Source organism: Asterias rubens, chromosome 4, assembly GCF_902459465.1.
Source record: "Asterias rubens chromosome 4, eAstRub1.3, whole genome shotgun sequence".
NCBI classification, from domain to species: Eukaryota; Metazoa; Echinodermata; class Asteroidea; order Forcipulatida; family Asteriidae; genus Asterias; species Asterias rubens.
The window spans coordinates 6,726,594-6,870,772 of NC_047065.1; the positions used below are offsets into that span (position 1 = coordinate 6,726,594).

The window sequence follows — 144,179 nt, forward strand, 5'->3', positions numbered from 1 at the left end:
ATACAAAAGACTGAATCAGATATGAATGAGAAAAACGAAATCATGTGTGCACAAAAACGAATCTTAATGCATTAATAGCTAAAAAGAAACCGTAGTGTGAGAGTGATAGGGAAAAAGCGTGAAACTGAGTGAAAGCTGAAAATGGCCTGGAACAGAATATAATAAATACATTTTTCTGAAGCGTAGTTAATGAGCAAGAAATAATTCCTCGCTAAAACATTTGAATTGAATTCGAGACCTCAGCTGAGGTCTCAATTTCAAGGCATCTGAAAGCACACAACTTGTTAAAAGGGGTGTCTTTTTCCCATTATTTTCTCGCAATTTCGACAACCAATTGAACCAAAATGTTTCGCAGGTTTAGTGTTGTATGCATAATTTGAGATACATAAAGTGAGAAAACTGGTCTTTGACAATTAACGTTAGTTAGTTTCCATCGCATAGCCTTTTAGCTTCGTATTAACTCACGAAGCATTGTGTTTATTTATTCATTTGTTGTCTATTTATTTATTATTATTAATGCCACTGATAAACACAATTGAATGGAATAAGATGTAGTTGGAGATCATGTTGCGTTATTTTATTTAATACTTTATGATGATAACACATGGAAAGTCACTTACCGAATAAGAAGATAGATGTCATCAGAATGAGAGGAGCCAACACATGGCTGATGTGGTGAAGGGTGATCATGATAGCAGAGAGCTTACTCCATTCAACCCGCTATGTCGATATACCAAGGTTTATTAGACCAAAAAGCAAGTTTATGTTTGTGTCTTGTTGTGTAAAAACAACGCAGCTTCAATGGTGAATACCCAATGGACATCTAACGCTTATAGACGGCATGGTCGGAGCACTTGATCACGTGATTGACACACCCTCTATGACGTCATTGGTATAATATACAACCATGACAAACCGTCTTTCTTTCTTTTTTTCTGTGTAATCATGTCCTTAAAATATATAATGGACTTTACCCACACATTTTTAAGTTAAAAACAATGCTGATGAATACCCATTTTTAAAGGTGCCTGTATGGTACTTCTTTCGCGGTAAAACTTTCAGGAGACTGGGGTTCAATTTCACGGCTATTATTTGTCTCGCGAATATCTGCACTCGTGGTTCTCAACTGTACAGTAAACCATTATCTGGGCCGTGAGTGCAGCCATGCATTTTGACGCGGACCTTTTCCTAAACTTGCCTCGGTCACAACCCACCGTGCCTGTTTTTAGTCCGTACGTTTTTGGCGGAGGCCACGGCCGCAACGTTTTTCTGAAAATGTGGGGAGGGCGCGGCAAGAGCAGCGAGGGAGTACGTCAACTCACGTCACTCGCACAGTTTGTGCAAGGTGTGTACGTGGCCCGCACGCCACGCCTGGCCGTGAGCGGTTGCGTGCATCGTACGTTGCGCACGTGGTAAGTGAGTTGTACATGCTTACAACGTGCTTACAACGTACGCTCATCTTGCGATTGCCACGTTGTCGTACGGAGGCCGTACTTGCACGTGCTGGTCACGTACGGTGTCCTTACTCACTCGCATGTTGTAAGTGCGTGCAAGTGCAATGAACGCGAGTTTTTCGCCCGATGTCGGGGGGAGGGGGTAATATCATAGGACGAACTCCGGCTGAATGTGAACATAAGTTTTAATTAATAAGTTTCCTTTCTTCAATTTACATTCAATTTACGTTCTAAAATTTAAAATAAATGATTACATGTTTGTACCATAATATGTTACATGTAAAATGTTGAAACTATTTGGCGGACTATTACAGTTCCCCACTTGGCCGCCTACCATGGCAAGATCGGGTTGTTTAAGCACATGAACTCATGGTACTCATGATTTAATTTTATGAACTCTGGGGCATCCCATGAACTCATGATTTAATTTTATACATCATGTGTGAATAAACATATACAAGTTTATGTGTCAAACAAATGATAAAATGGCTTGGTTTTGTTCTTATTGTGACCCACTCTCTGGCGTCACCGCCTGACTCTTCTTCGCTCCTCCTCTCCTCTTCCTCTCTGGCCATCTTATCTTCCGCGGCCCGTTATTCTGTGTCTTCTTCGGCATCTTGGAGATGAAATGATGGCACTCGTCAGTCGGTTTTTATACTGCAGAAATCAGTGCGCACAACGTACGTACGTTGCAAATGCGGAGCACGTGTGGAGCACGTGTTTACTCAGAACGGTCCACGTGAGTTCTGCGTGCTCATTGGACAGCTGAACTACGGGAAGTGCCGAGTAAGCACGGTCTACGCACTTATGACGTGCGTAACACGCACGTGCTAAGTGCGCCGTCCGTGGAGCAAGTGAACGTTGGAAAAACTTAAAAGACTCACGGAGTCAGTGCGTTGTGCGCACGTTGGCTATAGAGGGCACGCGCGTCACCCGTACTTCACCCGTACTGGGGGTGAATCCATACGGGTGACGCAGAGAAAGTTCCTCATGCACTGAAAGTGCTACGTCGTGTCTGCGTGCACCCGAATCCGTACTGAGGCGGTACTCACCACGTACGGATCCCCAAATCTTTCCCACGTTTTTGCAAGTAGACAGCACGCACTTGCACGTACGGCGGGTTGGGACCGCCGCTTAAAGCATCGTAAATTGTACGAATTTTGTTTACAGTGTAACATTAGGTTTTTGTATAGCTTATGATATTTTCACTTCAATTGAATAGGAATACAACTAAAGGCATGGACAAGATTTTGCCTCGCACTTGTTATAAATATGCAGAAAGAAAGATCATTGTTTTTGATTGCATCTAAAGAACGTGACTTTACAAATTGTAAGTAGTACCGTTGGTGTCGGTCGTAGGCACGCATAGTGAGCCCTGAGCTAAAGTGCGCTTGCCCAGTGGTGAGGTGGAAACTACCAAATATTAGCAAGCAACCATTTTGTCTTCTTCCACATTAACTACACCATCGGCTATATTCAAGTTGGTCCGTGAGGGACGATGCATTTCAGCCACACGCCCTCTCGTGACAGTCTCTGCAAGCGCTAATCATGGACTGCACAATGAGGTGCAAACGGTGCGTAAACTGCTTCGCATTCGATTACGTCACCCACTTGTCGATGCAGGTTGTATAGTCAACAGGTACAATTGGATATAAACCAAATTGTTATACCTCTGTACAAATTGTGAAGTTTGATTGGTCGAGAACCAATCACGTGCCGTGCAACAAATACGCATGTATCATGGCTAAAGATGCGCCGGGTAACATGAAATGTGATGTACACCGGTGTACACTTGATCGTTCCCGCTGTTGGTCGATTTCCAGCGCCGTGCGAAACACACGCGGGTTCGAGGGAACGGTCGGGATTTGTTTCTTGTTCGTCTGCTAATTAAACATTGAATACTCCGTCGTAAATGTTTAAGATTACAACAGACCTTCGAGAAGAGGAATGTTAATGTTACCAAGGTATAACAAAACCATTGTTGCACGCTGTGATTGGGGTCCATGGGTTTTGTACACCCTTGAGGGGAAATGGCACCCTTGGCTTCGCCTCGGGTAATCCCCCCCCCCCCCCCCCCCCTCGGGTGTACAAAAAGCCATGGACCCCATCACAGCGTGTAACAACTGTATACTGTTCAGGAGCAAGGGTGAGGGTGTTATACGCCTCTCTTAATATTTATGCATGGCGTCATCATTCTATAACCCAACCCGTCCGCCACTACTTGCAGTGGCTGCGCCCACCTCGTTTTGGGTTAGACGACGTTATGCATACTTCTAGAAACTACAAGGCTCCCCGTGAGCCTTATAGGGGTCTAATATTTTGGGCCTCCTTAACGCTATGCGTTTTTCAAATCAGCGTTGATTGGTGAAAGTTTTACGACCGTTAGCCAGCAGTAACTAAAGTTTCTTTTGTACTACACTACCAAAACTTTCCACACACACTCAATATACATTCATAATGCTTGCATTTCCTTTTTGTTGAGTGAAATTGAAAAACATCGTCAAAAAAATGACATTTTCTGCTCGGTACTCACTGTTGTTTTTCTGCCGCATCGCACCGGCCTACTACATGTAGATCGACGAACTGCCGAGCCGCGGCCGAGTCGAACTGTGAAAGCGGTGTTACAAGGCAGTGCAGCAGTCAGTGCGTGGGTGCTGTCTGTTTACAATACTCGCCGCCGTTCACGCATAAAGCTTGCACGCACTGTGGCGGCCATATTGGATTTGGGATTTTGAGGCATTATGGGACATTTTTGAGCTTGGTATACAGCAAATTCGAGCTCAGCACCCCTCAATACGCCTATAAGCTTGTATGCCATAAATTAACACAATTTGCCTTCAGGGTTGATTTTGTTGTTGAAAGTTTACCCAGTCTATCTTGGGCCCTTTAGGCCTATTTATTCATCGCGATTTATGGAGCGTCACATCCCACGATACATAGCGTTGATACAGCACTAATAAAGCGAGTTTTCGGAACATGCTGTGTGCCAAAAATCTAATCTATCTACTGTTTTTTTTTATCACCGCTGTTTTTTTTTTTTTTTCGGGGGGGGGGGGCGGTAAGAGCGTAGGCCTCTTTTTAGTTTATTCTCATCTGAATGTGTCCTGTAAACTTTCTGGTCAATAGGCTGCGCGTTACGGGAGCACTAAACGTGAACGTGAACGTGAACGTCAATAAGTGTATTGTTTATTGTCACTTTGGGCTTATTGCATCTCGCGAAATTTTAATGACACAATTTCTGACCGTTCATGTTCACGCTGCTCTAGGAACAAACCTCCATACATCCCATATCTCTGGAACCCTATATATCGTACAAACTAAATAAAAACGGTAAATTCGTCCTCACTCCTTAATTTTCTCTAACTTATTTCACTTTCAGAAAGCATGTCAAGTTATTTTTAGGGTTTGTTACGTCCAGTTTGGGTAAATTTTGTAATAGACAAACTCCTAAAAATGTACCCCATTCAGCCGCATCGGAGGGCTCTTTTGTTAACATTATCTATCAATTGCTAAAGTAGGCTACAAAATGGATTTGGCAAAATGTACATTCTGAGACCTGACCGACACACTGCTCTAACCAATTTTGTGAATGGACTTATTCAAAAGGAAACTTAATGTCGTTTTTCTCCACAACTTTGACCAAATGCAAAGTTTTTTAAACAGCTTCAAAACAGCCTTTGACGTACGTGTATAAGTTTCACAAACTTCCGTGATGGGGTAAACTATGAAACTGCAACACTATACCTCCGTGAACAAACCGTATTCTAAAACGGTATTCATGTACTCATTTGAGTTGGCAAAAAGAATCAGAATGTATACAGTCACTCTCTTCTTGTAAATAATTTGTTCTATAAAAATAGAGCCATTCGTGAGATTTGTTTCGGTTTTGTCCTGGCACCCAGCCTCTTCGACCCTGCGCGGCAATGAATGAACCAATTCGGAGAACCATGCTTAGTACAACACGAAAGTAACCCGACCAAAAAGGGCGGATCGAATGGCAGGTGGGCGGGCAAGGGGCAATGAGTCACCTGTCAAAAAGATTTCTAGGAAGTCTGGTAACAAAATCGACCAGTGGTTGACACACGGTCGCCGCCCAAACTTCCTCCAATCAGATGACTCGTAAGTGGGAGTTTGGGTCAGGGTTTTGTAGACTTGCAACCCGACGTCTGAAAAGACACAAACGTGTTAAATTCCACACACACAACCGTGTTGATTTCCACAAGGATGCCATGCCACTGGACCTTCTAATTTCAATCCAAGATGGCGCGGGTTACTCTTTTAATAGTATAGATATCGAAGTCTTATATAGCGCACGTATCTACCAAACAAGGTACTCAAGGCGCTGAGATATACAAACTTCCAGACAGATAGGTTATTACAGTGATGAATTATTCTGAGACCCAATTATTTAGCACCTTATAAGGGTTTACAGGGTGCTACGGCGCATATAGCAGCCACAGCCAGGTACACCGGGGCGTACCCCTTCTCTTTTCGATAAGTACACTGGGTTCTTTTACATGCGTTACACAGCACATGGGACCAACGGCTTTACGTCCCATCCGAAGGACGAAGCAATGGTTAAGTGTCTTGCTTAAGGACACAAGTGTCACGGCTGGAGATTCGAACCCACACTCTGCTGATCAGAAACACCAGAGTTTGAATTCGGTGATCTTATAACCGCTCAGCCACGACACTTCCACGTGATACCTCGGTTAACAATAGTGATTGCTCTTGTCTTTGTTTTTGGTTTTACTGAATAAGAACCATAGACCATAAATAGCGACGTTTTCTGTGTCATAGTTGACACACGCCCTTTTAGTGACACCCAGTGTAGATCGTCACCCGCACGCAACCAAAAGTCAGGCCGCCATAAAACGAAAATATATTCAGTATAACAATTTGTAGATTTATATGCAAGTAACCGGGTTTCGTATAGGTAAAGTCCCAGGTTTATTGGTTGAATGAGCGTGTGCGTATTCTGCATGGAGCATGCAATTCAACCAATATAATGCGTTCTCTTTGCGTCGTGATCGTTATCGTTTTCGTTATCGCTGCAGTGTGACTCGGCCTGAAACGTGCAGCTAAACCTTGCTATAAGGACAAAATTAAAGTTCGGGAACAATATGTTAATAATTACTTGTGTGTCACAGATCAAATCGCGATCAATAAACATGACCTTTTAGCCATTTCTCCCGCCTTGCCATTATGCATAAAGTGAAGTGATCCAAACTGTTTTACTAATTCGATGTTTGTATAACCAATTCGTTTGAATAGCCGCCCTCTTGCCGTGCAAAAAAAACCTCAAGCTCGACATTTTTCAATGCAGGCCTTATCGCACTGTAGGCTACGCCGGTGTTTACATTAACAGTGCAAGTGACTCCCAAAATGTCGTGCGTGTTTTACATTAGCCGTGTGATGCGTCTTGGTGCAATGGGATGCGTACGACGAACTGTGGGCATTTTATTTTCATGTTAAATTATTTTAGTATTTGTTTTAGTTCTATAATTAACAACTGATTTTTTCACTCAGTTTGCTTGAGATTCGTTTAACATTGTAAAGTTGCGCAGTTTGGTATTTAGCGTAATGTTAAAATACAATGCCCGTTATTGCCAATGCAGGCGTTGTGCCTAAATAAAGTGTTTGCAAAGCGATGCGACGTTCAAAATATATAAACCTGGGAAATCGCTCCAGGATCTGGTAAGTTTTTGTCCTTTTTCTGACCTAAGATTTTTAACAAGAGACGTCAAGGAATCTTTGGTCAGGGGACCAGACTAACAGAGCTGTGTATGTACGGCTCTGTATCGTAGTGTGTGATACGCCCTCTGTTGAATGTTCTTGTGTATAGTGCCGGGTGTCGGGAATTCCGTCCGCCGGAGATTCTGTCCCCCAGTATGGGAAAGTAGGGAGCTTTCGATTCGGGACTGTAGGGCGAACAGGACGGGAAACAACAAAACGCGGTGGTCAGGGGGACGGAGTATCCGGGGCGTGGGGGGGGGGGGGGCTGTACATTGGCGACACACAATCTCCTTCCACACCAGTCTACACTCTAAGCACATACAAAATTATTGTATAATCTTAGCTTTGAACGCGTTCGTCTCGTCACCCATACGCAATTTAAATGGACGTGGTTCTTTACTGTGTTTTATTATGTTTATTTATTTATTTTTATTTAAAACAAAAATATACTTTTTGCCTGACGCTTAACGGGAAGAAATGTATATTATTGTGATGCTAATGGTGTAACCCCAGTTGGGGGGGGGGGGGGGTCGTTGGACAGAGGGGCATTATTCACTTCAACGGGGTAATGTGCACTAGAATTCGAGCAAGAGTACGTCAGTACTTATCATGGCCCGAGGAGCAAAGCGCGAGACATGGAGTTCAATAGGAACAGATGATTTACATAATAATTGAATCTTTGGTTGGCGTCAACTTTGACAATCGGAAACGTAGTTATCCCCCGGGGATGCCTCCCCCCCCCCCTACATCATAGGAGTTTTGTTGGGTAAAAGGTGTATATTCGTATTAGGTAAACCATGTTAGCTCGATAACTGCGGCAGCGTATTATAATAATTAGATTTTCGGCTTTGAGATGTCACATCAGAGAATCATGTCATGGAATGAGGGATGTAGGGGTATTTTTGCATGGATTTATATGTTAACAATTCGAAGTGTATTGCCTTAAATTGTGCAGTACATATATTTTTAATAATAACGATGTATACGCAGGCTGTAAAATAACAATCAATGTGGGAGGAAAAAAAACATGACATTTCGTCATAATTTGTTTAATTGATATCGACGGGGCGTTTGATAAACAAAATTATATTTGCATTTTGAGCTTCAATTTATCACAAAATCATATTCCAAATGCGGTTATTTTTCTCGTTTTATACTACGAATTATGGTGTCATTTATTTGAAAACTAGCCAGGAAATAAACGGAAGAAAAATGCTCTATATTTTGTATCTAAATAATTTTCGAGGAAGAGAAAATTATAAACATCAATTTTGGTTCTCACCCATACACCGATGTGTGTTAGCACTGCATACTCAGTACTTTCCCGAGTCCTGTAAAAAAAATATCACAGGCATGTTAATCGGGTGGGATTCAAATCCACGACCCTTGCAATTCCAGAGCAGTGTCTCACCAACTAGACTACCGAGGTTGCCCGGCAGCTAGAGGCAGTTCGAAAATTATAAACTTATCGAAGACCTTGATGCTGAATGGCCTATGTAACTAGAATAATGGCTGCACCAATTAAAAAAAAAAAATGAGTTGTACTTTTGCTTCGGTTTAGTTCAGCCATTACAATAGTTGACCTTATACTTAGAACCTACGTTTTCTGCTTTTGATATGCCCAAAGGCTTACGTTTCGATTGCTCCACGCCGTGTGACCATACAACACGCTTCCGTTACACAGACTCTTTGACTGCGAATCTTCGATTTTTTATCATTATTTAAAGACAATGGACACTATTGGCAAATGTCAAAGACCAGTCTTCTCACTTGGTGTATCTCAACATATGCATAAAATAACAAACCTGTAAAAATTTGAGTTCGATTGGTCGTCGGATAACTATGAAAGAAAAAAAACACCCTTGTCACACGAAGTTGTATGCTTTCATATGCTTGATTTCGAGACCTCAATTCTAAATCTGAGGTCTCGAAATCAAATTCGTGGAAAATTACTTCTTTCTCGAAAACTATGTCACTTTAAACTTAAAGGGAGCCGTTTCTTACACTGTTTAATACTATCAACGTCTCCCCATTACTCATTACCAAGTGAGTTTTTTTGCTGATAATTATTTTGAGTAATTGCCAATAGAGTCCACTGCCTTTAAGATTTGTATCCATAATCTCAATACATTGTCCCTTTTTGTCATTATTTTACTTATGAATAATTGTAAGCAAAATATTTGAATTTGGTTCAGCGAATAGGCTTTTCCACGGCTGGAAGTAAAAACTAACTTGGAAGTTTACAAGATTATTATAACCACTGTTTGTTTCTATACTATCATGCGACTCTTCGTTTTTTTTTTTTTTTTTTTTTTTTTTAATGCTCGAAAACGGCTTAATGTGATGATTTGATAATGGACTGTTGCTCTCCATTCCTGGAAGACCGTTGAAGTCATACATTAGTCTATTTGTAGCCCAAAATAGCCCAACCCGGCCGGTGTGCAACTTAAAAAAAAAAGCTAATCAAAACATACTCGGCAGGCCACTTTGTTCAAGTAGTGCAGACTCAATTTTACCCAGAAGCTCTTTTCGCTATAAATATTGTGAAGGTAACTTAGAGTGGTAACGATCACCATCATGTTCTTCAAACTAGAGTGCTGAGAAGAGTGTACAAAACCGCCCCAATGTACGCCATGTAATCCTCCTCTTGCCGGCTATGCATGTATAGTTACATCTGTTCGATAGCGTTGTCACGCACATGTCATTATCAATGGACTTCGCACCATTGAAGGAGGCAACGGATTAAAACTACTGTGTACATCATCCATAGGGTGAATCAGTTAAATTGAAAACTGTTTTTAAAAACACATCCACACCGTCTGCACAGTAACATCATCGGCAGTGTATAACACGATTCTGGGCCTTGGTCTTGTCGCATAGTCAGTGTGGAATAAGTATATATTTTCACAAGATGACGGATAAAACTGTGGAGGTAGCTACGGTTTCGAGCCATCATACAGTGTCTACAACATCAACAACTACAACTACCCCGTATGGAGGAACGACTACTAGCAGTGCCAGCTGCACATGTGATTTAAACTATCTCCGCTCCGTGCAGGGCATCACCAAAATATTGGAAATTGTGAGTACAAACGGTTGAAAGTAATTTGATTGAGTTTCACTATTTTAGCGAATGTTCTTGAATGTTCAGCATTTGAATTAGCTTGCTTTTTTCATACTCTCATATAATTGTGCCAATTTTAGTTGAGCAAAAAAAAAATGTTTTGGGAAAACCCCGAACACACAAACAGAAAACGAGTCCCCGAAGTGCACCCTCCACATCGGAGTTGTTACGAACAATAGTTCCGATCATGAATGACTTTTAACCCTGTAAACAGGTCCATATTATGCCCACCCACTTCTGTGTTAGCAAGACTCGCAAATTAGATAAATTTCATGAACATTAACCAGCGCACCCATCCCAGGTCAGTTTGACGAAAGAAAACAACAAAATATACCAGATTCTCTTGAAAAATTGTATTGGTCGCTTTGATGTATGTCCATTCAGTTGTAGTTTGCGTACAAACAAACGGTTAAAAAGTTAACTTCCCGCTCATTAAAACAAGGAATAGGCTTTGCAAATGTTGCAGTGACTCTTTCATGCATTGTACACTGCTGAAAGAGTTATCAATGATAAACCACTCATTGGTTAAACCAATATAAATTGTTCGGGCCCTGTTTTGAATGTTTGCACACAACCATAAACTTACGTCACAATTGTTTACCAATTAATATTTAACATTTAAAACATTACAGACAGTCAACCAGAACCGATGTACAGACATGTGTTATGTTGTTAAAATGGTAACCGAATCGTTGCAAAAGCTCTTCATTGTGCTCCTCGGTAAAAACTATTCAGTTGAAAAAAGGGTGTAACTTTATTCTTTGTGACTTAAAACTCCTGCATAATAATATACGATTATTCCCTGAAAAGGCAGTCACAATATTGTGGTCGGAATGTCGTACGTAGTGGTTTATTTCCTCGCCTTCCTCCTGAAGGACCCCGGCTCTACTCCACCGAGGGGCACGAAGTGGATTGGGTTTTCACATCTCAGTCCGTCCCTATCTACGTGTGTTTTCCCTCAATGAAATTCTTCTCTTGGGTTTTCCTACCACATCTGAAACTGAAGCCTTTTCCTCAGTGTATCCAATATGGGTCATTGGCTTTATTAGTTCCATGATTAAGTTTGCCTTTCTTTGAGTCCCAGAATAAAAATGTGAAAATAAAATTGTTCCTGTAATGTAAAAATTGTTTAAGCCAATGTCTCTTTGTCAATTCTGGGTATCCAAGTATACAGTCATACAGGAATAGGCATGGACTCATTACAAAAGTTCGAAAAATTAAACCCAGTGAAACTAGTTTGATATTGGACATTTTTACATTCAGTTAGGTTTGTACAGTGAAAATTAACTGTTGCTTTTTCGACATTGGACATTATTGGACATTGAACATACGTTGTTTACACACAGTGAAGTACAATGAACACGATATTGTTGTTGTTTTTTCGACATTGGACATTATTGGACATTGGACGTTCGTGCGTATATAGTTAATGCATACGAATGTCCAATGCCCACACTGACTTGAAAAATGATCGAGCTGGCAGGTTCATATCATCAGACTTACAGGCACTGGAAACTATTGGTAATTGTCAAAGACCAGTCTTTTCACTTGGTGTATCTCAACATATGCATAAAATAATGAACCTGTGAAAATATGAGCTCAATTGATCGTCGAAGTTGCGGGGTAATAAAGGAAGAAAAAACACACTTGTCAAACGAAGTTGTGTGCTTTGAAATGCTAATTGTTTTCGATACCTCAAAATCTAAATCTAATGTCTTGAAATCAAAATCGTGGAAAATTACTTCTTTCTCGAAAAGTATGTCAGTTCAGAAGGACCTGTTTCTCACAATGTTTTATACTACCAACCTCTCCTCATAAAACGTTACCAAATCAGGTTAATTTTATGCCTATAAATAAATCTGAGCTGTTACCAATAGTGTCCACTGCCTTTAAACAACTCAAACTGAATGCAAAGCACGGCTAATTTTTTATAAAAGGCGCTCTAAAAGGATAGACTCAAACGTGCATGCGTGCGAATGCACCACATTATACATCGATTGGTACTGTCACAAACGATCTGTTCTACAATGATTTTCGCCTGTCTATCCCAACCAGATTGGCCTTGAACTTGGACGACAGGAGCTGTGCGCACATGACGGACAGCTAGCCGTCAGGATCGAAGCTAAAACAATTGTCACTAGCAGTCGCATTCACTATACTGTCGCCGGAATGGCTCCCCCTAGAAACAATGTCACTTAATAAACGACGTTATTTAGCTCTCGTCTATTGTGGTGACGTTTTACATGTGGTGTCAACTCTTTATATGACTCTGGATTCTGCATAATAGTTCGCATGCGGCCCACACATTATTTGACAACGGGTTTTTGCTGTTTGTAAAGCTTGTTTTCTTATTATTCGATTGAAACAGTCCCTTCACGGTTTAAATTTTCTTTCAAACCGGCTCGTTTTCATAAAAGAAATAAGTGCTAAATTGATTTTGTTTTATGTTCTCTGTTTATGTATACAGCTGTTGTCGTTTATGGCTTTCATCATTATGGTCGCCGCTCCGAACAGAAATGGCAGCTTAAATTTCTTCCTCTTCGTTGCCATAGCAGCATGTGCAGTCTCCTCGATCATCCTCCTCCTTTTATGTACTCATTTACATCTTAAAGTTGCTCTTCCGTGGAATATAGTGGTAAGGTTTCAACCTCTTTCCCATAACATTACTTAAAGGCATGGACACCTTTTGGTCAAAGAACAGGGTCACATCCCAATATAATATGCATAAAATAACACATCTGTAGAAAAGTTGGCCTGAATGCTGGTCAGCGATGTTACAAGAGAATAATGAAAGAAAAATGCCATTGTTGCACATTTTATTTGCTTTCAGGCGGCTAATAAAGGGCTTAAAGATGCTATGTAAGATTTTTGGCCGATTCGACTCAACAATTTTGATTTAAAATTCAATAGGTATTTTGATGGGGGTCGAAAAAGTTACAAGCTTTCATTTGAGCCATTGCTCGAAAAAGTTCGCCAACTATTAGTAGCAGTGAAATAAAGTGCTCAAATTAGTCTTTGTCGGGATCCCGACAATATATCACGTGACCAATATAAGAAACGTTTTAAATTTTTGTCATGGTTCCTGACCATTAAAAGTAAAAGTTAAACTTTTTTTCGTTAGAGCGGGTGATACTTTTTGAAATACCATTCACTCAAAAAAATCTATATTTTAATGTTTGGGGCCAAAAATCTGACATAGCATCTTTACAGCTTGAAGTATTTCTCCAAAACTATGCTACGTTGGAGGGAGCCATTATACACAATGTTTTATAATATCAACAGCTCTCCATTGATCGTTACCAAGTAAGCTTTTATGCTAACAACTATTTTAGGGTAATTACCAATAGTATCCAACCCTTTAAAGGCACTGTAGACGTTTGGTAATTTTCAAAGACCAGTGTTCTCACTTGGTGTACCCATCGTAAGCGTAAAATAACAAGCCTGTGAAAATTTGGGATTAATCGGTCATCGAAGTTGCGAGAAAATGATGATAGGAAAACACCATTGTCGGACGAATGTGTGTGCTTTCAGACAGGAATCAAAGACTTCCAGCTAGAAGTCTTTTATTATTTTAGTGAGAAATAACCTCTTTCTCAAAAACTACGTTACTTTAGAGGGAGTCGTTTCCTATAATGTTTTATACTTATTATCAAAAGCTCACAAATGCTCGTTACCAAGTAACCTTATAACACTAACAACTATTTTGGGTATTATTACCAATAGTGTCCAACCCTTTAAAGCTCCTTCACTACTTATAAATCACCAGTAGCTGCATGTGCAATGTTGTCAGGACTGCTCAATACTCATGTGCTAATTGGTAAAGATTCTTTAGGGGGTGCCATAATTGGACTTTGTTTACCAGAAAATATATACATCAACACACCTGCCCTGTAAGAAATCTTCGCGATATCACACCGACTCAAGGAAGACCAGCGGGCCGCGCGGCGGTGTAAAGAGACAGATTTTGTGTAGACACACTTTGAGTTTAATATAAAAATCCATTTGGGCAATCTAGCTGAGCCTAGTTTGCTATTAAACACAAACTAAAGTCCCAAGGGTTTCTTGGTGTTTTCAAAGGAGTTTTGTCGTATCAATAAGCGCATACTTTACAGTAATGATCATAGCCTACAGATGTGTACGTTTGTATCAAACGGTTTTAATAATGTGGAGTTTAAGTCCTTAGTCTGTTGTGACACACGTGGCCCGGCGCGTGTGTAAAAAAGAATGCATAAATCATGTAAATGCATGGGAAGTGTCACATTCGATCCCATTTAAGAATATTAGTCTACCCTAAAATATGACAGGAAAAAAAGCAAAACAAATTGACATTAATCGTGTAATGTTATCACAAAAATGCAAACAATTCACGCTTGGGAGACCCCCCCCCCCCCCCCCCCCCTCGAAAGTAACAAGGAAATCGTTGACATTATTGTTATATAAAGTTTCAAGCATGAACGCTGTGAACGCTTTTGCTACCTTGCCTTATTTTAAAAAACACTATCCTGGTAGAAAATGTTGGACACTAAAGCTAAGCAGAGGTATAACGTTCATTAACCTCCGCTTAAAGAAAGTATCCTAGCGGAGAGACACAATGTCCTGAAACGAGCCAAGTAATAAAATCGTCTAGCTTCCCTAATATCAGGGGACACGTAACATCTGGGACCAACTTTAGAAGGGATCTGAGAGAGTTCAGCAGAAGCTGCGGCAAATTTGAATGCAGTGTGAATTTAATTTAATTTAATTGTTACAATTTAATTAAACAATCCTCTCACACGACGTTCAAATTTGCCGCAAATTTTCGCTGCATCTCTAATTACTCTTCTAAATTGAATTCCGATTTCGCCTCTGGCTCAAAAGAAAGCCTTATATTAAGTTAAGTTTGATGAAAATTCGCATGCCTCAATGTGAATTTGAATGGCGGTTTCAACTTGAGAGTCAAAATCACTCTGAATGACTTGAAGTGAAAGGCTGTTTTTTTTTTTCTTGTTTCGAAAATGAGCTGGGAAAACACAATCAAACTTTTAGTTTATAAAAAAAAGCATTTAGATTTAGAATCCTTGGAAAGAGACATTTTGTTATTAACAATCATTACCACAATTATTGCACTTTACCTTTAAAGAGATTGTATACGTTTAGTAGTTGGAACACACTAGTTTGTTTTTATTTATAGTTGTAGTCATCAAACTAACCTGGCCACATTTCATTTCAAAAGGTGGCGCCGTTTTTTATGCAGGCCTATTGCCGAAAATCTGGAGCGGTGTGCCCACGCAGGAACAATAATCTGCAGTTTGAATACACAACTAAGAAGCAATAATATCAGTAAAGCTTCTCATATTCAATGTTGTGACGATACACAATTATATCTCCCTCCATAACCGCAGTACTTCGAAGTAAAAGTTTTCTCAAAATGCTTCATGTTATCCAAAGCATCTGTACTTCTTACAGAGGGATTTGTATATGCAGCTTCTCTTCTTGTCATTTCCATCCCTGTTACAAAATCTTATGGTGCTCGCTCTTTCCAAGTAGCTGCAGCTGAACTGTGGAATGGCCTACCCGAGTCTGTCAAGGATGCTTCCACAGTTGACACATTCAAAAAAACGCCTTAAAACTCATCTTTTCAACGCTTTTCAGTAACTTTCTTCGATGGTTCATTCTTCCTTTATTTTGTTTTCCTTAAAGCGCATAGGGACTTTGTTTTAGTGATATGCGCTATATAAATACGGTTTATTATTATTATTATTAGGAACAAGTTGCCTTGGATCGGTCGAGTTGGTCTTTGAAAAGCGTGTGTAACCGTTTGTTATAAAATAAAATGATATGATTAGAAAGATATTTTTTAAGTAGAATATAATGATCCACACAAGTATGACTCGAAATTGCGTGGTTTCCTTTTATATCGTCGACAAACACCACGGTCGGCCATTTTTATGGGAGTCAAATTGTTGACTCCCATAAACTTAATGGTCGACCGTGTTAGTTCGCAAAGTAAAAGAAAACACGTGATTTCGAGGTTAATGTGTGTGGGGCATCGTATCCTACTTTTAAAACATCTTTCTAAAAATATTTATAACAAACGGTTACAAACACTTTTCAAAAACCAACTCGACTGATCCAAGGCAATACCAAACGTATGCAGACCCTTTTAAAACTCGTCGGAAAGAGAAGTACTTTCATTACAAATCATTTAAATTTAAAGGCACTAGTACACTATTAGTAATAACTCAAAATAGTTATTGGTATACAAACTTACTTGGTAACTAGTAACGGAGAGCTGTTGATAATCACCAACATTGTGAGAAACGGCTCCCTCTGGAGTAACATGGTTTCGAGAAAGAAGTAATTTCCCACAAATTTGATTTCTAGACAACAGAATCGGATGTTTTTTCTTACTTTCATTATTATCTCGCAACTTCGATGACCAGTGGAGTTAAGATTTTCACAGGTTGTTATCTTATGCATTATTATTATGTTGATAATATACCAAGTGGGAAGACTGTTCTTTGACAATACCAATAGTGTCCAGTGTCTTTAACGCATAAACCCCTGTGTGGATTATGGTGACTCATTCAATATTCCTTCTTTATGTATTTCAGTTTGCAGGTGTTTATGCAGTTCTAGTTGTGGTTTTCTTCGTTGCGTTCATCTTTGCCGCAGTTAACGCTGCAAATTCATTTCATGGGTCAGCTACGGTAAGTCACCTTCTACTTCTACTTCTATGCACAATCTCAATGAAGCCTGTTCAGCATTTATGGATTTGGCATTTAATGTAGAAACACGGGTACAAATCGATTCTTTCAGGACTAAGTCTATACACTTCAAAAAACTTCCGGTTCATATAACTGAATCGAATCCGGGTCTTGTGGGACATGAGTCAATTCGTGTCAGTGTGACTCGAATTATGTGTCAAAATTTCCCAGAAATGGGTCAATTAAGGACGCAGAATCCGAATAAATTCAATTTGTATCAATTTTGCGGGTCAACCTGACCATTTAATGGGTCGAGCCCACCTGCAACGCTGAAGATTTGAGCTTTTCAGCGATCTGTCGATAGCAAAAGCCCAAGGCGCTAATCGGACACAGACAAAGGCTCCATCCGGATGAACCGTAATACGGCTACCTGTGTTGATAAGGGCGTTGCTAAGGAAGCCACATACCTCAAGGCACGATGGCGCAGATACCTGACAATAGCCGTAAGCTGTAGCCACTACAGTTTGGACACATGCCTTAGATTCTTAGCGAAATCATGTTCATAGTCTATAGTATCTATACGGAACTTCGGTCATGTGCTTTAAGTAGAAGCCTTACATGGTAATGGTCATACAAATTAATCACACCCTAATAAATTGACTATAGACTGAAGCAAATGTTTATCAATCAAAAGCATACATACTGATTAAAGGCCTGGACACTATTTGCAACTAATCAAAACTAATTGGCAGCATAAAATTTACTTTGTAACGAGCAATGGAGAGCTGTTGATAGTATAAAACATTTTGAAATAACGTATTTTTTCAGAAAGAAGTAATTTCTCACTAATACTAATAATAGCAGACTTAAGCCGAAGCCTTTTGTTGCGCATCTGAAAGCACAAAGTATTGCAACGAAGGTGTTTTTCTTTCATTATTCTCTCGCAAATTCGATGACGAATTGAGCCCAAATGTTCACAGGTTTGTTATTGTATGCATATGCTGGGATACACCAATTGATAATACTGGTCTTTCACAATTACCAATAGTTTCCAGTGCCTTTAATGAAGAGTAGAGAAGCCTTGCATCAGTGTGGCAAGCTACATCTGTCCTGTATTGACTACAGCTGCAGGAAAAGAAAGCGGTCAAAATGACACCTTGCCATCCAATGCGGCACGCGCCATTTATCGACTCCATTTGACGGATCTCATAAAAAAAAATCAATCCTTTAAGCACGCGTAGCCATATATAATGTATATTTAAAAGAGTCAATGTTTGATTTGTACGACGCTCTGGAAGTGCCATATGATATCCTCAGATAACTATCGCAGGATGAAGGCACCCTAAAGATAAGATGCCGACATAATTGTGATGATCCGCGGGAGGATGTCGTCTTCCGAAAGTTTTTTCATAATGGGATGTCGACATCATGTCGACATCTCGAGATATAATATTATCTCGGTATGTCGACGTCTTGAACGACAAATATCAACCAAGAGCAGTCAGCGAATTCATCCGATTGGATGATTAGATTGATAGAACCCTGAAAATGTCGCGGGCCCACTTAAAATTATCTAAGGAAGACAACAATCTACCTATACGGAAGGCGTACCCTTATACAAATCATCTCAGTATGTCGAGTATTATTTTCAATGTCATCACCCCGCTGATCTCAGGATCTCCACGATTTGGATGGCACTTCCAAAGCTCCGTAGATTTGTATATTATTTATTCCGTTTATTAGCAACAAACCAACAATAATATACGATCCATAACAGTGATTGTACAATTTCAATGATTGAATTTTTTTATTGCAATCTCTTTCATCCACAGACCTTGGGGTTCTTTGCCATCGTAGCGTACATTGGGAGCCTCGTCTCTGCCGTGCAGGATTGGCGTCTAAGCCGTCAGATGATGCAGCAAACACCCGGTGGTTCGACAGCTGCAACCGGCCCCTTTAGCGGCCAGCAAGAGCCACCTGCCTTCGAGTCACAGTATTGAACCCGTAGCACTGTTTTTAATATTTTACTTCGTTGTCTTTATAAAAAAATATAAAGAAGAAAAAATAATAAGTTATATGAAAGGGACAACTTGCCTGCGGATTGGGTGATTCGGACTATAACAGCGTTTGTTATGAATTGGTTGGGAAGATATTTTAATTATTATTGAAGACTATGATTCACACGATACAAATATCCCTCGAAGTAGAGTGTGGTTTTCATTTTACTTCGTGAACTTAAAGAGTCCGCCATTTTGTGCACTCCAAAGTGTTGTTCTACGAATAGGCGAACGGTGTAAGTTCAAAATGCTAAAAGTAAACCACACAATGTCGAGGTAGTGGATCTTTAAAGTCTTCTTTTAATACCTTTGTCCAACCGTAGTCAATTAACAAACCCTTTTTACAGGCCAAGGCGCTGAGTGCAACGTGACTCTTTCACCATTAACTGGCTAATCCGGTTGGTTTGTTATCAAACAGCAACAAGCGACGGGCTCCATCAGGGCTTTCATTCCGCTAGCGAAGAATCTATGTTTGTATTTAATTTCATATTTAATGTCATATCAATGTCAGTCATACTGCAAGTAATTGAGTGACTACGGGCGAATACGTTACAGAGCAGTCAAATTGTTTTCATGATAATCATCCCGAAATAGTTAAGTTCAAGAAGATGAAGTGGAAGAGGGATTTATGTCGTGTAATTTTGTGAACTAGGACCTACTGATGATAACAGGCTGTCATGTATTTGACATGAAACAACCTCCAGATCCATTTAGTTCGTACTATAGGCCTACTAAAATAATTTTGCAATTGTAGCCCTACTATTTATTGAGGAGTCCCTTATTTCCTGGTGCGTCTTTGTTTTTCTCCATCAATTATGCGGAATATCAATTCTATATCTTTAACTTCCTTGATTCTTTTGTAAATTTTGTGTTGTTTTGGTCAAAAAGATAATAGCTATAATAACAATTGGCTTTATTTGGCTTTTTCCCCCTTCTTTAAAGACTCTGTGGACACTATTGGTAATTGTGAAAAACAAGTCTTCCAGGTTGGTGTATCTGAACGTATGCATACAAAAATAAACATGTGAAAATTTGAACTCATTTGGGTTGGTCGTCGAAGTTGCCAGATAATACTGGGAAAAAACACCCTTGTCACAAGAAGTTTTGTGCTTTCAATTGCTTGATTTCGGGACCTCGAAATCTAATGCTGAGGTCTTTAAATTACATTTTGTGGGAAATTACTTCTATCTCGAAAACTGTGTTACTTCAGCGGCAGCCGTTTCTCACAATGGTTATACTACTACCAAAAGCTCTCAATTGCTTGTTTATACCAAGAAAGTGTTTGTAATGAATAAAACAACGAGTAGTTACCAATTATAGTGTCCACTGTCTGTAAGCCACCTACAGAGCAGCAATTAACGTTGTACCTATTTCAGCTCGAGGTCGTTGCGCAATGAATACATCTCAATTACGTTGAGATATTAATTAGTATTTATACCCCAGGGTGGTGACGGGTAGATAATAAGATTCACATTAGAGGGAGCAATTGAAGGCTTCTCATTATGTTGTACGTTTTATTTTAAATTATAATGGAGGCATAATAATAAGATGCAGTCTTCAAACGTATGTTCATTCCTTTTACCATTGTAAATCAATGCGCATAAAAGTGAACCGGTAGCCTTGTTGCAGCCTTCCACTATACCCCGAAGCCCGAAACTAGACCAAAACGTAATATTTTCCCGCACAATTTACATAGAAGATAAGCCCACTTGTTTCACCATTAAGGCTTATTTATTTATTTCTTCCAATGGCAGTACCCCGGAGCAAACCTTTGATTTAGGCGCTTGTTATTGATATGATTGATGTCATAGAGTTTGACTCTTCTGGGTCATTTCAATATTTGAAGATATGACTTTTTTATATTGGATTTATTCATTGGATAGCCCCTCGACAAATACATAAAACGTTTATGACATCCAAGATGAATGCATTATTATCACAAATATGTATCTCTAAAATAAAAGTATAACGATATTATTTCATCAAAAAGAATTTACTTCATCCAAGTTTTTCTGGACAAGATAAAGAACAACAGTATTTTTATATAAACGACATTTTGACAAAAACAAAATTATCAGCCTAAATTCACGTTTATCTCGTTTTTGAAAACAATTGTCATACGTTCGGCAACTGTTTTGTCCATTTTGGTATAAAAAGAAGCTGTGGATTTGTGTGTGTGTTTTTCAGACAGTATGCCATGTTTCCTTTTCTGAGCGAGGCTTGGGTTTTGCTTTTTAGTTGTAAATAATCAACGAGCCTTTAACTAATCCGATCGGTATAATAAGAACGTTAGTCTCAATGGTAAGAAATAATCACGCGGGGGTGTTAAAGGCTGTCGACAACAACATAGATACTTACTTGAAACGAGCACTGGAGAGCTGTTGATGGTAAAAAACATTGTGAGTAACGGTTCCCCATGAAGTAACGTAGTTATTTATCACTCAAATTGTTGAATACAATTCGAGACCTCAGGTGAGGGCTCAATCTCAAGGCATTTGAAGGCACACAGCTTGTGCGACGAGGGTGTTTCTTATTCCATTATTCTCTCTCAACTTTGACGACCGATTGAGTCAAAATTTTCAAAGGTTTGTTATTTTAATGCACATAATTATGTTGAAATACACCAAGTGCGAGTACTGGTCTTTGACAATTACCAATAGTGTCTATGCAATGCCTAGACAGATTGCATTCTCAAGCATACCGTACATCTAGATTTTATTAATCGTTCCTTGACTGTTCTTCTGTCAAAAGGCACCTTCATAGGGCATATTACCTTGATTAACATTTTGTTTCATTCAGCTTTTAGTCAAACACTTATTATATCATATCATAATGTATTTTTTTTCTTCATTTAGGTCTCATTATTAGTGTATTAACAGTTATCTTTTAGTACTTTTTATATGGTCTATGTTTTGTCAATTGATAATAATTATCGTTATTATTCACTTGATTATTACATACATTTTATTTAATCAAACGAAAATAAAATTGTTATAAATTCATCTTCCTGACAGTGAGTTCAAAGCTTATTTATTTATAACTATCGGCAGTTTTCAGATTCCTTGAAAATGCTTGTTTAATAAACCAAACTAAAAACAAAGACATAGCTCTAAATACCTCCTACTTGACGTTTATAATTAAACATTTAAATTGTATGAGGCAATAAAGCATACGATAATTAACACCTAACCTAAACAAAAGATTAAAACTTAAAACGAAATTCATCGCAAAAAAAAAAAAAATACTTGTTATCAATTTAATACAAGCTCACACGTTGTGTTTGTGATTTGAGGCTTTAAAGACAATGGACACTATTGGTAATTGTAAAAATCCAGTCTTCTCACTTAGTGTATCTCAACATATGTATTAAATAACAAACCTGTGAAAATTTGAGCTTGATTGGTCATCGGAGTTGCGAGATAACTATGGAAGAAAAAACACCCTTGTCACACGAAGTTGTTGCTTTCAGATACATAATATCGAGACCTCAAATTATAAACATGAGGTCTCGAAATCAAATTCGTGGAAAATTACTTCTTTCTCGAAAACTACGTCACTTCAGAGGGAGCCGTTTCTCACAATGTTTTATAATATCAACAGCTCCCAATTACTCATTACCAAGTAAGATTTTATTGCCGATAATTATTTTGAGTAATTACCAATAGTGTCCACCGCCCTTAGTACTTCTTATGTAGAACAAACTGCATGAGGAAATTCTTTCACCATTACCTCACACAGCTGAAGTATTGCAGGCGTATCAATCGGTATGTCTACAAAGACGTAGCGCGCCCTCATTGGCGGTCATTATTTAAACTCAATAATGCCACCACGTGGTGCAGCTTGTTCAGCGGTCACTGGTTCCCCGCATTATGGTGTTGTTGGTGACGATGGGGTTCATCCCTGATCTAGCAACGGCACCAGTCAAACGCTCGCCTGTCAATCAAAATAACAAACACAAATGTAACTGGTTCGTTTCTTGTATAGAGTTTCTGTATTAGAGCGAGAACATATAAGGTTGACAGATCGTGCAAAAGCACACCCCAAGCTGCGTTTTGATGAACACTGTAATAAGAAGGAAGGCAAAGAACCATTTAAACAATTTACCCAATTAGTTTCCCTTGTGGAATATATTGGGTGCGTTCGATTAGCTTCCCTGGGTCGACCCCGGTCCTGCCCCCGGTGAGTTCGAATAGATTTGACGTCATTCCAGGGGCTCACCTGGGTCAGCCCCCAGTGCCCTGCTTGTTGAGTGGATCGCCGTTACCACTAGAGGGCTAGTGTGATCTTTCGATTAGCTCTTGTCAGGGGCTCACCCGAGTGAGCACCGCGGGGTCGACCCAGGGAAACTACTCAAACGCACCCTATGATCTTAAACAAAAAAGTCGCATCCCCTTAAGGTGACCCCCTGGCTGCCGCTTCCCAGGTTGTATCGTAATTTGGGTGTGATCCCTGGCTACACGGCAGTTAACTGTTGTACGGCTTCTGACTGGCACCCCTGAACAAAGATATCACAAATTGGGACCCGCCAACATAGGGGGATAGCTCAGTTGGAAGTACGCGGCACGTTAATCCGGGGGTCGTTTGTTCGAATCCACCTCTAGTCAATTCTTTGTTTAACCCCACGAATCCCAGTAGTGAGAACTTACTGCAACAGTGGATCCTATGGATGATTGTAATCGTCCTGATGCAGTGCTCCCCCTCAAGATCAACTCTCCACCAAGGATGTATCTCATCACCGTCCACTGTTCAATAAAACAACCACCAAACCTCACATAAAATTTAATGTATTGCAAGAAATATTGTACCTCGTCGTGGTATTACTACACACGATGTAGTTTTGATTTGGACATCACACGACATAGCTAAACGAACTAAGATCAGACTCATGAATGCACTAGTCTTCAGCATTGCCTTATATGGGTCTGAGACATGGACATTGACACAGAATGAGAAAACGAAAATTTCTAGTTTCGAGCTTTGGTGCTGGAGGCGAATGCTAAACATCATAATGGCAAGACCACACAACTAACATCAGTGTGCTGGAGAGAGTACATAACCCCAAAAGCCTAGTAAATACCATGCTACAGAAAAAACGTATGTATTTTGGGCACATTGCAAGAAGAGAAGGGGATAACCTGGAGAATATGTATGGACGGACATGTTGCTGGCCGCGCCAGCAGGGGAAGGCCAAAGGCGAGGTGGACATATAACATTCGTGCACTTAATGGGGAGGGGGAGGGGGTCTGTATGGCCTGAGGAAGACCGCACTGGACAGGCAAGAAGAGAAGGGGATAACCTGTAGAAGCAATGTATGGATGGACGTGTTGCTGGTCGCGCCAGCAGAGGAAGGCCAAAGAAAGGCGAAGTGGACAGATAACATTCGTGCACTTTGGGGGGAGTCTGTGGCCTGAGGAAGACCGCACTGGACGCATGGAAGGAATTCACTTCTCGGATCACCACGCGACAGCTGACGCCATAATGGACTAAAATTGAAGCCAACTTTATACTGTGTATTTTCCCCAGAAAAAAAAAACAATAACAATCAAATTTCCCAATTTTGAAAACACATAATGTGATCTAATTAAACCCGTAATGGAAATCTTTATTCTTCCTATAATAATAAAATGCAACCAAGTGGTGCATGCAGCTCAGTGGTTCCGCATAATGGTGTTGTTTGGGAATTCATCCCTGCTCTAGCAACGGTACAAGTCAATCGCTCACCTGTAAGTCCAATAAGAAAGTTTACTGTTAGGTGATTCAGGTTCTTCTGAGAGTTTTTAAAGAAAGAAGGAAAAAAGAAAGGGAAAAAAACACGAAAAAGAGTCGCGTGACTGACTTTTCATGTTATAACTAGACTAGCCAGCACGCATACTACAGCGTAGGCCTACTTTCAATAATCTATACTATTAAAGCCGTAACCCGCGCCATCTTGGATTGAAATTAGAAGGTCCAGTGGCATGGCATCCTTGTAAAATTCAACACGGTTGTGTCGTTTCAGACGTCGGATTGCAAGTCTACAAAACCCTGACCCGAACTCCCTCTTACGAGTTTTCTGATTGGCTGGAGTCACGAGCGATATCTCCTTACATGTGTGGTTGTCTGGTTTTGATAAGGGCCACCTGTTGGTCGAAGGGGAAGCCGTATGATTGGCTGGGGGCAAACATGCAGATGGGTAAATGGCATTGTGTATTACCATTTTGTACAGGGGGGGGGGGTAATTTCGCGTGTTATTAAAATAAAAAATATTTAGGCTTTATGAGAAACAAAAATACATGCACCTGTTACAGGATGTGTTTATTATAATTAAGTCACTCATGTAGGCGTACCCAACTTTCTAGCATATTTTAAACACATCAAACAGCAACCCATTGTTGTTAATAACTTTATTTGTTCCATATAAAAATAACCATGTACCATTGGTGGTACAGTCCATAATGTCATCCCCCCCACATACAGTACGTATACACGCAAAAGTTGCAACATTTTCAAGAAGAAAGTGAATACATTACTGATTCTGTTCATATTATAGGTTTTGCCAGTTCGTCAAAAGAGGTCACGAAATTACCGTTTAAGAATAGTATGCTTTCAGAGTTACGAACTTTGTGAAACATCAACGGCTGTTTTGAAGCTGTAAACGAACATTCCATTGGTCAAGGCTCTGAAGCAACAAAATTGTTAGAACTTAAAGCAGTTTGGTCAGGACTCAGTATGTACTTTTTTCCAAATCCGTTTTGTATTAAGCAAGCGGCCGTAGGTTTAATTTCGCGTGTTAAATAAATAATATTTATGAGAAACAAAAATACATGCGCCTGTTACAGATGTGTTTATTATAATTAAGTCATTCATGTAGGCGTACCCAACTTTCCAGCATTTTTTAAACGCATCAAACAGCAACCCACTGTTGCTAATAACTTTATTTGTTCCATAAAACCCTGTACCATTGGTGGTATGGGGTACAGTCCATTATGTCATCCCCCACACACAGAACGTATACACGCAGAAATTGCAATAATTATTTTATTTGCAAGAATAAAGTGAATACATTACTGATTCTGTTCATATAGGTTTTGCCAGTTCTTCAAAAGAGTACATGGAATTACCGTTTAAGAATAGTAAGCTTTCATAGTTACGAACTTTGTGAAACACCAACGGCTGTTTTGAAGCTGTAACCACCCCCCCCCCCCTAGAAGCGGCAACCCCGCTAGAAAGCTCGAGGTAAAAATGCTGCAAGGTAGCGTTGTGTATACAGAGGGGAGGGCTAAAGTGGCTGGGCAGGGTCACAATACAAATCACTGTGGCAAACAACCCATCCTAAGTTAAGACGAATCTTAGTGCTTTGCGAAATATACACTTGTCCATCTTTTTTCCGTTTCGGCATTGTCGATCCCGTCCATATTTTCCAGTTTCCAGCGGATCCCGATAGTGGTTCTTTCCCAGCGTTTATATCCCGTTTCGTTTATTTTGTTTCAGTTCAGTTGATTATTTTCTGTCCTTTATAGCTTTCAAACCCCTTTGCTTTTTCCCCCCTCACCAGCCTCGTTTATTTTATTTTTTCCCCAACTCCCTGTCCCACCGTTTGCCCCTTCCCTATCCCATCCCATATCTAAACCCACGCCCCCGTGCCTCTCCCGTCCCCACGATCCCCTGCATTGCAGTGTTCTTTGCTTGCCAATGTTTGCCCATAATTCATATTTTCCAGTTTCGCGCGGGTCCCGTTTGTGGGGTTTTCCCGTTTCATGGGCTTGATCCCCCCATTCAGTTTAATATTTTCCTGTCCCATGTCCCATATCACGATAGTCCCTTTTAATTTTGTTCAATCCCTACCTATATCCCAGCCCTGTTCATTTTCCCCGTCATTTCTATTTTTGCCGTCCCCCCCCCCCCCCGTCCCCCGTTCCACAGACGTACAACTTTGTGCCCCTATCTCATCCTATCCCCGTCTAAAATCTAACCCGTGCCTCCTTCCCGTCATCCCGTCCCATAACTTTCCCTGTTCCCCGCGGGTCCTGCCCTGTCAGGTGGTTCTCCGTTTCGTGTATTTTTCTTTGTCCAGTTTATTTTTTCCCTGTCCAATGTCATCATTAGTCCCTTTTTTTCTTCCCCTTTCCGTATTATTTGTCCAGCCCTAATACTAATACTCCCTACATTTTTTGGCGTTCCCCCGCCCTCTTCCAACAGACGTACCACTACTTGCCCCTTCCATCTCCCTGTCCACACAACGTGCTTTAATAACCCCCATCAGTCTTCGTCCTGTCGTCGTGCTTCCCCCCACCCCCCTCTCGCGAGCCTTTAGTCGAGTAAACCCGTGGCTATATCGGTGACTTCGGATTTGTTATATACAATTGTCGTGATACAATTGTCTGATTGGCTCTTTGACAAAGACCGCCTGTTGTCGGCAATTATTTGAATTATACCCAATGTGCTCAACACAATAAAGTAAGTGTGTAATTATAGCAGTGTACGTGCTATATTTTTTAGTCGACTGAGTAATTACCCTTACAGTCATCTTAGCGGGGAAATACTCGGTGCAGTGAATAAAACTAATACAATGACAAAAGCCGATTGAATTAAAACTATGCGTAAAAGAGGCGAAAAATAATCCATTATTATATACAGATAATGCGTTGGCCCGCTCGATCAACACTAAAATATCACGAAAAACCCTACATATCATGCCATGAACCATCATTGCCAAGTACACCCTTCTCCAATATTAAAGCTCAATTCCAGAAACAAACACCAATTCCTTAAGTTGGAGAACGCAAGAGAGAAGGTTAGGAGGGAAGGCGACGTTTCACAACTATGTTGCGGCATCCCGCTAGTATTTATTAGGAGCGCCCTCTGTTGAAACAGCACATGCATCCCGGCTCAAAACATGGCGGACGAGAACTTGAGCGAGCTCTTGTTCTGTGACACATTTAGCCATGAAAACAAAGAGGTAAGTGGTCTTCATGGTATTTTGTTAATAACTTTTATGAAGCTTGCATCAATGGGAACTATTTAAGAGCAAACTAATTTCTAAAAGGAGTGTTAATTGTAGACAAGAAAGCATTGTTTGGCTAGCAACAAGAACCTTACCTGACGGAATGGTTGGGGGGGGGGGGGGGGGGGGGGGCTGTACACAGTTGTGTTTAACCAATTCCGTGAAAATAGAGTGCTTATCTGATCTTCTTTTTAAAGGTTGGTTTTTATCCCGTTGCATGAAGATAAAAAATATCCTAATCCTACCACCACCTTTTACTTATTTGTTGCCCAAGGAATGTCTCATTTAGTGAATGTGAGTGGGATATCAATAAATAATTTTAATTTATCATGATGTTTATAAAAAATAAATAACACTAACAGTAACACGTGAGTGATAAGTTTCCTGCCCCCTGTGGCCTGGTTGATTTTGCTTAAATGACAGAAAGACTGTTGGGAATTATTAAAGTGTGTGGGGCGGCTTTAGGCCATACAACAGTACATTGCAACCTAACTTTTTTTGTGATAACTTGTCATGTCATGTGTTATGGTTTACAAGACTACTGACTTTTGACTTAGTATTTTTCTCCTGAAAAATCCATTCACTATTGCTGGATAAACTGAGTGTTTGAAGTCAAAACATCAAGAAGAAATTGATAAAAATAGAGTTGTGGATTTTCAGTGAGCTTAAAGTATATAATTTGCCTTAATCTTGAAACCCTTAATAATTGCTGATTAAAATATCCATCTCAGGGTGCCACAGCCATGGCAACATGTACATCATATTTCATTTAGTTAATATTAAAGCCATTGGACACTTTCGGTAAACAGTGTTGTCCAAAGGCCCACACTTCGTATATCACAACTTATATAAAAAATAACAAACCTGTGGAAATCAATCGGTCATCAGAGTCTAGAGAAATAACGGGAAAATCCACCCTTGTTTCCGCATGGTTCGCCGTGTCATGACATGTGTTTAAAATACATCCGTAATTCTCGATATCGAGAATGGATAATTGTTTTAATGTTTTCTCAAAAAGTAAAGCATGTCATGGAGTAATACATGTACACTGATGTACATGTATTTCAAGAGAAGTCTTTCACCATTACCTTCTGTAAACCCTACGTAAGTTATTTGTAAATCTTTGAATTTTTTTTGTTTTCTGTTCCGAAAGTGTCCAATGGCTTTAATCTATTTATTGATTTATGTTTCCCATGTAGGAGTTGAACCTTGATCTTGTGCAGTTTCCTTGGCCAGTATGTGTGAGTGAAGTCAGGGTCATCCCTAGGGCCACAGCTGCCCATCCAGAGTTGCAGAGCCAAGGAAGAGTTGGGTAAGGAGGTCAAATTAGGTTTTTATTCAACTAAGTCTGGAAACGAGCATGCACGATTGCGATTTGTTTCACCTTGGTAACAAAGTTATGAAGTGTGATGGGTCGAGAACCAACCACGTGATGTGATACAGAATTGCTTGTTATACCTCGGTAACAAACTGTGAAGTTTGATTGGTCGAGAACCGATCATGTGAGGCGCAACAAAAACGCATGTTACATGGCTCGACGCGCCGGGTAACATAAAAAGTTATGTATATATACACATGTACACCAGTGTACATCACCTTGATCGTTCGTTCCCAGCGTTGGTTGATTTCCAGCCCTGTGTACGAAACAACCGCCGGTTCGAGGGAATTATTTCTTGTTCGTCTGCTTATTAAACAATGAATAGTCCGTCGTAATAACGTTTGAAGATGACAGCAGAACTTCGAGAAGAGGAATAATGACTATACAAAGGTATAACAAAACAATTGTTGCACGCTGTGACTACACCCTCGGCTTTGCTCTAGTTCCATTTTCCCCTTCGAGTGTACAAAACGCCATGGACCCTGTCGCAGCGTACAACAATTGTATAATGTACAATGGCTAGTCTTGGTACATTTTGTTTACCGGTGTACATTTACCTTGATCGTTCCCATCGTTGGTCAATTTCCAGTGCTTTGTATGAAACAGCTGAGGGTTTGAGAGAACAGTAGGGAGTTGTTTCTAACAACTGTACAATGTTTGAAGATGACAGCAGAACTTGGAGAAGAGGAATAATAAAATTACCAAGGTATAACAAAACATTTGTTGCACACTGTTAATGGGGTCCATTGGGTTCAACCGTTCTGTACACCCTCAGGGGAAATGGCACCCTTCGAAACGCCATGGACCCCGTCACAGCAGGGCTCGAATTTGGGGAAAAAATCCACAAGACCGCAGGGCTTGTTGCTCAGAATTTTTACTGGACCGGAAGATTTTTTACAAGACCAAAATTTTATTAGGAAAAAAAAAGTTAACACGATAGAACAGCATGCAGGCCTTTTTTCATCCCTTAGCAGGCTTCTTTTTTGCTGTGAAACCCAATCAATAAAGTTCCATATACCTACTTCACGTCATTCTCGCCGCCTCAACAAAAAAAATCTGATTTGACAGGCAAATCACCAACAAACACTGCAACGTGCATCATTCATAAAAAGATCGTCGTAAAAAGATTGACCAAAAATTTGACAGCAGTAGTCAGAAGCTCATCACTGTTGGTAGCCATACTTAGCAAGACATTTGGCAACAAGACCTTACTTTTAATCCATGCAACACAGGGATGTGTGGTATTGCAACCAGACCTTCTTAATGCAAATTCAACACTCCTTTGTAAGGTATCAGACTTTACACATGGTCAGTGGTAAACAAACATCGCTGTACTAAGGTGTGCCGCCGCGCCGGGTACCAACACATCACTCCCTCATCCCCGCTCGCTCACTCCCCGGGTGCATAAACATAAATGGTTTGAGACTAGATGTACAAGGTGTGGGCATGAGTAAACTGAATGGAAAACTTGTATGCAGCCTGATGCACGTGAAAAAAGGACGGATTGACGTTCCGCAGGCGTGCTTAGAACACTGATTTGACGACAAGTAAAACAAAAACTTTTATTTTAAATGAGATTGAAATACATTTTTTAATGAAAGATAATATATTTCATATAATTATTTGTAATAGTAACTATATTAGTATGCATAAAAAAAACCACAAGACCGCCGGACTTGTTCGGCATAAAGTTTACTGGACCGAAGCTAAAATCACTGGCCTCGGGCCTGCGGTCCAGCGTGAAATTCGAGCCCTGCACAGCGTGCAACAAAGTTGTGATTGTTGTTTTATAGAGTGAGATACACATTCAGGGGCTTCAATAATACAGGACTAGAACGGGAAATTGCATACTTTGATCTTTTGTGTCTGCCTGGCTGAAATGATAGCTGTTACCATGGTTACATTGTAATTCCTCAGCAGCAAATGATTTCATCCAGCACTTTTGCATAGCAAAACATTTCGACTGAGCACATTTTGTGTAAACTGATTGGTAGTATTGAGTACTCAATGGATTTTGAGTAGCAACTGGTAGGACTTTGCTCTGCTAAACGAGGGAAATCAGTCACTGCTTAGTTATAAAGGAAGCTTGCCCTTTGATCGGAAACTTTACTGCTCAGGATAATATTTTTCCAAAACGCATCTGTAAAGGCATTGGACACTCAAAATATTTATTAGCATAAAATCTTACTTGGTATTACTTTGTATTGACTAATGGAGAGAGGTTGGTAGTAAAAAACATTGTGAGAAACTGCTCCCTCTGAAGTGGAGTACTTTTCGAGAAAGAAGTAATTTCCCATGAATTTGATTTCGAGACCTCAGATTTAGAATTTGAGGTCTCGAAATCAAGCATCTAAAGGCGCACCACTTTGTTTGACAAGGGTGTTTCTTCTTTCATTATTATCTTGCAACTTTCGACGACCGATTGAGCTCAATTTTTGACAGGTTTGTTATTTTATGCATAATGTTGAGATACACCAAGTGGAAGGACTGGCCTTTGACAATCACCAATAGTGTCAAGGTCTTTTTAACCAATGTTTTGAATTGCTTTCTCACATTTGTTGTTATGCAGAGAAACAAGTCCCTCAACATTCTCCTTAGAGCTCTTCATCAACAACTTGAGAAAGTCTGGATCAGCTGTATTTGAGAAGCTAGGATCACTTGACTATGTGGACAATTCAAAGATACAGTTCCTCACCAATACCAAGGTGACTTGACAGTTTACCAGTTAACTCAGAAGGGTAGTCTGAGTAATCAAATTGTGTGTGTGTGCTTTTTAACCTGCACCCATGTTTTTTGTTGGATTTTGTCAACTTCTTGTGCTTTTGTCTGCACTTTGTCTATTTTCTTTCTTCACTTGCACCTTACGGCTGTGACGCCACGCTGCACCCATCCCAGTTTAGCCAAATTTGTGGTGCAAAGGGATCACACTACTCAAGACCTTCGGTTTATAACGGTTGAATCAAATCGGCCCCAAAACGTTAGTCAATTTTACCCCAACATAAAGACGTATTAAACTTAAAATAACTCAGAAAAATAGAGTTAGCTGCTTCAAACTGCTTACCGACTTAAAAGACTAAGTGGTATAAATGCAAACATTTAGTTAATGGCCTGATGTTTTGACCCTAGTAGCAGAGTCTTTCTAAACTTCATTTTAGTCTTCAAGAATGACTCTTCTAGGCTCAAAACGCCAGGCCATAAAACAATTTTGGTTTTCCTTCACTATTTTATTGTGACTCTGATGACTGATTCTGCTTAAACTTTCCCAGGTTTGTGAATTCATGTAAACATGTGTTTTGAGTCACATAAAGTGCGAATACTACTCTTTGACAGTTACCAATGTTGGCTGCATGTTTCAAGTACATGTTATGGGCAGTCCGGTTGGCGCAGTGATATCTTTCCTCGTCCGCCATGCTAAGACCCAGTTTTAAACCCACCAGGGGCACCGTGTGGATTGGGCTTTCATCAGTCCCTATTGGATTATGCGGGTTTTCCACAGAATATATCTCCAGAGTTTTCTTCGTACATCTGAAACTTTAAACTTCCTTCATTGTCTTCTTTCCTTTGGGTTCTTTGCAAGTACATTGATTAAGTTCCCTTTTCTGAGAGTCCTTGGCTTCTCAACTAAATCCCCCATCACTTGTGTCCTTAAAGCCATTGGACACTTTTGGTACAGAACAACAACAAAAAGTTCACAGATTTACAAATAATTTACAGGGTTTACAGAAGGTAATGGTGAAAGACTTCTCTTGAAATATTATTCCATGAAATGCTTTACTGTTTGAGAAAACATAAAAACAATATCAGTTCTCGATAGCGAGAATTACTGATTTATTTTAAACACATGTAATGACACGACGAAACGTGCGGAAACAAGGGTGGGTTTTCCCGGTATTTTATCCCGACTCCGATTGAGCCTAAATTTTCACAGGTTTGTTATTTTATATATAAGTTGTGGTACACGAAGTGTGGGTCTTGGACAATACTGTTTACCGAAAGTGACCAATGGCTTTAAGCAAGACACTTAACCATTGCTTCCTCCTTCGGATAGGATGTAAAGCTGTTGGTCCCATGTGTTGTGTAATACATGTAAAAGAACCAAGTCCACTTATCGAAAAGACAAAGGGGTTCGCCCTGGTGTTCCTGGCTGTGGCTGCTGAAGGCGCTGTAGCACCTTGTTAACCCTTACGTATATGGGTCTCAGAATTCATCACTTCAATAAACTATTTTTTTTTTAAAGTTTATGCACTAAGCGCCTTGAGTACCTTGTTAGGCTATAATAAATGAGACTTCGATATTATTTAAAATTATTATTATGAAATGAGAAATCAATATTCAATGTTTGTTTTCAGGTGCCTACAGATGGGATGGTGCTAAGGGGCTGGTATCATAAAGTGACTGTGGCTATCTATGGCTTTGTGGCACCTCATAATAAGAAGAGACTTGAGGAGAGACCAGCTTCTCCTCCACCGCCTCCCCCTCCAAAGCAGAATGCACATGGGTCCAAGAGAACAGGTAAGTTCCAGCAGGATCTGTTTTGGGACTCCGTTGCACAAATTCGTAGGACACTTTTTTTTATGGTACCACAATTTTTGATAGCAAGAATTCTGATTCCTGGTTGTATTCTGTTGCTTGTTTTATTCTTGAGAAAGCAAAATAAAAAAAAAAGGTTGATGACGACTGGGACTTTTTTGACAGTTTAACCAAGTTATAAAATGTACCACTGTGTTCATAAACCAAATCGTGAAACAAAGCTCTGAAACTGTAGTGTTACTACTCTGGGGTGCATTCTTCCATGAATCATTTGTAGTGACAAAGAGCTTAGTCTACCATTGAATACATTTATTTGTTTTTACTGCAAAACAACGACACCGTTTTTCGCCAAATCAAGATTTGCACTGACACAACTATATGAATGTTTTGTGAATCATTACTTACTTTCTAATATTTTCAACACCAGCTGAAGAGGCAGTTGAGTTTCTGACGCATGATTTAGCACAACCAAAGCAGACCCAACATCATGCCTGGGACTGGGACAAACAAGAACTTGACCAAGCAGCCTCCTCTAAGCGTCCTCGCTACCCCGACCCACCTACAGAACCTGAGCACCATCAGCCTCCACAGCCACCTCTGACCATACCAGGCAGTGGTAGCCGCAGGGGGCCCAGGACTCCTTCACCACCCCCTCCTACTCAAGAGCAATGGGACTCCACTCAGGGACACCCTGCTGAGGCCTGGCCATCAGCAGAAGACACCAAAGACTGGAAGACACAAGATTCCTGGGAGGCTGGTGAACAAGAGGAGCAAGGCCAGAGTCGGGACTGGGAACACGGTGACACATGGGAAACAACAGACACATGGGAACCAGGAGATGCTGTGGAGTGGGAAGAGCCACCCCCATCAACTGTCGATCCACCACCTCAGAAAGCACCTTACACTGAGCACTGGCGTGACGATCGAAGTCATTCATCAGTGGCGGCTAGTAGTAGCAGCAGTTGCGGTAGAACGCAGAAGAAGCATCGCAAGCATCGGGGACCTAGGACTCCTCCGGGAGAGCCATGTCGCTCCCCGACCCCAACCGAATTTCCTCAGTCGGCTGATTCATACAGCCAAGATTCGAGGAGGCGCCGAGAAAGAAGACGAGGGGACAGTCCGAGAAGGGACTTGCGAAGAGATAAGGACTCAAGGCGAGAATCAGAGACGAGAAGAGATTCAAAGAGTAGGACAGAGCCAGAGGCAATACCACTGGTGGCTCCAGAGCCTGGTGAGATAGTTCATGAGTCCCAGGAAGGAGGTGATGAACTCTTTGAACCTCTTACACCAGAGACATCCCCAATCCATCAGTACTCAGATCGGGACATTATGGATGGTGAGTACAAAAACCCTAGTCATTTACCAGAGCAGGGGTGGATTTCACAAAGAGTTAGGACTCGTCTTATCTCGAGTCAGGACGAGTAAATCTTCCTAACTTAGGATTAACCTTAAGGTCTGCATGCTACAGTGCAGGGTTGGGACTCGTCCTATTAGTCATAAGATTAGTCTTAAGTTAGGAAGAGTTTTGTGAAATTCGACGGCAAGGCCTAAAACTCTGCTTGATGGGAACAGTCAGGTGAAAGTTTGTGGTAACACTATTCTTAGGGATGGAATTCTACACTGGGCCCCAAGACCGAAGCCAGTGGATTTAATGTTGGGCCTGTAAACTTATGACCAGACTTGTGTATTTCAATTGAATAACCGTATCTCACTCTGTGCTTAAATGTTGAATAGAAACAAACTAAGTTCAAATGTTGACTTTAGTCAGAAAAATAGACCTACACCATTTTGTACACTGTGCCGTTTATTCTTGCTGGGTAATGAAGTATTTCCCCAAAAGAAAGATGACAGGGCCCAATTTCATAGAGCTGCTAAGCACGAAAATTTGCTTAGCATGAACTTTCTTCCCCGATAAAAACAGGATTACCTGCCAAATTTTCCATGTGATTTTCAGGATAAGCAAACAAAAGCTGAATACCAGTAACAAGCACTCTGCAACAAATTTGGCAGGTAATCCTGTTTTTTTATCGGGGAAGAAATTTCATGCTAAGCAAATTTTCGTGCTTAGCAGCACTATGAAATTGGGCCCAGATCTCTACTGTATTTAAATGCAGGTTCTCATTTTGAGTCTGGTCTTGTACACACATTTCTGGTCCAGTCATTATTTTCTGGGCCAGTCACTATTTTCTGGTCCAGTCACTATTTTTTGGTCCAGTCACTATTTTGAGCTACAAGTATTTAGATTTGTTGTCCCACATTCGAGTCCTGTATGCTAAAATCTCTCACTGAATTTTTAACAGGCTTGCAACTTTTCAGCTTAGGTGGTTTCAGCATTTTGGGTTTCTGAGCTGTGCCAGTGAAAATTGAAAACACAGCACAAAATCTTGGGTGTGCCTGAAACTACTCACTTAAACATGTTAAATGTCTTTCTTCTAAATTGATTAAATAATTTCTGCATTTGCATGCTTGTTTAAAGTAAACTCCTTGACTGTTCCCATAGATGATCGAAGCCGAGAGCCTCTTGAAGATGTTGAGAGTGAAGGCATTGGACACACTTATGAAGAGATTAGTGATGAAGAAGGACTGGATGAAGTGGGTAGCCTGGATGAACTCATGGATACGGTATGTATAAACCAATCCTGGTGGCGCACTGGGTGTGCAAGTGTTGAACACTGCGCGCCTTTTGCCATGTTTGCTGCCGTGTCTTCAGTGCCTAGATTATGCACAAAAAGACACTGAAGATGTTAATTTTTTCAATAGAGGGCGCTACCAATTTTGTTTTGTCGGATTAGTCTATATTCAGGCCTGATACCTCAACTCCCTCCAAGCCCCATGCTCTTTGCCTTGGTGCGATTGAAATGTTCCAGGTGAAATTTACAATTTGCTCAGAGGGTGCCCTTTGCCAAGAAGCAAATGCTTTTGTCCCCTTGCCCTTTTAAAAAAGAAGCATACAGCCTTGAATATAAGTATACATGTAGTTAAGTTGTGTTCGGAAATGTATTCCTATTTTTGCTTGACTGGACGATGAAGCAATTGAAAACGCAGAGCTACAAGACTAATACTAATAAGTTAATATCAGCATTTAGTGAAGAGCCTTTTTCAGCAGTTCAGCCCGCACCCACAAAACAAATGAAAACCACAGTGGACAATGGTGAAAACCTACTAATTAATCAAGTTAGTTTTACGAAGCTTTTTTAATTGGGATATAGACGTCATATTTATATACAATCTTCTCATTTCATTACTGTTTGTGATATTGCACTTTGATTTATTTTTCCACGAACCCCTACCGGATATCAAACTGGAAAAATGACTAGCCCGGCTGTAAATCTAATAATCCTGGGCTAGCGGGCTACCGGCACTTTCAACCCCTGGCTTTTTTTATTCATAGCTACATGTACATGAATATGATGACGTGTGAAAGATGCAAAGGAAGGGTCAATGAGTGACCCTTTATGACCTCTAAAGAAAGGCACCCTCAACCTACATGTGTGACATCCTATAAACATGATAAACAGACTTTCTGTTGCTGCAGGATGATTAATGATGATTTGGGTTGATTGCTTTTCTTTTTGTAGGATGGATTAGATGGGCTCGAAGGTGAACCATGGCCAGATATTGTTACATTCAATTCATTCCAAGTTGAGCTTGTACCACTAAGTGTAAGTACAAAAATATATATTTAAAAAACCCATTTTCTCTGTCAACTTTACCCTAGTAATTTTCATAGCCCCTGCCAGTTTCAAGTTGACCATATTAGCTGTACAGGTTTTTGTTTGGTAGACCATGGAGGAAAAAAAGTGGAGCTCAAACGGAGGGACTTCAAAAGGTCGAACCTGTGGTACCGCGGTCGTTTAACGACGTCTCGTAATCACCCACATACCTCATACAAACAATGGGAGACCTGGCATGTGTGAGTTTGCGCATGCACACTTGGTTCTTCATTCAACTTCGGTATCGTATGTCGTATAGATAAAAGAAAGGAAAAAAAAAAATTTTTGAGACCTAATAAAAATTGTGTACACTTTCGCCCACCAAATCGAACAACACAATTGAATACCAACCACCCAAGGTGCTAATACCCAAATTTTGAACCACTGCTAGTGACAGGAAAGACGCAAAAAATGTAAAAATGTGCTATGATATTTTCATGTACATGTAAACTGGTAAATGAAGAAGTGTATATTCACAATTCTTTTCTTCAATGATTCAACTTTACATGAAGGCAACAGTGCAGAGTGGCGGTACCACACCTTCTGTACAAAGAGATCTAATCGCGCTCACTGATCGGTCGTCCAGCCAGCAGGAGGTGCTTAATCTTTTTCCACTGGTCAGACAGGGGCATTGTCGGGGTATTCTTTTGATACTCTGCGGTTTTGCGGGTCGTTCGAGCTCCTTCTCTTCCTTCCTCCATGGGCATGATGGGTAGACCAACGATGTGCAGACATCTGTTTACTGTGTTGATGCATACACAAAACATATTTATATTGATTCAATTATCTTATTATTAATAACATCTCAAAACTCACGGCCAGAGGCGGAATTTAATTGAAACTATAATTCAATTGAAATTGGGGAAAGGCCAAGTAAATAATCTTCGCTAACTCTAATTATTAAAGAAACAAATTAAAACAAATTAAAACAAATTAAACAAAAAAGACAAGAGTACACAGGAACCACAACAACAAAAATATGAAAAGTTTGGGCTCGGAATTTGTTTTCTCAAAATACTGACGATACGGGTGGTTAACAATGATGTTGAAAAATTATAACCTTCAATCTGAATACATGTATTTTAAATATGTTTTAACTTTTTTATTTCAGACCTACCCAAGCATGCTCTCCATTCCACAAGATCAGACCAAACTCCCTAAAGTCTCAGAGGGTGCTCCTGAGGCAGCTCAGAGTCTTAGGGATGTCATTAAGGAACATCATGACCAGGAATATGGACCAAGGTGAAGTGCAATCTTAAAAGATGTTGACAATTTTGTGGAAGTGTCGTGGCCGAGCGGTTAAGAGCACCGAATTCAAACTCTGGTGTTTCTGATCAGCAGAGTGTGTGTTCGAATCCCCAGCCGTGACACTTGTGTCCTTAAGCAAGACACTTCACCATTGCTTCGTCCTTTGGATGGGACGTAAAGCCATTGGTCCCATGTGTTATGTTACGCATGTAAAAGAACCCAGTGCACTTATCGTAAAGAGAAGGGGTTCGCCCCGGTGTTCCTGGTCCGATCCGCAGCAAATTGCGCCACAGCATCTTGTTAAGCATTACATGGTGCTATCAGAATAAGGTCTCACAATTCAAACGTAGTCCCACATCTGTATGTTACAGCGCCAGGAGCGTCTTAGAGTGAAAGACATGTGCACTATATAAGAGGCCACAATTATTATTATTATTATTATTATTATTAAATATTTGTATTGATATAATTTTGTTTTACCCATACACTTAGTCTTGTCCAAAAACAATTGGTGTTGCGCGCACTCACACACAACCAATGTTTTGATCTATTTACACGTCAAACTGTACCCTCTTGTTATGCATAAACATAGATGGCGCTTTGTATTTTTGGTTCCCGGAACACCAATGGTCTCAGAACCAAAAATAATGACGAAGCGGTGTATTCGCGTGTATGTTCCGTGCATGCTGCAACCATGTGAATGCTTACAATTCATTGGTGGATGCGTATGCGTGAAGAGATATGTTAAAAGGGAGGTGCGACCAAATGAATAGATTTTTAAAAGCGGGCCGATCATCTTCGGCATCTCTTAAGAAGGAGTATTGTTTGTGAACTTAACTCATGCCCACCGTCAGGGTTCGCTGAGTGCGTGTGCAATTACAGGTGGCCAAAATAAAGCTCTCAAAGCCTACAGCTACGGCTACAACTTGTCGGCAAATTGAAAACCGTAGAGACAAGTTATTGTCACAGTCTCTGGGCGATTCAATTCGCGGGTAAAAAAAAAAGTATCGGCGACTTGGTTTTAGTTGTCGAGCTATGTATGTCAACAATACTTTATTGTATTAACACAGAAAATTAAATTGGCAAATGCAAAAAAATATTTGTGTCTAAACGGTTAATAAAGTACTAAATGGATAGTGCTTTTGTAAACAGTTAACCGCTTAAAGGTTTAACCGTCACAGGCTTAATTTATACCACAGTAGATGATATTGAATGATCAGACAATTGTAGGGTTAGCTCACTGTTAGTGAGTGGTGTCATTAAGTCACTGTATGTGGCAATGCTGTATAACAATGAATGCTTAATTTCCTAATACACAGGTGGGTAGGAGCCCTGGAGCCATTGATAACCCTGATTTCCCAGGCTCAGTCAAGCCTGTCTGACAATGACTCCGTCATCTCTACCCTCACTGAATGGTCAATCAAAGCAATCAGTCTGGACAGGGCTATGGGTCAACCCATTGCGGTCAACATGAGACAGTTGAAAGCTGGCATGAGGATGGTCACTGCCCTGTGTGGATGCGGACAGAGTGTGGCCTTGAAACTGTTGGTAGGTGTTCTCGTGACCGCTTTCAAATGAGTCAGTTTTGAAGCAAATGAATGTTTGTTCACAAATTTCAACCCTAGGTTTATGTCTACTGTTAGTGTCCTTTCCATTACATGTTGCTATAGACCTTAATCACGCTGTCACCATCTTAATCGTATTCCCTGTTTCCAATAACAGTAATGAATGCTAAATTTCATTGCACATGGCACCAGACTATTATTTCGTCCAGCCTCAGTTTGGTTACAATGAGTTGGAATGGGGTAAAATCAAGGTGACAACACTGTGATAAAGGTCTATAAGGGAATGGGTTTCATACATTGAAACATAGCTCCCTATTTTGCAAAAAGGTTGTTTGAAGTATTCATAAAAAACATTATTTTATTTGAAAAATTATAATGTTTCAATTTTAAAATGGGAAATTTTGAGGTTGAATTAATTTGCATAAATTTGTTCAGAAATTCTCTCAATCCATTTCTGTATTGGCAGCTGCTGATCACACGGCTTTGTTATACCTCTGTACAAATTGTGAAGTTTGATTGGTCGAGAACCAATCACGTGCCGTGCAACAAATACGCATGTTACATGGCTCGACGGGCCGGGTAGCATGAAAAGTGATGTACACAGGTGTACATCACCTTGATCGTTGGTCGGTTTCCAGCGCTGTGTACGAAACAACCGCGGGTTCGAGGGAATTGTTTCTTGTTCGTCTGCTTATTTAACAATGAATAGTCCGTCGTAATAATGTTTGAAGATGACAACCAAACTTTGAGAAGAGGAATAACAATTATACAAAGGTAACAAAACAATTGTTGCACGTTGTGGCTGGGGTCCATGGGTGTTGTACACCCTTGAGGGGAAATGGCACCCTTGGCTTGGCCTCGGGTTCCATTTTCCCCCTCGAGTGTACAAAACGCCATGGACCCCGTCACAGCGTGCAACAATTGTATAATGGCTATTGCTAAGGGGGTTTCTATGAGCCTCCTATACTTTATGTCAATCAAGCCACAGCTGCAGCTACAGCCACAGCTGTACTCTACATTAACTTCATGTGTTATTATGATTGATCTTGAACTTTGACACAGGACTCTGGCGTTCTTGATGCTCTGATGGACCTGCTGTTTGGCAGTCACATGGCATCCTCTATGAAACTCATGGCTCTTAATGGTAAGGTTGACAATGTCAAACATGGTACTCAAACATAGTACTTCTAATCCTGCTTGCTATATGTTCTTTTTTTCTATCCAAAATTCTCATTAAAGGCACTGCCCACTTTGGGTAATTGTCAAAGACCAGTCTTCACCCTTTGTGTATCTCAACATACTTGTATGCACAAAATAACAAACCTGTATAAATTTGAACTCACTTGGTGTATCTCAACATATGCACAAAGTAACAAACCTGTGAGTTTGAGCTCATTGGTCCTCAAAGTTGCGAGATAATAATGAAAGAAAAAACACCCTTGTCACATGAAGTTGTGTGCTTTCAGATGCTTGATTTTGAGACCTCAAAATCTAATTCTAAGGTCTCAAAATCAAATTTGTAAAAAATTACTCTTTCTCAAGAACTAAGTTACTTCAGAGGGAGCCGTTTCTCACAGTGTTTTATATTATCAATAGCTCCCCATTACTTGTAACCACTTGTAAGGTTTTATGCTAAAAAATATTTTTAATAAGTACCAATAGTGTCCACTGCCTTAAACTGAGAACCTTTTGCAATCTACAAATGTATTCCAGTAACAGCTAATTGATTTTGATGGATGCTTTGTTGAATAACTTATTTTCTCTCACATTTAGCCCTGGACAGCACCACTAATTGGCAAGATGGTATAGAACGTTTTCTTGGTCCATCCTCATCTGAAAACGATCCCACGATTAAATCACCAAAGACCTACTACCAGCGTCTTGTTAAGCTGTTGCTGTCTGAACAGCCAGTTAGGGTTGTGCAGGCGGCGACGGCTCTGCTGAAAAAAATTCATGTTTATGAGACACTGACGACATTGCATGACACTGTCAACAGGTGAGATTAATCATAATAATTAAAATAATATCAAAGTCTTTGTATAGCCCACGTATCTACCAAACAACTTGGTACTCAAGGCGCTGAGCTGCTGAGTACAGTATATACAAATTTTCAAATAAGATTGTTGCGTCATATCTGACTTTTTTGACCCCCAAAACATTGTTGCGTCTTATCTTCCAGGGCGCTTTGTCTGCAAGCGATTGAGTTCTTTTGATGATCACTGCGTGAAGTCTTACATTTATACTTTAAAATAATACCTTTATTTCATCACATATTTCATCACATTTTTCTTCAAATTAAACCTGCATCAAACCTGCAAGCAGTAAATGGGACCCTACTAGCAGAAATACAAATGTGTGATGCGCAAGCATATATGCTAGTTAACATGTTGCATCTTGTCCGATGGGGCACCTCAACGTGTTCGCTGGACGTTAAATATTGTTTCTGGTGTGAGCTGTGGTGTCAAATGGGCTTTGTTCTTCCAAAAGCCAATATTTGTTTCCTGTTTCTCATTGCAGTATTTTGGATACAGACACCGAGCCCTCTTCTGTTTCCCCTACTTCATCCCTCAAACAGTCCTCCAAGTTTGACCCCAGTGACCCTGATGCCCTCCAGCACCACTCCTCTGGCCCAGGGACACCCTTAGAGGGAGAGGTGATGGGTGATTGTGTGGGTGTGAGCAGTGCTGACTTAGAGACAATCATTGGTTGTTTGCAGGATATCTGCACTGTACTCAGGACCGCATCGTATACACTGGTAAGTGCTTAACTTTGAAGAGATTTGTATACAATGTTTAAACATGCCTTTGATTTGTCATGAATTGTCTTCAAAGAGTCAAAATATTCTACTGTAGTTTCTACATAACTGTAGATTTCTATTAGTGGTCACTTAATAAACCCCTGAAATTAATTAAAAAACCCTGAAATGTAACGTCCTTAATACATTGTAGTTGTTAACGCTAATTTTATAAACACATGATATTTTATAGAGCAATAGAAATTTCCACACAGATAACCAAACAAGACAAAAACAAACCACATGAAGCCACTCAGAACGCTAGACGTCTATGCATAAACCTTCTTAATCTGTTTCTGAACCCCTTTGCCAAAACTAAATATGAGGGATGTCTATTATGTTTAATTATTATATCTTTGAGAAGAAGAGATATTGTTTATACTTTTTTTTCCCAGGATTTTACATTTTCGAACAGTTTCACTCCTGTCATCGTTTTGTTAAGTACATGTACTTTAGAAAATGACTACTCATCGGCTTCTACTCGCAGTCACCGTCATTGGCCTAATAAGAAATTTGCTGTGACATCGAGCAGAAAGGTTTATTTAGTTTTGAGTGATTGGTGGTTCTGAGACGAACTGATGGGTTCAACATTTCAGACATTATGCTCTGTCCACTGCAGGAGACCGCTGGGCCTTTGGGTTTTATCGAGTCCAGGGCTTTAGACAAAACTCTCATTATGTAAGAATTTGTCTTAATAACCTCAACCACTCCAACCTTAATCAATTAAAACTCTTTCTTTATTTATTCTATCTATTCTACAATGTAGGTGCAGCCACCAATCAAAGCTTTCCCCACTACTGCTAAAGTAACAGGACCACCAAACACAGCTGATCCCTACCAAACTTTGTATCATATGTTCCACACAAGGTAAGAAAGAATCCATGTACACTGGTTCCAAGTAAACCTCAACATCAAATTTTGAGCTCTGGAAAACTTTAATCTTTGTTTTCCCTGCCTGCCTCCAAAATCATGTATCAGTCTACCAACATGACAGCAGAATACACAACATCACTTACGGTATAACTCATTGCAAGCAAAAATCTACAAAAACAGTAGGCCATAGCCCCTTTTCAAAACGCTAGAGTAGGCTTGGATGCTAGCTTGGGCTCCAGGTTGGGCTCCAGGTTGGGCTCCAGGTTGGGCTCCAGCTTATTACCAGGTTAAGCTCCTACTTGGACTCTGGTTTTCCTGCAAAACTTTCAATGCAACTCAAACAGCCCTTGAAAGGCAGTGGACACTATTGGTAATTACTCGAAATAACTATTAGTATAAAACCTTACTTGGTAGCGAGTAATGGGGAGAGGTTGGTAGTATAACAAAATGTGATAAACAGCTCCATCTGGAGTGGAGTAGTTCTCGAGAAAGAAGTAATTTTCCTCGCATTTGATTTTGAGACCTCAGATTTTGAGGTCTCGAAATCAAGTGTCTGAAAGCACACAAGAGTGTTTTTTTCTTTCAATATTATCTCACTCGAAGACCGATTGAGCTCAAATTTTCACAGGCTTGTTATTTTATGCATACATGTATATGCTGAAATACAACAAGTGAGAAGATTGGTCTTTAAAAATTAACAATAGTGTCCACTGTCTTTAATGAGTAACAGTATCTAAAATGTGATTGTTCTTTTCTTAGAAATCTTCTGGAGAGTGTGCTAGTCCTGATTTCATGTCCAGCGACTGCGGGTCATGAGAGCATTTCTAGCACCATTGTGGAGTTACTCACTGCAATCACGAAGTCTCTCAAAGGTAAAAATTCAAACCAACTTCTTTAAAGAGTAATTTCATCGATTTTAGTTTTCACGCATTCACCTCAAATGCAATCTTGGCAGTGTTCTATCGACAAGTTTTGTATAAAGTTGTCATTTAACAAATGTTTTCCATTTGTTTTCATTGTGTTTTCCTTTTATCATTGACATTTTGATGCCTAGTTTGTAGCTTAACACTTTGTGTTTTTTGGATGACATTACTCATCTTTTTGGTTTTCCTTTTTGTTAATTGCTGATAACTTTTGTTAAATATTGTTCTTCAATTTCTATTTTTTATAATTTTGTGAAGAATATTTTTAGGCAGATTTTGGGGCGAAATTGAAAATAATAATTGTGATTGGTATTGCTGGTGATTGGTAATGCTATAGATTGTTTACAATTTTATCTCCAGAAAATGTTCATGATGATCCATTATAATTTTGCCTGGCCTCCAGCTACTGTGATTATTTGTGAAAGTCAGAGTTGTTTGTTGATTTCTCGTCTGATTCTTATTGTTCCCAGGACTACTGTATCTCTCATCGAACCAAGCCACCACCAAGGCCCTCTGCCAGTGCTTGACTGCCAACCTTGACGACGAGGCTCAGGAAGAGAGTCTCTTACAACAGCTAGGTCTACAGCTTCTCTACAGCATGGCCACACTGCAGTACATTGACCAGCTACGCCAAGCTACAGATAAAGGACTCAATGTCACAGCAGCAGACTGCGATGAGGTCATCGAGATCATGAGATGGCTGTATTCTATCAGCTTCACTACTGTAGGCAGGACGGCTCTTGCTCATATCCTCACTATGGATGATAATATGGAGTGTTTGTTACCATTCATTGAACCAAAGGGTTAGTTTACATGATGAGAAGTTTCTCGTTTTTGTATATCACTTATTGTGGAGTAATTTTCGTGCATTTTACGCACATGCGCCGTGCCTTTGTAACTGTCTCATCCAATTCATTGCGCCAAGTCACTTTTAGTTTTCAAGAAACATCTCAAAACTTTCCTGCAGGCCTGTATGCTTCATTTTTAAAGAGGAAGGGCACCTAGCGATTTTCTCCTATGTAATGGAGTCATAACTTTAGACCCTTGGTGTACATGGCAGAACAAGCCTCACTCATCACTGATTTTTTGACACTACTTTTTTTTGGGACACTACTCCATTATAGGCCTTGGGTACTTTTTCAAAATGTCCATAGATTTACATTAAATTCACAGGGTTTGCAGATAATGGTAGTGGAAAGCTTCCCTTCAAATATTACTTACTGAGGTGGTGTAGTTTTTGAGAAATTAGTAAAAAACAATGTCATGAAAATACGCTTGTAAATTATTAAAATAATTTTCGTCTCATGAGACGAAAATTATTTTCATGATATTGTTTTACTCATTTCACAAGAACTACACCACCTCAGAACGTAATATTTTCAGGGAAGCTTTCTACTTTCATTATCTTCAAACTGTGTAAGTTTAGTGTAAATCTGTGGACATTGTGTCCTACAAAAGTTACATAGACCCTTAAATGAAGATTTGTATGCACAATTGTCAGCCAAAAACCATTTAATTGTTTTTGTTTTTTTTGTTTTTTTTAGAGCCAGGCATGAGTCCAAGTAAAACCAGGAAGACAGCTTCCCACGGCTACGCTGCTCAGATCCTAGCCTGTGTTATCCAGCATAATGAGAATGTGACAGTGTTGAGCCAATATCAAGCCAGACTGCAGCTATGCACTTATGGAGACCCAGGTAAGGATGTCACTTTAAGACACTGGACACCTTTGGTAATTGTCAATGACCAGTATTCTCAATTGGTGTATCCCAACATATGCATAAAATAACGAGCCTGTGAAAGTTTGGACTCAATTGGTCATCGAAGTTGCAAGAAAATAAAAAAATAATAAAAAAACACCCTCTTTGTACAAAATAATGTGCTTTCAGATAGAAGTGAAATGCTTCTTTTATTATATTAGTGAGGTATTACCTCTTTCTCAAAAACTATGTTACTTCAGATGGAGATGTTTCTCACAATGTTTTATACTATCAACAGCTCGTTACCAAATAAGGTTTTATACTGTTACATATTTTGAGTAATTACCAAAGGTGTCCAGGGGTCGATTTCACAAAGAGTTAGGACTAGTCCTTACTTAGGACTAGTCCTAGGAGATATACAAATTGCATGGATAGTCCTAAGTTAGGACGAGTAACTGGTCCTAACTCGAGATAAGACTAGTCCTAACTCTTTGTGAAACCCACCCCAGTGCCTTAAAGATCTCCTGAATAGACCTCGCTTAGCTTCAACATTCTTTACAATTGTCACGCACTGTGCTGATGGATCAATTGTGATGAGTTGGGAAACTTGCCATGTATTGACCATGACTTATTGCAATGTCCCTAACAGGCTAAGAATAAGGAATGCATTTTGCATGCCATCACCCAATAGACCGATCCATTAGACCGATACCAAAATAACGGTCACAATGTGCTTTTACTACTAGTGCCCTGGTCATTGGGCCAATCATGCCAATAGGGCCAGCTATCTGGGGAGTTTACAACATGGCCACCATAGCGCTTCAAAGTCTTTTTCATACACAATATCAACCTCAACCCTCGCAGGTATCCATTTGTACCCCTAGGTGAAGAGAAGCAATTATAGAAAAGTATCTTGCCCAAGGCCACAAGTGTCACAAATGGGACCCGGATTGACGCTCCGATGACTTAACCACAAGATCTTGAATTTGATGCTCTAAATGACTCAGCTAAAACAGCATCACCAAAATGTTCATTCAAAATTGACCCTACCTGAGTGTATCAAGTCTCACCTACTTTCAGCCCAGAGCCCCTAATTGCTTTAACAATGTTTTTGATTTACAAAACAGCCTTATCAAAATGGTTGAGCTCAATCGAAGGTGTGAAGTTGGATGTCAGCTGCATCAGTAAGATGATAGAGTACATCAATAAGGAGAGTGATGAGCTGGGACATAATCTCCTTGGAGCTGGGCCTGGTATCGTTACATGCCTCAGGGTCCTAAGACATCTTGCCTGCGCACCGGAAGATATGCAGTCAGGGGGTAAGTAAAGCAAGAGGCTCCTCATGGTGTAGTACCATGGGTCGATTTCACAAAGAGTTAGGACTAGTCCTAAGAGCTATTAAAAATGTATATACAGTCCTAAGTTAGGAAGAGTAACTCATCCTAACTTGTCTAAACTCTTTGTGAAATCCACTCCAGGGCCCAATTTCATATACATGTAGCTGCTTAAGCACAACAACAAAATACTAAGCACAACAAAATTATGCTTACCAGAATAAGGTTACCAGCCAAACTACCATGTCACATGTATTATATCTGACTTGTATCCAGCCCATGTCTGCTTGGCAGAGAGTTGTTAAGTAATATTGTTTGCTAAAGCATCTCTGTGAAATTGGTCATAGAGCTTATAGGAGGAGAAAATGTCTAAAATTAAACTCATGGGCACCCAGCAAAGAGGGAGAAAATGTGGATTAGATAGACTAGGCTATGTATAGACTATGCTTTGGTCCCCCTACCTGCCGTCCCAAATTTGTCAGAGCATGTTACCAGCATCAAACAACCTTTATTGACAAGAATGAAAATTTACCAACTGAGGCATGATATGAAACGTACCAGTATGATTTGAATATTTAGTTGTTTATTATTTTATTTTATTGTTGTTTTCCAGATCGGCAGATTGATTTACAGTACAAGCTGTCTGTCATTCAGCTATATTCATCCAGCTCCATGAATGCTTTCATTAATGTCATCAAGGTAATAATAATAATAATAATAATAATAATAAACATTTCTATGGCGCTCTACAATTAACATAGCGCCTCACAAGAACATTAAAATAACATAAGGTAAGGTTGGTCTAGAATCTTAAGTACAAGGGAAAGAGATGATTTATTCATATATTCATACAGTCATTTTCAAATATTCATTCACTGTATGTGATTGGTCCTTAAAGGATTTGGGTACCTTTTCAAAATGTCCATAGATTTTCATTAAACTTACAGGGTTTGAAGATAATGGTAGTGGAAAGCTTCCCTTAAAATATTACTTACTGAGGTGCTGTAGTGTTTGAGAAATGAGTTAAACAATGTCATGAAAATACGTTTGTAAATGATTAAAATAATTTTCGTCTCATGAGACAAAAATTATTTTCATGACATTGTTTTACTCATTTCCCCCAAACTACCGTAATTTTCGGATTATAAACCGCGCGGCGTATAAACCGCACTTCCCCAAAATATACAAAAAAATATTTAGGTGTCGGCATATATGCCGCGCGGCGTATAAACCGCGATCAAAATAAACAAAAACCATGAAAAAACTAACCTCAAAACACGGAAGTGAAGTACGCAAACCTGCCGCGTTACGGGTGATTTTTTTATCTCACACTATCAGTCCTGAGTTATATTTTGTTTCCATCAACAACCCTTTGCAAGAATTTGCGATTTGATGATCGGTTGTGTTGACCATATGTTTTGTGAACTTCTTTGGCAACAAACTCTCCGTGAATCAAAGATCGGTTGACAACGCACACCGAGAAATAGTTGAACTTTGCCCTGCATCGCCCTCTGTTGACAAGAGTTGTTCACGTTTGATTAGACTGGGCCTCGAGCCTCAAAGCGTGGGTCAGACGTTCAAGTTCCCCGTTGTACAATGGGCAGCCGCTCTACTCGATCCGTCCGAAGTCTAGCCAAGATTTTATGAATGGAACTATCACCGGCCAATCAACAACGGCCAATCATCAAACGGCCAATCACCGCATGCGTGAACACATAGGGGCCGTGCTTGTTTGCGGTCCTCTTTGTGGCGATGTGCAGTGACAGGCGGGCGGCACATCAGTCAGTCTTGTATAGTTGCCGCAATGTGGGAGTTGCGTCGTAATTAAAGTGGAAATGTATTGAAGTTTACACTATTGATCGTAATTGAAATGATCTATTATAGGATAGCATTCTTTTTGTAAGCTGGCAGCACCCCCCGAAACAAAATGCGCTACCTTATTGTTTGCGTAATTACAAGGACAGGGGATTCACTTTTATTAAACATCGGAGTAGACGGGAAATAAGGTTGAAATGGGTCTTTCAATAAGGGAATTAAAGAAAAGTGGTTGGCCGGTGTTTCTCCCTCCCTTTTATTGTAGTCCCACAACGAGGATCCACAACAGATATTGCAACGACGGACGGGCGGACGGACGTAGCGTGTGTGTAGTAATGTATTCTGCAGCGTGCACATTAAGCACATGTACACACACATGAGAGTTCGTAAAGCTAGCAATCTGTTAATTGCGCTGCTCAATCTCGAGATTGCACAACAGATGTTTGTGGCACCGTATTGAGCGATGTTCGCCGACGGGTTGCGCTACGCCCTCGCATTTGCGCTGCCTGGAAATAAAATTCCCAATGTTACTGGACTCAACAATCAGGGCAGGTTGAACACGTTTTGTTTGATCCCCCGGAGCGGCATAGTTCTTTGCGTTCGTCCATTGAACATTCTGCTGTTGCGTTGTGCGTGGTTGAGCTGAAGAAACCGCTGGCTGACACGAGTGTAGCCTGGATGTCTGACGTCATTATATAAAGATCGTGGGATAAATAGACAGGGGACGAGTCTATTTCGCTGAGACACGAGTATAGCTTGAATGTCTGACGTCAGCATGTAGAGATCGCTAGGATAAATAGACAGGCACCAGTCTAGTCTACCCCCAAGTTGCGCTGAGAGGGGGAGCTGAGGGCGGTTGATAAACGTTTTACAAAGGAAACATGGAATACAATTGTGGTGGGATTTTCAACAGGATTTTGTCATCACACAGGCAGGTTTTTGTTCTCGTTTAAAAAAAAAACAAACATTAATAAGATCTTTCTTTTAAAAAATGCCGTTTTTTCTCTTAAATATTTATACGTCGGCTTACAAGCCGCCCGGAGAATAAACGGCAGGAGTTCAAAAAAATGTCAAAATCAACGTATAAACCGCAGTTTATAATCCGAAAATTACGGTACAGCACCTCAGCACGTAATATTTTCAGGGAAGCTTTCTACTATCAATATCTTCAAACTGTGTAAGTTTAGTGTAAATCTGTGGACATTGTGTTTTTGGTCCTACAAAGTTACATAGACCCTTTAAAGGTAAGTTATACATTTGGATTGTTGAACCATTCAATTATTTTCATCTGATATACATAAATACCCCAAGACAGTTGCGCTATTCCTATTGGTGGAGAGTAGTCACGTGGGGGTGTTTAAACGGTTGATAATAACCAGCTGGAGCTGTTTACCGGTTGCTTTCAGATATGTTTGAGCGGGTGAGACCACAACCTCATTTGCAGGAGTGATCAATCCTGCCTTGAGATGTTGGTCTAAGATCTTTATATAATAAGCTGAAAAACAAGACAGTGGAAATCATCTTCTTATAAACTTTCTCATTCCATTGATGGTTTGGTATCTTCCTCATTACAGAGACTCGGTGATCGTCTGTTGAGGCCATGGCAGCAAGGTTTCGCTCTGTCTAACACCCAGGTACATCTTATTGAAGCCATCGTGACCCCGGTACTGCAACTCATCAAAGTCATGCTGGCAGAGTTACTCGCTAGTGGCTCAGTACAGGTGAGTCTTCCAGTTAGATTGTTAAACCTGGGTTACAAATTTTTACAAAAGTTTGATTGGTCGAGAACCAATCACGTGGCGTGCATCAAAAATGCATGTACAATGTACCATGGCTGCTCAGGTTATTCCCAGCGTTGGTCAATTTCAAAAGCTTAGTACGAAACATCCTCGAGTTCGAGGGAACAGTGAAGAATTGTTTCTTGCAATATTTCAACAACTGTTTGTCTGCTTATTAAACTGTGCATACTCGTCATAAATATTGTTTGAAGATGACAACAGAACTTTTAGAAGAAGAATAATCATTTTACCAAGGTATAACAAAACATTTGTTGCACGCTGTGATTTGGGGTACATGGGTTTTGTACACCCTCGGGGGGAAATGGCACCCGAGGCTTCGCCTCGGGTGCCATTCCCCCCCCCCTCGGTCTGAGAAATGCATGAACACCGTCACAGCATGCAACAATTGTATAATTGAGTCTTTGCTGTGCCGTGTATCCATTATTTGTAATGCCATGCATTTTAAGCTGCAGTTTACAGTCCTCTCTAATAATGTTTTTGCAATATTGTTCCCTTCCCAGCAGGTATTTTACTGACTGTTTTTGATTGAATTTTTCATGTACAAATTCAGTCGTTACTTTTATCCGAATCAGATCTTGTCATGTCTGTTTGATGACACAAATAAATAGTATTTTCTTAAAATCAATGTTTCTCTTTGATCTTATTTATTGGTGGGTGCTGGGGACACTGTTCCCAGAAGCTCCTTGAAATCTTTTACTCCAGGGGTTACCAAAAGGTTGAAATGCCATCAATCAACGTATCTCCTAAAATTTGAATCGTAGTTTTAGATTTTGTTTGTCTAACCTCTGTTGCTTGTTCCTCTCGTTAGTTCAAAGATGAGCGCCTGGTAACCTACCTCCTACCATTGCACACTGTGTTGTGCTCGGTACCCAACAGCGTGATCATGCCGACTGAAGCCCAGCAGGTACAGACGGACATCATTGACATTCTACTCAGCTACACAGTCCTGACCTCTCAACAACCAGACACTGAAGAAGGTAAGGGAGCCTTTCAACCCCACTAACCTCCCAATAACCTCCCCACTAACCTCCCCATCACCACCTAACACCAAAGGCTTGAACCTATTCTCTTAAATCTCCAAGCAATATAATAATAATATCAGTAATAATAACATGTATGAACGGGTCCAGTGGAAAATTATTACAAAGCGTTTCCCTTAAAATGGCTACAAAAATATCCACTTATCACCCATTGTAGATTAGATTACATGTAGATTAGATTTTTATTCGTCATGCCCAGCATGAAAATCACTTTCTCGATTCGCACATTAAAATACAGTTATTAAAAATAGCACAAAACATACATGAACCGTAGACATTAAAACAGCAACAATATAATAAAAATATTACATTGCAAAAATAAATAGTTTTAAAATACATCGGAACTAAAATATACCTAATGCATGTTAGTTTTACTATTATATACTGTGATATTTGGAAATAAACAAGCAACCAAACAAACATAATTTGAAACATTGTTTGGTTCATACTCTGATTTGTTTTGCTTATTGTAATATGCAAGGATAGAGATCCTTCAGTCTAGATAGTTTAAACAAAATCCCCGTGCAGCCTCTAGATATTTGGCTATTTTATTTTATTTTTTATTTTTAGAAAGTGGTTTCTGCCTACCCTTGGTTTGCGCACAAACGATCAATGGTTTTACATTATAAGTTATCACACAAGCGCTAGTGGAACACAGAAAAATAAAGCGCTTCTGCGTCCCATATCCAACGAGGCCAAAGGATATGGGACGGAGACGCACAATATGTTTCTGTATTCCACGAGCGCGAGTAAAGTCAATGAGGTTAGGTTTTGTTTTGGTTTTGGTTTTGCACGCATGGAGTTTAGATTGTAATTTTTGCAGCAACAGGTTGCAGAGCATGACGCATTGACACTCACAATGCGCAGAGTGCAATATAGAAGAGTAGATTTTAGGTTTTAGCTTTTTGTATCACACTCCGGTTCGAGCATCTGATTGGAGGATTAGCGCGTACTGGAAGATAAAATACATTAATACATTCTCTTTGTACTGTACATGTATCTTACATCATTGAATTACACAGTTACATGATTAACAGATTTACATGATGTATCGTCGGCTGACTCCATAGACCATCGTCCGTGTACTTTACATTTCTTGTACTTAATTGGTGTTTCCAGGAATAGCAAACAGCAGCTGGACTGTAATGTTGAAGGAAGTCCTGAAGTACATCCCATCTGCAGCGTATGCTTACATCGGTGGACTGACCGTACTATCAGAGCTGCTACCTCTACCACTTCCCATGCATGCACAGGAGGTAAGGATGGGTGGGCAGGGCTTACCTAATATCACTTTTGGTTTCAAGAGTAATCAATCTGAGAAACATGCAGAGCTCAAGCACGAAAATTAATAAGTTTTACCTCAGACAGTTTCGCTACTCCTTTTAGCGGAAAGCGCCTCACATGGGGGTGTTTAAACGGTCGACAATGACCAGATGGAGCTGTTTATAACCGTCGCTACCCTTTTATTCCCCAGTTATTTGTTTACCATACCATGTCTTAAGTACATGAAAATATTCTCTATGAATTGTGGTGGTTCTGGATGTTCAATATGCTCAGAGCGTCTTCAAGAGAAAACCTGCATAACGTCGGCAAAGTTAAACAATAACTCTGTGTCAATGTCTGGAATTGATGATTAGTCAACATTCAGACATTCTGTTTACATTATAATAAGCCATCAACAAATAATTAAGTACACGCATGTAAACATGTAGAAGCGAAGAGTGGTCAAAGTAATGCACTGCAATTTTAATGAATTTTTCATACAAGAGTATCCAGTTTGGTGAAAGACAAACTTTACCATTCCACTATGTACATTTGCTTCATTTTGATTGATCTATATTTGCCCAGTTTAAACAGGATTCAGGACTCAGCATGTGAAATCTGATCAGTGGGTTACAGTAGATCAGTTCAATTAACTTGGTACATGTACATGTAGCTGTAATGTACATGTACATGTACGCCTCTCTTAATATTTGTGCATGAGGTACGTCGCAATGCTAACTCAAAAACGAGGCGATGGGCGTAGCCACTGCAAGTGATGGGGGACGTGCGCCCATAGCCTAATTTTGAGTACGATTTATGACGTCATGCATAAATAATAAGAGAGGTGTATACAGTCTTCCAACTACATGTACATGGTTTCACTGTTGTTAACTGATAAAAATTCACTCCATGACAGTCTACAATTAACAACAATAAAAATTATTGTTATTATTAAACAATTGTTGCATGCTCTGATGGGGTCCATAGCTTGTACACCAAAGGGGGGAAAATTCCATTTCCCCTGAGGGTGTATGAGAATTACTTGTCATATCAACTCCAGGTTATTACGGCTAAAGCAAACGAAATGTTGCCTTCCAACCATACTACCTCCTCTACCTTCCCTCACCCCTCCTCACCTTCTCGCCTATCCTTCCCCACTCATCTTTCCCAACCTTCTAACCAACCCACTTCGACAATGGTTAAATCTCCTTTAAAAAAAGGTAATGCAGAAAGAGTAGAAATTTTGGGGGGGGGGGTGTAGTTGTAGTGTGTATGAGTGTTTTCAACCATTGGTCTTTCCCACCTACACCTACATGGTGTCAAAGTTCAAATTTTCAAAGTTCTGTTGTCATCTTCAAACATTATAACGACAGAGTACCTGTACATGTATGCATAGTTAAATAAGCAGACGAACAGTTGGTCAAATAAGAAACAATTCTTCACTGTCGCTCGAACCTGCGGCTGTTTCGTACTAAGCGCTGGAAATTCACCACCAGTGGGAACGATCAAGGTAATGCAAACCGCACTTACATCTGGTATGGCCTACAAGTAATTACAGTCATTTCACCAACATTATGGAACAATCTACTCACCACATCTGTCGAGCATCATCTCTTAAATTTATCAAAGACATGTTAAAAACTCATTTGCTTTTACTACTACAATTTTTAAATATTATTTTTTCAAGTCGGTTTTGTACAGCACTTTGAAACCTTTGTAAAAGACGCTTTTGTTGTTACTGTACATGTTTTATTACATCTTAGTACTACGTTCTATTTCTAACATCTCATAGAATTAGTCTATTTGCAGTTTATATCTTCAGGGAAATAAATTACCTTTGAACCCTGGACACATAAAGACAGAATTCTCTGAATCACTTTAAACACTATACATTGACTTTCATAACACAAAACACATTCATGACAAAAAACATCAGTAACACAAAAACTCATATCCAACGATTATTAGCAGTTTTATATCTACTTTACCTGACACCATCAAACGTTAAATCTTGCTAGGGCAATGTCAGGAGTTAGATTGCCTACTTTTCAATTAGGCATGAACCAGATTTCTCTGTGCACAAGGTGCATTTTCAAAAATGGCAGAATACGGTCAGACAGTCGCGCTGAAAATAATTCAGAGTTTCAGGTTCACTGCAGTTTTTTGACAATAACAAATTACTTAGCAAACACGTTACTAGCCAGAATACAGCGCAAGCAGAAGCTAATTACATGTACATGTATAGCCTTTACCTGTTCCATGGTACTTCTTGCTTAGCAGTTAAATTAGTTCAACAGATTTTGCTGAATGTGGCGTAATACAGTCAGGATATTTAACAGTTGCTACTAACAACCTTTCCGATGTTAGGGCATTGGAGAATGTCGGGTTTTTTTCCAATTGGAGAAGACCTTGTCTCATGGCAAATTGTCTTCTCTTGATTATGGCAATACCAGGATTGTTTCTAGCATGTCTAGCAGCATAATCTGCATTCATACAAGTGCTTCAGTGGCTGTGCTGGATTTGTTTCTATCATTTTCATGAAAGAGAAATAAGATAAATAGTTGATAATAGTTTGGAACAGAGCAATTGACAAAACCCGGAGCTGCCAACATAGATAGTTCAGTTGGTAGAGTGCTGGCACATTAATCCAGAGGTTTCAGGTTCATGGCACTGTTTATGAGGTACTTTTCTCTTGAGACTTCAGAACTTTTGTTTGCATTTCACTGCCACTTTCACTTGATTCCACTGACCTGGATCCAATACAAGGACATAGCATGCCTCTGAAAGCCCTCCTCATTGGCTTGTACTTGAGTGCGTAGAGTATCGGATTGATGGCAGAATTGACAGCAGACAGGAGAAAGCTAAGCTGGAGCAGAACTTGTTTAGAAGTGGGACTACTTCTAGGGGCCTGGGCGGTGAGGTATAGACAGATTATCTTAGTCGGAGAGATCAAGATAATGCAGGCTGCCGTAACCAGGATGAGGGTACGGGCTACTCTGTGATGAGCTCTGCTGAGCTCCTGGGGCGGACCGATGATCCCCTGCCGCCTGAAAATTAGGGCGTGCAATTTGAGATTCTGGAGGATTCTAGCATACATTCCAATGAGGGCGCCGACAGGCACGAGGTACAGGACACCACTGCTGATGATAGGGAACACCCATAGCCATGGCTGGTTCATGGCAGTCGGATACACAGTGTACTGTGTCGAGGGCAGGAAGAAGATGTAAACGATCGTCGCTGGTAGCTCCAGGAGAAATGGCACAAGCCAGACTGTGAAGAGCAACAAGGCGACTTTCCATTTGATGAAATAGGACATGTGCTGGAGGGGATAAACAATGCCCATGTAGCACTCGAAAGTGACCAATGCAATACTACAGGTGGATGTACCAATCAAGCTATACTGAACATGCATCAGTAGCTGTAATGTCACGTGTCCAACGTTCATCGTTGTATTTTCTTTCTCGTCGGTGTGGTTGCTCTCAGTGTTAGTCCATTTGACCCAGGGGTCAAATGTGGTGCTCAACAGATAAAGAGAGTCGACAATGGCCAAATTCAGGATGAGGTAGTTGGTCAGATGGTGAAGACTTTTTGTTCGGAGAATGGTCACAGAGACCAGAAGGTTGCCGATAAATCCAAGGCTGCTGGTGATTTCTTCCATATAAAGTAAGACAGTGGAAGAGGTAGAACTGTACATGACGAGAATGAAGTGGCAGCTACAAGCTTGATGATAAGCTCACGCCGGAGCACACTATGGGAAAACAACAATGTAATTTTTGGGGTTACAGAAGATTTTCTGAATGCAGTGTCTGCACACTGTTAAAGGAACATGCTGCATTGGATCGGACAAGTTCGTCTATAAAAAGCGTTTTTTTTTAAATGCATATGGTTGGAAAGATGTTTTAAAAGTAGAATACAATGATCCACACAAGTTTGCCTCAAAACTGCGTGGTTTTCCTTTTACTGTGCGAATCAACACGGTCGGCCATTTATGGGAGTCAAAACTTGACTCCCATAAATGGCCGACTGTGTAGTCGACGAGGTAAAAGGAAAACCGTGCAATTTCGAGGCATGTTTGTGTGGATCATTGTATTCTACTTTTACAACATCTTTCTACCCATATGGATTTTATAAAAAACTGTTACGAAAGCTTTTCAAAGCCCAACTCGACCGATCCAAGGCAACGTGTTCCTTTGAATGCTTTGACTGCAATTGGTTCATAAAATTTCAGAAAAACTTTACCTTTCAATTCTGCGAGAGTCAAGCAGTTTGTCAACATACAACTAGTTCCAGCATGTTCCGGGCAGAAGTTTTGTCATAGTTACGTGTATCAATGTTGTTCCTTGTCTTGATTCAAAGAGATTTAAACACACCAAGATGCAGTTCCACTAACATCCCCAAACGCTGTGCCTAATATTGATTTATGTGCATGTGTACCAGTATTCAGCAGCTTCCCTAACAACATCAATGCTGTGCTTTGTTGAGTCTCAAAGAATATCATCATCGGTGCTAACACCAGTAACAATGTATTGCCTTTGATGAGGCACAGATAGTAATGCACTCCTGTATCAGTAGTTGTACATACATGTACCTTAACTTGATTCAAAGACACTATGCAACACACGAGCGAGTGTTAGTGGAATGTTCTGCCAACATTGCCTAACATGTTCCATAGTAGAGTCAGTGAGTAATACGCATGCAAGCGAGCAAGCGAGACCAAATCTTGCAGCCTTAGTAATGCTGTGTATGAATACTGACGCAGTGGTGTACATTTCCACATTGTGCAAACATACGTACGTATGTGTAAGTGATACTCTGAAAAGGATATTAACGATCACACTGTAGCAAAAAAAACTTACAGGTAACTTATAATAGTAATACCCAAGTTTATCATTAATCCTTGGCTGAGTGAGGTGCAATCAATTGAAATCCATAACTTGGTTAGGCAGTTAGGTATTAGCCATTGCAGAGGCAGTTTTTATTTTCAAACCGTATGTGTTTTATGTTAAAGATCTATGGACATTGTGTTTTGTGTCCTACAAAAAGTACCCATACCCTTTAATAAACAAAATGCAATTGCAAAAAAAGCGTTATTCACACGACAGCAATTTAATTGGGGTCCCTTCCTTAAATTAAGCATAGTTGTACATTGTAAGTAGCAATGTTTGACAAGATTTTGCAAGAGACTTTGTACAGTAGAAAATATGGTTGTCCTTTCACACAAAGTACATACATTTTGAAATATTTTACAACCATGCTACAATCTACATTGTAGCAAGGGACCCTTGCTAAATTGCTCTCGTGTGAAAGGGGCTATAAAACACAATCAATCACCCATGTCAACCTGCTCGGTTGTGCACACAATGTAGGCACACACAGCTTATGCAAGGGAAGTAGACATTGATTAATTGAACTACAGCCTCATACATCTTGGTTACTTGTTAACATTTGATTAATGATGTGACAAAATAGAGTACCAAGACCTAATTGTAATGTGTTACTTGCACAGTAATTTGCTTATTGTGCACGATAAACATGTATATCTCATGTCTGTAGATTTCACAAGCTCTGGGCCTGATAGCATAAAGCTGTAAAATAGTGCTAAGCAGGTTATTTTACTTATCAAGATAATAGTGAGGAACCAGACATTACATGGGATTAAGGCTGGTTTTCCTATTTCAACTTAGCAATATTTGTTCTGTGCTAAGCAAATACAAAAATTAAATCTGATGTTGTGGCACAGTCATACGTTTTTTTCACTGACAAGATGGTTATGTTTGTTTGATCAAATTCAACAAAATATTTTGTCTGTGCCTCCCCAGAACAATATTCAAAATAATAATATTGGCTTCTTACATGTATATAGCGCGTACATGTATATCTGCCACTCAGTGATGCTCAACAATCTGTATTTTTCTGTAAGTTATTGTGAAGAATTATAAGACTTTGTTGCTCTACAAAGCACCATGTAATGGTTTACAAGGTGCTTGGTGTAATGTAGTATGCAGTCAATCAAACCAGGAACCAGAGTGAAGCCCTTCTCTTTATAATTAGTGCAGTAGGTTCTTTTACGTTCCATTAAACAACACACGTCATCCAAATACATAAATCATTTGCCTCGTGCGTCTAATGGATCAGAATTAATCGACCCTTTAAGAAACCAACATCTTACCATCCCTTTTACTGGGTTAATATTTTTAAAATGTGTTCTATTTTGGTACAGCCCCTGTCATCAGAGCAAGTCCAGCAGGCCTTGAACCATCGACGATTATGGAGTCTTTATCTTCTCTCAGAGAGCGCACAGATTCAACAAATTATCAAAGATCTGACAGGTGAGAAACATGGCATGTTGGGGCCACTAGGTGGCAGCAGACACGTAATCCTTGCTTTTTACTATGTGACCCCCTCTGACTGTTTTCACAGCACGTTTGACACAACTGTTTTGTTGTTATGCTGTTTCCAGTCATTTGTTTACACTCCTCATGAATCTGTCGACGAAGATAAACACGTTGTACGAAAGCCTGCGAAAATGAAATTGCTATAGGGAGCTTTTTGATGTATAACGTAGAGATAAAAGATAAATAAAAATAGACTGCAGGCATATGCAAGATAGTTCATGACAGTCTCAACTTCAAGGGCCAATTTCAAAGTGCTGCTTGACAATTTGCTTTAGCTTAAGTGTCTTTGACAAGTTAGCAAGAAAATTAAGCAGCAAGCTTGCGTTTTCTCTATGGATTTACATTGTGACATCTCTCATATTCATACAGTAAGCACCAGAAGGTTAGCATGCCTTTTCATGTGCCCATGGTTCTCACACGGATCTCTGGCTGCCACATTTGCAAATGGACACCAACCTATAGAAATCTGAAAATCTATTCATGCATGAATCGCTTCTCAGAATCAAATGTTTTGGGATGACAAATTATTCAAACCATATTCATAAATACCTCGGACAGTTTCGCTATTCCTATTGGTGGAGAGCGCGTCACGTGGGTGTGTATAAACCTTTGTTTATGACCGGTTGAAACATGGGCGTGACACGCCTGCTTGCACCTGTGCTTATAAGACAGTTTCTTCATTCCTATTGGTCGAGAGCAACGGCTGGGACAGTTGTGCCACATCACGCGATACGCGGGACGCCCACAGCATTCCCTTATAAGGAGTTGTTTACCCGAGGGCGGCGGAGGGCCTTACCTTTTCATAGCTGGAGGGGTGTTGTGTTGAAATACCTTTTCATAGCTGGAGGGGTGTTGTGTTGAAATGTTTGCATTTATTTTACTTTTTGACCAAAAGTGTAGATGTTTTTTGACTGAAAAGGTATTTATGAATGGGAAACAAAGTGTGTTGAATCGGTTTTCAACTAGTGGTTTAAACCTGCCGAGGCCTGGTTCTTGATAATTTACCTCGACTTCGTCTCGGTAAAATTATCAAGAACCAGGCCTCGTTGGGATTAAACCACTAGTTGAAAACCCCTTTGAGATTGATTCCCTTATTATCCAAAAGAAATCCTTTGTCAAAATAGTTTATACTACCAGCAGCCAAGTAGGTTTGTATGGTCAGTTTTATCATGTTTATGGTCATTTTGGAGTACATGTACAGTTACCAATCTATGACCCTATCTTTAACTTTTATAGATCGCACCTGCTTATAAATAGTTTACTATTTGTGATTGTCCTATACAGGTAGCAGCTGCCTGCCTCTACAGCAGATCTTACGTCGTGTCTGTTGGCAACTTGCTGATCTAGCTGCACCGACGGCTCTTACTGTAGTCAGGTTAGTACTTATTTATGTTGAATTTTTTTTTTTGTACACCATGCTAGAAGTTCAGTTCAGTTCAGTTCAATTTATTTCTAATCAATCAGTTGGCTTGCAAAACGATAAACATTATGGTACATTTAAATAGTGTATACAGTGTAATAATCAAGTGGTATGAGTCTCCTTAAAGCAAGCTTGTTTTGTTGAGACATCCAATCTTAATGTAACTGGGTTAAGGAAGTACTGGGTAAGGAACAAAAAGAAGTAGGGTTCTTTCATTTTTTGTTTTTTTTTCCATTTACTGGAGGTAGCCTGGGCCCAATTTCATGGCTCTGCCTGCTTACCGTAAGCACAGAATCGGCGCTTATGGAAGCAGGGAATTCTGTGCTTATGGCAAGCCTATTTTACGGGTTAGCGGCGAATTTTGCATTTGCGCATGCGCACTCCACGTTACTAGGCATTCGTCGCTTACAAGGCTAGCGCAGAAATTCGTCGCTTGCAATGCAAGTAAGCAGGGAATCGTGATCGTAAGCGCAGAATTTGGCGGTAAGCAGATCCATGAAATTGGGCCCTGTTCTTACTGAGTACTCCAACATTGAGAGTTTATACACACCTGAGATACATAGGCTTGATATTCTTCGTACTTTTATTTGATTTCTTATTTTTGTTTTGGGCATAGACAAGTGTTTTTAGACGGCCTTAAAAAGTCTGTACTTGCCTATACCATAATGTTGGTACTAAAAAACGATTTCAATTTTTTTATTCAAAAGGTCAAATATCATTCCTGGATGTTCTGAATTTGATTTTTGCATGTACAACTAAAGTAATGAGCCATTTTGAGATAATAATGGTTGACACATTACTGTAATGGCCATATCACTTGAGGTAATTTACAGGCATCCAGTTCATGGCATTCACATTTGAAGGCTCACATATTTTTTCTAGGGATAGTAAATAAAGGCATTGTTTGAAAATGTTCTCATGTGCTCTAAAGTAGTCTTGTAGCATGCAGTGCAATTGGTTGCCTCCAAGTTGCCTGTAAATGTTGCCTCGTGTCACAAGGCCCTAACACTATTAGGTCGGGGTACATTTATCTGGTCACCCAGACCAAACTGCACTTCTATTTTGTCCACCATTGCTCAAAGAGGCTGATAGGGATGTTGATAAGAGTTACCGTAGAACATAAACAGTAACAACAACAGAACAATAGCAAGTACCATAGTTATTATAAACTTAAAGGAACATTACAGAATTTTGCTAACAAAACAGTTGCTGGCGGTGTAAGCACTTCATGTATCCCACCCTATACATGTACATTAACTGACAAGCCTGTAGAAGTTTGAGACCAATCGGGCATATGGGTCATGAGAGAATAGTGAAAAAACGATTATAAATTTTGCATTTCGATGTCAAAATAAAAATGAATAAAACGCTCCCTGAGCGATAAACTCCAAATGCGAAATTAGACAATTTATTTCTCATCAAATATGACATTTAAGACAGAAATATTTCAAGGGATCTTTTCTACTATTATCATCATTAGACCGTGTAAGTTTTATGTAAATCTGTGATCATCACGATTTTTGTTTCTTACCAATTCTGTAACATTCCGTTAAGAGGGAAAAAAGTGAGATTTGAAATGAATTAAATGTGAAAAAAATACTTCTAGATATTTTACCAACCAAAATTATCTATGTTTTAAATGCTAACATTGAGCTACAGTAATCAATACTTTCAAGGGGGGGGAAGGGGGGGAGGGCGGAATTGAGATTTATTTCTAAAAGTTGAATGCGAAAAAGCAAACTTAGCTGTTAACCAACCAAAATGATAGTTCAAATGCAACTATTTAGTATAAGTCTTTCTCAAAACTAAATAAAATGATTTATTTGGGTTGGAATTCAGATCACTACTGGACGTTCTTATTGAGAGTCTTGCCCAGGGGGAGGAAGGAGCAAAGAAGACACAGCCACCTGGAGACATTGCGAATGAGGGGGAGGAGGTGAACAAGAAGACACAGCCTTGTGGGAGCGACACCGCTCGTATTTTAACCTTAGTGGTGTACCTGGTATCACAGCCTGCTATCAAAGCACCGTTGCTGCATCTCTTTCGATCAAGGTATTGTCATTTTATTTTGGATACATGCCCACTCATTCAAATTCTCTTAAAGGAGCGCGTTGCCTTGGATCGGACGAGTTGGTCTTTGAAAAGCGTCTACAACCGTTCGTTACAAAATGCATCTGGTTAGAAAGATGTTTTAAAAGTAGAATACATTGATCCACACACATTTGCCTCGAAATTGCGTGGTTTTCTTTTAACTTTGCGAACTAACACGGTCGGCCATAAATTTGACTCCCATAAATGGCTGACCGTGTTTGTCGACGAGGTAAAGGAAAACCATGCAATTTCGAAAGATACTTGTGTGGATCATTATATTCTACTTTTATAATATCTTTCTAATAGTATGCATTTTATAACAAACTGTTACAAACGCTTTTAAAAGACCAACTCGACGGATCCAAGGCAACGTGTTCCTTTAATTGTTTTGTTGTCACATGATCTGATAGTGCAGGCTGGCATAGTTTATCGATCATTCAATAAATAAAAAAAGGACGATTTTGAATGGTCAGACAGTAGGAGGGTAGGCTTTTGTACTGTGTAGATCTATTCATGCAGGCTAACAACACATGTATTGTACTTAATCTACATGTACGTACCATTCACAAACAAGGTGGATGGTCAGATGGTAGGATGGTTGACTGTAATGTGTGGATGCATTCACACATGAAATCCTATTGCAGGCTGGCTTAGTTTTATCTATCATACATGTCATATAAACCCTCAGTGGATGATTTTGAATAGTCTGACAATAGGACGGTTGACTGTGTACCATCTAGATGTGTTCAGTACATAACATTGTTGTGCAGGCTGGTGCAGTACACATATCAATCAAAACCACAGTAGCGTGATTGTGATTGTTTGTGAATAAAAACACCTGAGAATTCATTATTTTTATGTGGCATTCGTCTTTAATGTGTTTAACTTTGTTCAATTTGTTCAATCTTGATTAAAAATTGTTTTTTTTTTCAGCTTGAAATCTGATGAGAAATACTCAGAGCTTCTTCCCTGGCTACTCTCTCTGCTGAACGTGGTGTCAGACTCGCCCTGTCACCTCCAGGCACAAGAATGTATCGTGGTAAGTTACATTGTACCTTATGTATGTAGGATATCGAATCCAAACACCACATAAGAAACCTTATTCCATAGAGCTGTTTAGTTAGGCAGCAAACAATTTCCTGCTAAGCAAAAAAGAGCAGGGTATCAGTCACAGATGTTACATGTGGAATTGTATTTTGGCTGGAAACCTAAATCTTGCACAATTTTGTTATGCTTGGTTACTTTTTGTGCTTAAGCAGCTCTATGAAAATGAGCCCAGGTGTTGCAACTAAGGGTGATGATCAGGGTACAAACATCCACTTCCATTTTGCTACATAAAAGTTAAAACACTTGTATAAAAACATCTTGACAAACTTGACCGGCGCCTTTGAATGTTTCTCTTTTTCAGTAAAGTGCGCCTTATAAATGCTGTAGTTTATTTATTATTAAATTCATTGATTTTCTTCACCCACCTTTCCCCTGACAGGCCCTGCTACAATCAATCTGTGGCCCAGAGATAACCCTCTTAGTGACAGACACACAGCCCATCAGTGAGCAACTGGCCAATAGCCTACCTGGAAAGGAACATATGGAGATCATCTGCTGTGCCTTGCTTGACCATGTGACCAGCCCGGACCAATCATATGCAAGCATTCTACCGTCGCTTCGGACATTGTCAATGCTGCTGGATTATGATTATGGATTCTTTTATGTGAAATGGTACGAAAAAAATAGTACTAACAATGACGTCTTCAACAACGCCGGTAGTTACAAAATAATGCCTCTGGCACTTGCCTGAAGCCTTTTTTAGGCATCTGAAAGCACACAAATTTGTGCAAGAAGGGTGTTTTTTCTTTGATTATTCTTTTGCAACTTTGGTTATTTTTTTGCGTAAAAATATTCATATGTTGGGATACATCAATTGCGAATACCGGTCTGTGACAATTTGTAAGTTGTCAAGTGAGATACAATGTTTTGATGAATTCAAACTCGCAAGTAAAGTAATTGCTATTTTAGAAAGAAGATATAGGCAGGAAATGGTCATGAATAGATTTAGCTGTACGCTTATGTTTATATTGCATTTATTATTATCATAAGGACAACTTTTAAAATCCAAATCTTGTTAACTTGATTACTTCCAGTGCATTGGACAAGACGTCGACAGCCTTCCACTCTCTCTTCACCCGCCTCCAGTCATCCTTCCACAAAGACAGCTCAGACTACCTGTCCACTCTGTCCACCACCCTGGACCTCCTCCAGATGTTACTGACCATAGAGGGGCCCTCAGAGGGTGAGCAGGATACATGTCAGGAAGATGGAGGTCCATACAGGACTAAGATGCTGAGTGTGGGACAGTTGAAGGAGTACTTGATGTGGGGTGTGGAGAGCCATCCACTGGGCCAGCTGGAGAAAACACTCATTGTAAGCGAACAGTTTATTTGTATGTCTACTATCACTCATATCATTGTATTTTTGTTAAGGCCAAGTGATCAATGTCTGTAGCCACAGTTGGTGGTGCTGGGCGGGCCTGCCCAGAACTAACAAACTCTGAGCAAAAAACTCTGTTGCCCAGCACAGATTTACCCCAAGTTGCACTTCAGCAATCACTTCAGCAATGAAGGCCACATTTCTAATTTCATGAATAATTTTGTTGATCTACTGGACTTTATGAGGAATTAATAATAATAATAACAGTATTTATAAAGCGCCAAATTGCCAAAGGATACAAGGCGCTGAGAAGGAATGAAGAGGGAAAAAGACAGAACAAAGAAAAAGATGACCAGCTACGAAGAGGCAAAAAGGTGGGTTTTGAGAGCACGTTTGAAGGCTGGGACACTGTTGGAGCTTCTGGTAGGGGTAGGTAGAGAATTCCATAGTCGGGGAGCAGCAATTGAAAATGCCCTATCACCTGCAAGTTTATGGGTTTTGTGAACTGAAAGGGATTTACCAGTAGTAGAGCGAAGAGAGTAAGAAGATGTCTGGAGTGAAAGGAGAGAGGAGAGATAATCCGGGGCACAGTGATTGAGGGATTTATATGTGTGGACCATTGTACGGAATTGAATGCGTTGGGCAACTGGAAGCCAGTGTAATTGCTTGAGAAGTGGAGATGAGTGAGTGAATTTGGGCAGCTGAAAGATAAGTCTGGCACAGCGGTTTTGGAGCCGTTGAAGGCGGGAAACATCTTTCTGTGAAACACCATTCAGGAGGCAGCAGCCATAGTCCAGCTTGGACAGAATTAAGGCACGGACAGCATTATGGCAGGCGCTGAAATCAAGAAACCTCCTGATCCGGCTTAGGTTGCGTATATGCCAGTTAAGAGAGCGACAGAGCTGAGTAATGTGAGCAGACATGGACATGTTGCGATCGAAAACAACACCCAAGTTTCTGACAGATGGAGAAGGATGAATTTGAGTGCCATTTAGATTAAAGGTGAGGTGATCCAGATTTTTGAGGTGAGTGGAAGAGGCTGCAATGAAGAATTCCGTCTTATCCGGGTTCATCTTGAGCTTATTGGTGACCAACCAGGATTGAAGTTCGTTGACACACCGAGACAAACGAAACAAAGCACAAGCAGCATCTCCAGGGCGGGAGGGGTTGAATGTTAAGAACAACTGTACATCATCAGCATACATGTGGTACTGGATTGAGTGACGTCGAATAAGTTGACCAATGGTGTGGGAGTAATAAGTGAACATCTGAGGTCCAATGACGGAGCCCTGAGGAACGCCATATTTGAGCTTTGCTTCAGTAGAGAGGGCATCCTTAACACAAACCTGGCTAGATCTATCACTCAAGTATGTGTGGAACCACTGGTGAACAACTCCATCTAAACCAAAGTCACATGTGAGCCGCTGAAGGAGAATATTGTGGTCAACTGTATCGAAAGCGGCCGACAAGTCTACCATGATGAGAAAAATGGCCTGGTGTGAATCAATAGCTCTGAGAAAAGCATCTTGAACTGTAAGAAGTGCTGTTTCAGTGCTATGGCAAGGACGGTAGGCAGACTGTAAAGGCTCAGACAAGTCATTAGATTTGACAAAAGAAGCAACCTGTGAGGAGACTACCTTTTCAATGAGTTTACCAAGGAAGGGTAGAATTAGAGCCTACAACACTGCAAGGGATTTAGTGCATCGGACTCAAGTTTTGGTAGCCGTGCCAAGTCATCAGGGTGTGGATTCAAGTCCTTGTCATTATGACACTTGTGTACTTGAGGATGTCGAGCAAGACACTGTAATTGTTTGTCTTCATCCAGGGGTACTTTCATCCCAATTTATGGCCAAACGGCTTTCACTTTACCTAATTTTCCCCAAATGTAACTTTTCAAGCTGAATGATAGCATCTTCTTACGACAATAGGTGTTTTGCAACGAAAACAACTAGGTTCGATTTCAAAAAACATTGAGTCATCTTAGGATGAGTTGTTAGTACTACCACAGTGATTAATGTTGTGACGTCTTACATGTACTTTGCTTGGCACTTAAGATTGGTACACAGCTTAAGATCAAATCTGACCCCGAATGTCTTAGAACCAAGACTAAACCGCCTCTATTACATAAATATCCCTCCTTCTTCTACTCAGGAATGTTGCAAAGAAGATGAGATCTTGGAGAGTCTCCTAGACAGCATTAGCAGCCTGATCCAGACCCTGGATTCACCTGAAGAGCCCGGGGGTTCAAAGGCAGCCACGGCCCCCATGACTGAGATCACTCTCCCTGCCCCTGTAAGCCTCCTGGAACAGTTCAATACTCGGACTGTGTTTTACATGGGGGATGGAGAGGACGACAGGTTGAACACAGGGTTCTGGCTTGGCCCTCCCGGCATAGATGATGGTGACATTGAGCCTGAAATGGTATGTAGATTTAGAGAAGTCTTTCACCATTACCTTCTGTTCCGAAAGTGTATAATGGCTTTAACATGTTTAAAGCCATTGGACCCTTTCGGAACAGAAAACAAAAAAGAGAAGTTCATAGATTTACAAATAACTTACAGGGTTTAAAGAAGGTAATGGTAAAAGACTTCTCTTGAAATATTATTCCATGAAATGCTTCACTTTTTGAGAAAACATTAAAACAATTATCAATTCTCGACATCGAGAATTACGGATTTATAGTAAACACATGTCAGGACATGGCGAAACGTGCGGAAACAAGGGTGGGTTTTCCCCCGCCTCTGATGACCGATTGAGCCTAAATTATCACAGGTTTGTTATTTTATACATAAGTTGTGATACACGAAGTGTGGGCCTTTGGACAATACTGTTTACCGAAAGTGTCCAATGGCTTTAACAGTAGAACTCTTGAGATGATTAGTTCATTTGTATATGGTTGAGTGCTCTTCAATCAACAGAATAATATTTATCAGACTGACAGTCAACAATTGAACACAAACACAAGACTTGTCCGTTTATAAATTTACTGCCCCAATGCTTCACTAGCCTTGAGCCTGTGGTCCAGTGTGAAACTTGATCTCTGTAATTTTAAGTGATTATCTTATGCGTGCTGTTTACACAAGGACACAAGTTATTATGTTCCTAATGAAGAACTTTAGACGTCATATTTTATCTCTTCAGATCAACGTTCAAATAATTTACAGGCTTTTGACAACTCTTGGATTCATTTTGTATAAAACCAATGGCTAACTTGTGGCATTACTTAAGTCTGTTATGAAAGCATTTTCCAAACTTGAGACAAGCAAATTTAATTTTTTACTCAATTGCCTGGGTCTTACGGAAGCATACTCCAAAATGTTCCCACGCAGCTTTTGTTTTCTTTCTCTTCAGTCACAGAACTTATCAACTCACAAGTGTTCTCAATACAAACTGTTAAAGACAGTGCACACTATCAGTAATTGTCAAAGACTACTCTTCACAGTTGGTGTATTTCAACATATGCATAAAATAAGCTCACTCGGTCGTTGTAGTTGCAAGATAATAATGAAAGAAAAAAAACACCCATGTTACATGAAGTTGTGTGCTTTCAGAAGCTTGATTTCAAGACCTCAAATTCGCAAACCTGAGGTCTCAAAATCAAATTCGTGGAAAATTACTTCTTTCTCGAAAACTACATTACTTCAGAGGGAGCCATTTCTAACAATGTTTTATACTATCAACCTCTCCCCATTTTACTTGTTGTCAAGTAAGTTTTATGATAATAATTATTATGAGTAACTATCAATAGTGTCCACTGCATTTAAGTAAACAGAATGAACATAAATGGCGTTTGTTAGAACCTGTTGTCTCTCTGCTTTGTATTTACAGGTTCAGTGTGACTTAGAGGAGCTCCGAGTCACTTATCTTCCTGATCTAGATCTACAAGCAGAGTTGGAGAAAGACCTCGGTGCAGAAAACTTGCCCCCAGAGAAGGACCAAAAGAAAAGGTGACTACAGTACTTCGGCTTAGTACCCTTTATACCTGGACATAACTTTCCTCAGTCAAACAAACCACAGCGCTGTCCTGTTTTTATTTTGAAACAGCGTTTATGTTTATAGGATTTGAGGCATTGCATGGTGAGGTATCAATGTATATTTGTTCTTAGAGAACTGTTGTGCTTTGTCCTACTGCTGCGGAGTAGATAATCTGGGGTTCGGGAGATTTCTCAGTTCTGAAAAGAACTGTCCTGCTTTAAACTATTACCAGGGCGGATGGTATAGAAAAAAGACTTGGACTACTACTTTACCTTATAGGATCGTAACTAACTGTACTGCCGCGGAGTCAGTTCTGAAATTGGTCTCAACAATTCGACTAGCTTGCTCGAGTCATTCAACAGGAGACTATGTTTATGTTTGTATTGAAGTTGTACTAAGATTTCCTTGTTGGTCAAAGTTTGTTATTCAATTTGTTTATTTTTGTTTATGAACAGGAGTGTACGACGGAAATATGAATCCCTTACATCAAGGTCTCAGTATCGCTTTAACTATGGCATCAAAAGAGCACACAGTAAGTTCTCTGATTAGTGAACTACAGGGATGAGATTGTTCAGTCTTTTGACTGAATTCAGTCTTTTTATGTCGGCCTGGGGAAGAAAATCAGACAATATTTTGTTCCACAAATAAAGAAATCCTGCTCATTTGTCTACTTCTCTGGTGCTTTGGATACTGTTTTCAAAAGCTCCTTGAAATCTATAACCCCAGAGGTTACCAAATAGTAGAAATGCCAACATTTCAACATACCTGTGAATTTTTATCCAAGTTTCAGACCTTCTCGTTAGTAATGACTCTCACCCCTGATACTAACTACTTACCTAGTCCTTTGAAGAAGATATATCCACAGCAATTTTTTTCTGATGGGGCACGACCTTTGTTATTCTAGAGCAGGGCCCAATTTCATAGAGCAGCTTAGGCACAAATTAAAATCAGATTATCGGCCAAGACCCCACTCAATTGTTATGCTAAGTAAACAACAGCTAAATACCAGTCACAAGCAATGTATATGGCATGAAAGTTTGGCCAGTAACATGTGTAAAATAAGCGAACCAGTCCTTGCGGGTTTAAACCACTAGTTGAAAATCTCTTCACCACACATTGATTCCCTTATTTATGACTGCATCATGAGCAGCGCGTGGTTTGGCTGTCTTACCCAGAGATGATTAAAACTAACCGCCTCCACCCGGTCTCCTCAGATCAATCAGGCAACTTCAACCAGTACGGTCGCCCCATGCAAGGGAGGAGTGGTAGAGGCTATGATATCTTCAGACAGCGAGCTCAGAATACCAGCAGACCGCCCTCTATGCATGTGGATGACTTCCTGGCTGCAGAGGCTAATGAGTCAACCGACTCAAAGAAACAACAGCGGGTAAGCTGGCTTTGTATCTTTACCTTTGCAGGAAAAAATATTTCATAGGTTTTGAAAATTATTCATGTTTACTTCAAAGTCACAAATTGTCATTGGAAGCCCTATGGAGAATACTTCCACCGTATTGTATCATCCACGAGGATTAAAACACGAGGATCCACGTCTAATACAAAGAATACTTAGTATGGTGCGCCCTTTACACTTATCCTAGAGAGAGGCCATTTTCTCAAACAGTGGTTGACTTAAAACAATCAAATTTGCAACTTGGGACCTTGAAAATGGATGGCATGAAAGTGAAAGGCATTCATTGGCATCCAAAAGATTACAATATCAAGCTGTAATGCAGAAAATAAAAACCAGAAGCACACATAAACTAGGACAATTTCATAGAAAGGTTTGCGTTAACACCATGTAATGACTATCTCTAATGAGTTGGGGCAGTTCTGAAAAAAAAAAGTTGGTTTCAAACCGTCGAGTTGAAACGGTTCTTTTCAGAACCATCCCCAACTCATTAGAGATAGTTATTAATGGTGTTACCGCAAACCTTTCTATATCGTATTTCCACCATGCAAAGTTTCAAATCCTACTAAGAACAATGTTGTCTTGGTCAGTGGAGGACTGCAAAAGATTTGCTGATGTGAAGTTTCTGTGTTTTGCTTGTTATTATGCAAGTTGTTTTTATTGGGACATAACTCTTTGTTTGTAGGGGCCACAGCAGGGTCGTAGTGGACGTGGTGGAGGCTTCATGGGTGGGGCTGGAGGAGGTCAAAGAGGGGGTTTCCAGGGAGGAAGGGGACCATGGAATGGACCAGCCAACAACTATGGCAGGAGAGATGGAGGTAAGAATCAATTGTCTAGACAATTAGTTATTTGGCATTGGAGAAAAAAAATTTCTATGTGTTTTTATTCAATATTCGTTGGGTAATTTCTTCTTCATTTATGAAAAACCCTTAAATAATTATGGTTTCTTGTTTAGTCATTATTGTGGGAGATAAACATGTGATGCTCTTTACCTTTGTCGGTTGTTTGTATTTTAATTCATGGTTTGTATTCTAAAAAAAAAAAAAGAGGTTATTGTGTTGTCACTCATTTGAAAAAAAATCTTAAACTTTGTATGGCGTGTTGTTGAGCGAACAAGAACCAAAGACATGCCAGAGTCAAGATGTGGTTTTTCTGATGAGCAGAGTGTGGGTTGGAGACACCAGTGAGAAAGTGTCCTGAAGCAAGTTATTTTACCATTGTTGCTTCGTCCTTCAGATAGACGTAGATGTGTAGGTCCTGTGCGTTGTGTAAAACACCTATAAGAACCCAGTGCACTTATCGTTAAAAAGAAGGAGTTCACCACCGGTGTTCCTGGTTTGATTGGCAGCATGTTGTGCGACAGAAACGTGTAAATCTTTACATGGTGCTATGTAAAGTAAAATTGTCTCATACTTCAAAAACGTAGCTCCACATACATGTACCTTGCAGGAAAAATACTGGGTGCGTTCGTTTAGCTTCCCTGGGTCAAACCCCGGTGTGTGGCGTTTTTTTTTTTTTCTAGGACGAACGTGGGTAATTATCTGCACACGTTCGTCCTGGGAAAAAAAACGCCACACACCAGGGTCGACCCGGGAAGCTAAACGAACGCACCCACTGATTGTTGGAGTGCCATGAGTGTCATTTGAGTGACTGATTTGAGAGCTATATACAATGTAAGAAGCCATTATAATTTGTTATTGCTGACACCTTTGATGTTTGCGTTTATTGTCAGGTGGGAACAATGCAGGGGGTGGAGCTCAAAGGGGTGGGCGGGGAGGAGGGGGAGGGGGAGGTGGAGGTGGAGGAGGTCAATGGAACAACAGGCAACAACAACGACCAGGATATGGAAATAGCGGCACTGGAGGAAACAACCAGCAGAGGAACTTTGCATCCAGACGATGGGAAGGGAACCAATCAAGGTAAGAGTACCAGCCATCATTAGTCAGACAGGAAAAGGACCTGGGCCCAGATTTCATTGAGCTGCTTAGCAGAAATTACTGCTTGACAAATTTATTTGCTGAAAGCAAAAAATTGAGCGGGGTCACAACAATATAAAAGTTGTTAATGTAATTTTGTCTGGTGGTAACCTGTTTCTGTTAAGCAGAACTTTTTTTTGCTTAGCATCTTTTTGTGCTTAAAAGCTTTACAAAATTGGGCACTGGGCTGGATTTCACAAAGCCATGAGATTATTTTAACAGGATATTCAATCGTCGCGGTACCAGCTGCTTACACATTTGATTCGAACTGCCTTTAGCCAGCGGGCAAGCTTGATGGTCTAGTGGTAAGACACCTGCTCCAGCAATGCAAATGTCTTGGGTTCGAATCCCACTTGAGTGATTTGCTAGTGGATTTTTTTTTCACATAACTCAGGAAAGTACTTTGTTTACAGTGCTTAATATAGATGGGTGTTCGGGTAAATACAAATGGTATTCATAAGATTCATATGTTTTGCATACTCCTTCATTTCAAGTACTTGTTTTGTGTGTTCATCCTAGCTATTTTAAACATAAGCATAAAATAAAAAACCTGTGTAAATGGGCTAAACTGGTTGTCAAAGTTGCAAGTAAATAGTGAAAGAAAAAACCCTTGTTGAACAAATGTGTGTGCTATCAGATGTCTGAGAAAGGTTATAGGCCGGAAGTCTTTTTGAGATTCAAATATTGAATAAGAAATTGCCTCTTTTTCAGGAAGTCCTTTCTCCCAATATTTTATACTACCAACAGCTCTCCGTTGCTTGTTACTAAGTAAGTTTTGTGCTTATATATATTTTGAGTGATTACCACACGTGTCCAGTGCCTTGAAGAATGATTACCAAACGTATACCTTTCCTTTAAAAAGGACTGACAACAGAATGGACGCCAGGCAGGACAGTCGTGGGCAAGTTTCAGGCCAGCAACCCTATGGCCGCATGAGCGGAGACAACCGGAACCGAGAGGGATCCTACATGCAGAGAGGAGAGCCCAGGGGTAACATCAGAGGCAATGGGAACCAACAACAGAGGGGCGGAGCTAACATGAGGAGACCTGGAAGGGGGTTCAGGTCTGGAAGTGCTGGAGGGAGGGGGAGCGGTGGCGGTGGTGGGGGTTGGACAGGACAAGGTGGTGGAAAGGATCAGTACTCAAGGTGAGTATGGTTGAAGAGATGTATAGGGACTGCTAGTAGGGTGTTGGACTCCAACATTGTCATCGTGTACTCTTTTTTCTTTGTAAAGGCTTGGCTTGTCCATGCCATTATTTATGCACTCTTGAAATGTTTGCTCGCTTGTAATAATGGTGTTGCATAATGTATTAGTAATAGTAACATTTATTTCAATGTTGTCATACAAAACAATAATACAATAATGTACATTTATGTCAAAATTATATTTTAAAAAAAAGCAATATAGTCAGAGTATGACTAGACATGTTTGCGTGCAGGTGTGCACACAACACGGTCTTGTGCATTCTTCGCTTTCACTGCTAGAGCATAAAATAAGGTTACTCTTACTGTGTATTAGAGGTTATGGTGACGGGTCAGTGCAGAATTCCCTGGTACATAAGCAAAGCCAACAAATTCAGCTCTGCTGTTGCTTCAATCTACAGCTGTGCAGAGTTGGTCAAGACTTTCTTTAAAATTACAATTCCTTAATGTCAAGAAGCTGCAGTCTCCACTTGAAATGTATTTGTCAATTTGATTAGTCTTGTGATTTTTTTTCTTTGCCATCTCTAGGTTTCAACAAACACCCAAGACAGGCCGTGGAGGTAGAATGGGATTACGAGAGAACCAAGGCAGACACAGTCGTTCCTTCACACGATAAACAAACAGATAGCAGAAAAGATTGGTACAATAGAATACACATTAAAGCTGTAAACATTGAGGGTCTTTGGGTTTATAGAAACACCAAAGACAAGATGTGGCAAACAATTTGAGTTGTGAGAGCCAACAGTGCAGGTCTTTGGGTTTATAGAAACACCAAAGACAAGATGTGGCGGACAATATAGACTATGTAAGAGCCAATATTGCGGGTCTTTGGGTGTCTAGAAACACCAAAGACAGGATGTCGCGGACAATTTGGACTTTGTACAACACAGAACATAGTCGTTCCTTCACAAGTTGTTAAAAGAAAAGACAGCATAAACATGTACAATGTACATGTACATAAAGTGTGAAGACAATGTGGGATCTTTGAGTTCGAAAGACAGGAACCTGTGGCAGCATGCGAGTACCACACAAGACCAATGCAGTTCACAGTGACAGTGATCCTTCGCAAGATTTTTAAAAAGACTGCAGAAATATGTATGAAGTATAATACATAAACTATGTGAATGAAGACAATGTTGGATCTTGAGGTTTCAACAAACATTAAAAACAGGAACTGAGGGTCACGTTGGATTTTATGCAAGAACCAACTCAGAACACACTCGATTATCTTTCATCTGTTCATAAGATAAATAAAATGGCAGCTTAAACATGGTTGATGTACATGTAGAAAATGTAATAAATCCGAAGACAATGTTGAACACACAATGGAGTTTTGTATCTTTAAGTCTACGAAATGGAACTTTGTTTTAAAAATACTCGACTAAACCAAAGTTGTATTCACCACTATGCGGTATCGTGTATTGAATGGCTCCATCAAATGTTACAGCGCCTACATGGTATGTCATTGGGGATTTTGTCCCCCAGTGTGTGTGTTTTCCATACGGTAAAATAACAGACAACAATTTAAAAGTTCACAGATTTACAAATAATTTACAGGGTTTATAGAAGGTAATGGTGAAAGACTTATCTTGAAATATTATTCCATGAAATGCTTTACTTTTTGAGAAAAATTAAACAATATATAAATTCTTGATATCGAGAATTACAGATTTATTTTGTCATGACACGGCGAAACGTGCGGAAACAAGTGTGGGTTTTCCCATTATTTTCTCCCGACTCCGATGACCAATTGAGCCTAAATTTTCACAGGTTTGTTATTTTATATATAAGTTGTGATATACGAAGTGTGGGTCTGGACAGTGCTGTTTACCGAAAGTGCCCAATAGCTTTAAGGAAGGTGAGGGCACTATCAGACGGAAGTTTTACACACTACCCTACTTGGGGACAGAATTTCCTGCCGCACTTTTCAAAAGGCACTATCATTGGGAAGTCTTTGAGAATGTTTTGAAGGGCTACCTACATGAAGGGCATTTCCTCTGCAGCTGGCATCAGTGAAGTTCCAGGCCTTGTGCTGGCATCAGTGAAGTTCCAGGCCTTGTGCTGGCATCAGTGAAGTTCCAGGCCTTGTGCTGGCATCAGTGAAGTTCCAGGCCTTGTGCTGGCATCAGTGAAGTTCCAGGCCTTGTGCTGGCATCAGTGAAGTTCCAGGCATTGTGCTGGCATCAGTGAAGTTCCAGGCATTGTGCTGGCATCAGTGAAGTTCCAGGCATTGTGCTGGCATCAGTGAAGTTCCAGGCATTGTGCTGGCATCAGTGAAGTTCCAGGCATTGTGCTGGCATCAGTGAAGTTCCAGGCATTGTGCTGGCATCAGTGAAGTTCCAGGCATTGTGCTGGCATCAGTGAAGTTCCAGGCCTTGTGCTGGCATCAGTGAAGTTCCCGGCATTGTGCTGGCATCAGTGAAGTTCCAGGCCTTGTGCTGGCATCAGTGAAGTTCCAGGCCTTGTGCTGGCATCAGTGAAGTTCCAGGCCTTGTGCTGGCATCAGTGAAGTTCCAGGCCTTGTGCTGGCATCAGTGAAGTTCCAGGCATTGTGCTGGCATCAGTGAAGTTCCAGGCCTTGTGCTGGCATCAGTGAAGTTCCAGGCATTGTACCCTCGATCAGCAATAATATAGTAAGAGCCAAATTATGAGAAGTCCATCTATAAGCTTGACTCAGAATCTGATTTGTGTATTTTATGAAATGGATCTTTAAATTGTTTGAAACAGTTATAGAATATTGAATTTCTGTGACCCTTACTTCATGTGGCTAAACACTTGACTCAGGAGGGGTTTTGAAGGCGATATGGTATTAGCACTTCAACTGGCATGACTGGGCCCAATTTCATGGCTCTGCTTACCGTTGGTAAATAATTAAGAGTAAGCAGTTGCGGAAGCTGGGAGTTCCGCGCTTTTGTCAAGCAAATTTCACAGGTAAGCAGGGTATTTTAGCTTGTGCATGGCGTACTCCAAAAATTTTGTGCTTACCCAGTAAGTGCAGAATTCTGTAAAATTGAGCCCTAATGACGAGTGTTTTTAATTTGATTGAAGGAAATAACAAACATGAGATGGAGTAGACACACAATCAAACAATATCAACCATCTGAAAACAATGATTTATAATCAATATTACTATTTGTTTTATTGTTAAAAACAAACAAAATTACTGAAAATGTGACAATAAAATTATAAAATTTGTCAATACAATTACAAAATTTGTTGAAAGGTGGGTTACTTTATCATTGAAATGTTACTTTGAAAAAGAAAATATGATATAATTTATATGATAAAGGCATTTTTGGTATTGTATTTTCAAAGCTTATGGAAGGTAAATCACAACTGGCCTTTTAATTAAATGAAATTGTAACTTTAGAAGGATACTAATAACGCTAGAAAACCCTAGTCATGACTGGCAATGGTCGTTTTTTTAACATATTTGTTTTGTAGTCACCGATATATTGCAACCGTAACATACATTACTGGAGAAGATACATGTATCTGTATCAAACAAACATCTATAGCAAGATTTGTAGACTTGCCCAGTCCCTCTGAACCAGTCATCAATGTTGTAATTATACCCCAAAAAAAACTAGTGTCTCCATTACAGACTTAAGAAAACCCTGTGTTTAGAAAAACTAAATAGACGACCAACTTCTTTCTCAACTACTCAGATCTACCATCATAGAAAAGTACATTCACAACTTCAAACAATTATACTTGCAAACTGTGTAAGAACCTGTGTGTTAACGTCACGCTTTACAGACAAACTGTAATATAAAATAAAAAGGAAGAGAAACAATGATGTGTTTACATGTAGCTTTGGTGTGCGATTAAATTTCTGGAGTCAATTTCTTCTCAAAGTTCATTTGATATCTTGGATGTTGTACTGTCATACCCTGAACAGTTTTGCATATTATCTGTTTTTATTACGAATTTTTAAATATTTCATTTCTACACCAAGTACAAAATGTCTGAAAGAAAAATAATGTAGTGAAATAATACCATGTAGTTCCATTTGTTCATTGTGAAAAAAATATATATATAAATGGTGCAGAAAGGCTCCAACAAAATTAGAAGTTTTTTGTTTTACAATGCCCTTCAGTTAAGAAAATGAATATCATGCTGAGTGGGTTTAGTTACTCCCACTGTTTATATTGTGCTATAAAGGAATGTTTCAGAATACCCTCCTGGTTGCTTCCAGACAACTCTTAAAGCCATTATACACTTTCTATACAGAAAAAACAAAAAAAGTTCACAGATTTACAAATACTTTACAGGGTTTACAGAAGGTAATGGTAAAAGACTTCTCTTGAAATATTATTCCATGAAATGCTTTACTTTTTGAGAAAACATTAAAACAATATCAATTCTCAATATCGAGAATTACATATTTATTTTAAACACATGTCATGACACGGCGAAAGCATGCGGAAACAAGGGTGGGTTTTCCCTTTATTTTTCTCCCGACTCCGATGACCGATTGTGCCTACATTTTCACAGGTTTGTTATTTTATATATAAGTTGTGATACACGAAGTGTGAGCCTTGGACGAAAGTGTGCAATGGCTTTAAGAAAATAAATGAATAACATGCTGAGTGGGTTTAGTTACTCCCACTGTTTACATTGTGCTAGAACGGAATATTTAAGAATACCCTCCCGGTTGCAGTGGACACTATTGGTAATTACTCAAAATAATGATTAACATAAAACCTTTCTTGGTGACAAGTAATGGGGAGAGGCCGATGGTATAAAACACTGTGATAAACGGCTCCCTCTGAAGTGCCGTAGTCTTCGAGAAAGAAGTAATTTTCTATGAATTTGATTTCGAGACCTCAAGTTTAGAACTTGAGGTCTCGAAATCAACCATCTAAACACACACAACTTCGTGTGACAAGGGTGTTTATTTACTTCATTATTATCTCGCAAGATCGATGACCGATTGAGCTCAAATTTTCACAGGTTTGTTATTTTATGCATAAATGTTGAGATACATGTACACCAACTGTGAAGACTAGTCTTTGACAATTACCAATAGTGTCCACTGCCTTTAAAGGCACTGGACACTATTGGTACAATGTACACACATGTAATTACTCCAAATAATTGTTAGCATAAAAACTTAGTTGGTAAAGAACCCTAAATTATTTTAAATTTACCCAGTCAGTCTCCCTTTATAAAATGATTCTACAAGTACACATGTGTATATTGAACACAATTTAACATCTACATACATGTACATGTACATGTACATGTATGTAGTGGTACACACAGGCCGTTTTAAATTCAGAAACCATATTATTGAAAATTCCAACATTGCCCAACGTTTGAACAAATTTGCATTTTTACTGACGACTTGACTTTTCAGAGAGTTTATAAAAGGTGTTTTCGGTGGAAATGTAACTCTGACCATAGAGTAAGGACAGAGACTTACTCTATGCTCTGACCAAGGCCACAATGAACCAGTTTTCTAATCTGTGTTGCTAATGCATATATTAATATATGTCGCTCTTCAAACATTGTCCAATTAATGTACTCAAATTATTGTCACCTACAATGTATCTTTACTTTACACATGTCTCAGCCAAACTAACTTGCAACGCAGGTGTATCAGGAAACCATAGCAACACAGAAATGTATATGAGAACAAGGAGAGCCACAGTGCCACCTTGGGTCATAACCCTGACTTCTACTATTGGCACTTCTACATTTCAGGGTGTGGACTATGAGGTCATAAATTATTCCTTAACAGCTGGAGGCTCACTGGTGTAACTAGCAAGATCCAAACACACCCCATGCCTTCTATGGATGAACAACCCAACAACATTATCATATTCATACATGTAGCTTTACATCAAATCATATCAAAATGGCAAAATAATTTCTTTTCCCCCACCCCGCATAAAAAATGTATCTTTAGGGCACTGAATTACCGTTGTGAATAAAAGCATCAACATTGATCTAAAACTTAGACAGATACATGTGTAAATATTTCAGATTCATTATTACTTATGAATATGATCTTATGTGGCAATTCAATTCAGAAACTGTTTCAACTGTAGCGACAGAAAAACAAATTGTTGTTGTTGCTCTTCTGTCAAAAACTGTATACATTTTGAACATAAATATGAGAATCTCAAGGAATGAAATGATCATCATCCATGCGCTAAACAATGTCAACTGACCACCAATGAAATGGAATGCGATTAAATACAAATTCTGGAAAGAAACTGAACACATCAACCAATAAATATAATGTAGCACTAGAAATTTAAAAGGGAACAATAATAATACGTAGGTCTACTGATTATACGCACAATGGACTAGTTCTGCTGATGTACTAATATTGCATCTAGAGCTACTTGCTCATAATTGAACACCTTGTGAGGTACATGATTAATTTTAAAAGGCACAATCACTAGCCTACCATGGCTACTCTCTGATCAATTTAACTTGGCAATAATTATTCACACCAACTGCAAGGTATGTGAGTACATGTAGCAATGCAGTTGAACATTGTGGAAGTGTCGTGGCCGAGCGGTTAAGAGCACCGAATTCAAACTCTGGTGTTTCTGATCAGCAGAGTGTGGGTTCGAATCCCCAGCCGTGACACCTGTGTCCTTAAGCAAGACACATAACCATTGCTTCGTCCTTCGGATGGGACATAAAGCCGTTGGTCCCATGTGTTGTTTAAACGCATGTAAAAGAACCCAGTGCACTTGTCGAAAAGAGAAGGGGTTCGCCCCGGTGTTCCTGGCTGGATTGGCAGCATATTGTGCCACAGCACCCTGTAAACCATTACATTGTGCTTGAGGATTAGGTCTTATATTATCTCAGAAATCGCCCCCACTCCTTGCAGTAATAATACCTGGCGCTTTGTATCCTTTGGCAAAAGGCGCGTTATAAATACGGTTATTATTATTATTATTATTATTATAAAATGTAAGTTTGATAGGTTGTGTCTACCCCATTGTTAAATGCTACAGATTTATCATGTTGAGATTGTTTGTCATAAATGCCCTTTTTAGTTTGAGTGTGTGGGGGGGGGGGGGCTCCAAAGGAGGACAGGGGTGGATTTCACAAAGGTAGTCCTAACTTAGGACTAGTCCTAGGCAATGCTAAGAGATAGGACTGGTCCTAAGTTAGGACCAGTAACTCATCCTAACTTTAGGACTGGTCCCTATCTCTTAGCATTGCCTAGGACTAGTCCTAAGTTAGGACCAGTAACTCATCCTAACTTTAGGACTGGTCCCTATCTCTTAGCATTGCCTAGAACTAGTCCTAAGTTAGGACCAGTAACTCATCCTAACTTTAGGACTGGTCCCTATCTCTTAGCATTGCCTAGAACTAGTCCTAAGTTAGGACCAGTAACTCATCCTAACTTTAGGACTGGTCCCTATCTCTTAGCATTGCCTAGAACTAGTCCTAAGTTAGGACCAGTAACTCATCCTAACTTTAGGACTGGTCCCTATCTCTTAGCATTGCCTAGGACTAGTCCTAAGTTAGGACTACATGTACCTTTGTGAAATGCACCCCAGAGCTCATAGATCAAATGTTTTACTGGACCAGATTTGATTTACAACGCCAGAATCTTAACTTGAATTTTTTAATTGATTTAACTCAATTGTCTTATGAATGATTAATTTGATCAGCATTTCAACATAAATATTTTGTATCAAAGATGTTACTCAGCGAGGTATTAAAGTTTAAATGGACACACTTGTCCAATCACAAGTTTATTGGCCAGAAAAAATTACTGGTCCCTGGCTACCAGCTTGCAGTCCATTGCAAACTTTGAGCCCTGAAACAGCACCCTTGCTATGGTCAAAGGAAGACTTATCTATCATTGGTCAAGTGTTTTGCATGGTGGGTACAATATGTTTCAATCATTTTAACAAAGAACAATCAGCACTTTGCACAATTCTTAAAGATAAAACCCCAAGTTCTCCGGTCTCAGACAAAGCTGTCAAATTTTACTAACCTACGCGCACGTACATCCAAGTTTTATGTTTACTTGCGTGTTGTGAACAATAGCTTACAAACAGGACTACATTGTCTGACAAAGCCGGGTAGTTTGGGCAATAGGACATCATTACAGTGCAGAGTGCTATTGAAACAGTCATTTTTGTTTAGCATGTTTTATGTATTTACATTATTGACATGTACACGTATAATATTAGGGAAATGCTGTTAGTTACACATACATGTACATGTAAAGAGGACGGAATACTTTTTTTTTTATCTCATGAAACAAGAGTCGTGAATACATTAAGCTTTTTGCATAAATATCAACTAATAATATGTTTACATTTTGATCAGCAGAGTGTGGGTTCGAATCTTGGTCGTGGCACATGTGTCCCTGAGCAAGACACTTTACTATAATTGCTTCTCTCCGCCCGGGAGTAAATGGGTACCTGTGAGGGCAGAGATGGTTCTTGCGATTGGTTTCGCTTAGTGCGCTACGTATTTGGCGGCACAGGCTGTATGATATACTCTGATCCCCAGGGAGCCGAGGTGGTTTAAGGAATGAAATGGCCCAGTGAGATCAGGGTTATGTTGGAACCGCTTTGAGAAATGGTGTATAAAGCGCTTTATAAAAACCAAATATTATTATTATTAGCTTGTGCTTAGGAAAACCCTGGTTTGTTCTGAACAGGCCAAGCCCTGATACTATTACTCCCCAGACATGTGTAATCAGAGAGCTGTGATGCGGCAGGTGTTGGTCTTTGCTAGTTCGTGTTCATCCTTAAGTGCTTTCAGAACCTCTAGTAGCTCTTTTTTCTCAAGTTCTAGACGCTCCATATCCTGTCCCCTTTTCCTCTCCAAGGCACTCAGCAGTCGGACATCATGAAACAAGCGATCATTCTGACCTGTTGGCAACAAATGATAAGTTATTTTTCGGATAATAAATGTTGGTTTTAACCCATCCAGTGATGCTTAATAGGTTGATTTGTTGTTATTTGAAGAGTATACAAATAATGCAAAAAATGGGTGTGGCATCCCCCTTCGACCCTAGCAGAGTCTTTTTCCAGCAGAGTCTTTCTCTTGGATAAAGACTCTGCTAGCTACATGTACATACAATGTACGAAGTTTAGTTTGAATAATAAGTTTGTGTTCATAGAAAGGTTTGTGGTAACACCATGTAATGACTATCTCTAATGAGTTGGGGTGGTTCTGAAAAGAACCGTTGGTTTCAACTCGACGTTTCAATCAGTATGCTCCGATGTGTGTTTGCCCTGGTTTATAAACTGAGGAAGTTAGTATGTTTTTATTTTATGAGATATCGCCAAACTAGTAACTGCCACTAAAAGGTGCGGGCTACACCATTTACTGCAAATCAACTGCCACTAGTGACACGTTGCTACCTACTCCTGGGGCTGAAACAGGGCCAGCCCCTCAGCCCCTTCCCAGTCTGTAAGGAGGTAGGCATGACTCATGAGTATCATCCACTTGGAGCCTGGCTGGTAGAGCAGAATGCACTACCTTTCAAATGTTTTATGAAGCAATATGGTCAAGTGCCTCGCTACAGGCCACAAGTGTAATGAATGGGATTCAATTTTTACAGGTCATTTGTACATGACATGAAGGGTTAAAACAATCAAACAGTTCAAGCAACCCAAGATATACTTTCTCTTCAGTTTTTTTAAACTATTTTTTGTCCAAATTTGTTTTTACTTCTTTTCCCCAGAAAAAAAAAGAAGAAAAAGAAATAAGGTGATCACTAAAGAAAAGACATTTGTATTCTCAGAAATAGCCGTAGGCCCTATACGACTGCAGGTTATCTTCACAATAATTACTTTTTAATTCATCCATCTGTTGCTGCATCTCACTGATTTTGTGCACCATGTGCGTTCTCTGCGAGTCAAGCCTCAGTTTCATCTCATGCTTCTGATCCTCATTCTTCCCGATCATCTCAGATCGCAATAACTCCAACTCTAAGCGCAGCTCGGCCACGCAGTTATGCGAGTCCACTTCAGAGTTTAGTACTGTCAACCCACATCCCTGTGGGCATGTTTTGGTTCTGTGCGTACAGACCAGGAGATGAGAGTCTAGAACTCGTCTCTCAAGTTCTATGCCACAGTTCACGTTCGGGCAGGTCACTCTCCCAAAGTCACAGGCTGCCTCATGTCTCGTTAAATTCTCTAACATCACCTCATCACAGCAGCCTGCCACTCGGTTTCGGCAGCGCAGTCTCAGCTGGTTTAAGTCGTTTCTCATGTAGCGAAAGATCGGATGAAGTTGATCTTGTGTTAGAGGTTGTCTATCCTCTGGACAGATCTGATCATGTACAAGCCAGGCATGGATGCAGGAGGTGCAGTAAGCATGCTCACAGGGGGCTTGCAGAGGATCCTCAAGAACATCTCGACAGATGCAGCACAGAAGTCCATCGTTGATAGATCCAACAAATCGCTCAACATCGTAACCCATTTTCAACCTCTTTTCGGCTGATCTCTTCTTGGCTGATACAATAGCTAGTGTAGTACACGTGCCTAGGGGAAAAAACATAAACTGAACTTTGATCACAAGAACCTAATCAATAATGGAGTAAACTAGTAGGCCTAGTAGTGGGTCTACTACGTACTACTATTAAAAATATTACTGCAACTTCCTTTGAAAGAATTTAAGGCTTTGCATGATTAAAGGAACATTACAGAATTGGTTTTTGCTAACAAAACAGTTGCTGGCAGTGTACACTTTATGCAATTCACCATATCATTATACAAAAACTGACAAACCTGTAGAAGTTTCAGATCGATTGGCCATCTGGGTCACGAGAGAATAGTGAAAAAACGATTACAAACTTTGCATTGCATCAATGCCAAAATAAAAATGATTAAAACACTCACTGAGCGAGCGATAAACTCCAAGCGCGAAGTTAGTTTAATTATTTCTCATTAAATATGACAGAAATAATTAAAGGGATGTTTTCAAGTATCAACATCGATATACCATGTACATTAAGTTTTATGTAAATCTGTGATTTTCACGATTTTTATATCTTCCCAATTCTGTAACATTCCTTTAAAGCCATTATACACGTCGAAAGAGAAAGAAAAAAAAAAAAGTACACAGATTTACAAAATGACTTACAGGGTTTACAGAAGGTAATGGTGAAAGACTTATCTTGAAATATTATTCCATGAAGTGCTTTTTTTTTTTAGAAAACATTAATCTCGACATAGAGAATTATGGATTATAGTATAAACACGATGTCATGACACGGCGAAACGTGCGTAAACAAGGGTGGTTTTCCCATTATTTTCTCCCGACTCCGATGGCCGATTGAGCCTAAATTTTCATAGGTTTGCCATTATATAAGTTGTGATACACGAAGTGTGGGCCTTTGGACAATACTGTTTACCGAAATAAGCTTGGGCGATATCACGATATTATCGAATATCGCGATATTAATTTGGACACGATTTCGATATCGGATGGATTTGGTTTTAATCGAAATATCGATAATCGCGATATATCGATATATCGATTAAATATCGCGATGTATTTGCTAGCTGAGACATCTTGCACCCCATAGGTTTGGAGTCAAACCAGAAAAATAGGTCATTAGAACACCTCTCTTATGCTAGGACTGTCTCTTCTACAACTTTCACTTGGAGTTTTAAGACTGATGATGTCAAATTTCATTAATCGCGATTATATCGACGATATATCGTGAATAAAATAAATCGATATCGCCCTTGAAGCTTATACCGAAAGTGTCCAATGGCTTTAGGATGGATCCAATATTATTTTCAACACATCTATTTTTGGGGTGAAAAGTGGTAAAAATGGAGCAAATCGGCTGACTAGCTGTCGAAATTGTACGTTTTAACCATTTCGCCCTGCACAGATTGCGAAAGCTTTGTGACCCTCCGGCCTGGCGGCCGTCGGGAGGAGGGTCACGTTATCGCAACTAAATCAAAGTCAAACCTTTTTTTTTTACTTGGTACTGAGCTAAGTAGTCAGGTAATGGGGAGAAGTTGATAGTATAATAAAACGTTGTGACATCTCCCTCTGAAGTGACGTAGTTTTCGAGAAAGAAGTGATTTTCCACGATTTTGATTACAAGACCTCAGAATCAGATTTAGATCAAGAACTTGAGGTCTCGAATTCAAGCATCTGAAAGCATGCAGTGAATGTAGCCCCACTTGGGATAACTTTCCGTATGGCGCCACCACTTTTTCACTCATATTTACAGAAAGGGATATCTCATTGAGGTAAATTAAATACTATATTATTTCATATCGAATGAAAAAGTGGTGGCGCCATACGGAAACTTTTCCAATTATAATACTCTTCATTCAATACTTACTTTACTTCAAGAATACACAGTCAGTTTAGAAAGATTCCCTCGTACTGTAGTACTAGTAGTAGGAGTTTCTCCTCCCCTTGCTCCACCACACAGACCTTCCGGACCGACCTTCCCTTGAGACCATACAATGAGGTGGACAAACAAACTTTATGACACGCATGAGTGATACTGAATCAAATGAAGATTGTTGTGTGTCTACTGACGGCCGTAAACATTACTAGTCGGGTCCAGATGTGTACACCCAGTAGCGTTAAGAAAACTATGAGTTAAGTCAAGGAATCATCCCAATTAATTAAGTCAAATAAAGTTAAGTCAAGAGAGGGCGCTAGTTACGCGAGGTTTTTGACAAGTACGGACGGAACTTCAAAAATGAAACCTCCTCTCTGCATGCGTATTGTAACTGAAAGGTACTGTATCCTCTTCTGAATTTCAGGTCATTTGTTTTGTTTGTATCCATAGTTATTATCAAGGGTTAATTATGTAGTTCTCGTTGAAGCCAGACAGTCCAGCCAAATTCTACATCCACGGACTGTCCGTCCTCTGTAGCAGTTTTGTTAATTTTACTTTTGTAAATAGCTCTAAATAATATTGAACTTGTAACTTTCATGTTCATGTGAATGATAATGTACACTCGGACAGCACAAAGTAGGGAAGCCCAAAGTATCCTAGTTACAATAATTGTAACGCAGGGTCGAATGGTCCTTTAGCCTGCGTTACAATTATTGTTATTGTAACTAATTAAAAAGGTTTATCGTGAATAGCAAAATATCAAGAGCGGGCGCTGTTGAAGACAACAAAGGTGTAGGCATTGCGTGCGTGAGTCGTAGAAACTGCATAGAAACCGCCCCATATTCCTTATATAGGCCTACTACTTATACTAACTTGGCTATCTGCTATTGCATACAATGGTTGCGTGCTAGCTCAGTTGCGTCCTCCTAGCTCAGTCCCTATCGATCCTCTGGAGCCGCCTGCTTTGAATCCACTCTGAAACTGACTCACTCTCCGATAGTCTACCAATCCGTACCACACAGACATCTTTTTACTTGCACCTTAATTCGTTTCATGTTGCAGCGCATGTCCTTTGATTTTTGTTCCAATGTATGTAACCAAGCACATTTTCACCCTAGATGTATGACTGGTTGACAAAAGTCCTCTGGAGGGATAGATGTATTGGAAGTATGTACCGGTAGATAGCCCCATACCCTCCATATCTTCTAGAAACTATAACAGTCTCCTAGTTTCTAGAAGTACCCTCCATAATGTTAAGCTGGACTGACTCAAGAATCGGCTCTTGGAGTCGAGCGTATTGGCACATAGGACGGACCAAGGAAAGTTTGTGTGGGTGACTACAGTCACTTTACTAGTCTTTTAAATGAGTATTTTCAGCCCTGAGCACATTTCTTGCATGTTTTTCTTCTTTTATTTTTCAGTTCCTTCAGATTCATGAAAAGCTCAGCTTCAAGATTGTTGTAAGACCACCAATCCATACATCACAGCAAGACGCAGTCATTCGACCATTGTTTTAGAAGTTCATGATGCTCAAGTTAAGTTAAAGATGCTTGGTTTGACATTAGCTATCTGTGCCGGACTGTGTGCAGCTTGTGCATCTGCCTTTGCCAAGCTTGCTATGTCTGGAGAAGAAATCGCTGAGGTGTGTCACAGAATGGAGGCTACCATTGCACTGAGCTCAATGCCAAGTTGCACTCTGGTGAGTAGTTAAAGATGCTATGTTAGACTTTTTGAGTGAATGGTATTTCAAAGAGTATCACCCGCTCTAAAATGTCTAACGAAAAAAAGTTTAACTTTTTACTTTTAATGCTCGGGAACCATGACACACATTTAAAGCGTTTCTTATAAAACACATAAGAATTGGTCACGTGATATGTATTACTGTCAGGATCCCGACAAAAACTAATTTTGAGCATTTTATTTCACTGCTACTCATAATTGGCTAACTTTTTCGAGCAATGGCTCAAATGAAAGCTTGTAACTTTCTTGATCCTCATCGCAATACCTATTGTATTTTAAATCAAAATGTTGGGGTTAAATCGGCAAAAAATCTGACATAGCATCTTTAATGGCAGTTGTGTATTATTTGATGCTTTTTGTTCTATTGGGACGGATCAGTCTTGAGGCAGTTGTACTAATTCCATGGCCCAATTTCATAAACAGTGCTTTAAAAGGCAGTGGCGTTACTGGTATTTTGTCAAAGACTAGCCTTCACAGTTGGTGTATCTCATGCATAGAATAACAAACCTGTGAAAATTTGAGCTCAATCCGTCTTCAAACTTGCGAGACAATAATTAAAGGAAAAAAACAACCTTGTCACACGAAGTTGTGTGCGTTTAGATGGTTGATTTTGAGACCTCAAGTTCTAAATCTGAGGTCACGAAATCAAATTCGTGGAACATTACTACTTTCTCAAAAACTATGGCACTTCAGAGGGAGCCGTTGCTCACAATGTTTTATACCATCAACCTCTCCCCATTACTCGTTACCAGGAAAGGTTTTATGCTAATATTTATTTTGAGTAATTACCAGTAGTGTCCATGTCCACTGCCTTTAAGAAGTGTTTTGCTAAGCTATAAATGGCAGGATAACCGTCACATATTGTATGTAGAATGGTTTTTCAGCTGGTAACGGTATTCTGGTAAGTATTTTTGGTTAGGCTTAGACATTTTTTTGCTTTTAAGCAGCTCTATGAAATTGAGCCCTGGCCTGTGTGAATGGCTGAAATGTTTCCATTAATTTGGTTGAATGTTTGCAGCAAAGGTAAATTATAAAACAAAACATTTAGAGTTAGACATTTTTGTCAACCATATCTTAGTAATACAGCCTGTCATGGCTTTAGAGCTCCGTCACTCGGGCTCTGGTTTTTTTGATCAGCAAAGTGTGAGTTTGAATCCTGGTCGTGACACTCGTGTTCTTGAGTAAGTTCCTTACAACTATTGCTTTGTCCGTTGGATGGGACATTTTAAAGCTAATTGTGGGAGAGTAGGAGTTAACATTTGGTGTTTCTGGTTCCATGCAGCATCATTGTCTATACAGGCTTGCAAGCTACAGTGATTAGGAGACATATTCCATAAATATACCAGACTACAAATTAAACGAAACGTCACAAACTAAGCAAAAAAAAAACGTTTTTAGTTGAAAATCAATAAAACATCTGTCCAAAATTGATTAGGTTCATTCAAACAAATGTCTTTATAGAACAAATCTGTTGAAGACCTTATTTTGTTTATTCCTTGTTTATTTTTCATTTTTAATTGATTGATGCTATTCTCTGACAGGTGACAGTGGTCTTGAGAGGAATTTCTTTCTCACTTTTGTTTCTCTTCAACGCCATCATGTGGACCTTGTTTGTAAAGTCACTACAGCTGTCCAGATCTTCGCTGGAGGCTACCATTACAAACAGCTCGGCTAATTTCTTCTTTTCCGTAAGTTCTAAGATAGTTTAGAGTAAAGTAGTCAGTCTGCTAAAATTTAGCAAAAGATTACAGTTAATGCACCTAGAAGGAGAATGGAGTTGCCCTATTTAGAATAAATTACCAGTATTTCAAATGGAGAATAAAGTTACCTCAGAGATTCCACAATGAGTTAAGGAAAAGTGGGGGAAAAAAACATTACAATAGTCCAACTAGAGAAAAAGGAACGTTATCCTTTCCATCTCTCAGGGAACTTCATTGGTTACCAATTAGAGAACGAATCCATTTTAAGATTGCTCTTCTCGTTGTTAAATGCTTAACAAAACTACACCTCATTATATTACCACTTTACTGTCACATTACACTCTTCCACGATTTCTTCGGTCCACACTTGACATCACTCGCTTGAATGTTCCCCGAGCAAACAAAGTTCTAGGTCAGAAGGCTTTCAGTGTGGCTGGGCCCATGATTTGGAACAATCTCCCAACTGCCATTAGGGAATCTACTACTCTTTCTGCTTTTCGTAAAGTCCTTAAAGGAACACGTTGCCTTGGATCGGTCGAGTTGGGCTTTGAAAAGCATCCTGTAACAGTTTGTTATAAAAATCGATATGGTTAGAAAGATGTTGTAAAAGTAGAATACAATGATCTTCACAAATATGCCTCGAAATTGCGTGGTTTTCGTTTTACCTCGTCGACAAACACGGTCGGCCATTTCATAAATGGCTGACCGTGTTAGTTCGCGACGTAAAATGGAAACCGTGTAATTTTGAGTGATACTTGTGTGGATCATTATATTCTACTTTTAAAACATCTTTATAACCATATGCATTTCATAACAAACGGTTTCAAACGCTTTTTATAGACCAACTTGTCCGATCCAAGGCAATGTGTTCCTTTAAGACCCACCTTTTTCCAAGTTAATTTCTTTCTAGTGCACTATGATCTTGATGGAATTGCGCCCTATAAGTTTTAAATGTTATGTTTTGTTATTGTTATCTCAAAGTGCAACTCAATTTGATGGAGAACTGGATGTCTTTTTGTTGTGGATGGTTTAGGGTTGAACAAAGAAAAACAATTTACTTGAGCAGGATATGAACCAACAGTCTACTGGATTAACGTGCAGGAGCTCTACCAACTGAGCTATCCTAGTCATCTTGGCAGTCTCCCTATATTGTCACCTTCTTTGCTCAGGGGGTGCCAGTCAGCCTGGGATCCAGACAATTTTACAATACAGCCTTGAAAGAACTAGGCAGTTACATAACCAGATGTATGGCTCCTGACTAGCACTCCTGAACAAAGATTGACCATAAACATATAGGGAAACTTCAATATAGGGCCAGATAGCTCAGTTGGTAAAGCACCATAGCATTAACCTGAAGGTTGTTTGTTCAAGTCCGGCCCTAGTTGATTTTTCTTTAAACCCCAAATTGTTGAAAAGTTCCCCTGTCAGTTAATTTGTATTATCTCTTCTCTGTATCAATTTAATACAGGCTGTGATTGGTCACCTTGTTTTTGGTGAAGCTCTGTCGTGGACCTGGTGGCTAGGCTCCTCTATCATTGTACTTGGTCTATGGATGATCCACAAAGGCAGTTATAAAGAAACAATAACCAACAAAGACAGGTGACACCCCTAGATTGCCGAGTAAAAGACTGTTAAACCACACAAGAATAGTTGCAAGATTAAGTTTTCTACCTGAACATTGGACAACTAGAGACTTTTCTCTGAATTCAGACTTTTTATGTCTGCATGGTGAAGAAAATCAGATGTTATATTCATCAGATATGATGAGATTATACTTTTTGATCATACTCTCTTGCATCGACCGGTAGGGGGCGCCAGCATGACTCCCTACCGGAGCACCGCTGGCGGCCCCTGCAGGCTGATCGGGAACGCGCTTGTCAGTGAGGAAGGGGGGGGGAGGGGGAGGGGGCTCTGATTTTGGAGAGTTCTACTTCGTGTAACTTCATGACTTCTTGAGGTTAAATAAAGCTCCAAAGAGAAGGACAGAAAAGCCAGTTATTTGCATCCTCGTGTCATTTGAAGCTGTGATCAATGCTACATGTACCCCCGGTCAATGCTACAATACTCTTTGATCTACCTCTCTTGCATTTAGTGTTTTAGCTAAGACCATTACACCCAAGACCAGAGGGTCTGTGACAAAGACCAGTCTCAAGCCCTACAAAACTGCTAGCACTTTAGGATACGCGGGTGTCATGACCAAGTGGTTGAGAGCATCGAATTCAAGTTCTTGTGGTTAAGTCATCGTAGTGTGGGTTCGAATCCCGGCCGTGGCACTTGTTTCCTTCGACAAGATACTTTACTATAATTGCTTGTCTTCACTCAGGGGTACAAATGGGTACCTGCTAGGATAGAGGTTAATATTGTGTATGAAAAAGCCTTTGGTGCGCTACGGTTACCCATAACAGGTTGTATACTCCCAAGGGAGCTGAGATAGATTAAAGGGAGTGGCCCAATGAACGACACGCTTATGAGACGGTTATTGTGAAATGCATAATATAAGAATTTGTTATTATTATAATCCTGTTTCTAGAAGCTCATTGGCATCTATAACTGCATGGTTTAATACAAGTTTGTTTTCATTGACTTAACATCTGGACTGAATGTAGTGCGGTTGGGCTCAGTGCCTGTTGGGATACACAAAGTATTAAAGGCATGGACACCTTATTGTCAACACCCAGTCTTCCCACTTGGTGTATCCCAACATTTGAATAAATTAACAAATCTGTGAAATTGTTCACTCAATGTTCATCAAAGTTACAAGAGAATAATTTTAAAAAGAACACACTTGTACTAATGTGTGCTTCCAGATGCCTAAACAGGCCTGAACGCTTTTATTATTTGAGTAAGAAATAACCTATTTCCAAACACTGTGTTCCTTCAGAGGGAGCGGCTTACCGTTTCTCACAATGTTTTATACTTCAACTGCTCTCCAATGCTTGTTACCAAGTAAGTTTTGAAGCTGACAATTATTTTGAGTGATATCACAAATAGGGTCCAGTGCCTTTGAGGCCTTTATGCTTCGTTTTGAAAGAGCAGGGGCACCAAGGCGATTTCTCCTTGGTAAAGGGCACCCTATGACTGAGAAGATCGCAATTCTTCTACCGTAGCATTTCAAGGGCACCAAGGCAATGACTAGTGGGCATTTGGGCAATCACCTTTGATGCCTCCGTGAAGTATCAGGCCTGGCCTTGAACCCAAAATGTATGGGCCAAAGCGGCAAAAAGATTGGACTGTACTGCTTCAAAGTGTATGAATTTAGGGGATTTGCATTGTGAGACTGGATACTAAATTATAAATGTCAGTGTGAACAAAACATCTTGTTGATGGGTTTAGGCTCAGAGTAGGAGGATTCTCAAGAGGACAAGCACAGGAAATAATAAAGGAACTAATATGACATAAGAAATAAAGATTGTGTAAGGCTAACATAATAGTGTGGACACAGTTGGAGGATTTAAAACTAAAAATTAACTGAAAAAGAAAACACATAGAAGCTATTAAAACGAATTCAAAACATCTCAACTAAAAAGTGCTTCAGTCTAAAACAACCTGATTAAAACAACCCAACGCCTGCGCAATATTATAAACACAAGTAAAGATGACACAAAAATGTTGAACTAAAACTTTTCAACTGATTCAAAAACATCATCATGGAAGACAAATACATTATTATGCATGTACATGTATCATGTTTACACCCGACAGTGTCAAATTGGAGTGGTAGAACCGTTGAAGGCAGCGACTCCATGCGTGAGCCCCCATTACAATGGGTCTTTTCCAGGCTGGGCCAGCCAGAACCCCCTCGAGCGTCGACGCTCAGCTTGAGGGCGGCATGTGCTTGAGTGACTTCTGGAAGTCGCCGACGTCCACGGACGTGGCCAAAGAGGGAGTGGCGTCGCCGTGAGATGGTCACACGGATGACCTTGAGATCGGTGGTTTCTAAGTGACGAAGTCTTATCAACGGACACCAAGTATCCGCCGTTTGCATCTGGTATTAAATGCTTGAAGCCTACGTCCATCTTCTACCAAAAGTGTCCAGGTTTCTGACCCGTAGAGTAGGGTGGGGAGAACGCATGTTGTGTACATCCTCAACTTAGTTTTGAGGTTGAGACGCTTGTTCCGCAACACACGATCTAACTGGCCAAATGTTGAAGAGGCGAGCCCAAGTCGTCGATGAATGTCGGGAGAAGAATGACCTTCAGAACAGATGTTGCACCCGAGGTATCTGAACTTTTCTGAGGTCTCGACAGGCTGGCCCGTAACAGACACTGGGGCAGAAGGTGGTCCAATGCCGGTGCAGTTCTGGATCTTGGTTTTAGCTTCTTTCTCGAACTTCTGGAGCGTGGTAGGCCACTCATTGGGCTCTCTTACGAACAGGGCGGCATCGTCAGCAAAGGTTAGATCAGTGAAGGACTAGACGTTTCTCCAACCAAAATGCCGAAATCAGCCTGACGGGGGTATGACCGAATCAATAGCACAGCAAAATAGGGCTGGGCCAGGACGCAGCCTTGGCGAACACGGAGGTGCTGGGGAAGGGTCCGTGTTTGCTGGGGCCTCTGCACCCCTGAAAACACGATAGTTGCAGAAGATCAAGCAGTCTCTAGTCAACATTATGGTGCATCCTTCCTGATGTGGCCATCATTGGATAATGTAGACATTCGGTGATTTTCTTTCCGTCTAAAGAAGGAGCCAACAATTGACAGGTTGGTAAAGGAACACATGTTGAGGAGGCGTGGCGAGTTGTCATTTGGTCTTTCAGATAAGCCGAAGTTCCCAACGACGCATTCGTAGCCTGCACGCTCTCTCTGGATGATGGGTCCAGTTGGTTGTAAAAGTTATCCTTGCAATGGGAGACTTTCTGGGACGATAGAGGGCAGCAGACTTACCGGGTAAATCCATTGTTCTCAGAATTATGCGCATGTTCAGAACTACGTAAACAATGGAAATTTACCCGGTATGTCTGCTGCCGCCTAGCGTTGGAAAGTCTCCTATTGTCTACTGTAGAGGATAACTCGGTCGGTGCGTAGACCACAATACGTAATCGAGCATGAAGGGTCCGCTTGGAGACTGGTGTCCATGGTACGAGAGATTGGTTGAGACCTTGTCGCTGAGAAACAAGGCGATTCCCATAAATGGCCGATCGTGTTACTGGACGAGGTAAAAAGAAAACCAAGCAATTTCGAGGGATATGTGTGTAGATCATTGTATTCTACTTTTACAACGTCTTTCTAACCATACCGATTTTATAAAAAAACTGTTACAAGACGCTTTTCAAGGACCAACTCGACCGATCCAAGGCAACGTGTTCCTTTAATTCACGAGTCTCGAAGTGTGGATATGTTCTGGTTAACGGTTTATATCGCTCCGACTGGCACCCCGAACAAAGATATTGAGAATCAGGGAGACCATAAACATAGGGATATATAGCTCTGTCGGTACCTTTCATCTGCCATTAATTGGTTTTGGGTTTAATTAACAACTTTCTGTTTTCATGATCGCGCTGTCAGTATTTGAAACGAGTATTTGCCAAAGAGACGAGATACTATAGTATGCCTAAATATGTAACCTCTTTGAAGACACTGGGCACGTTTTGTAAGTGTCAAAGACCAGTATTCTCACTTGGTGTGTGGAGGTTTCTCCATGGTGTATATTCTTGCTTTTTGGTGTATCCCAGCATGCATTAAATAACAAAATTTGGGCTCAAAGTGTCATCGAGTTTTGCAAGAGAATAATAATCGCGCTGTCAGTATTTGCCAAAGAGACGAGATATTATAGTATGCCTAAATATGTAACCTCTTTGAAGACACTGGGCACGTTTTGTAAGTGTCAAAGACCAGTATTCTCACTTGGTGTGTGGAGGTTTCTCCATGGTGTATATTCTTGCTTTTTGGTGTATCCCAGCATGCATTAAATAACAAAATTTGGGCTCAAAGTGTCATCGAGTTTTGCAAGAAAATAATAATCGCGCTGTCAGTATTTGCCAAAGAGACGAGATACTATAGTATGCCTTAATATGTAACCTCTTTGAAGACACTGATGGGCACGTTTTGTAAGTGTCAAAGACCAGTATTCTCACTTGGTGTGTGGAGGTTTCTCCATGGTGTATATTCTTGCTTTTTGGTGTATCCCAGCATGCATTAACAAAATTTGGCCTCAAAGTGTCATCGAGTTTTGCAAGAGAATAATAAAAGACGAAACACCTTTTTTGCATTTTTACTTTGTGTGCGTTCAGATGCCTAATAAAAGGCTTCAGCTGAAGTCTTCGATTATTTGAGTGAGAAATTACTTTTTGTCTCAAAAACTACGTTACTTTGCTAGCCTTTTCTTTGATCCTTCCTCCACATGGTTTCTCACTATGTTTTATACTATCAACAGCTCTCCATTGCTCGTTCCAAGTTTGTATATCCTGTGCCTCAATGTCCTTCATTCATGCCAGTAGGCCGTTCCATTAAAGGACGTCTTACACACTCGGGCATGACGAGCATATTTTATACTATCAACAGCTCTCCATTGCTCGTTCCAAGTTTGTATATCCTGTGCCTCAATGTCCTTCATTCATGCCAGTAGGCCGTTCCATTAAAGGACGTCTTACACACTCGGGCATGACGAGCATATTTTATTTACCATTCCTTGCTTTTTCTGTGTGCTTATTGTCCCCCTCTCTTTTTATTTTTCCGCTCGACTGCCTCCGTGAATAGTGTGCTGGTTGGGTTGTTTGGGTTGTGTTATGTTCAGTTTGGTGTGTCAGTTTGGCTGGTCGACAACTAATTATATTTTCTCAATGTTTGTAAGTTTAATAAACAATTTTGAGTGGTCGCTTACAATCAAATGTGCATGTAGCAGTAGCTTGGCAGACTTCTTCGATATCTATTACATAACTTTTAGATTCATCAGCAGCGTTAATAACTAATTTATCGTGCTGTGGTTCTAGAACACTAAACAGAGTAGCAATAAGTCATACACACATGACCCCCCGATTCCCACTCCAGTCAGCCCTACGTGAACTTTGAGCTCGAAATCGGGTTTACACTGTGGTAATTTTGCCTGATGTGTTCCACGCAGAGATCGATTTTCTTCTATTGTGTCATCAACACACACTTTTGATCGTTGTGACTGTGCACTGCCCAGCAAGACCAACAACATCATGGAAGCCATCTCGCTGGTTCTGTGGATTATTTTATTTCCATCGGTTGTTTGCATGATCGTGTTCCTCTTTACTCGACCTCAGACTGCCAAAGGACGATGGTTTTACCTCAGATATTTGTATATGCGCTGGTTGGTGTTTCTTGCCAGGCGCAATTCTTTGACTCTTGGTAGACGGTCAAGAAATTGTCGATTGATGATGGTAAAAGCAAAGGAGATGATGCTACTGGAGTCAAGCAAGTTAGACTCGGAGGTGAGTGGAAGGGCAACGCCGGAACTGTATGGCACTATTTCAGGGCCCACAGGGGGGACACCACTTGTTTAGGTGGCTAATGTGGTAAAACTTCCGTTTGCATCTATCCCAATCAAACCCCTCTTCCTACTTTTATCAGATTTGGTATAATGACGCGAGTGTAAAAGTTGCCTTATCGCGTAGGCCTACGTGGAAAATAGTTTTATACAACTGTTGAGGTTATTACTAATAACATTAAAGGCAGTGGACACTATTTATAATTGTCAAAGGCTAGCCTTCACAGTTGGTGTATCTCAATATATGCATAAAATAACAAACCTGTGAAAATTTGAGCTCAATCGGTCATCGAACTTGCGAGATAATAGTGAAAGGAAAAAAAACACCCTTGTGACACGAAGTTGTGTACGTTTAGATGGTTGATTTCGAGACCTCAAGTTCTAAATCTGAGGTCCTCGAAATCAAATTCTTGGAAACTTACTTATTTCTCGAAAACTATGGCACTTCAGAGGGAGCCATTTCTCACAATGTTTTATACCATCAACCTCTCCCCATTACCTGTCACCAAGAAAGGTTTTATGATAATAATTATTTTGAGTTATTACCAATAGTGTCCACTGCCTTTAACGCCTATGAGGTGTAACATTTGACCTCAAATTTAGGTGGGGGGGGGGGGGGGTAGTCCTTCCACCCCACACCCAGTTTGCTGCTGGATATAGGTGGTAACGAGGGGACACCGCCGCACCAGACATGCAACACGTGATTCCCATCCCACCAATGCAAACTTTACATGTGGGAAAGTCATGGTATATGGCAAAATATTTACTATACCGGACCCCACCTTCGCAATCCACCCTGTCATGGTGGTATAGTGCACGGAGATTTATACTTATACACCTGTGGATCAGGGCCTATAGATTACGTTTCAAAAATAGACCCCCGCCTTAACGGTTATCAGCTAGTCACACCAAAGTTCATCCAGCGACAAATTTGATTATGCCCATAGTTTACCGCTTCTCTGATTGTGATCTTATGAACTTAGTTTGTGGAAGTTATTGAAACACAGCATGATGGGTACTTTATCTTTAGTCGATAACCTCGGTGCTTACTCCGATATGACTGACACGTCAAAATAAAAAAAGACAAGTTAAGATAAAATCGCCAAAAGAGGCCATAATTTTGTTGTTCTTTTTCTTTGTTTATTTGGGCTATTTGTTTGTTTGTTTTTTTTATTCTCGGTACTTTCTCGAGTTATGTGGAAAAAAATTAACACCACGGGCAAATCACTCTGGTGGTATTCGAACCCACGACCTTTGCAATGCTAGAGCAGAAAGTACTCTCAGAGTATATACAGTGGGAATATAACCTTGCACAATGGTGCAGGGGCAAACAAACAATACTCCTATTACAGATATACAAATTTACATCTACTTATTGTTTCGTTCTAATATACAGAATTATAAATCACTCTACATCAATGGTTCAGATGTCAATGGCGACCACCGTGTAGTAGTCCGTCTGACTAGTTTACCGGGAAACCACCAGCAAAGTGAAGTTTGTTTCTTGCTTCGTGTACGGGGTATCGGCGATCTCGTCTTACCAGGACACCCTTCCTGTCACTTCGACATCGCCGAGGGAGATGGTTTCGCTGCGGCAGGCCTGAAATGCACCGTGGTCGAGCCGCTAAGAATATGGAGAATTAGCTACAATGGAATGTGCCGGTAAAGTTTGAGATTTATAAATCATAGGTCTCTGAACGTGTCACACGAGGCAATTTACAGGCAACCAGTGCCAGGCAAATCTCCAATACGAGAACACGCTCACATTTGAATGTCCATAATACACATATTGAGAATCGAAAGACATTGTTCGAAAAATCACTCATTTGCCAAAGTGGTAATGTAGCATACAATGTAGTTACGGTGTGACTATTCAGTTTGCGTATAGACTATTTGACCTTTAACTTCCTGAAAATTGGCTTGCAATCAAACAGTCTATAATTAATGAAGCTCTAGAGTGAAATGGACTTATAATAACTTTTCCGGGCAGCCACAACACCCTGAACAACACACGAGAAAGACTAATCTCACAAAACAACAATTTTGATTGTGCATAGTTCGTTGCCTCCCACTGCTGGTGAACTTTTGAACTGATTGTGTTTGACTTGGGTTGTAATGCCTTGAATCGTAGCATGATGGTTACCTTATCCTTAACCGATAACCCCATCGCCAACCTGTCCGATTATAATCGGACAGGTTGGCGGTGGGGTTCACTGGTTAGAGATTAGAAAGTCCTGCAAGAGTATACATGTAGACCCAATTCGCCATGTTTTTGTTGTTATTGTTCGTTTTTTTGCTTGTTTGTTTTTTTGCTTGTTTAGGCTGTTTGTTGATATATATATTGATATATATATATAATATATCAAATAATAAACAACAAGGGAAACTGACTGGGTACATTTTTAAATGATTTAGGATTGAACAAAGAAAAATTGACTAGAGCGGGATTTGAACCAACGACCTCCGGTTTAACGTGCCGGCGTTCTACCAACTGAGCTATCTAAGCCCTATGTTGGTGGTCTCCCAATTTTGTCAATATCTTTGGGGTGCCTGTCAGAAGCCATTAAACCGCAAACCGGGTAACGATACAACCTGGGTCTATTTTTTTTTATTCGGTACCAACTTTTCTCAAACCCACCAAATGAGACTTAGCTATCGGCGTCTTGGGCGACTCTGGCGTAGGACACATACGTACCCTCGAAACAAAATGGCGTCAATGCAGAGGTCAATACAGTGACCTTTAATACCTTACAAATCATGCTTTCAGTGGCGGTGACAGACTTTTCTCTGTTTGCAGAAATCATTTCTAAACATGCACGGGTCAAAAACGTCAAGACTGATTGAAACAATTATCAATGGTAGTTGTTTATGAATATGTATGTTGGATGAGGGGGTGCAAGTTGACACCCCTCCTGTTGAGCCACAGCCGTCATCTCTGTTATCCCTTTCTCTTCAAAGGTTTGTTGCTCTCTTTTTTCTTTCAGTGTTGGTGCTAGAGACACATCAGATGAGCAAGTTGACGAACGTCCGTTGGTTCATGTCCGATGCACATTGTTGTAAGAAATTTACCATTAAAGACACTGGACACTATTTGTAGTTGTCAAAGACCAGTCTTCTCACTGGTGTATCTCGACATATGCATAGAATAACAAACCTGTGAAAATTTGAGCTCGATTCGTCGTCGGAGTTGCGAGATAACTATGAAAGAAAAAACGTGACCCAATTGTCACACGAAGTTGTGTGCTTTCAGATACTTGATTTCGAGACCTCAAATTCTAAACTTGAGGTCTCGAAATCAAATTCGTGAAAAAATTACTTCTTTCTCGAAAACTACGTTCCTTCAGAGGGAGCCGTTTCTCACAATGTTTTATTCTATCAACATCTCCCCATTATATACTCGTTACAAGTGAGGTTTTATGCTGATAATTATTTTGAGTAATTACCATAATAGCTATATATATAGCTCTACGGTAATTAACAATAGTCGCACCATGGTCACACGCAGTTGTGTGCTTTCACATGCTTGATTTCGAGACCTCAAATTAATTCAAAATCTGAGGTCTCGAAATCAAAATCGTGGAAAACTACTTCTATCTCGAAAACTACTTCACTTCAGAGGGAGCTGTTTCCATCAATGTTTTATACTACCAATCTCCCCCATTACTCGTAATCAAGGAAGTTTTTTTTAATAATAATTATTTTAAGTAATTATATCCAATAGTGTCTACTGCCTTTAAAAGCCTACAGCAGCTTTCGATGGTATATACATGTGTATAAAGCATTTTTAAGAAACAATTCATTTCGAAGTAATCGGGTTAAGCAAAATATATTTAGTTGTATGTATCAAAATCTGAATCTGATACGATATTGTCACGACAGGGACTCGAACCCACACTAAAACCCACACCTAAATATTATATGAGTATAGCACACGTGCTATTGTCATCATGGTTAGACTGCAGGACTTGTGCTCAAGAGGTTGTGGGTTCAAATCCTCAAGCTAACCGCTGATTTCACAATGACTAGATTAGCTATTGTCATCTATAGTTAATACCAAAAACGTTTTATTATGCAAATCGTAATCATATAGGCTTAAAACCAATGTTTGTATGAGAGAGAGGTTGGCTATTTGCCAGCTTGGTGTTTATATCCCCTTTTGGGGAGTTTGCAGAGTTCCTTTGATGGGAAGATCATCTAAACATCCAAATGAACACAAACATTAATCTTTGTGACAGATGGAGTGCCTTCACGTCTTACTTTGATTTCACCACCGATGTCCATCCTCACCTGGCAGCCGAAAATCTCGCGACAAACCCGTCCTCAAAGAATGATCTGATTGGACGAATAAATAGGTAGGCCCATATTATACGAGTTTGTTCTCTGTACCTGCTATAGACCATGTGAACTTTGTTTACAATAAGTGTGACCTTGGACATTCTTTCAGTATTCTGGTAGGCAAGATACTACAAAGGTCCTATGGGAAAGTTGACATTTTGTGTCATATATTCAACACAAATCAAAGAATTATGAAAGTAAAAGCTGGACAAGTTTTGAAATGTGCCCCCTTTCATCATATCAAAAGTTGATAAGAATTAGACAGTGCAATCTCCATAAAATATAAGATTTGATGTTTCCTTCCATTGAGCTGTGTACAAATCGTGCCTGCAGGAAGTCCAGGCTTTGTGGCTTTTTTGTAAACATGTGATGTCACAGGTCACATCGTCTATAGACTCGACTCAATTCGAACTTTCGTAGAGTCCTCATATCGTGAAGAGCTTTATTTCACTACTTTGCTGTGCGCCCTCACGTGGCGGCCAATAAACTTTGCTATGGTCGGAAAAAAATAGTTATGGGCCCCCGTCTTTATCTGCAAGGATACAGACATGCTTGCTTTCAAGAACCAATGATTCAATTGAATACATATCATTTCATTGGAAAGTATGCAGTGACCTAGCTTTGGTCCGGGTGACGTGTGGCAGCTGCACTTTCGGTCGTCTGCTTATGAATCTAGGTGAAAGGTGAAGCTGGATGGGGATTGACCTAGGATTGAGGCCACTCTCGAGCCTCGAAGAGTGGCGTCAAATGTTTAGGCTATGTTCGAAAGTCCGATTCAACTCTCTGGGTCGGCATTACTTGAGGGCGCACGCAAAAAAAAACTCATCAGAGCTAGCTCTCTGTATTGCCGTTGAATTTGGTAATTAACAGGAAACCCGACTTGAACTAAGTCTATTCTCTACTCGGTTTAGACAGGCGCTCTAGAGTCGCACCGAACCAAATTATTAAAAAGTTTAACGTGTGAACAAATAATAGGAACACTGAATGGGAGTCGAAAGATCGACTGTGGCATTCATTCTGAACGTCTTGGTTTCAGACGTCGATGTGGAAACTTGTTTTTCCACCTAGATTCGCTCAGTAATAATTTGTTTGGTTCGGCGCGATGGACTCTGTAGCCCCTGTCTGAGGTGGGGTGGATTTCACAAAGAGCTATTAGGACTAGTCTTATCTCGAGTTAGGACCAGTTACTCGTCCTAACTTAGGACTATCCATGCAATTTGTATATCTCCCAGGACTAGTCCTAAGTTAGGACTAGTCCTAACTCTTTGTGAAATCGACTGCTGGGTGTAGACTTTCTTGCAGGGTGGCGGGGCTTACGATTGAAGCCTATAATTATTACTTGTTCATACTAATTTTTTTTTTTTTCTCAATATGCCGGACTTTATACAATTTTGAATCATTGTAGTTGATCTTTAAATGAACATGGCAATGTTATTAAAGAATTTAGTCCAATAGTCAAGAATTCAAAAATTTCATGACATATCCACAAAAGTGCAAAATCTCGAACAAACAAAATCATAAAAATGAACAAAAAACACACGAAATAGGGTTTCACTTTCACTATTCGCACGGTAGTGAAAGGTTCACAAGCACTTGTCGGTGTTCATAAAAACATTGAACACCCGCTTTTGGTTTAATCTTTCGTTCAAGTTTTTAGAGTAGATATTGTGCGTCATTACAAAGCTCTATTTTATATCCTTTATATAGCTATAGCGGCTTATATGATTTTCTTGAGACCAGGCGACTGATCTTAATTAAAAGTAGATTCAGCAAGCAGTTACAAAGCAATATCCCCATTGTTGGTAACTTATGCTTAAAGACACTGGACACTATTGGTAATTGTCAAAGACCAGTATTTTCACTTGCTGTATCTCAACATATGCATAAAATAACAAACCTGTGAAGATGTATAAGCTCGATTGGTCGTCGAAGATGCGAGATCATAATGAAAGAAAAATTTAACACCCTTGTCACACGAAGTGGTGTGCTTTCAGATGCTTGATTTCGGGACCTCAAAATCTAATTCTGAGGTCTCGAAATCAAATTCGCGGAAAATTCCTTCTTTATCGAAAACTACGTTACTTCAGAGGGAGCCGTTTCTCACAATGTTTTATATAGAACACCCCTTACAAATATTCTGCCTTTACATTGGTTTAGAGCGCGTCACATGGTATGTCTTAGTTGTACTAGACGGCGGCCGTGTGGCAGTGCATCGTTTGCCGCGGCGCGTGTGATAGTAAATCGCTCATCACTCGAAGCACCTCTCGTTACCAAGTAATGTTTTATGCTAATAATTATTTTGAGTAATTACAAACAGTGTCCACTGCCTTTAATAAAATATAATTATCTGTACCGGTGTTATTTGCATGTAACTTGAAGTTTTGCAAAGAAACGACCTATATAAAACAAGAATGACCCAAACAAAACAGTTGCCACTGTAAACTCATTCAAGAACTCTAACAAATTGTAGCTTGGTTACAAAAATGTCAAAAGCGCCATAAACTGCATTCAAACTACATGTACATGGTTTGTGCACATACTGAAATAACTTTGGTGCCGTTTGTTGGTAGACACCTAAAACACTATTATTGAGTGCTTCCCAAGTTATCGTTGTTTTGTCCCAATGCTATACCAAATTTCATTCAAAGTGTTAGTAACATAATATTACACACACAAAAAACTTCGTAAAATTTCATGATCTACGCTGAATGAAAATAATATCGTGAAATCATTTGACACAAAAGCTCCAACAAACAAACCAAATAAAAACCAGAATATTAAAACTTATGCCACTATTCACTGATTCACTAAGTTTGTGTTGTTTTGAAAAGTTCTTTAAATCATGCGCTGGATTTTATTTTACCATGCTTAAAAATTTGAGCTATATAGGCTCCAGCGTTATCATTATGAATGATACCATACAAGTTTTCAGGACATGCGCTTTACTCTTAATATTTCGCAACCTATAAAACGCAAGCGACTGATGTGAATAATTAATTGTAAACTCTATGTCTATGACGTTCGAATTGCCGTAGAATTTGAGTCTTTAGATGCTTTAAAGCAACTAACAATTTCGGATACACTGTGTGGTAATTATCTTGCAGGCTCTGATAACAACTGCTAAATTTGATGTCACCATTTCGACTACGCTGTAGTGAAAACAATTTCGTTTAATCTGCAACAAAACAGTGGTGATCTAAAGCGGGTTTAAATCGACATCACCTAAGCATGTTTGTAATCTGCCCAGATAATCTCACAAACGGCATGTGTAATCGAAGCGCCAGTGCACATAATTTGGCAGCTACCACGACAAGTCCAATAAATGGTGTTGCATAATGCAGGAGTGGAATGATAAGTCACAAAGAATGATAAAAGTAAACTCAGAAAACCAAGGACAATTGACCTTGGGTCATAATAGGAGTTAACTAGAAAGGATAGGAACAATAACAGTAGTCCTAGTTTTTCTAGATCCTCTGCTTGTTTGCTTGCACCACCACCGCATCCCACTGTCCGTGCCTCATGGGGTACAAAAGCCATGGGTACCAATGCACCGATGATTATGATGAAGATGCTACACTCCCACATGGTCAGTTCAATTTACCTGCAGTTTGAAAAAGTCGAGTGGATAATTATTATTAACATTCGCATCTCTGTGTTTCGTTGATGGTGTGAGCACTCTTATACAAGAGTGAGAAATGGTAACAAAATAACAATGTCTTCTTAGTCAATACGTTTTGTTTCGTCTGCTTGAATACATCAATAATGTGTTTATTGTTTCTTGATTTGCTTATTTCATTTTATCTTTTGAAGAAACGCGAGAAGGGTCAGATTGATTCCAGTTTGTTGCTGGAACTAACTAAATTTGGGGAATGATAATCATTAGGTATTTTAAAAGTAAGCTCTTACTGTAAACTCTGTTGGCAGACACAGCGGACTTTATCAGTCGGTTTAATACGTCCAGCCTTGTTGCCCGTATATTTTTTATTTTGATCTGCAAACAAATATATATATTATTATGGCTTTGTCAGCCCACCGGGATACTAATACACGCAACTTCAAATAAAACAGGTACCGAAACTTCTTAAGGAGAACACAATTGCTTCATAACCCAAGGTAAATTGAAGAACTAAAAGAACGGAGACGCCAATCTCCATACAGCTACTGGCGATCATATCATTATAATATTATCTACACCATCATACAACAAGTAGACCATAACCTAATTAGCGCCAGTGTGTTTTGTCTCTTTACGTGTGGCAGGAGTTTTAGTTATTTTTAAGTTGAAATTTTTGACACTTTTGGCATTGTAGCAGTTATAACCCTACCACACGCAATCAAAGGGGAGTACCCCCAAAACAATGAAAAATGCCAGGTGTTTCGACTTCGTACCAACGCCACAAACAAGCTAAAGGGGAATACCCCCAAAAATGAGCAATGGCATGTGTGTTGGCAAGGTTGATTGAGCTGCGCCGAAAGGCAATAACATGCGTAGTCCACGAACACAACAAAAAGAAGTGGAAAACACGTTTGGCATAATGACTCTGAACATTAATAGCAAAACAAACTTCAGTGATAATAAGTAGGCCTACAGCAGCTAGTCTTGGATGGTATGTTGAAAGTGAAAAAACAATTCCCTTAAATTCGTAAAGGAGTCGAACGGTTCCAAAAACCAAAGGTATATAGGCCTATACATTGCCTGTAAGAGACTTCAGAAACCAAATTCAGTTCAAAATAGCAATTCCAGTATCATCCCACTGAGTAATATATGCCTGTGATATTTTTTTTCGCAGGACTCGGGATAGTACTGAGTATACAGAGCTAACACACATCGGTGTATGGGTAACAACCAAAATTAAAATTCTAGTAAAGCTTATGTCCAGCTACGCTTACAAATTATTTTGGAAGCCCGTTATTGTAAATACCTCAATGGATAATTTGTAACCTGCTCATGGTTATAATGCTAATTCAGTTCTGGTTCTACTTACTTTACAAAAATTAATGAAGATTCTTACCAAGTTTGTGTACTGCAGGAAGTAAATTAAGTTTCAACGACCCTCTTTAGAAGAACATCTCAAGTACACTACCAGCAAATTATGAGAGCCAACACTTGGTGTCCCACATCAAGTATGCCGCCCACGCATGCGTGATAATTCGATGAGAAATACTCACAAATTTAATAAACTTAACCAAGTCTGTTGAGCATTCTCATTGTGAAACGTTTTGCATAATGAAAGAAAGTCTTGATATGAAATGATTAATTTATGCCATTCATTGTGTGACCTAGCACGTGTACGCATTGGTTATGCTTAATGCGTAGAGAGAAAGTACACTGCGATTTACCATACCCAGATGGTTTTTCCTGTGTATTTAAAGGGTTAGGGTTAGGGTTAGGGTTCCTGTGTATTTAAAGCAGGAAAGCAAAAGGACCTGGCAAGAGAAAAGTAAACAAATTTGTAAAAAAAAAATGGTGGACAACTTTATTTATACGGTATAATATTCTACATAAGCAATTTTGTTTATCTAAACTTGAATATTTTTCTCGTAGGATATCACATTGAAACTACTTTGATCTCATTTTGTTAAACACAAACACAATATAATTACTTGAAGTGCTCCCCGAGTACATTAATTTGCCGAGACGTTGTGGGTATTTTTCTCCTGCAGTTGAGTTGATGACTTGATATCGGCTGTCATTGCTGATGAAACGCGCATGCGTGAAGAGCTAAGTTGGCTGCGAGGGGGGAGGGGGTCGATTACACATAACGTATGCAAAACATTTCCAAGACTATATTCTTAAATTATAAACGGAATTACCAAAGCTGATGCTTGAATAAACATGTTAAGCGTATTCGGTTACTTGACCAAGACCATTTTATTTTAATAAATGAAACTTCCCTTTGATTTGAACTTAAATAGAAGGCATTGCGGTCACTGAATGAGCGCCCGCTCTTGGTTAAATTGTGAACTACGGGGAATAAACCCCAAATCCCAGATTGATGTAAGCAAAGTAATCAACCTTTTAAAACAGTTTAACATATTTCATCATTTCGTCAATGTGATGCTATGTACCACACAACATTGTGATAATAGACCTTATCGCAAATACCAATGCGCAAGCGCAGACTGTTGAATGAGGTGCATTGTGGGATATATATGGATCAAATTTGGATACCAGCAAGACCACAATGCACCTAATTCCAAGCTTTACGCGCGCGCCCCGGTATTTGCGAAAAGGTCTATGTCAATGATGTGATGACCGAAAGACTGCTGCCCTACGCCGCCGTGCAGCCAGATACACCGAAATTACTTCTTCTTTTTTTTTTTTTTTTTTTTTTCTTTCTTTTTTCAGTAATTCTTTTTTCAATTTTTAGCAAAAACAGGTGTCAGGCTGTAAGTTCTATTCACATACAGGAACAATTGGACCTGTGACACTTTAGGCAGTATGACTCATGGACTCGAGTCTCCTGATAGAAAACACCTTGTACATAGGCTTGTGCACAAAAATACTGCGGATTTATAGTGTAAACTCATACTAAATATCATTGAAGAAAAATAAATTAAAAATATTTTTATTATTTGCTCAAACTAATAATATATTATCTAAGTCTTATTTTTAGCGCAAGTATCTACCAACTCAAGGCGCTTAGTATAATTTTTACGGAAAGACAAGTTATTGAAGTTATGAATTCTGAGAACCCCTTTTCTTTTTGCGAAGTGCACTAAATTATGTTTACGTGCGTTACACTTCACACGTGACCAACGGCTTTACGTCCCACCCGAAGGACGAAACCATGGTTATAAGTGTCTTTCTTAAGGGCACAAGTGTTTCGAACCCACACTCTGCTGATAAAAAAACAGCAGAGTTTGAAGCGGGTGCTCTTAACCGCTCGACACTACAACACTCACACTGTCTCTTTAATATCAGGAAATGTATTAGCTTTAAACAAATTATAATAATGTGAGATGAACATTACCAATGAGTTATACACGTTTTCCGTCCGTATAATGGCTGCCGCAGCATTACCCCCATGGCATGTAAATCTGACGGGCCGGGGCGTCGCAGGGTTAAACTATTCAAAATGTGATATCCTTTTCTTGTAGTTTTTAACATCTATGATATGCAATGCTGTTTGCTATAAGCCATTATTGATGGTATGCAAATTATATTCTACTGATAGTCTTCAGAAAGTTAGCTTTTTTAACTGGTAAACGTATTGTCCCAAATCTCATGTTCTACTTTGTGTTTCTTTGTTTGGGTCGGCTGTCTCCTAATACGAATAAATTGACAATCCTATTACTGTTGTTATTTGTTAAATTTGATTACCGTTGTTCCTTTTTGACGTGGCAGTAATTCTAGCCACCACTATGAGCAGTTTGGAATGATCCATGGAACTGTCCAAGTTGGAGGTAACGAGGAGACTACACTGCTCATGCGCGGTGTGAAGACACTATCAGGTGGATCAGGATCGGACCAATGGGATGAGAGCATACAGTATTACGTCATCAACTACATTGTACAGGAGGTTGGTCAGAAAAGAAATCATGTTTGCTCCAGAACAATCAGTGTGATTGCTGGTATATGGATGAGCTAGCTGGAGAGCACTCCATTAGTACAATTTTAACAACTTGATTTCTCAATTTTACTTTACGTTTGAATGTGCAACTTGTTATAGGCATGCACTGTATATCCTCCTCTTGTCATCAGAACTTTGGGTTTAATCGTGATGTTGGTCTTTTGAATAGTTGACACTATTGGTAATAAAAATATTATTGGCATAAAACCTTACTTGGTGACGAGTAATGGGGAGAGGTTGATGGTATAAAACATTGTGAGAAACAGCTCCCTCTGAAGTGCCATAGTTTTAGAGAAAGACGTAATTTTCCACGAATTTGATTTCGAGACCTATGAGGTCTCGAAATCAACCATCTAAACATAACTTCGTGTGACAAGGGTGTTTTTTTCTCTTCCATTGTTATCTCACAAGTTCGATGACCGATTGAGCTCAAATTCTCACAGGTTTGTTATCTTATGCTTATGTTGAGGTACACCAACTGTGATGGCTAGTCTTTGACAATTACCAATAGTGTCCACTGCGTTTAATATAATGGTACATCTTTCGAGAACGTGTCCTTAACTTGTGAACGTGTCATCGGAAACAATTAAAGAGGAAGTTAATTTGTAAACTGTTAGTTGCTGGTAAAACCAAAAATATGTGTTGATAACTCTTTCTCAGAAATACAATACTCATATCTTGTTTTTCATTTACAGGATGGAAAGTGTCTTCACGTGGGCGCCTACTACGATGGGAAAAGGTAAACCAATTTCCTACATCTATATATCTCTATAGGTAAACCAAGATAAACTGTCATGTCAGTTTGCGATCTGATTACCATCATGTGCATAGCTGTGATGGTTACCTTCAGCTCAGGTAGTAGTTCAAAGCAGGACGGTTTCTTTCAGAACTGAGAAGTCTCCCGAATTTCGAAAATCTACTCCGCGGTGTAGTTGAATATAACGCAAGACAAATTACTCAAAAGAACATATTAATCTACCCACAAGATGTACGCAAAGCCAATATTTATACCTCACCATGCAATGCCCCAAATCTCATAACGAACATAGTTATTTTTGTGCACAGTTGGCCCGTGCAGTTGAATAGGTAGTTAATGCCGATCAACTTGCTTGAAAGTGTTTCCGAGAGCTGGCGGGTTTAGCAAACATGAGATACGTATATACTTAAACAAATATAATTTGGTGTAACCCTTACACCGATATGCGAAAGCACTGAATACTCAAAGTCAGTTCTGTGGGAAAAAAATATTCATATTATAGCTCGAATAGAATATGAACCTACGACCTTTGCCATCAGATGTCCCAGACCACCGAGAGGCCGGTAGCTAGAGGCAGTTCGAACCATGTTCACAAAAACCTGTGTTATAGCATACAGCAGGTATCACAACGATACACTTAAATTTGCATCAAAGATAAAGAGTATTATTTGGTTTACCATTACACCGATGCGGTCCTTTCCCGAACTTTTTTTTTTTTTTTTTTTTTTTCACAGTCATATTACTCAGGTGGGATTCGAGCCCAAGACGAATTATAAATTCTAGAACTCTGCAATTAAAAAGCAGTTGCCTTAAAGACACTGGACAGTCTTCTCACTTTGTGTATCTCAACATATGCATAAAATAACAAACCAGTGAAAATTTGAGCTCAATTGGTCGTCGAAGTTGGGAGATAATGAAAGAAAGAATACTCTTGTCACACGAAGTTGTGTGCGTTTAGATGGTTGATTTCGAGACCTCAAATTCTAAATCTGAGGTCTCGAAAGCAAATTCGTGGAGAGTCTTTTCTTTCTCGAAAACTATGTCACTTCAGAGGGAGCCGTTTCTCCAAATGTTTTATACCATCAACCTCTCCCCATTACTCATTATAGTAAGGTTTTACAATTGATGATGCGCTTCGAGACGCCCGTAAATAAAGTGCTGCATACAAATTAAAGTTTTGTATAATGTTTTATCAATTTCAGATATCTAAATCTAATATTATTTTCTACACAGTGTCTCGTTCTCAGGGTTTATGACCAACCCAAATGGTTTTATACACCCAGTACGGTCGGTATATTTACCCGTGTGTCAACTGATGGGGAATTGTAACGAGCTGCCCAAGACATTCTCATTCAGTGTTCGTTTTGAAAGTAGGTACACATTTTCCTTTCAATAAGTAAATCAGAAAACTCAGAAGTACCATAAGAGTATCGGGCCAGAATTTGCTTATGTTGACGTCAGAATGACCCGTTTGTGGTCAATATGACCCTAAACGGGTCACGTTGATCACAAACGTGAAAGTTTGACCTTAAATGGGTTAAGCAACCCGAACCATGAAATGAGTCTTACCCATAATGTTAATTCTCCATGTAAATTTGAAAGCTGGCACTCCCTCCAGACATGGACCACTAATATCATTAAGTTGATATTTTATGCAGTGTTCATTTTGACTGTTGAATCCCATTTTACCAAACGAAGGGTCCAGTTGTTGTTGCTTTTTGTGTGTGTGTTTGTTTGTTCGTTGTTGTCCTTGTTTTTGATAAGTGCTCTCGTTGGTGAGGACAAACCTATTTCGCAGAGGCATTTATTAAACCAGATCCGTTGTTTTCTCATAGATGATTCAATTCTAGAGATACAAACTAAAGTTGACAAGAGAGCCTACTTCAACCTGGGCACGGACCAGAGCATGAGGGTATGTGAAGCTATGAGTAGCTACCGGGTCAACGGCGTGCAGGCACGGGGCTTCTGTCGAACAATGTTCAGGTAAGCATGCAACCACTTTAAGGCATTGTATTGATAGTTGAGATGCGTTTCAACAAATACGGTTTGAACAAGATTGTTTTTTTCTGTTCGGTTAAAACACGTTTGTATCTCTACAGATCCGACAATGCGGGACCGAAAACTCATCCCATCCAAGAGAGATGTCAACTTTGCAAGGAGCCAGGTTTGTGCGAAGAATACTTAAAATAATCAAATCCTCATTATTAACTTGTAACCTGCTTTCGTAAGATAAAATTAGCAGTTGATCGACAACTGTTTTTTTAGTTTAGTTATTTCAGTTATGGCAATACAAACCTTTGGTTATAACCCTATACAGCAGCATTGGTTGTATAAAAGCATTTAAAACAAAAAACAAAACATTTTACTTCGAAGTAATGTGGTTATGTAGACAAATAAAAGTTGTATTGCTCAACGTTTTGAATCTGAGAAGCGTTACCGTGTAACGCTTCTCAAATTGTGTATTAGTGATGAGTATCCCGCTGCTGATTTTCGGCGATATCTAAACAACTGGAACACGTTTTGAAATTACTAGAGATTACTTAGATTGTGAACATCTACATTTAGGATTAAAACAATTGAACGGTTCCTGTAAACCCAAATGTATACATTTCCCTAAATGATTTTTAGAGTCTCAAATAAAATGGGGGTACTATTTTACTTTGACCCGAACATTTACAGCCGAACTCTGCGGGGCTGATCGAGAAGCTTTGGTGCTACCTTTAGGAGCCTCTTCGTGTCGAGTTGGTTCAATGACCGGTGGCAAAGGCTCACAACTCGCCATGTTGATAGAGCTCAAGAAACATCGACAGGTGGAGGTGAGAAACAAAACCAGAATCTCAGTATAGACATGAGAGGATGTTTTTGTATTGACGATAGAAGATCCCTATTGTTCTACCTTTTACATTACTTATAAGCAGACATGCGAAGAGATTGCATGAGCTACACGCTCTACATTCTGGGAATGGAGTCGGAAGAAAACTTCCACCTTTTTGTTTTGGGACAAAACTATTTAGTACTTTATGTTAGACTCATATAAACATATTTTAGTCAAAGGAGAAGTTAGAAAGATTCAGTCATATTTTAAACACAACTGAAGGACTGGCGTTAAATCTACTGAAGTTAAATTGTTTTCAATTGTCTTTACAGTTTGAAGTTCCAAATGGTTTTTGCATAACAACCAAGGCATTCAATCAGCATATGGAGGTAAATATTTGTGATGTATTTTGTCTGAATGTTATTTAGAAAGCATTTAAAGGCATGGACACTATTGGAATTTACTCAAAATAGTTATTAGCATAAAACCTTACTTGGTAACGAGTAAAGGGGAGATGTTGATAGTATAAAACATTGTGAGAAACGGCTCCCTCTGAAGTGACGTAGTTTTCGAGAAAGAAGTAATTTTCCACGTATTTGATTTCGAGACCTCAGATTTAGAATTTGAGGTCTCGAATTCATGCATCTGAAAGCACACAACTTCGTCCGACGAGGGTGTTTGTTCATGCATTATTCTCTCGCAACTTCGACGACCGATTGAGCTCAAATTTTCACCGGTTTGTTATTTTATGCATATGTTGAGATACACCAAGTGAGAAGACTGGTCATTGACAATTACCAATAGTGTCCAGTGTCTTTAAAAACAAACGTTCTGTATGACGGTATTATAGTTAGTTTGATATTTGACTTTGGACATTTGACATTCGAACAGGTTTGTGCAGCGAATACCAAGGTTGCTTTTGTCGATATTGGACATTGGACATTCACATTTACTGTCGTCAAATAATAATTGAAGGGGTCTTCTGTTTTGTACGTTAAATCATAATTTGTCTGTTTGCTCTGTCGTATTTTCATGAGGTTGATGATTGTCACAGCCCCGTGATCTACATGAAATAGTTCTTCATAATTATAGTAACTTGGGATTAAATTAATTTCAAAAAATACTTTAAAGGCAGTGGACACTATTGGTAATTGTCAAAGACTAGCCTTCACAGTTGGTGTATCTCAACATATGCATAAAATAACAAACCTGTGAAAATGTGAGCTCAATCGGTCATCAAACTTGCGAGATAATAATGAAAGAAGAAAACACCCTTGTCACACGAAGTTGTGTGCGTTTAGATGGTTGATTTCGAGACCTCAAGTTCTAAACTTGAGGTCTCGAAATCAAATTCGTGGAAAATTACTTCTTTCTCCAAAACTATGGAACTTCAGAGGGAGCTGTTTCTCACAATGTTTTGTACCACCAACCTCTCCCCATTACTTGTCACCAAGAAAGGTTTTATGCTAATAATTATTTTGAGTAATTACCAATAGTGTCCACTGCCTTTAAATAACCATAATACGTTTGTAATTGGATTTTTTTAGGAAAATGAAGACTTGCGGACTGCCATAAAGACTCTCAGCGAGGTGTCTTGTGGGATACAAAATGGCGACCTGAAATCGGCCTGTAAAAAGTAAGTCACAAACATATGGCGAACTGGATGAGGTTGATTTGAAAAACATACACTGAGCGAGGACCACCAAGTGATAGAAATCCCAATATTGTTAAAGCCATTGGACACTTTCAGAACAGATACAAAAATCACATATTTACAAATAACTTACAGAGTTTACAGAAGGTAGTGGTGAAAGTCTTCTCTTGAAATATTATTCCATGAAATGTTTTACTTTTTGAGAAAACATTAAAACATTATCAATTTTCGATATTGAGAATTACGGATTTATTTTAAGCACATGTCATGACACGGCGAAACGTGCAGAATCCGATGACCGATTGAGCCTTAATTTTCACAGGTTTGTTATTTTTATATATAAGTTGTGATACACGAAGTGTGGGCCTTTGAACAATACTGTTTACCGAAAGTGTCCAATGGATTTAATGCTTGCATTTTGTGGTCACGTCAAACCTAGTCAGTTTACTGGTAATTACGTTTTTTTTTAAGAGTGTCGTTTTTTGTTGGAAATAATATGTAAACCACCTTTTATCTTTTTGTTTAAAGGTGCTAGTAAGAGCTCCCACTGCAGGGTGATGTGTATTTTTTTTATTTTATGCAAATAGCAAATCGTGCCCATATTTTGTCATTACTTTATTTTGTGTGAAATCCAATAGCACGGTTGCACTGATCAGCAAAACCGATATATCAGACGACATGAAAATAGTTATCTCCCGCCAATTTCATGAGCTGTTTACGGAAAACAAGGACGGCCAATCGTTTGCTATTCGTTCTTCTGCTGTCGGTAAGTTATTCTTTAGAAAGTTGAGTCCGCTGTTAAGATGCCGTAAACCCCCAAAGTTGCATTGAAACTAAAATATACCGTTAGTGTCAACCATTTCAAAATGAATATGCAGTAGCAAAAAAAAAAAAATAAGTTTTTCTCCCATTGTTGTTTCAATCTCCCTCGTATTTCAGGCGAAGACACCCCACTGATGTCGGCCGCAGGACAGATGGAAACATATCTGTGTATAAACACACTTGAGAAGGTATGACCACTCCTTATAAAACATATCCCAAAACGTGTAAACAATGCTGATAGCTAGATCACGGCACTTCACAGTATTACTATCTCTGTTCGTCAGGCTTAGACCAATAAGTTCTCCTGTTGTTCGGTGATCCGGGCCCAATTTCATAGAGCTGCTTAAGCATAATATATTGTTTAACAGATTTCTGCTAAGCAACAATGAGCAGGATATACCAGTCACAATATACATTAGAAATTTTGTTAAAGCATCTAGTTGTTGTGCTTAAGCAGCTCTATGAAATGGGGCCCAGCCCGTAGCATCTGCTGAGTCAATCAATTCGGACACGGCCTTATTAAAAAGAAAAATCGACATATCTAAAGAATATTAGACATTGATCCTATTCTCTTCTCATTTCAGATCTTCACGGCTGTGCAGAAGTGTTGGGCCTCACAGTTTTCATTCCAAGCGGTACAGTACAGAAGGTACGAGGTGAAGACTCGGTTAATGCGTGCACGTTATTGCAACTAGTCAGCCTTTCTCACTGATTTCTCACGGCCATTTATGGGAGTAAATTTGTTTACTCTCATAAATGGCCGACCGTGTTCGTTCACAGAGTAAACGGAAATCCATGCAATTTCGAATCAAATTTGTGTGGATCATTGTATTCTACTTTTAAAAGATCTTTCTATCCATATGCATTTCATAAAAAACGGTTACAAACGCTTTATATAGACCAACGCGTCCGATCCAAGGCAACTTGTTCCTTTAAAGCCATTATACACTTTCGGATCAGAAAAATAAAAAAAAAGTTCACAGATTTACAAATAACTTACAGGATTTAAAGAGAGTAATGGTCAAAGACTTCTCTTGAAATATTATTTCATGAAATGCTTTACTTTTTGAGAAAACGTTAAAACAATGTAAACAACGAGAGTTACGAATTTATAGTAAACACATGTCATGACACGGCGAAACGTGTGAAAACAAGGGTGGGTTTTCCCCGTTATTTTCTCCCGACTCCGATGACCGATTGAGCCTGAATTTTCACAGGTTTGTTATTTTATATATAAGTTGTGATACACGAAGTGGGGGCCTTGGACAATACTGTTTACCGAAAGTGTCCAATGGCTTTAAATATAATGTGTAAAGTAGTTAGTTTTAAAAGAGGAAAGACTCGTAGTTGTAGACCACATAACATGATAATGAGTTAACAGTATGCTTTTGTGGATAGGCTTGCAAAATTGAGAAAGTGCTACTTAAATGCTCCAGACACTATTGGTAATTACTCAAAATAAGTTATAGCATAACAACTTACTTTGTAGCGAGTATGGAGAACTACATGTTGATAGTATACAACTTTGTGACAAACGGCTCCCTCTAAAGTAACGTAGTTTTTGAGAAAGAAGTAATTTCCCACTATAAAATATTTGAATTGAACTCGAGACCACGGGAATTTGAGCATCTGAAATCACACAACTTGTGCCATTTTTTTCTTCCATCCCTTGCAACTTCGACGACCAATTGAGTTTATTAAATTGTATGCATATGTTGAGATTCACCAAGTGAGAAGACTGGTCTTTGACAGTTACCAAAAGGTTCACAGTGGTTTTAAATGTCGGGATTATATTTTAGGGTGTATGTATAATATGCACTTAAATCACTTTTGTGCAATGTTGACTTTTCTTCAGACAGTATGGCCAGACTGTGGAGTCGTCGATGGCGGTTGTCGTGCAAGAAATAGTTCCGGCTGAAACCGCAGGTAAGCATGTAGCCTTATGACGTCACACTTCGAGGGTCGTGACTTACGCCAGATACCAGCCTTTAGCGGACCCGTATAATTATGATAATCATGGGGACTGAGGTACAACAACTGAAATTGAATCCCTTACTCTCAAAGATTGATTTCTTAATTGCTTAAATCAAAGTGAAATTCATTCGTTGCTGATATCGTTTATATTAGTTTCATAATTATGGCTAAACCAACAAGCACGTATTATTTACTTTGTATTTCAGGTGTAGTATTCAGTCGGGACCCAATCACTGGTAACCCATCACGAGTAGTAATCAACGCTAACTTTGGACTCGGTGAGGTTGGTGACCCTAAATTCAACGGATAATGCTCTTAACGTATCAAGTCCTTAATGCAAATCCCCGAAAACTTACAATGGTCCGTGTCACTTTTGTCGAACCTGCACTGCAAACATGGGCTGTTAAAATGACACTGGGTATTGCCACACACCAAACAAAATTGACACCATTTTTATGGTGTCAGTAAAAAAATAAAAATTATTTCTGCCAAAACAGCTATTAATAAGGGAATCAATGTTTGGTGAAGAGGTTTTCAACTAGTGGTTTAAACCCGCCGAGGCCTGGTTCTTGATAATTTTAACGAGACGAAGTTCAAACACCTCCACGTGATAACCTCTCGACCAATCAGAATGGATAAACTGTAGTAGGTATTTATGAATGTAATTTTGAACATCGTGATGTTAATTTTGGTTCTCCCTTCGGTTTTTATTATGTTGACAACACCCATATCAATTTTAACCAGAGTGCATGGTGCTTATAAGTACATGAACATTACTACAAATTACATCTTCTACATTAATTTTACCAACAGAGTGTGGTCGCAGGTGTCAGCGAAGTGGATACCATCGCATTGGAAGTGGATAGCATGAACAATCTGACGGTTGCAGAGAAGACTATTGGACGGAAAGAAGAAGCCATTTTCGTGGCAGGTATAATACACTGAAGCCCGGTTCATACTTTCTGCGAATGCGAAGCCAATTTTGAAGTCACGTGGATATTTTCGCAGCGAATGTTTCCTATAGGAGTTGAAAGTAAAACCGGTTCCTACGGACTTACGACGATGTCGTAACCTTTAGTGCGAATATACACTGATTTATACATCACATGAAATATTCAAACTATTTTCCCTCCTTTAAGGTTTTGGTAACATTATTTGAATCGGAGAAAACCAACAATGGGCTTGGCTTTGAATTCTCGGTAAGAGTCAAGAGCCCAATTTCCTGGCTCTGCTAATACCGCAGAGTTCCGCGCTTATGATCACAATATTATTCTCTGTTCGTGCAAGTGCAAAATCTCTGTGCTATAGAGCTGTGTAAGCAAAGAAAGCCTAGTAGCGTGGAGTACGCGTGCAATCCAAATTTCCCTGTTAAACCCGTACCGTGAAAGACGCTTGAAGAATTCCCTACGCCGATGCTTTGTTCACGGTACAAGAAATGAAATTGGGCACTGATCAAAGCCGATGGTTTAGTGTTGGAAAAACAGACAACTATAAAGTTTACTTGTCTTCATTTCAAACTTTACAGAAGAAGGGGGAACAAAAGTGACGTCACTGTCATCCACTGAGTCCGCCGGATGTGCACTATCGGACGATACGTGCTTAAAACTTGGACGGATTGCACTTATGGTGAGTCAACGCAAACTCTATAATTTGTATTTTGGAAAAAATAATTTGAGAACTTGTGGTGATCCCTCGATTATATTTTGTTTAAATGGCATAGGTCAATCTCGGGATGTCGAAGCCGAGCTGTCAAGCGTACTTGACTCGAGCTCACGTTTCCATGAGCTGTAAATAAAAAAAGGGTGTCGTATTTAAAAAACTGAAAACCCCGGTGTACAATAACAAGTGCTTGTTATTATTCTTAATCACCAGTATTTGTATTTAATTTGTCCCCAATATTGTTATAGCTTGACGATTGCTTTGGTGATGGTAGAGACATCGAGTACGCGGTGGTCGGTGAGACAGTATACCTCCTTCAGGTAAGTTAGTGATAGGGACGGGTGGAAGAGGGTTAGGCGCTTCTCCTATTTTTGAGAATGATTCTTATAAGATGTTTTAACTGATTTGGAGTTGTCAGAAATTCCTTTCGCTTTTTTTTTATTTATAGGCTACAGTGTTGATCATTTCATCCTATACCCGCTTCGCGATTGTCGTATCTATTTATTGTGTATGTTTTTAAATTTTTTCCAATATTTATTTTGAATCTGAGCCGGTGTCCCAGGCGATTCTGTCCGCCGGAGATTCTGTCCCCCTCAAATGGAAAACTAATGTGGACTGTAAGAGGAGGATTCAAAAGAGGGCGCCATCAGAAGAAGTTTGTTTATAGCTCTCCATATTGAGACAGAATCTATTGCACACCGGAGCACATCCAAAGTTTAGAAAAGGTTTTTTTCACACACTCTACACCAGAAGTGATTAAACAAATTTACTTCCAATCCCCAAAGTCCCAAACAGGTGCCTAATCCTCGTCATATTCATACACACAAATACAATTTATTTTTTAGTCTAATGTCCGCCTCATTGTTAATGATTGTTACAGGCTCGAGCCATTACAACCTTTGATGTACCCTCACAGTATGAATTGCTTCATGAGTTTGACACTGGTATTCCCTCCGACCGGCTCTTTATCACCACAGCAAATATACAGTGAGTATAATATGACTTGTCTCCATCCTCAGTTGGATGGTTATAACTGTTGAATGTTAACAAAAAAAGTCCATCTCAATCAGTACTGCAAACCACCGTTATGAATATTCAAATAATATACATATATTGATGAATCTTGAAACCTGATAATGTGCATAATTAAAAATGCATCGACTCCTAGCCACCCACGCTACACGGCTGCTGTCTACGGTCGCTGTTTTGAGAGTATAAACATTTAATATATTAGTTATGGCATATGGTTGGTAAGCGTTTAAACGTTGCGTTCCCTAAAACAATTCGCACTAAACTGTTAAAAAATACACTACACGGTGATTACACAAAAATGTGCGTACAAATAATGACAGTAAAGTCAGTTTGATGTTGGATATTGGATATTTACAAAATATGCTGAAATACGGCGAATATCAAAGTTGCTTTTTAAATATTACATATTGGACAGTGGATGCAATAAAGCAGTATTGATATCCCCTAAACAAATTTATGTGAATATCCAATAACCAATATAACTTTACTGTCGTGTAAAACCAAGATTGTTGCGATGATGACGTTGGGTGCATTGAGTCAAACAGGAGACACGCACGTGGTAAAACGGTTGGTTTTAAAGCTTTATGCGCCCTTTGAACCCTTGATCAGTCTTGTCGATTGACACAAGAAAGTATTTGTCAAAAATGCAATTTAGTTTTTAATATAGTTTTTCTCGGTCAATTTCGGCAAAAGAGCAGCCAATTTAACCACCAATCTATTCTTTTTCGCGCGAAATCGAATGCTACTGAAAAGGGTCATTAAATTTCATTTTATGATTAGTCAAATGTAATGTTGCGTCATTCGATTTAACAATAATCATTCAATTTAACAGTTCATCAAAGCAGCATTCAAATTCGCAGACGCTTCTTGGGGCGTATGTGTCACGAAAAAGAATGACGATACGCTTAATTGAACAGAGCGCTAAAGGAATTTGACTCGACTCAAAATGAAATTGAATGGCCGAATTCTGAATTTGAAACGCAGTAACAACCGAAGAGGCAAAATAGCTTTAATTCGAACGCATGAAAATGAAATTGACTGCTCATTTGCCGAATTTGACCGAGAAAACCTATACACAATTCGGTTTTTATATGGATTAAAGTCACCTGGAAATTTTGTTTTTCTTCTTTCAAACATTAGAATATACATTTATAAACAAACAAATAATGTTTTGAGTAATTTTGTAACGATTTATATGTTAAAAAGAAGATAAAGTTGTTTGGGGTGACTCCGCCTACCCCTTTTGTGACGTCAATCGAGGCAGACTTTGCCTCGATCGAACATCCAGCACACGTATGTGCAAGTATATGCGAGTCCTAGTCGTGAGTTTGTACGTTTCGAAAAATAAAAAAATTATAACATTTCCGGCAATGTCGACCACGTGTATTGGATGCAGCAAAACAACTAAAGATGGTATCAGTTTGCAAAGTGGTCCGGTCCGACGTCTTTTCCTGCGCTGTGCAGCAAACACTTCGAACAGCCGTGCATCGAGAATCCGGAACACACCACACATTTTGACATAAAGAGAAAAATACTTTTCTAAAACATGACGCCATTCCTACAATTTTTCCTGCTAGTGGGAAGTCGAAAAAGGTACCCTAATAACGTGAAGTACCTAAAGGAGTATTTGCCTAACGTGAAAAAACGGGTATTGTTTTTAGCTTGCGCCAAGCGTCACAATCTTGTGTTGGCACTGCATGCGATTCACCGTGCTGGGTAATTCGAGTGGACCGTCTGCACAGCAGCCATACAGTGCGTGCAGTCTGCTGTGTGACCGTGGTTCTGTACTTAGGTACCATACCGATCAGTGTCAGACTCGACACCCAGATGTAGTGTACGGGACCAGACTACACAATCATTTTCTCTTCAAATATCGCGCCTCGATTGACGTCACGAACATTACGATGACATCATGTGTTGGATTTTTTTCCAGGGAAATGTGTCCAGGCAGTACCACTCCGTTAACGCTTAGTCAATTCTTCTGGGACTGCGATGCGAGTTTTCAGGTACGATACTACTAATTTTGTTCCTATAATTTGGATTATGCCATTATGGTTTTTCCTGTTTAAAGGCAGTGGACACTATTGGTAATTACTCAAAATAATTATTGGCATAAAACCTTTCTTGGTGACGAGTAATGGGGAGAGGTTGATGGTATTAAACATCGTGAGAAACGGCTCCCTCTGAACTTGAAGTGCCATAGTTTTCGAGAAAGAAGTAATTTTCCAGGAATTTGATTTCGAGACCTCAGATTTAGAACTTGAGGTCTCGAAATCAACCATCTTAACGCACATAACTGTGACAAGGGTGTTTTTTTCTTTCATTATTATCTCGCAAGTTCCATGACCGATTGAGCTCAAATTTTCACAGGTTTGTTATTTTATGCATATGTTGAGATACACCAACTGTGAAGGCTAGTCTTTGACAATTACCAATATTGTCAACTGCCTTTAAGGGAAAGGTATTTCGTTTGATAACCACTTCTTAAATTAGTCCTTATCATGATGACCTCCCTTTCATACTCTATTTTGTTTTGCTTTCACCTTTTGTTACTTTTTGTTTTTTGTATTATGACTGTAAGGTAAAAAAAAAGAAACAACAACATACAAACAGATAAACAAATAAAGTATTTTTCCTACCCAAAATGTGTTTTCGCTCTTCACATTAGTTCCACATAAAATAAAAGTCAATTAAATGTATTTGACACTTTTCTTTCTTTGTCAATGTTAAGGTGGACCACCTGGTGCTTGGCAAACCTTTGATTCTTCCCAATGTCAAAACATTATTCTCATTCGTCAATCAAGCCTTCTTGAATCTCACGGTAAGCTCACCACAAAAATCGTCCGTAAATTTATTAGCACTTTTAACTCGACCCAATGCCCGTGACAAAAACAAAATATGGAAACTTAAAATGTCCATAACTTTTAATATTAGGGCTGTTTAATGGTGTTTAATTATAACCGGTTTGTGATAAATCAAGCAGCCGTTTGAGTCAATAACCTGAGCACATGATTCAAATTTCTCAAAAAGGGTCGAGTTTAAATCCCATGTTTTCTTTTTTAGCTTTAAAGCTTTCAAGCTTTAGGATAAACTGTATGACGTAACGAACAAAAATACTTGTGCGGGAAACCTAATTAAAAATCAAACTGTTAGAAATCAGGGACCGGTTTTAACAATATAATGTGCAAACAACTTATCTTACCCCTTCATTTTTTTGTTTTATTTTCTGCAGGACATGGTGGATTTTTCTAAAAGAGCCAGCTTATTCTCACCGTATGAAATGGGCAAAACACTCCTTGGAGAAGTATGACCGGTTTCATTCTGCCACTACGTATCAATCAAATCAACTCTTAAAGGTTCTGGGTTGCATTTCACAAAAAGTTAAACGTTCTAGTCCCAACTTATTGTGAAACCAGTATGAGACCGATGCCAGATCGTTTTTTGAACACCACAGCGATGGGTATTGTACTTGCACACTGCCAATTCACATTGAATTGAGAGTACGTTACGGGCCTGTAACACCATGGCGTATCGCCTGATATCGACAATACGCCGATGCACGCTGACATAAGCTAGGGGAAAGTTGGGGATACGTCGTTTACGTTAAGAGGACGCTAACAAAGTAAACTATAAACTTGATGTGATGTCAGAACTGATAATTTTTTGTTTTATGTAAGCTGTTTCAAACTGCTTACCAAACACAAGGACCTGTGGATATGCAAAATATGGTTAATGTTTATCTTCATTCAGGAGTTTTGTATACATTCGGTAACCCTAGATTAACTCAAAATCGAGACAGTCTGGTGAAGTATTTTCTCATTCCTACTTTTTGAAGGATCTTAATATTCAAGACATCGATGAGTCCGACAGAATTGTCACGGATCACAGTCGGCTGTCAAAGTGGACCTGGCATCTCAACACTCTCAAGTATTGCTGGGTAAATATATTGATGTACTTCAAAACTATTTAATTACCCAGTTATGATGAACAGGTTGTTTTAATGGCACTGGACATGACGCATAATGGTAATTGTCAAATCCAGTATTCTCTTTTGGTATATCCCAACATTTGCGTAATAAAAAGAATCTGTGACATTTTGACTATAAAAGGTTGATCATCGAAATAGCAAATTAATTATGAAATAAATAACATTCTTGGTGCACAATGGACGTGCTTCCATATCCCTAAAAATACTTCAGGCTTGAAGTATCTTTAAAAAAACTACGGTACTTCATATGGAGTCGTTTTTCGCAATGTGCTATACTAACACAGCTCTCCATTGCTCGTTAAAAAGTAAGTTTTTATCCTCGCGATTATTATGAGACAGATCATAAGTGTAAAACCGTCCCGAATCATTACGAAAGTCTCGGATGAATTGTCATACATACTTCATAATGGCAGTGATTTGTATTTGTATTTTTTTTATATAGACTTTATGGTCAAGCAGCGAGCAACTTGAACGTATGGGGAACGACACACGTTACCATCTGAACAAGCTATGGCCTACCGCGATTGAGCAAAACAATTACATTACAGATATGGCCGCTGATATGGGACAGGTTAGTTTAATGGGCGCAACCCACTTAAAAATTCCTATAGCAAACAGTACGAAATGTTCAAATAATGTTAAAAAATACTTTGAAGCCTCACAGCTTTCTACAGTAAACTCTTGAACTTCTATCATATGCTTAAGTTGATTTGGGGACTCGCGGGGCCCGTTGAGTTGTTCTCCCTCCAAATAAAAGTATCCCCCATTTCAAGAAAGTAAGTCAATCTAAATAAAAAAAAAATAAAAAAAAATCTGACATAAATTTGATTCAATCTAGATGTGGAGTTGCCATTTTAAAGAGAGCACCAAAGGAACTATCAGCCGAAGAATTGTCCAAGAAATCCTCAAAAGCGCTAATAAAGGTGGGTCAACTGCTTTTTTTCAAGGAGACAGATCTATTAATTGGTTTAGCTAAGGTTTGTAATCACCAAAATGTGGTCAATCTTTTCTTAGATGCTGTGCAGTCTTCGCTATATTAAAACCATTGGAGCCGATCATGCTACATACAAATCCCCATAGTAACTGGTACAAACTAAACCTCTGCATGACCTTTTATTAACGTAGATGTGAATGTGGACAGTGAAGCCGCCATGTTGCTTTCCTCGTGCCCAGGAGTTGAAAGTGCTGATGTGCCTGTAGCGATAGAGGTAAATAATTTAGTTTTAAAGACACTGGACACTATTGGTAATTGTCAAAGACCAGTCTTCTCACTTGGTGTATCTCAACATATGCATAAAATAACAAACCTGTGGAAATTTGAGCTCGATTGGTCGTCGGGGTTGCGAGACAACTATGAAAGAAAAAAAACACCCGTGTCACACGAAGTTGTGTGCTTTCAAATGCTTTATTTCGAGACCTCGAATTCTAAACTTGAGGTCTCGAAATCAAATTCGTGGAAAATTACTTCTTTCTCGAGGACTACGTCACTTCAGAGGGAACCGTTTCTCACAATGTTTTATACTATCATCCTCTCCAAATTACTCGTTACTAAGTGAGGTTTTATGCTGATAATTATTTTGAGTAATTTCCAATAGTGTCCATTGCCTTTAAAGTTTCTACATGCATAAAATAAAATTAAATGTCTATATGCATGAGGGGCAGGGAGATATTTATGAGGACAACTCTGGGTAACATCAAAGACCGATGACACCACTCGAAATATCAGAGAATATGAAAGCCGGTTTGATTTATTCATGACTTGGTACAAACGGTTTGGCCGATTAAACTTTATTTTGATACATACAAACTTTGCACGCTTTACCGACCTATGCTCAGTTAACCCAGTTGTTCCCGCCTTAGCGCACCACTGATCCAATAAGCAGCATCCAGCAACAGAAAACAGCAATCTTCTAAAGACGATTAGACCATACTGATTGAAACGTTGGGTCGTTAACCCCCAGTTCTTTTCAGAATCAACTACTCAAGAAGAGATATCCACATGGTGTTACTACAAACCTCTTTGCAGAGTTTCAATTCCTACATAATAACAACTTAGTTCTAATCTAGATAGAGACAGACAGAAAAGAACAGTCAATCTTGCGTCAAAACGCGTTTGAACTTACATTACAATAAATATCACATATGATGTTGATTTGGTTTCCTTTTTTTCTGACCGATGCAGAGGGTTGCCAGAGCAGTTGAGCAGGAGGGAATGGGCGTTGCCTTTCGAGACATGTCACCAGAGGACGCTCTTCAATGGCTGCGCTCCAAGTCCAGTGGCTCTGCTGGCAGAGCTTTCGAAGAGTTCCTTAAAATGCACGGCCATCGATGCGTGAAAGAGGTAAACTATCGTTATACCATTTGCCCAAAAGTTACCCAAATGAGGTGACACGAATCGCAACCAACTCATCACCTTACATTAATAGTATGCTGCCGATTTTTGTAAAGTATTCTATCGCCACGTTGCAATTCGTAGCCGAGTAGATAAGAGTAGATAAGAGCACACCGGACTCCAGCTCTGGTGTTTTTGATAAGCGGCGTGTGGGTTCGAGTCCCGGCCATGACACTTGTATCCCATAGCAAGATACTTTACCATAATTGCTTTTTCCTTCCCATGTACCAGGATTGATAGTGCACGTAAAAGAACCCAGAAGACATATCGTGGAAGAGTAGGGATAAACCTATGGTGTTTCTGATTCACATAATCATCACCCTTGCTTACAGTTGTGTTGTCATCAGGCTTGCGAGCTTAAGTTATGAAGTTCACTTATGAGGCACCATTGGTTTCATTTACAGAAATTTATAATACAAATAATAATATTAATAACTGCTGATCTCAAGACATGATTCTTCTACAAGTTCTTTCAAGCATTTGGCAAAAGCAAATACACATCCCTAAACCCCAGCAAATTACGAATAACACTCCATAAATACTGGGATGAAAATGCTTAGGTCTGCTTTACATTATTTATCTTGGTTGTATTTTTTACGTTCTGCAGATTGAGTTACGGGAAAAATCTTGGGGTATGGACCCTATCAAGACTGTACCGGCACTACAGGTACGATTTCCTTTCTTTATACAATTTTGTTTTAGCTCCTAAGTGACCTGTCTCACTTCGTTCTTTATTTCACAACCTATTTCACTCACCTATTTCAGAAATAGCATGCTCACCAATTCTCCATTTCACTCTGTCATGAGCTGACTGTTGCCATGCACTGTTCTGATGTTTATGTCCCCTCTCCGTCGTCTGTTTTGTCTCCCTGCTGTCACACTACTTGCTTGGTGACCAACCCATCTCCACTTCTTTGATTTAATTGTTTTAATAATATCATGCACTCTTTATTTCTTTTGTAGGTTGCCACCTTGTCCTTCTTTGTTACTCCTACCATTATCCTTGAATAGCCCTCACTATCACTATTTGGGGGGTTTTCGGCACCCCGAACAGAAATATTTAAACAAATTTAATAGGTAGACCGCCAACGTAAGGCTATAGACAGGTGGCTCATAGAGCGCCGGCATGTTAATCTTGGGGTCGTTGGTTCGAGTCCCACACTCTAGTCAGTTTTTTTGTTCATCTTGTATTTCCTTTACTTTTATCATCATGTAGGCCCTTCTTGCGTCTGGGTCCCTGGTGAACAGTTTTGCAAACAAACGGTACCTTGGTACTGAAGAGGCTGTAGCCAGACTCAGGTTTCCACTTTCCAGAATAGCAAGGTCTGTTACACATTTTGCAGTATTCGAATTGAAATGAATAAGTTATGTTCGTACCAGAAGCAATCCTCAAGAGAAATATGTTTAAACTAATTACACTTTGCATTTAATAATTTGAAATTAGTATTTAACGATTAGATTGACATTGTTCAAGCATTAGTTTGACACTATAGTGCTCAGAGTGCGAGTGGTACAGTTAATGTCTTATACTCAGCTAAGTCATAGTACATTACTGGTACGCCATGAGAATGTTTCAGCATTTCAGGCTTAAATCTCACTGATTATTGAGTTCATACCAGTAACAATCCTCCAGGGAAATAGTGTGTTCTAATGCACTTCCAAAGTCAAGAATTGAAGTCCCCACCAATATCACCGATACTTATTTCGTTTGTCAAATTTTAAATATTAAGCCTAAGTTGAGACAGCACAGAATCAGTGACAGAGAATCAACCACTGGCATTGTTCTCTTTCAAGACCCGGCACTGAGACGTGTGCACCAAGTTCAACGATTTTTCACAGGATGTTTGGATGTAGGGCTTATTGAAAACTGTTGTTGTATTTCCCAAAAGCAACAATTTGAAAATAAAACAAAGCTAAGGTACCGATAATGTAAGTAAGGGATAACGACTGAAACAGTTAATAGTTGCTATAAGCTCAGGGCTGACAACAACTCCACATTATGTTTACAATAACTAAAATCATAGCATAAACACTTTACCATCTCTTTCAAAGGTTGCTGATGGTAAAACTCATCCTGCCAAAGGCCAGGAGAGATGTTGCACGTCGAGAGAGGAGTAAGGTAATCGACAACTTCACAGTCTTAGATTGAGTTTTATCAGTCACACATCAGGCATAACTTAACCAACAGTGGTTGGGCAATAACGTTTATTCAATAGTTGGGCAAACAGTTTGACAAAACAAGTTGGTCAAATCATTTTACCCAACTGTTGAGTAATAACTTTTGACCAATAGTTGGGGAAGTTGGCCTACCATATGTTGGGTAAAATGTTACCCAATAATGTAGTCAGTTGATATTTGAACCAACGTTGGACAACCGTGTTGGGCAAAGGTTGCTACGCAACAAAAGTAGCAATGATTGATTATTTGTTGGTTACTCCTTTATTCAACAATATTGTTTGTAAGGCAAAACAAAAAAAACAGTTGACCGTCCGGATTTTTTCAAAAAGAGGAAGATGTTTTTTTTTTTTTTTTAACGTAAAGTATGATTGCTGCAACAACAACTTCAATTCGGAAAGGGCATCTAATTTGCGGTACTCTTTCCACACTGGATCCATCTGATATGTGCAGTCTATAATGATGTTTTTAGCTAGCCATTCTTCCCAACTTCTGCTCCAACTTCTGCTTTGTTGTAATTGCTGGAAACTGGGCAGCGTTGTATTGCCTGATGGGTCTGATATCCTTGAAACCTTGTATCTACTGACGTTAAAACCGAAGTCCCAATTATAGGTCAAACGTTTAAGGCCAACCTCTGGAGGGTCGGGTTTGACTCTGTTGAATGAGCAAACAATGCAAACATTAACTTTTGTTGCATCGAATAACTGTGAGTGTTTAATAACTTGCTGTTTAAGTAAGAACTAGCGAAGTAAAAGTGCAGAGGGAAGGGGTTGCATTTCCTGATGGGTGCCTTGGCCAATCAGAAGGTAGTGACTATGGCAACTGAGTTCCATGTAGCCAATCAGTAGGTCAGACTGTTATGGTTGTAAGAAGTGCCACATATGCATATTGAAAATGGTTGTGCTTATACGTTTAAATGGCTTTGCTACTTAAACCATCCCCTTAAAGATACAATTTATTATTATTTGTTCTCTAAATGAAGTTGCTTCTGATGACCTTGCAATTACCTTTTCCACCATGCGTTTTACCTTTTTTCAGGCCACGTGACAAAAACGCTTTTAGAGACGATAAAGAAGCCGGGGAAAGGTCCACGGTCGGCTGATGCTTTGTATGGTTTTTATCCACACTGTGTTTTTTCTTTTGATTTGACAGTCGGTAACAATTAAGGCAACTTACTACAGGAAAGTCGCCTACTGGAGACTTGCTAAACTCATGGTTAAAGAGGTATGGGAGTTAATAAATAATGTTTATTTGTTTGGTTGGCTGCTTCGTTTGGAGTGATGTATAGAGTTGTCGGGTTATTTTGAGTGTTCTATTGTGGTGGAGTGTTTTTGGAGTTGGTTTGTTGGGTGTGTTTAATGGGTTTGTAGGGTCTGTTTTGTGGTTAATTGTTATTGGGTGTTTGTTGGGGTTGGGTTTTCGATGGTTTTGTTATCATATAGGGTATATTTGATGGGTTGTTAGTGTGTTTAATGGGTTTCTTATGGTGTTTGGTGGGATAGTTGGGGTGTTTAATGGGTTTGTTGGGGTGTTTGATTGGTTTGCTGGGGGTGTTTGGTGGGTTTGTTTGGGTGTTTGATGGCGTTGTATGGGGTGTTTGCTGAGATTTTGTGTGCTTTATCTTATATCTTATTTTTGTCAACTCTTCTGAACCATGACAGCGGTTTTTACCACAGGGAAAAAAAACACCTTTTCGATCCTTTCTCATTTCAGGGTCGTTTACCGGACGAAGATTTGTTGTTTTTCTTCACTCCAACTGAGATAGGTCAGTTACTTAACGACAGGTCACCCACGCTCGTAGCAAGGTAAGGGGTTTATTATTATGACACATAATATTCCTATAGCAAATGCTTACATTTAAATAATAAACCACAAGGGAAACTAGCTCGGGTTTAAAGTTATTTGGTTTTGAACAAGACAAAGTTAGAAGAGAGCGGGATTTGAACCAACGATCTTCGGATTATCGCACCGGAGCTCTACCAAAATGAGCCATTTACTTACTTACTTACCTACTTACTCGTCTATGTTTTCTAATTTGTATTGTTTGTTTAATCGCTGTCCCTTTGTTAACTTCGCATACATGTTCTGCTTCAGAGTTATATAATATACATTGTTTAACCATGTGTGTAGTTATCTACCGTAGCGGTTAGTATTTATGTATCCGTCTATTTAGTGCTGTTTTCCTGTTTTGTTCTGTAATCTTGTAACTGGCACATCCGCCACAAGCCTCGGCTTTTAGGATGTACCTCCATGTGATGTGAATGTGGAAATAAATGTTTTATTGATTTATTGATTGATCAAGCCATGTGTTGGCGGTCTCTAGTTATGTCAACGGGTGCCAGTCAATCAATCAAAAGAAATGTATAAAGCGCCAAAATCAAACGTTTGCTAAAAGGCGCCGAGAAGCCATACGAATGTTAGCTGCCGTGTAGCCAGAGATCGCAACCAGGTTTACGATACAACTTGGAAAGCAGTAGCCAGGGGATCATCTTGAAAGGGGGCGCGGCTTTTTAATATTTAATATCAAATAATAAACCACAATGTAAACAACTGTTGTCCTTTTTGCTACAGAGCATTACGAAGACGGCGCATCTTACCCGTACAGGACGCTCACAGGTTCCCGCTTCTATTCCATGGTATCCCCAAACCGGTAACTACACATAATGCATTTTAGTTACTAAAAGCCACAGTTAATGGAGATAAGAATTAAACCAGTCATTCTTGTTCACTCCTCTTTCTTTAAAATCATTTATTATCAAAATACATGTATCCAAAAACTTCAAAACATAATATTATGAGCTTATAGATAGGTGTTCGGAAGCCAAACCCGTAAACCATCTCCCTATTGCGGGTACCCAACTACAAACGCAAAGACCAGGTTCTCCCCTAAAAAATATCTTAAAACTCTATTGTTCTCCAACTTCTAGCTCGTTTGTTTACTTGTTTGTTTGAATTTGAATGGTCTTCCCAGCAAGGGAACTCTGCAAATAAACACCAAGCTGGCAACAGCCAATTTTTCTCATAAAAACACTGGTTTAACGTCTATGTTTATGAACTGTAATACATATCAAGAAATTATGATTCAGTAACTAGACGACAATTATTTATTCTAGTCGTTGTGAAATCAGTGGTTAGTTGGGGGATAGCTCGTTGTTCTCATTACTTTTGTATTTTCTCCTACTTAAAACATGTGCAGGTAATAGTGCCATATAAGTAGAGTTATCGAGGTGAACTTTGAAAACATGTTCATAAATATGAAATTGCATTGCATTCATATAGGAAGTTGATTTTGTTCTGTTAGAAGTCTGCTGTAACTCATTAAAGTCATATGGTCGTCGTCGTGTTTATTCCGTTGTCTTACAGATTGAGGAAGATGCAGATCCGGATGAAACAGAGATGCAATTGAGAGGTAAATATATCGTCCAATGAATATTTCATAGTCACTAGAGTCGTTAAAGTTCTGCGACTTAGAATTCAAATCTTCTTTGAATCTTAAGATCATCATTTCCCGCACCCCCTTGATGATGCGTTACAGATTATGTATCATGCATTTCGTGTATTGAGGAATGGCCCACGCTGCACTTTCCCCACAATAATAGTTTGTTTTTACTTTATGGAATGCACACAATGTTTACCCTATCGTTTCTCATTATTTTAATTCATTTCAATTTATTTCCTTTTGATTGTGTAGCAGTTTGCATCAGCTCATTCTCTTGTTTACTTATTGTTCTGAATAATTTGAAAGAAACGTTGCGTCATAGTTGAGGTGAAGATATTTTCTTTATTTTAAAAGAAAAGAAAAAAACAAAACAACAAACATCATGAAAACTAAGAAAAACTGATGTATATGGCATAATTTATCCTTATTGTGTATACTCATCACCTTGAAGGTTTTCCTATTAGTCCGGGGATTGTGAAGGGCACGGCCCGGGTTGTCACCTGTCTACCTGACGCTTCAAGCATAAAGGTGAGTTTATTTTGATATCAACAACCAGGCCCTATAGTTTCGGCGCTGCTGTGTAAGCGAAGAACCCCGTAATCATGGTACCGACCTTCATCATGATGCCTACATCTTGGTCCACTTCCTCGTATCGAATAACAATAATGAATGCTAATAATCACTTTGCGATTTGGAACCAAATAGGAACCAGACTATTTTGTTCTTCCAAGCTCGGTTTGGTATCATTGGTATCACGAGAGAAATTCAAGATGGTTGCACCATGATAAAGGTCTATAACGCAGAGTACCACGCGCACAAGCAAACATTCACGGTTTTATAACCTGAATACGCTTGGCGTAATGTTAGCAATTCCCTGCTTCGGTTAAAGCATCGATTCTTCGCTTACGGTAAGCAGAGAGCAATGACATTGGGCCCTGTTCTTCTTCTGATTGTTTAAGTTGTACAGCTTTTCTGATCTGTCAAAGCACACTGTGATTATATGTTTGTAATTACAACATAACTTTTGTATATACATTTATGCGGAACTCTCTAATTTGGTAATTTCTTGTATTTATTACTTGTTTTTGGGGGGGGTTGAACAAAGAATTGACTAGACTGGGATTCGAACCAACGACCTCGGGATTAACGTGCTGGCGCTCTACCATCTGAGCTATCTAGCCCCATGTTTGAGGTGTCCCTATTTTGTCAGTATCTTTATTTATTACTTCTGTGAAAATTATGTTCTTGTTCTTTTATGTGATATTGCTGTATCAAACTTTTAAAGCATAGGCCTATTAGGCAAATTAATTGGTAATAATGTTCCGGCTTTTTTATTTCATCACTTGTTTTAATCTCCCTCGGAGTAGAAACCTTAAATTCCCAGATGAGATGTGTTTGTATCTGCTCTGTAAAATGCTTAGGGGTCGACTCCCTGTTAGTGTTTTAATATATTTTGTTGTCAATGGCATTCATTTTGGTAAACACATTTGTACTCTTCTCGGTTGCAGCAAGGAGATATTCTGATAACGAGAATCACAGACATAGGTTGGAGTCCATACTTCCCTTTGATCAAGGGTCTGGTGACTGAAATAGGAGGCCTCATGTCACACGGTAAGTATCAAACCATACAAAAAATACTTCACAGAGTACTACCTATGTATAATGGGTGCGTTCGATTAGCTTCCTCTGGTCCACCCCCATCCCCGGTAATTTCGAATAGCTTTGACATCATTCCAGGGGCTTACCCGGGTCGGCCCCAAGTGCCCTGCTTGTGAGGCTGGCCCAAGGTGCATGACGTCACCACGAGATGAGTGATCGTTCGAATGGCTCTTTTCAGAGGCCTGAATAAGAACTGCGGGGTCGACACGGGGAAATTCAAATTCAATTCAGTTCACTTTATTATCCACGATGGGAAATTCATTTCGGCCTTTTAAACAACAATTTATACAAAATTTACGTAAGATTATTTAAAATATTTAAAATATTATATAAAACAGAACAAAAAACACTACAGGCCACAAAAATCTATAGAAATATATATATTTTACATGAAAAACTGGAAGTATAAAAGATTGATTTTACCAAAATATTTTAACGTTGCAATTGTTCATTAAAAATTCGGACACCTGAGGGGACAAATGAATTAGCATATCGCTTTGTATTAATTCTGAGCTGTAACAGGCGGTTGCTTCTAGCACTTCGATTGAACTGTACATTTAGGGGGTGGGTTTCATCTGACAGAATTGAATCAACTTTATTTAGCATTAGAGATTTGTATAGACCTTCAACCATTGACCCATCAGTACCGGTTATTCTATTTGCTTGTTTAATGACCCTGTCCAACTTGCCCCGATCCTGTGCCCGCATATTCCCAAAAACACTAACAAGACAATATGTAATAATACTTTGCAGGGCAGACTTATAAAACATTTGCAAAATGGTTCTGTCCACATGGAATGAATTAAGTTTCCTTAAAAAGAAAAGACGCTGCTGTAACTTATTGTATTTAGATTTAGCACATTTATCAAAAATCAACTGGTTATCAATCTCAATTCCTAAGTACTTAAACTCAGTGACCCTTTCCAGAGATTCTCCTTTGATCACAGTGGCCGGAACGTGCGTTTTGTTCCTTCGAAAATCAAAGACCATATCCTTAGTTTTCTTTGTGTTGATCTCTAAGTGGTTTTTGTCACACCACTGAACAAATTCAGAAATCTCGTGATCAAATGATGCTAAGCTATCCCTTTTTGCAAATAAACGGCCGACCAGGAAGCTAATAGAACGCACCCAATGAGCCCATGCAAGACCTGATTACCAAAAGCTTGATCAGAGCTTGCAGTGTGTTTGCATCAGTGTCTCAAAAAGTTCTTTAATGACACTCGCACTATAAATGATTTTTCCCCAACGTAGGATGTTTTACGAACCACAAGATGGCGCCATTACAGCAATACGTAATAGGCGTAACGTGCTCAATGCCAGACAGCTTGACGTTGAAGTATAGGTCGTCTTGGTAAATTTTGGCAAATGCGAAGCAAATTTAACCACCAAACCTTTCTATTTCGCGCGAAATTTAATCCTGCCTAAATTATATAGTCATGCAATTTCGTTTTGAGCCTATGCAAAAGTAATGTTGCGTCATTCGATTTAAGAAAATAAGCATCCAGCTTAACATTTAAGAGAACAGCATTCCAATTGGCTGAGCTTTTCCAGTGCAACCAGCTTCGCTAAATTGAATGTCATGCTAATTTGAACACACTGCTAAAGGTATTCGAATGACACAGCGAAATTGAATGCACGAATTCGGAATTTGAAACACAGGAACATTTGGTCTGGCAAAACCGCTTTGATTCGAACGCATTAAAATTAAATTGGCTGTACTTTTATCAAAAAACTACTAAAAAACCTATATTATGAATGTAAAGTTTGCGCTAGCACATTTTTAATAGATGTTAAATTTGCATCGGGGATAAAGAATATTAATTTTGGTTTTTTTACCCATACACCGATGTGTGTTAGCACTGTATACTCGCAGTTCGAACTGCCTCTAGCTACCGGGCAGCCTCGGTAGTCTAGTTGGTAAGACACTGCTCTAGAGTTTGCAAGGGTCGTGGGTTCGAATCCCACCCGAGTAATATGCCTGTGATATTTTTTCACAGGACTCGGGAAAGTACTAGCACATTTTGTTGAAACATACTGGACAATGGGATCCCAGAGCCCCCCCCCCCCCCTCCCCCAGCCCCCACTCCCCTAACACGCTGCAGTTTAAAAGCAGTGGACACTATTGGTAATTACTCAAAATATTTAAATATTATCCTAGAACCTTTCTTGATTACGAGTAATGGCGAGAGGTTGATAGTATAAAACATTGTGCGAAACAGCTCCCTCTGAAGTGACATAGTTTTCGAGAAAGAAGTAATGTTCCACGAAATCAAGCATCTGAAAACACACAACTTCGTGTGACAAGGGTGTTATTTTCTTTTATTATTATCTCGCAACTTCGACGACCGATTGAGCTTAAATTTTTCACAGGTTTATTATTTTATGCATATTACGTTGAGATACACCAACTGTGAAGACTAGTTTTTGAAAATTACCAATAGTGTCCACTCTCTAATCATCAACAACTTTTTGTTTGTTAGCAATAACATCCAACATTCAAATAAACGAATAAAATGAATCAATATATACTCATATAGGCCTACTATATCTTCATTTCCTAATAGGTGCTGTTGTTGCAAGGGAGTATGGTTTGCCGTGTCTCGTCAATGTGCAGCGGGCGACCACGGTGTTTCACTCAGGTTGGTCAATAAAATCAGTTGTAAATAAATCTTAAAATATGATGAAAGTCTCCCTGAGGCTCTGCATCTATTTCGTGTATTACTGCCATGAACCATAGACCATTTGAAGGTTCAACTTCCTGATAAACGCGTTAGAAATTAGCATACATCTAGTATACAGATATTCAGAAGAAAACGTCTCCCAAACGATATTTGTTTTTGCTTGGGTGAGCATCCCCGTCACACCATCGGTGTGGTGTTACTGACTGCCTCCGATCAGCTTTAGAATGCTCCCTTCAATTCATACTTACCTGGCTCAGGAGATACCGTGATCACTCAGGCGGTTCCCCCAAGGCGAGGCCCGGCCATGGCACACCTCGGCCTGGGTTGACCCTTGCGATTCCCCCAAATGTGGGGAACTCGGGAGTACAATTTCTGATAGTGGGGACTGCGTTCGCGCTCTCCCTCGCAATAAACCAAATGACAGAATCATAGACATTTAAGCGTTTGAGCAAACCAGCATAAGGGAAAAGTAACAACACCAACACACACTCGATACACCACCCAAGCAAAACAGCACTTTGTCCTTGGCTCACAATTGGCAAGATCAACACAAGGGCACCAAAAGTCTCTTGGATTTAGACACAGGCCAGCATTATTGAACTTTTGCCTCTCGCGAGAATAGCACCAGCGTCACGTGATAGAGAGAATGTTTCCGCACTTTCACAGTGGAAAACATTTAACGATTTGTCTACATCTTGGTCAAACAAACAAAGAAATTTGTGTAACTTTGTTTTATTTGTAAAATAATGGTCATTAATTTTTGTCTTCTACAGGTGATACTGTTATGTTGAACGGAGCTAACGGGACGATCGACAAACTTCTTACCAATTGAGTGTTACAAATCACTACTTCTGAGTCACTCTGGACGTGATTGTTGAGAGCGCCATCTCATAAATAAATTCGCAAATGATGTATTATATACCTAATAAAATAGTTGATAGAACTATGGCTCGGTTAATTTATAGATTGGTGATCATAAGATGCAAACTGCTCTGTCTCCCCCTTCTCTTTTTCTTTTTGTGCATGTCTCTCTCTTTTCCTTTTAATTAACAATTATCGTGTACAGCTTGTAAATGTCTTACTCTATGACGTCTACAGTGAGATAATAATACACAATTTCATTTTTGTTTGAGGATACTTGCACTGAAAATATCGTAATGAATTTACCATTTTTATATATAGGTAAAGAGACAGAGAGAGTCGATTCATACTTCCTGCGAATGCAAATACGAAAATAATTTTGACGTCACAATAAACTCACAACAAAAAATTCACATAAACTCAGTTGACTTGCGGTTCAACTCCTGCGAAACATTAACCTTTAGTCAAGATGTCAAGCGCGACCCCAGATGTCACGCCAGCGCCAGCGGCGAAGCCGTGAAGCGCCTTTTATAGCATCTCGTTTTGTGGGCTTATGTTTTTTGCTTTACCTTTTGCATATTGCATGATCCTGATGAGTAGTGGCCAACAAGAAGACACAACAACCACAGATGACACGTCGCGTGCACGCACCATTACCCACACACAAAATGGTGCACTAAAAAGTCACGCGTTCGGGGAAACGGACAAAAGGTACATATATGATTAACTGATATGAACAACGAGTTGCTAAAGGCGCTTTGCGGCTTCGCCGCTCGCGCTGGTCCCTTTTCGTGCGTGACATCTGGGTGTGCCGCTGCTGCGTGCGCCATGAATAAAGGCTAGCGAAACGTTCATTTCAAGGACAGCAATGTGACGTCAACATTCGATTCGCGTTCACATAACCCTAACCCTGCAAATTGGCAGGAAGTGCACAGAGCTATAGTTACAACTCATGATCTACTAATTATTACCTGCCAAAAAACACGTTATTTTGGCAAATTTCTCCATCACGGTTAGTTTGGAGATAGGTATAAGCAGTTTGGGCTATGAGGTTCAATTGAATATAAACAGCGATTGGAATCCAGCCTTTAAGAGTGCGTTATTATGAAATCATAAATACCGCCGACAGTTAAGCTATTCATATTGGTGGAGAGCGCATCACGTGGGAATGTTTAAATGGTTGATAATGACCAGCTGGAGCTGTTAATAATCGTTTGTTCGGATACGTTCAGCATGCATACCACGCGCTACTCTTGGTGTAAGACGTTTCTCTTTTACTGGCGATGCGGGCGCTGTTGGTGAGTTGGCTGCGCTGTGTGTGAAAGGAAAACAGAAACGTCTTGCATCAAGACTACGCGTACGAATGCATATCCAAAAACTCTCTCAGTCATACAAACGCAACACAGGTACAGAGCTCAAGGACGTCGAAAAACGGATAATTTTTACAGAGTTTCTTACTTTATTACGCCTTTTTAGCCAAAAAGGCAATTATGAATGGGAATCAAAGAGTAGTGTGACTCTTTCATTATCGCACGGCCACGACCCTGGCGGTTTTAAACGGCAGTTTAAGAACTCGTCGCTACCCTTTTATTCCCTTTATAAAGATCATTGACATAACTTGATATGAAAACAAACTTTTGAATACACTAAAAATGTTATATTTTCTTCTTGTCTGTATACTTTTATATTAACTTTTTAGTTCAAGTTCATCATTTCAAATTCAGGTATGTAAACTTATTATGTTTTAAGTTGATAAATCGTCATTGTGATAATACAACAATAACATGCACAAAATTTTGAAGTATGTGTAACCTGTTTTGCTCTATTTTTGTTGCTTGACTATCGGTTATTGCGTGTAGTTTGTTTCTAACGAAAGTGTACTCTCAACGAATAAAATGTTTCGTGCAAATCGTTAGTGCCTGAGGGTTCAAAAGAGGGCGCTATCACAAGAAGTTTGTGCACAGTTCGGAACTTGGTGGACAGAATCTCCTTCCACACCGATACAACTTTATGCTGGCCCTGCATAACCTTTGTTCCTCTCTGATGAAATTACATTTTACTAAACGAATACTGTGTTAGTACAGCGGAGTAGAGTACCCATATCGCTCTACCCCGGTGTGAAGGCGTTAAAAATTAACAACGAACCAATGTTCAGAAAAATTGCCAAGAACGTATTCCAAGCGATTTAGTTACTCGTTAGGGTGAGCATCTCGATCACACAATGGATGTAGCGGTTACATGTCTTCCTACTAGAAACCGTCAAGATCAAGTTTTAAGTCCAGTGGTGAAAGTAACACATGGCTCCTCCTTTGACACCACTGATTACCTGGGGGCTTACCGAACACTAGAACTGAATCTCCTCCTTGTGGTAACGGTTCGGAAGCAGCCTTTAAGCAAAGGCTATTCCAAAACTCCCGAAAATCTCCACGACTTATAAAAACTACCATTAGTAGATTTCGAATGCGGGAGTCTTTTGCTGTAAACCGAGCAACGCAACCAATAGCCAAAAAGGGTGCGTTCGTTTAGCTTCCCTGGGTCGACCCCCGGTGTGTGGCGGATTTTTTTTTCCAGGACAACCGTGGGTAATTATCTGCACACGTTCATCCTGGGAAAAAAAACCGCCACACACCGGGGTCGACCCAAGGGAAGCTAAACGAACACATTGACATACAGATAGTTTCTTTGTCTAAAGCCGCCAACAATAAAACGCCACCAACCTACATCGTCTCACAAGCCGCCACTACACCCTCACCGTCTATTCTCCCACGAAGAAACCCTCAAGGGGCCGTGGAAGACTTCGGAGTCAAAGGTTGGGGTTGCGTTTGCTGAGCTCAAGCTTCATCTATATCGCAAATTCAATGCGGACATCGAGGGGCGTCTAGCCGAGGCCATTGAGACTTCTTCAGACAAGCTCAAGACACACTCAAAGTTGAATAGGAATTGACCACAGCCAAAAAGCTGTTCAGTTTCTTCTTCAGAGCCAAACAACTAACGGGCAAAGATCTGAAGTGCAAGAGAAGGGAGAGCAAATGACTTTCTCAAAAAAAACAAAGGTCTTTGTCAAGACCATCACATCTTCCAAAGAGAGATTTAAACCAACGTTGCACCGTGTCTATATATATACTTTAACTTATTTTGTTGTAGTCTTAGCGGATATTACCGTATAGGTTTTCCCGGTCAATATCATCAAAAATCCATACTCCTGGCTCATTCAATTTAGTTTGAAAAAAAAATGCTCCGTTGAATCAGCATTCAACAGTCTAAAAGGGTATTAAATTTCACTAGTTTAGCATTCACTGGTCACATCATGATCATTAAATTTCACTAGGCCGCAAGAATCAATCAATTTCGTGAAAGCCAGCAGCAAGACCTGGTTAATCATTCAATATCATTATTATGAGCAAACATTTTTCAAAAGTTTGCATTCTAATAAATTCAAGCTCTGTGTTATGTGTCTTTTGATTCGTATACCTGCCTACTACTGGTCACTTTTTGTAACTGTCAAAGACCAGTCTTCTCCCTTGCTGTATCTCAACATAATTATGCATAAAATAACAAACCTGTGAGAATTTGAGCTCAGTCGGTCGTCGAAGTTGCGAGATAATAATGAAAGGGAAAAAAAACCTTGTCACACCAAGTTGTGTGCGTTCAGCTATTTGATTTCGAGACCTCAATTTCTAAAGCAGAGGTTTCGAAATCAAATTCGTGGAAAATTACTTCTTTCTCGAAAGCTTTTACACTTCAGAGGGAGCCGTTTCTCTATATGCATTTTATAACAAACGGTTTCAACTGCTTTTCAATAACCAACTCGACCGATCCAAGGCAATGTATTCCTTTTAAGTACAAATCCTCACAGGTAACGCCAGACTTTGGTACGGGAATGTGTCATCCCTATGCAATAGCCCCCATTCGTGCGACAATGTTGAGCTAGTGGGAGAAATGAGTCTCTTAACTGGTGCATTACATGCTTTGCAGGTCATTGAATAACAGGGTTTTTTTTTTTAAAATGAGACAAAAAAAAAGATGCATGTTTGACTAAAAAGTAAAATCCTAATCAAGGCGTTAGAAACTAGCGTGCAACCAAAAATCAGAATCAAATGCCTCAAACGTCTCTTGAACGGTTTTGTTTCTCGCTCGGGTGAGCACAACCTGTGCACCATGGGTGTGGTGTTACTGACTGCCTCTGATCATCTTTAGAATGCTCCCTTTAATTCATACTTACCTGGCTCAGGAGATACCGTGATCACTCAGGCGGTTCCCCCAAGTCGAGGCCCGGTCATTGCACACCTCGGCCTGGGTTGATCCTTGCGATTCCCCCAAATGTGGGGAACTCGGGAGTACAATTTTTGATAGTGGGGACTGCGTCCGCGCTCTCCCTCGTAATAAACCTAAAGACAGATTTTAAGACATGTTAAATTTGCATCGTGCATATGCATACCTCTCTACTCTATATCTGACCTACAACATGACGTCTGTGCGCGTGTGTGCGCGCAAGAGGGGTAGCTCTTTCGCCACCCTTGTCGCGCAGACTTGTGCCAAATACACAAAACAAACATGAACTTCATTTTGAGTAGGCTTGCTCGGACGTCTTTTTGAGCACCACGGACTCGTTGCGGGCTCCCCGGATATTAATAATCGGACTCGGCAATATCCAAGCCACACACAGGTACCCAAATTTTCTCTCTAGCATGCCAAGTTCAGGAGATATAGTCAAGTGCACAGCGAAATGTATTTTCCTGCGTTACAGCGTATAGCAGGAAAATATTGGCTGTTAGGCACTCGCAAGCGCGTACGCTTGCAAACAATTTGGTATGCAAAGCCCAAGTTGGGCTAAGAAGTAGCCCAAGGTGTGGCGCATTCCTAAAGGCGCCACAACAAAGAGAATGGGTTTTGGATCATTCTAGCCCGCGAACACCGTTCTGCTGGGACGGGTTAATCTTAAATTGAGGGAATACATGTTTGTAATATAAGAAATTTGATAAGGTGATACAAACCAGACACAGATTGGAACGGTTTCCATAAGTTATTACAAACCGTAAATCTAAGTTGTTTATAGCTTAATTTTAGGGGACGAAATTATTCAAGGCCAACGCAAAGTTGAAAGATGTAAACGTTTATATTCGGTGAAAAAAAAAAGAAAAAAAAGGAACTGAATGTCATTACCATAATGCAATTAGAGTTACTTTAACAGGGATGTATTTAATTACTTCTAGAATTATTTGCATTAAAATTAATTGAGAAGTGTATTAAGTTTCCATTTAGCTAAATTTGGAACAAAATTAAGCCTAAGCTTTAAGCATTCGCAAAATAATGTGAAGTGTAGATTTATTTATTTCGCTAAATTTGTGACAGATAGTAGGCCACAAGGTTTTCCAGAGTCTTTTTAGCTCAAAGAGTTTTATCTCTGGTTTTTAACCCTGGGCACAGTAAGTGGGAAAAGTTCCACATGGAGCAGCCTGAAGGGCCATGTGTGCAATAGCACGCAGACAATAAGAATGTCATTTGCATTGTAAATGTATGTGTGGTATACTAAATATCAGAGAATGACAAAAAGGAGGTAATACAATGTAATGAGTAAAAGCACTGAAAATGTAAAAATCAGTGGAATAAACTAACACAGCAGCAAGTTCGGCAGGCTCAACTCAATTTTGGTGTAAAATTTTGAAAATTATTATAATTAGGATAATTTTGTTTAATGTTTGTCAAGGCACGCTATGCGTGGAAAACAGACCTTGTTATGCCGACCATTTTCGCCACGTTTTTCCCTGCCATGAGCTGACAACCTTTCCCAAAATTGACCGAAAATGGCTCCCTCTATTGTCGGCTTGCATTGGCTAGGTCTAGCCCATAAAAATCAAACAAAGACATGGAATTGTAGCCCTTGATTAGGGCTCTCCGCTGGTGTATAGTATGTGCCAATCTAAAATTGTCTTGGGTATGAAAGGGCCTCCGTGTGTTTTCATTATTTCCAGAGAAACTTACACTTTGGGCATTTTTATCCCTTTGGGTGAGGGGTAGCTCTTTCGCCGCCCTTGTCGCGCAGACTTGTGCCACATACACAAAACAAACATAAATTTGTAGCCCTCGAGTAGGGCTCTCCTGTGGTGTATAGTATGTGTGGATCGGGTGATTTATTGAGGGTGATAAGAGCCTTTGTACTTTTGAATTTCTCTCCAGAATGGCTAATGTTGACGTCCGGGTAGCAATATTCGAACCCGTCATTTTGAGTAGGCTTTCTCGAACGTCTTT

General features: G+C 39.6%; 6 protein-coding genes, 1 long non-coding RNA gene and 2 other non-coding genes across 9 annotated transcripts; 7 read left to right on the plus strand and 2 right to left on the minus strand.

Annotated features, from left to right (window-relative positions):
* Window positions 1–9,664: 9,664 nt before the first annotated feature.
* LOC117289464 (CKLF-like MARVEL transmembrane domain-containing protein 4) lies at window positions 9,665–20,071 on the plus strand. The gene is made up of 4 exons (XM_033770600.1): window positions 9,665–10,272; window positions 12,782–12,949; window positions 16,908–17,003; window positions 18,833–20,071. Exons 1-4 carry the CDS (start codon window positions 10,102–10,104, stop codon window positions 18,998–19,000), a joined length of 603 nt encoding a protein of 200 aa, XP_033626491.1. The 5' UTR covers window positions 9,665–10,101; the 3' UTR covers window positions 19,001–20,071.
* Window positions 20,072–27,925: 7,854 nt separating this feature from the next.
* Window positions 27,926–72,982, plus strand: LOC117288881 (protein virilizer homolog). Its single transcript, XM_033769744.1, has 33 exons — window positions 27,926–27,995; window positions 29,240–29,352; window positions 31,988–32,123; window positions 33,768–33,930; window positions 34,376–35,284; window positions 36,449–36,570; window positions 37,527–37,610; window positions 38,773–38,903; window positions 40,229–40,457; window positions 41,537–41,618; window positions 42,248–42,470; window positions 42,992–43,229; window positions 44,035–44,135; window positions 44,901–45,013; window positions 45,535–45,867; window positions 46,609–46,758; window positions 47,889–48,080; window positions 48,709–48,794; window positions 51,485–51,631; window positions 52,518–52,686; window positions 53,869–54,005; window positions 60,233–60,341; window positions 61,692–61,782; window positions 63,667–63,879; window positions 64,852–64,957; window positions 65,405–65,637; window positions 66,060–66,339; window positions 68,497–68,766; window positions 70,174–70,292; window positions 70,776–70,852; window positions 71,535–71,707; window positions 72,414–72,572; window positions 72,965–72,982. The coding sequence occupies exons 1-33, from the start codon at window positions 27,933–27,935 to the stop codon at window positions 72,980–72,982; spliced, it is 5,769 nt and encodes a 1,922-aa protein (XP_033625635.1). The 5' UTR covers window positions 27,926–27,932.
* Window positions 72,983–73,109: 127 nt separating this feature from the next.
* Window positions 73,110–76,231, plus strand: LOC117288882 (protein no-on-transient A-like). Its single transcript, XM_033769745.1, has 4 exons — window positions 73,110–73,119; window positions 73,461–73,647; window positions 74,567–74,851; window positions 75,437–76,231. The coding sequence occupies exons 1-4, from the start codon at window positions 73,110–73,112 to the stop codon at window positions 75,522–75,524; spliced, it is 570 nt and encodes a 189-aa protein (XP_033625636.1). The 3' UTR covers window positions 75,525–76,231.
* Window positions 76,232–82,601: 6,370 nt separating this feature from the next.
* On the minus strand, window positions 82,602–87,396 carry LOC117289446 (E3 ubiquitin-protein ligase NRDP1-like). The gene is made up of 3 exons (XM_033770578.1): window positions 87,216–87,396; window positions 84,700–85,392; window positions 82,602–83,772 (listed from the first exon to the last, which is right to left on the minus strand). Exons 2-3 carry the CDS (start codon window positions 85,328–85,330, stop codon window positions 83,597–83,599), a joined length of 807 nt encoding a protein of 268 aa, XP_033626469.1. The 5' UTR covers window positions 85,331–85,392; window positions 87,216–87,396; the 3' UTR covers window positions 82,602–83,596.
* Window positions 87,397–87,549: 153 nt separating this feature from the next.
* On the plus strand, window positions 87,550–93,347 carry LOC117289372 (transmembrane protein 42-like). Its single transcript, XM_033770469.1, has 4 exons — window positions 87,550–87,622; window positions 88,646–88,923; window positions 90,506–90,652; window positions 92,133–93,347. The coding sequence occupies exons 2-4, from the start codon at window positions 88,771–88,773 to the stop codon at window positions 92,265–92,267; spliced, it is 435 nt and encodes a 144-aa protein (XP_033626360.1). The 5' UTR covers window positions 87,550–87,622; window positions 88,646–88,770; the 3' UTR covers window positions 92,268–93,347.
* A 4,042-nt stretch (window positions 93,348–97,389) lies between these two features.
* Window positions 97,390–139,406, plus strand: LOC117289142 (putative phosphoenolpyruvate synthase). Its single transcript, XM_033770135.1, has 40 exons — window positions 97,390–98,057; window positions 99,510–99,775; window positions 101,098–101,169; window positions 102,349–102,465; window positions 109,797–109,971; window positions 110,718–110,761; window positions 112,013–112,149; window positions 112,615–112,762; window positions 112,879–112,943; window positions 113,459–113,595; window positions 113,927–113,983; window positions 115,142–115,230; window positions 115,887–116,014; window positions 116,188–116,258; window positions 116,655–116,719; window positions 117,926–117,996; window positions 118,251–118,327; window positions 118,858–118,975; window positions 119,570–119,670; window positions 119,952–120,023; window positions 120,584–120,690; window positions 122,669–122,741; window positions 123,467–123,556; window positions 123,968–124,039; window positions 124,571–124,672; window positions 125,166–125,294; window positions 125,562–125,646; window positions 125,849–125,931; window positions 126,906–127,064; window positions 127,723–127,782; window positions 128,332–128,438; window positions 129,168–129,234; window positions 130,443–130,514; window positions 131,004–131,095; window positions 131,862–131,940; window positions 132,654–132,699; window positions 133,181–133,257; window positions 134,238–134,340; window positions 136,953–137,027; window positions 137,843–139,406. Exons 1-40 carry the CDS (start codon window positions 97,806–97,808, stop codon window positions 137,899–137,901), a joined length of 3,999 nt encoding a protein of 1,332 aa, XP_033626026.1. The 5' UTR covers window positions 97,390–97,805; the 3' UTR covers window positions 137,902–139,406.
* Window positions 105,581–107,579, minus strand: LOC117289143. Its single transcript, XR_004518927.1, has 3 exons — window positions 107,461–107,579; window positions 106,355–106,439; window positions 105,581–106,049 (listed from the first exon to the last, which is right to left on the minus strand). It is a non-coding gene; the product is annotated as an uncharacterized LOC117289143 (long non-coding RNA).
* LOC117289773 lies at window positions 137,310–137,474 on the plus strand. The gene has a single exon (XR_004518978.1). It is a non-coding gene; the product is annotated as a U1 spliceosomal RNA (small nuclear RNA).
* A 2,738-nt stretch (window positions 139,407–142,144) lies between the features above and the next one.
* On the plus strand, window positions 142,145–142,309 carry LOC117289774. Its single transcript, XR_004518979.1, has one exon. It is a non-coding gene; the product is annotated as a U1 spliceosomal RNA (small nuclear RNA).
* Window positions 142,310–144,179: the final 1,870 nt, after the last annotated feature.

Coding starts and splice junctions, on each gene's coding strand:
- LOC117289464 (XM_033770600.1), top strand. CDS start 10,102: ATGACGGATAAAACTGTGGAGGTAGCTACGGTTTCGAGCCATCATACA. Junction 10,273..12,781: donor TCACCAAAATATTGGAAATT/GTGAGTACAAAC, acceptor TTATGTATACAG/CTGTTGTCGTTTATGGCTTT. Junction 17,004..18,832: donor CATTTCATGGGTCAGCTACG/GTAAGTCACCTT, acceptor TTTCATCCACAG/ACCTTGGGGTTCTTTGCCAT.
- LOC117288881 (XM_033769744.1), top strand. CDS start 27,933: ATGGCGGACGAGAACTTGAGCGAGCTCTTGTTCTGTGACACATTTAGC. Junction 27,996..29,239: donor TTAGCCATGAAAACAAAGAG/GTAAGTGGTCTT, acceptor TTTCCCATGTAG/GAGTTGAACCTTGATCTTGT. Junction 36,571..37,526: donor TGGATGAACTCATGGATACG/GTATGTATAAAC, acceptor TTCTTTTTGTAG/GATGGATTAGATGGGCTCGA.
- LOC117288882 (XM_033769745.1), top strand. Junction 73,648..74,566: donor TGGGAAGGGAACCAATCAAG/GTAAGAGTACCA, acceptor TCCTTTAAAAAG/GACTGACAACAGAATGGACG. Junction 74,852..75,436: donor GGAAAGGATCAGTACTCAAG/GTGAGTATGGTT, acceptor TGCCATCTCTAG/GTTTCAACAAACACCCAAGA.
- LOC117289446 (XM_033770578.1), bottom strand. CDS start 85,330: ATGGGTTACGATGTTGAGCGATTTGTTGGATCTATCAACGATGGACTT. Junction 83,773..84,699: donor ACAGATGGATGAATTAAAAA/GTAATTATTGTG, acceptor TGTTGCCAACAG/GTCAGAATGATCGCTTGTTT.
- LOC117289372 (XM_033770469.1), top strand. CDS start 88,771: ATGCTTGGTTTGACATTAGCTATCTGTGCCGGACTGTGTGCAGCTTGT. Junction 88,924..90,505: donor CAATGCCAAGTTGCACTCTG/GTGAGTAGTTAA, acceptor ATTCTCTGACAG/GTGACAGTGGTCTTGAGAGG. Junction 90,653..92,132: donor CGGCTAATTTCTTCTTTTCC/GTAAGTTCTAAG, acceptor AATTTAATACAG/GCTGTGATTGGTCACCTTGT.
- LOC117289142 (XM_033770135.1), top strand. CDS start 97,806: ATGGAAGCCATCTCGCTGGTTCTGTGGATTATTTTATTTCCATCGGTT. Junction 122,742..123,466: donor ACTGCGATGCGAGTTTTCAG/GTACGATACTAC, acceptor GTCAATGTTAAG/GTGGACCACCTGGTGCTTGG. Junction 124,673..125,165: donor ACACTCTCAAGTATTGCTGG/GTAAATATATTG, acceptor TTTTTTATATAG/ACTTTATGGTCAAGCAGCGA.